Here is a 118872-nt window from a genome sequence, read left to right as displayed (position 1 = left end):
GTGATTGGCTGCCATTTCTTCAACAGCTGAGGTAAAATAAAAGCTGCGCTGTGATTGGTTGCCATTTCTTCCACAGCTGAGGTAAAATAAAAGCTGTGCTGTGATTGGTTGCTATTTCTCTTCACAGCTGAGGTAAAATAAACGTTGCGCTGTGATTGGTTGCTATTTCTTCCACAGCTGAGGTAAAATAAAAGCTGCGCAGTGATTGGTTGCCATTTCTTCCACAGCAGAGGTAAAATTAAACCTGTGCTGTGATTGGTTGCTATTTCTCTTCACAGCTGAGGTATAATAAAAGCTGTGCTGTGATTGGTTGCTATTTCTTCCACAGCTGAGGTAAAAAAAATAAGCTGAGCTGTGATTGGTTGCTATGAACAGCTTAATTTCTATTCTGTCTGTTTTTGCCCACAGCAACCAATCACAGTACAGCTTTCACTTTACCTCAGCAGAACTGTTGCTACTGGCACCAGACAGTTTCCCCCCTTCCACATGCGCAGATATATATGTATCCTATCTGTGTTCATAAGGGTGTAAATAAAGATGTGTGTGGTGATCTGAATCCACAAACTGCCAGAGCCCAGGACAGGAAGTGTTGCCATAGGGATGCAGAACCTGCAGTATGTTGCTGACATTCACCAGCAGGTAACCCGACCTCTGTAGCAAAATTATAGCAGAGAGCAGAACGCAACAAACCCGTATGTGTGAACCTGCCTGCAGGTGAGGCTTGGCTCCGCCCCCTGCGCCACTTCTGATCCTTCACCATCCTTTTCTGTTGCAGTCCCTGGATCAGAAGAATGCGGTGAAGCCTCGACCTCCATGTGTGCCGAGCCAGGACACTGCGGGACTGTAAGTACCAGATGCGGCTGCAACGCCATTACACGTTTTTATCATTGTTTTCCCTATTTTATCATTTATTGTTGTCTCATGACAGACCATTACCCCCGCCTGTCTGCCAGGTAGGGTGGCCACCTTGGTCGTCAGCAAATACCGACCCATGTAAAATGGGGTGCAGCGGCTTATCACGACGTCACATTTTACGTCTCTGTAGCCCCACTAGTAATAGTGCCCCCTCTTAGTGGCCGCAGTGGTCATATGGCGCCCCCACAGTAATAGTGCCCCCCCTTAGTGGCCGCAGTGGTCATATGGCGCCCCCATAGTAATAGTGCCCCCTCTTAGTGGCCGCAGTGGTCATATGGCGCCCCCATAGTAATAGTGCCCCCTCTTAGTGGCCGCAGTGGTCATATGGCGCCCCCATAGTAATAGCGCACCCCTTTAGTGGCCCAAATAGCAATAGTGGCCCAAATAATAATGGTGTGGCCCCAATAGTAATAGTTTCCCCAGTGGTATAAGTGCAGCCCCTTAAATGCCCCCTGTAGTAATAGTATTCCTAGTGGTAATAGTGCGCCCCTTAATGGCCACAATAGTAACAGTTTCCCCTGTGGTAACAGTGTTCCCTCCTAATGGCCCCAATAATACTAGTTCCTCAAGTGGTAATAGTGCACCCCCTTAACGGCCTCAATAGTAATACTTCTGCCAGTGATAATAGTGCAACACCTTTATGGTCCCTAGAGTAATAGTTCCTTCAGTGGTAATAGTGCGCCCCCTTAATTGCCCCAATACTAATAGTTTCCCCAGTGGTAATGGTGCGCCCTGTTAATGGCCCTGATAGTAATAGTTCCGAAGTGGTAATTGTGCGCTCCTTAATGGCCCCAATAGTAATAGTACCCCAGTGGTAATTGTGCGCCCCTTAATGGCCCCAATAGTAATAGTACCCCAGTGGTAATTGTGCGCCCCTTAATGGCCCCAATAGTAATAGTACCCCAGTGGTAATTGTGCGCCCCTTAATGGCCCCAATAGTAATAGTACCCCAGTGGTAATTGTGCGCCCCTTAATGGCCCCAATACTAATAGTTCCCCCAGTGGTAATAGTGCGGCCCCTTGATAGCTCTAATAGTAATAGTTCCCCCAGTGGTAATAGTTCGCCCCCATAATGGCCCCAATAGTAATACTTCCCCCTGTGGTAATAGTGCGCCCTGTTGACGGCCATGATACTAATAGTTCCCAAGTGGTAATAGTGCACCACCTTAATGGCCCCAATAGTAATAGTTCCCCCAAATGGTAATAGTGCGCCCCCATAATGGCCCCAATAGTAATAGTTCCCCCAGTGGTATTAGTGCGCCCTGTTAATGGCCACGATAGTAATAGTTCCCAAGTGGTAATAGTGCATCCCTTTAATAGCCCCAATACTAATAGTTCCTACAGTGGTAACAGTGCACCGCCTTTAATGGCCTCGATAGTAATAGTTCCCCCAGTGGTAATAGTACGCCTTGTTAATGGCCCCAATAGTAATAGTTCCCCTATTGGTAATATTGCACCCTTTTAATAGTCCCAATAGTAATAGTTCCTCCAGTGGTAATAGTGCAGCCCCTTGATGGCCCCAATAGTAATAGTTCCCCCAGTGGTAATAATACATCCTATTAATGGCCGTGATAGTAATAGTTCCCAAGTAATAATAATGCATCCCCTTAACAGCCCCAATAGTAATAGTTCCTCCAGTGGTAATAGTGCACCCTGTTAATGGCCCCAATAGTAACACTTACCCCAGTGGCAATAGTGCACCCCCTTAATAGCCCCAATAGTAATAGTTCCCCCAGTGGTAATAGTGCAGCCCCTTGATGGCCCCAATAGTAATAGTTCCCCCAGTGGTAATAATACATCCTATTAATGGCCGTGATAGTAATAGTTCCCAAGTAATAATAATGCATCCCCTTAACAGCCCCAATAGTAATAGTTCCCCCAGTGGTAATAGTGCAGCCCCTTGATGGCCCCAATAGTAATAGTTCCCCCAGTGGTAATAGTGTGCCCTCTTAATGGCTGCAATCGTAATAGTTCCCAAGTGGTAATAATTGTGCATCCCCTTAATGGCCCCAATAGTAATAGTTCCTCCAGTGGTAATAATGTGCCCTGGTAATGCCCCCAATGGTAATAGCTCCCAAAATTGTCATAGTGCATCCGCTTAATGGCCCAATAGTACTAGTTCCTTCGGTGGTAATAGAGCGCCCCTTAATGACCCCAATAGTAATAGTTCCTCCAGTGGTAATAGTACATCCCCTTTCTGGCCCCAATAGTAATAGTTCCTCTAGTGGTAAAAGTGCGTAACTTCAATGGCCACAATAGTAATAGTTCCTACAGTGGTAATAGTGCGTCCCCTTTCTGGCCCCTATAGTAATAGTTACTGAAGTAGTAATAGTGCGCCCCCTAATGGTCCCAATAGTAATAGTTCTCTCTGTGGTAATAGTGCGCCTCCTTAATTGCCCCAATACTAATAGTTGCCTCAGTGGTAATAGTGCACCCTTTTATTAGCCCCAATAGTAATAGTTCCCCTAGTGGTAATAGTGCACCCCTTAATGGCCCCAATAGTAATATTTCCCTCAGTGGTAATAGTGCACCACCTTAAGGGCCCGTATAGTAATAGTTCCCTAAGTGGTAATAGTGCGCCCCCTTTATTCCACGAATACTAATAGTTCCCCCAGTGGTAATAGTGCACCCTCTTAATGGCCCCAATAGTAATAGTTACCCCAGTGGAATTAGTGCACCCCCTTAATTGCCCCCATACTAATAGTTCCCCCAGTGGTAATAGTGCTCCCCCTTAATGGCCCCGATAGTAATAATTCACCCAATGGTAATATTGCGCTACCTTATTGGCCCTGATAGTAATAGTTCCTCCGGTGGTGATAGTGCAGCCCTTAATGGCCCCGATACTAGTAGTTCTTTTACTGGGAATAATGCGGCCCCTTAATGGCACCAATGGCACCAATAGTTCCCCCAGTGGTAATAGTGCTCCCCCTTAATGGCCCCGATAGTAATAATTCACCCAATGGTAATATTGCGCTACCTTATTGGCCCTGATAGTAATAGTTCCTCCGGTGGTGATAGTGCAGCCCTTAATGGCCCCGATACTAGTAGTTCTTTTACTGGGAATAATGCGGCCCCTTAATGGCACCAATAGTAATAGTTCCCCTAGTGGTAATAGTGTGCCACCTTAATGACCGAGATACTAATAGTTCATCCAGTGGTACTAGTGCGTCCCCTTTCTGGCCTCAATAGTAATAGTTCTCCCAGCAGTAATAGTGCGCCCCCTTAATGGCCCCAATAGTAATATGTTCTCCCAGTGGTAATAGTGCGCCCCCTTAATTGCCCGACTAGTAGTAGTTCCCCCAGTGGTAATAGTGCGCCCCCTTAATTGCCCGAATAGTAGTAGTTCCCCCAGTGGTAATAGTGCGCCCCCCTTACTTACCCCAATAGTAATAGTTCCATCAGCGGTAATACTGCACCCTGTAAATGACCGCGATAATAATAGTTCCCAAGTGGTAGTTGTGCTTACCCTTAATGGCTCTAATAGTAATAGTTCCCCCAGTGGTAATAATGCGGCCCCTTTAATGGCTCTAATAGTAATAGTTCCCCCAGTGGTAATAATGCGGCCCCCTTAATGGCCCCAAAAGTAAAAGTTCCCCCAGTGGTAATAGTGCGCACCCTTAATGGCCCCAATAGTAATAGTACCCAAGTGGTAATAGTGTTCCACCTTAATGGCCCCGATAGTAATAGTACCCCAGTGGTAATAGTGCGCCCCCTTAATGGCCCCAATAGTAATAGTTCTCCTAGTGGTAATAGTGCGCCCCCTTAATGGCCCCAATAGTAATAGTTACCCCCTTAATGGCCCCAATAGTAATTGTTCCCCCTGTGGTAATAGTATGCCCTGTTAATGGCCGCAATACTAAGAGTTCCCAAGTGGTAATAGTGCGCCCCCTTAATGGCCCAAATAGTAATAGTTACCCCCTTAATGGCCCCAATAGTAATTGTTCCCCCTGTGGTAATAGTATGCCCTGTTAATGGCCGCAATACTAAGAGTTCCCAAGTGGTAATAGTGCATCCCCTAATGGCCCCAAGAGTAATAGTTCCTCCAATGGTAATTGTGTGCCCTATTAATGGCGCCAATGGTAATAGTTCCCTCAGTGGTAATAGTGCACCCTGTTAATGGCTGCAATAGTAATAGTAGTAGTGCACCCTCTTAATGGCCCCAATAGCAATAGATCTTCCAAAGGTAATAGTGCAGCCCCTTTATTGCCCCTGATAGAAATAGTTCCCCCAGTGGTAATAGTGCGCGCCCCTAATTGCCCCGATTTTAATAGTTCCCCCTGTGGTAATAGTGCGCCCCCATTAAGACCCCAATAGTATTAGTTACCCCAGTGGTAACAGTACGCCCCCATAATGGCTCCAATAGTAATAGTTCCCCCAGTGGTAATAGTTCCTCCAGTGGTAAGAGTGCGCCCTGTTAATGGTCGCAATAGTAATAGTTCCCAAGTGGTAATAATGCATTCCCTTAATGGCCCCAATAGTGATAGTTCCCCCAGTGGTAACAGTGCGCCCCCTTAATCGCCCCAGTAGCAATAGTTACACCAGTGGTAATAGTTCTTCCAGTGGTAAGAGTGCGCCCTCTTAATGGCCCCAAAAGTAATAGTTCCCCCTGTGGTAATAGTGCGCCCTGTTTATGGCTGCAATCGTAATAGTTCCCAAGTGGTAATACTGCATCCCATTAAAGGCCTCAATAATAATAGTTCCTCCAGTGGTAATAGTGTGCCCTGTTAATGGCTCCAATAGTAATAGTTCCCAAAATAGTAATAGTGCATCCCCTAAATGGCCCAAATAGTAGTAGTTCCTCAGTGGTAATAGTTGACTCGCTTAATGGCCCCAATATCAATAGTTCCCCCAGTGGTAATGGTGCAGCCCCTTAATAGCCCTGATAGTAAAAGTTCCCCCAGTGGTATCAGAGCGCCCTCCTAATGACCCCAATAGTAATAGTTTCCCCAGTGGTAATAGTGCGCCCTGTTAATGGTCCCAATACTAATAGTTCCCAAGTAGTAATAGTGCACCCCCTTAATGGCCCCAATACTAATAGTTCCCAAGTAGTAATAGTGCACCCCCTTAATGGCCCCAATACTAATAGTTCCCAAGTAGTAATAGTGCACCCCCTTAATGGCCCCAATACTAATAGTTCCCAAGTAGTAATAGTGCACCCCCTTAATGGCCCCAATACTAATAGTTCCCAAGTAGTAATAGTGCACCCCCTTAATGGCCCCAATACTAATAGTTCCCAAGTAGTAATAGTGCACCCCCTTAATGGCCCCATTAGTAATAGTTCCTCGAGTGCTAATAATGCGCTACCTTAATGGCCCGATAGTAATAGTTCCCTCAGTAATAATAGTGCGGCCCCTTAATAGCCCCAATAGTAATAGTTCCTTCAGTGGTAACAGTGTGCCCCCTTAATTGCCCCGATCGAAATAGTTCCCCTATTGGTAATAGTGCGGCCCCTGTAATAGCCCCAATAGTAATAGTTCCTCCAGTGGTAATAGTGCAGCCCCTTAATAGCCCCAATAGTAATAGTACCCCAGTGGTAATGGAGCTACTTTGGTGAGTAAACTACTTGTGGCCATGATTGCTGCGAGCCGGACTCACAGGGAACGATTACTTTTTACCAGCCATTAAAATCCCCACCAATCCCATGAACGGGGGTTGGGTGCATCTAGGGATTAATGCAGTGGTGATTGCGCATCAGCTCCACCGCTCCATCCATTCCTATGGAGTCACCAGAGTTCAGGCATTGGGCTATCTCCGGGTGTCTGACCGATATGGATGGAGCAGCAGCATGCATCTGTGACTGCTGCACCGTTCATTCCTGGATGCACTGGACCCCATTGTTGGGATTGGTGGGGTCCCAGTGATCAGACCCCTAAAACTATCCTCTCCTCTGTTCTGTAGACAGGGGACAACTGGATAACTGTAGGATAATATTACCCTTTAAGAGTTGATGAACAATTACTATAGATCATTCCAAGGATACCTTGTTGTCTAAGGATGGGTAGGACAAGGTGATGATGGGCGCTGGATCCCGGGGGACAGTTCAGGGTTGGATGACTACAGTCACATGATATGATGTGTGTCGTCATTGGTCTGTGATATCCTGTGTTTTTCAATGGCTTGATTCTGAGTGACGCTCCGATTGCTTAGTCCTACCTAAGGTGTCGATCACTTCTGACTTTCATCACCGTCTTCAGGCGTGAAAACTTGTACACAATTTACCAAAACTTTGAGAAATTCAGAAAATGTTCAATGTGGCGTCATGACCACCGAAGCGGGATATGTATAAATGGAGGCATCTGAGGTAGGACATGGGAGCATCAAAGGCAGGCAGTTATAGGGGCTTCTAAATCAAGGACTTATGGAGGTATCTGGGGAGGTACATGTAGGGGGGTCAGATGCAGGAACTTGTGGAGACATCCAATGGAGTTACAGGGGTGTGAGCTATAGGGAAATCTGCAGTAGGCACTGATAGAGGCATTAAAGTAGGCATCTGCTTGCATATGGGGCAGTCCCTAATGGCAGAGGGGTCTGTAGAGAAGAACGGAGGGATCTGGAGAGGAACGGAGGGATCTGGAGAGGAACGGAGGGATCTGGAGAGGGACGGAGGGATCTGGAGAGGGACGGAGGGATCTGGAGAGGGACGGAGGGATCTGGAGAGGGACGGAGGGATCTGGAGAGGGACGGAGGGATCAGGAGATGAGCGGGTCTGGAGAAGGATAGAGGGGTTGGTGGAGAATAGATGGGTCTGAAGGGGCACAAAGGGGTTTAGAGAGGAGCACAGGGGTCTGGAGAAGGACAGAGGGGTTGGTGGAGGATAGATGGGTCTGGAGAAGCACAAAAGGGTTTAGAGAGCAACACAGGGGTCTGGGGGGGGGGGGCACAGAGGGGACTGGAGGAGAACACAGGAGTTTTATGGAGGGCAGAGGGGTCTAGTTAGGAACAAAGCGGTCTAGAGAGACAGAGGGGTCAGCAGGATGGGTCATTAATTGTGTAGTCCCATAAAATCCCTTTTAGGATGATCCTACAGATTAGATGTATAGCGGCTAAACCCGCTGATTTCGGAGGACCAGTTGATCATTTAATGTCTATGGAACCCTCCTGAATCCCCCCAGATGTCGGAGGACATAAGGATCGGACAGTTGAATTTCAGCTTTTGTTCTCAGGAGTTAAGCCGCTGCCAGCAGTGCCATGAGGGGGCAGAGATGCCTGGCAGCAGCATCCTACATGTAAGAGACATGTATGACTGCATATAGGAGCCTGGCAGCAGCATCCTACATATAAGACACATGTATGACTATATAGGGACCTGGCAGCGGCATCCTTTTATATAAAGCACGTATTTGACTGTATATAGGGGCCTGGCAGTGGCATTCTACATATACGGCACATGTATTACTGTATATAGGGGCCTGGCAGCGGCATCCTTTATATATGGCACATTCATGACTGTATATAGGGTCCTGGCAGCGGCACTCTAGATATAAAGCACATGTATGACTGTATATAGGGGCCTGGCAGCGGTATCCTTTATATATGGCACATTCATGACTGTATATAGGGTCCTGGCAGCAGCACTCTACATATAAAGCACATGTATGACTGTATATAGGGACCTGGCAGCAGCATCCTACATATAAGTCACATGTATGACTGTATTTAGGGACCTGGCAGCAGCATCCTACATATAAGGCACATGTATGACTGTATTTAGGGACCTGGCAGCAGCATCCTACATATAAGGCACATGTATGACTGTATATAGGGACCTGGCAGCAGCATCCTACATATAAGGCACATGTATGACTGTATATAGGGGCCTGGCAGCGGCATCCTTTATATATGGCACATTCATGACTGTATATAGGGTCCTGGCAGCGGCTCTCTACATATAAAGCACATGTATGACTGTATATAGGGGCCTGGCAGCGGCATCCTTTATATATGTCACATTCATGACTGTATGTGGCAGCAGTCCTGGCAGCGGCACCCTACATATACGGCACATGTATGACTGTATTTAGGGACCTGGCAGCAGCATCCTACATATAAGGCACATGTATGACTGTATATAGGGACCTGGCAGCAGCATCCTACATATAAGGCACATGTATGACTGTATATAGAGGCCTGGCAGCAGCATCCTACATATAAGGCACATGTATGACTGTATATAGGGGCCTGGCAGCAGCACCCTACATATACGGCACATGTATGACTGTATATAGGGGCCTGTCAGCAGCACCCTACATATAAGGCACATGTATGACTGTATATAGGGGCCTGGCAGCAGCATCCTACATATAAGGCACATGTATGACTGTATATAGGGGCCTGGCAGCAGCATCCTACATATAAGGCACATGTATGACTGTATATAGGGGCCTGGCAGCAGCATCCTACATATAAGGCACATGTATGACTGTATATAGGGGCCTGGCAGCAGCATCCTACATATAAGGCACATGTATGACTGTATTTAGGGGCCTGGCAGCAGCATCCTACATATAAGGCACATGTATGACTGTATATAGGGGCCTGGCAGCAGCATCCTACATATAAGGCACATGTATGACTGTATTTAGGGACCTGGCAGCAGCATCCTACATATAAGGCACATGTATGACTGTATATAGGGGCCTGGCAGCAGCATCCTACATATAAGGCACATGTATGACTGTATTTAGGGACCTGGCAGCAGCATCCTACATATAAGGCACATGTATGACTGTATTTAGGGACCTGGCAGCAGCATCCTACATATAAGGCACATGTATGACTGCATATAGGGGCCTGGCAGCAGCATCCTACATATAAGGCACATGTATGACTGTATATAGGGACCTGGCAGCAGCATCCTACATATAAGGCACATGTATGACTGTATATAGGGGCCTGGCAGCGGCATCCTTTATATATGGCACATTCATGACTGTATGTGGCAGCAGTCCTGGCAGCGGCACCCTACATATACGACACATGTATGACTGTATATAGGGGCCTGGCAGCAGCATCCTACATATAAGGCACATGTATGACTGTATATAGGGGCCTGGCAGCAGCATCCTACATATAAGGCACATGTATGACTGTATATAGGGACCTGGCAGCAGCATCCTACATATAAGGCACATGTATGACTGTATATAGGGACCTGGCAGCAGCATCCTATATATAAGGCACATGTATGACTGTATATAGGGGCCTGGCAGCAGCATCCTACATATAAGGCACATGTATGACTGTATATAGGGGCCTGGCAGCAGCATCCTACATATAAGGCACACGTGTGACTGTATATAGGGGCCTGGCAGCGGCATCCTACATATAAGGCACACGTATGACTGTATATAGGGGCCTGGCAGCGGCATCCTACATATAAGGCACACGTATGACTGTATATAGGGACCTGGCAGCAGCATCCTATATATAAGGGCCTGGCAATGGTGTTTCTGCAGACAATCTGTGTGGAGCCTCCTGTATTGCGGCCGCTCCACAGCAGGGTCAGTACATTGGTATGGAGTGCGGCCGCTTGTGGTCACGTGTCTCTATGCTGTCCTGGCTAACCCTATCGTGAGTGCCCTGCAGGACTTGTAATGCTATCCAGCACAGCAGTGGTTAAGCCCTGCACGCTGATTGGCTGTTTGCAATCAGGGCGGATTCCTCCGTAGTCCCGGCAACGCTTCCCCTTGTTACCGTGGCTACTCGGGTTCTGGAATCTGGCCGGATCACCAATCGCCGGCTAGTGACGTCACCCATGGAGCGTCCAATGGCAGGGCAGGCAGCAGGACTGTTGCTAGGAAGGATTGGCTGCCTGACTGGATGTATAGACAGATATATTTATCTGCTGTAAACGGAGCTCAGCCAATGGGCGCGCCCCGTGGAAGCCCCGCCCTGGCATGTCTGCAGACTTCCTGATAGCGCAGGGCGGGGCGCCCGCAGCTCCATGGGGAAGAATGGGGGGAGCGGCTGCCATATGCTGCGCAGAGCCGAGGAATCTTCTGCTCCAGCAGACTGCAAGAGCACCATGTAGAAGCAGAGGGCAGTATCACACATTATAGGATTAGATACACGGCTCAGCCGACAGTATCACACAGGATAGGATTAGATACACGGCTCAGCCGACAGTATCACACAGGATAGGATTAGATACACAGCTCAGCCGACAGTATCACACAGGATAGGATTAGATACACAGCTCAGCAGACAGTATCACACAGGATAGGATTAGATACACGGCTCAGCCGACAGTATCACACAGGATAGGATTAGATACACGGCTCAGCCGACAGTATCACACAGGATAGGATTAGATACACAGCTCAGCCGACAGTATCACACAGGATAGGATTAGATACACAGCTCAGCAGACAGTATCACACAGGATAGGATTAGATACACAGCTCAGCAGACAGTATCACACAGGATAGGATTAGATACACAGCACAGCAGACAGTATCACACAGGATAGGATTAGATACACAGCTCAGCAGACAGTATCACACAGGATAGGATTAGATACACAGCTCAGCCGACAGTATCACACATGATAGTATTAGATACACAGCTAGGCAGACAGTATCACACAGGATAGGATTAGATACACAGCACAGCAGACAGTATCACACAGGATAGGATTAGATACACAGCTCAGCAGACAGTATCACACATGACAAGATTAGATATACGGCTCAGCAGACAGTATCACACAGGATAGGATTAGATACACAGCTCAGCAGACAGTATCACACAGGATAGGATTAGATACACAGCTCAGCAGACAGTATCACACAGGATAGGATTAGATACACAGCTCAGCGGACAGTATCACACAGGATAGGATTAGATACACAGCTCAGCAGACAGTATCACACAGGATAGGATTACATACACGGCTCAGCCGACAGTATCACACAGGATAGGATTAGATACACGGCTCAGCAGACAGTATCACACAGGATAGTATTAGATACACGGCTCAGCAGACAGTATCACACAGCATAGGATTAGATACACAGCTCAGCAGACAGTATCACACAGCATAGGATTAGATACACAGCTCAGCAGACAGTATCACACAGCATAGGATTAGATACACGGCTCAGCAGACAGTATCACACGGGATAGGATTAGATACACAGCTCAGCAGACAGTATCACATGGGATAGGATTAGATACATGGCTCAGCAGACAGTATCACACGGGATAGGATTAGATACACAGCTCAGCAGACAGTATCACATGGGATAGGATTAGATACATGGCTCAGCAGACAGTATCACACAGGATAGGATTAGATACATGGCTCAGCAGACAGTATCACACGGGATAGGATTAGATACACAGCTCAGCAGACAGTATCACATGGGATAGGATTAGATACATGGCTCAGCAGACAGTATCACACGGGATAGGATTAGATACACAGCTCAGCAGACAGTATCACATGGGATAGGATTAGATACACAGCTCAGCAGACAGTATCACATGGAATAGGATTAGATACATGGCTCAGCAGACAGTATCACATGGGATAGGATTAGATGCACAGCTCAGCAGACAGTATCACACAGGATAGGATTAGATACAGCGGCTCAGCAGACAGTATCACACAGGATAGGATTAGATACACAGCTCAGCAGACAGTATCACACAGGATAGGATTAGATACAGCGGCTCAGCAGACAGTATCACACAGGATAGGATTAGATACACAGCTCAGCAGACAGTATCACACAGGATAGGATTAGATACACAGCTCAGCAGACAGTATCACACGGGATAGGATTAGATACACGGCTCAGCAGACAGTATCACACAGGATAGGATTAGATACACGGCTCAGCAGACAGTATCACACAGGATAGGATTAGATACACAGCTCAGCAGACAGTATCACACAGGATAGGATTAGATACACAGCTCAGCAGACAGTATCACACACGATAGGATTAGATACACGGCTCAGCAGACAGTATCACACAGGATAGGATTAGATACACGGCTCAGCAGACAGTATGACAGTTGACAGGATAAGATCCAAAGCCACAGGCTGGATGCCCCCGGACTAGGTCAGTATGACTGGCGGGCACAGAGGGGATGTGCCCCCATAAGAACAGTCCTGATGAACGTCTTTGAGCGCAAGATGGTCAGATTGGTGTTGGGCTGCGTCACACTGGCGGTGTCTTTTCTGTTTGGCGCCTCCATTGGAACAGTCCTCCAGCCCGCAGAGATGTGGGATGGATGACCTTCATTTTCAATCCGTTTCTCAATCTGCCGTTTTCTCTCCGTTTTTTTTAATAGTGGAACGAGATCGCAGACGGCCGCGCTATTGTGTACAGAGCAAAAATACATCTCCGGCGCCACGTACTCCACCAGTACATTCTCCGGCGCCACGTACTCCACCAGTACATTCTCCGGCGCCACGTACTCCACCAGTACATTCTCCGGCGCCACGTACTCCACCAGTACATACTCCGGCGCCACGTACTCCACCAGTACATACTCCGGCGCCACGTACTCCACCAGTACATTCTCCGGCGCCACGTACTCCACCAGTACATTCTCCGGCGCCACGTACTCCACCAGTACATACTCCGGCGCCACGTACTCCACCAGTACATACTCCGGCGCCACGTACTCCACCAGTACATACTCCGGCGCCACGTACTCCACCAGTACATACTCCGGCGCCACGTACTCCACCAGTACATACTCCGGCGCCACGTACTCCACCAGTACATACTCCGGCGCCACGTACTCCACCAGTACATACTCCGGCGCCACGTACTCCACCAGTACATACTCCGGCGCCGCCACGTACTCCACCAGTACATTCTCCGGCGCCACGTACTCCACCAGTACATTCTCCGGCGCCACGTACTCCACCAGTACATACTCCGGCGCCACGTACTCCACCAGTACATACTCCGGCGCCACGTACTCCACCAGTATATACTCCGGCGCCACGTACTCCACCAGTACATACTCCGGCGCCACGTACTCCACCAGTACATACTCCGGCGCCACGTACTCCACCAGTACATTCTCCGGCGCCGCCACGTACTCCACCAGTACATTCTCCGGCGCCGCCACGTACTCCACCAGTACATTCTCCGGCGCCACGTACTCCACCAGTACATACTCCGGCGCCACGTACTCCACCAGTACATACTCCGGCGCCACGTACTCCACCAGTACATACTCCGGCGCCACGTACTCCACCAGTACATACTCTGGCGCCACGTACTCCACCAGTACATTCTCCGGCGCCGCCACGTACTCCACCAGTACATTCTCCGGCGCCGCCACGTACTCCACCAGTACATACTCCGGCGCCACGTACTCCACCAGTACATACTCCGGCGCCACGTACTCCACCAGTACATACTCCGGCGCCACGTACTCCACCAGTACATACTCCGGCGCCACGTACTCCAGCGCAATCTTTTTCAGCGGCTTATACTCCGGCGCTACATACTGTCACGTACTCCGCCAGTACATACTCCTACGCCACGTATTCCAACGCCATGCGATCCGGCACTACATACTCCAGTGCCATGTAATCCCACACCATAGTACCTTTACCAATGTTTGGCGAGGAAAACCTGTAACTAAGAAGGTTTATACCCCCCACAACAACACACTGGCCTTCATTTCCACCTTATATCTCACCCATCCCCCGCCTGCTTACACGTATACGCTTGTGTTGTCTTCCTGCGCCGGGCTCCCACCTGTGCGCCGTTGCCATCTCTCTTGCACGTTGTGGTCGCCCACTTCGAGTAAAAACAAACCACAATGGAGGGGAAGTGCACCACGTCACTATACTGGCGGTCTACTTCTCATCATGTCGGCTGACCGTACTGAGCGCCTCCTGCTTATGCCCCCCTTCCACTAGTGGTGGTCCCGTACCACTGGAGGGCTACTTCTCATCGTGTCGGCTGACCGTACTGAGCGCCTCCTACTTATGCCCCCCTTCCACTGGTGGTGGTCCATACCACTGGAGGGCTACTTCTCATCATGTTAGCTGACCATACTGAGCGCCTCCTGCTTATGCCCCCCTTCCACTAGTGGTGGTCCCGCGCCACTGGAAGGCTACTTCTCATCATGTCAGCTGACCGTACTGAGCGCCTCCTACTTATGCCCCCCTTCCACTGGTGGTGGTCCCGCGCCACTGGAGGGCTACTTCTCATCATGTCGGCTGACCGTACTGAGCGCCTCCTACTTATGCCCCCCTTCCACTAGTGGTGGTCCATACCACTGGAGGGCTACTAGGTGCCTGGAGAAAGAGCACATATTGAACTCATTGGCCATTTCAGTGACTCGGAACATCAGTGCGTGTTTTTTTGCGCAGGCAGAAAGTACAGTAAAAAAAATGCCCTTGCACGCAATTATGCAGCACCCATTCTGCAAAAACGCTGCTCAAATACGTCTACTCTGGTGTGAATCCAGCCGTGGGGCTCGTTCACACGACCGTGTTTTCACCGCCACGTGATGCGCAGTGAATGGAGTCAATGAAAGTACGTGGATTGTCATTGATCCATTCACATTAGCGGGTAAACGCAGTGTGTAGATACGCGCAGGACGCAGATCGCAGCACGCTCTACGTAAGTGTTTTACGCATACGGCCGTGTGAATGCGGCCTTAGGCTACGGCGACAGTGATTGATCATGTGACATCCAGTTTTTAGTTTCACGCATGCAGACATAAGCGATTTGGGTCTGTGAAAAATCCACCATTCTCACTGCCCATGTATGTGTGTTATTGGCGTGTTTTTGGTGTGAATGTCGCACGCATATTTACTGCGTTTTTCATGTGCGCAAAAATAAACCATAGAAGGTAAGGTCGTGTCATAAGGTGTATCTCCCAACTGTCTCCTGGCAACATGCGGTGAATACAGGATCCCATAGACTATAATGGGGGATTTCAGACCAAAATAGGACCCGGTGCGAATACACAACTGTGAACCAGTAGTGCATGGCAACGCAATACGGACATAAAATACGCCCGTGCGCATGAGCCCTTGGAAAAGTCGCGCAACCAAAAAGCTTTGGGCGACTTGCTGCTGCACAAGTGCTTCAGAGCTGCGATTCGGCTCTACAAACCAGCTGCAGTCACGCACAACTAGCATTGAAGTCTACGATGGCAAAGTTACGTGTGACTTGCAACATTTTCAACAGTTTTTGATTTTTTTTTTTGTGATTGCCATGTCACAACAGGACCCCACTGCCAGTCATTAGGGGGGACGTCAGTGTGACATTTTGTGCCAGAGTTACCGTATCGCTCTAACCTACCGCAACTGTGAAACAACAGCTGCAAAACAGCCCAAACTGTTGGATTTTTGGTTGTGACTCTGCCGTCATTGACTATAATGCGACTCGCCTGCGACCTCTCTAGATTTGGCTGTGTGACAACAAGCCACAGACTAGTCGCTCACAGCAGAGGATTTGTCACAATTGTACCCAGCCTAGCCAATCCTCTCTGAGGTAAACACAGGGTGAGGCATAAGTCTGGACACACGTTCAACTGGTGTAATAATGAGCACATTGACTTCTAAAGTGTGCAAGTACTAATCGGGAGGGAGGCTGCAGTTTTGGTGCACATTTTGAGCGCCTCAATATTGAATTCAGCTCAGATTTTTCAAACGGGAAGGGGATCATGTGATATATCAGTCTTGGCTAGAATGGCGAATCCTATAGCGCTGCGAAGAAATCTCACGAAGACTGGATTAAACGTTCATCCGGCACAACGATGGATACATGTAAAACTTTGCCCAAACTTAACTCCTCAACAAGTACCGATGGGGCAAAACGGACACCTCCAGCGTGTTTCTGAGTACATTCTATCCAAGTCTGATAGATCACATGACCACCTTACCATTTGGAAAACCTGAGCTGAATTCAATATGGCCACCAAAAAAGTCTCCCCCACCAAAAAAATGGCGCCTCCCTCCCAATTAATACTTTTGACACATTGGAAATCAATGTTCTCATTATTACTCCAGTTAAGGAGTGTGTCCAGACTTTTGCCTCCCCCTATACGTCAGCAGCACAATTCTCTCTCCTCACAGTTTGTTACAATGTGTCAGCGCAGGTAACATGCATCATGTTGAGTCCAGGTTTAGGCTGCTGAGGATGCAGGTAGATGAGGAATGTGGAGGACGCTGATGATTAATCGCATGCTCTTTTTTTCGGATGCTTCATTGCCCCCCTCATTTGTCACTGAGCATTTCACTGGAGACGACTGGCGACAGCAGACACACGGATACACTATCCCGGTAAGAGAACAATATACTGATCCACTAGTTGGAGGTCGATCCGTTTACAATCCGCTATCTGCTCACTGGACAATTGTAGCAAACTCTCAGCTGAGAGCAGCATGGGTCCGGACCGATAATGGAGCCCACCACTCTGCTACTGCAATAGGGCATAAATACCACGCCTCTGCAGCGCCAAAATCCCCAAACCACCGCCCTGTACACGGGGGTCTCTTCCTTCTGGAGGAGACTCTGGTTTGGCCTGTTTAGAAGGTCGGATATTGACTCATAGGAAGTCACCTTCCAACAGGTGGCGCTGCAGAGGCATTACACCATCTCTCATTTGCATACCAAGCTTACCAGAGGAGCATTGCATGGCCTATAAGTCTCTTCACGCCTCCTTGGTGCTCTCCACAAGGAGAAACTGCAGCCCTCTCGAGTAATACAGAAAATGACACCCTTCCTATGACAGAGCCGACCACAGTGGCCCCATAACAGTGCCAGTCACATTGATCAATTCCCAGTGTATTCATAGAGCCAGCTGCAGTACCCCCATAACATAGTGAGCCATGCTAATCCCATAACAGCACCCATCACGGTGCCTCATAGCAGTGCCAGTCACGCTGACCCCAAAAACAAGCTATCCACAATGCATACATAACAGAATGAGCTGCAGTACCCCCATAACTTAGTGAGCCATGGTGACCTCATAGCAGCGCCCCTAGTGCAGCATATGCTGATCATAGCCGTATACTCTCATTCCCCCGACGAGGGCCAACAAAAATGCCCTTTTGGCTTCACCAGGCTGTTATATGAGGGTATAGAAGAGCGAAGTCAGACACGCCACATGCCACACATATTTACATGGACACCTATGGGTAACCTGCGCAGCGGCATCCATTCTGTCGGAGGCACGCAGTACATTGGGACGTCCGCCAAGCAGAAGGCTCTAACGCAATCTAAACAACCGCAGGGCTCATTCACACATAATACGCAGTGCTGAATCCGCATTGATTTGCTTTGGAGTAGTCGGACGGCGCCCCCTTTTTTGGGGTGTATTATGCACTGACAGTCCATTGAAGTCACTGGGAATACACCATGCATGCAGAGTCACCAGGGATTTGCACTTAAAATCAATGGGCCCTGCTAGCGTTTTTTGTTTTTTTTTAAAAATACACACGCAAAAAAAAAGCAGGGCCAAAATACACAGAATCATCAGAGTTTGCATACACTGCTGCCAGCTGTGCCGCCCTCGGGTACCACTGACCATGCAGATACACAAGGGGACCTGTCAGCTGTCGCTGGCTGCCTGTGAAGCGGAAAGCGTTCATCTCCCCCGTCAGCTCCAGTTACAGGTCCCGGAGGGCACTATGTGGGTTCAGCTGGGTGAGGGTCCCAGAGAGCGGAGGGACTGTCTATGCAGCACTGGCACACGTCTCCAATGTAAGAAGCCTAGCGTGCTGTGCGGCATGCCTCTATATGGAATTGTGTAGCAGACGGTGCTATTGCATGTAGCATGAAAACGGGTATATCTTCCAGTGGAGCTAAAAATCATTCTTTTGACCTGTAGTGGGTGAATGAGGGCTTATGGTTATATTTTGCGGCCCATACGGTAATTGGACCGTGAAAACAAAATGTGAATCTAAGGGCCACTGCAGCAAAAACACATTTTTCTTTCTGTGTCCCCTCACCTGATTGCCTGTCACAGTCTGTGTTTTGCGGCCACTTCCATGCAGCGCAGCCCCCGGTCTAATGCTTATCAGGCACCATTTTTCTGGTAAGATTTTTGGGCAGATTTTTGCTGCGGAATCCACGGCAGGCGTCCGCACCACAGATCCGCAGAAAATACCGTCCATAACGTGCTATGGGACCCACGGCCCATCAACAATTAACATTTGGGGCAGGAAAAATAAACATTTGAAGAAAAAATCTGTACTGCGCATGTGTGATGGCGTTTCGCCGCGACCATCCGCAGTACAGAAAAAGAAGAGAAAATAGAGGTACGCAGGGTCGTTGGTCGCAGTCAAAGCCAGAAACCGCTGCAGAAGCCCACGTGCAGGCCGCCTTACAGTTTCACATCTATCCCATGATGCATCAGCATAACATTGGCCAGGGGGCAATACCATTCTTGTCTGTTGGGGGGACAGTTTAACAGAGCATAAGTACACGGTCAGGAGGATGAGCTGTGATTCCTCTATTATACCTGTGTGAAATCATCAGTAACTGTGATAGGAGAGTCTGTGTCCTTCTTTAGGCAGTTTCTGTGGTAGATCCATGTAACAGCATCACACAGACTGAGAAACTGACTAGTAACTGAACACATCGTAACCCCAAGTAGATCTGAGTCGGTCAGAATTGAGATCACATGATCATCTGAGGGAAATGCGGGCGGCTCGTTGGCGCTCGGGCAGCCTGTTTCATGGATTTCTCATACACTAATCATTCAGTGTTTAAACGGCTCGAGAAAGGAACGAGCCGCCACTGATTGTTATGCCGGCTGAAACTAAGCGAGACACGCACGACTCTTGTACGCCGCTCAGTCGTGGGCTCGCATTAAACTGAACGATTATCGGCGCTCTGCTCATTTGAACGGTTTTCTGTTCCATGTAAACGCTGCATAACCAAGATAACCCTCACTTATATATTCTTGTGGGCAGCTACATAGTGATTGAATAAACCCGGGGGTTAAAGCGCTGGTCAGACAGGGGTTAACGCTGTGCCGAGCTCCCCGTATGTCTTGTTTGTTTCGTTGACGGTTGCGTCGGGACTGCCGGTCTTTTTGGTCAGACTTTGCATATATTCAAATGCGTGTAAGACGGGTTGTGGTTCCTGCTTGTATTACGCTTTGCGACACAGTGATAGAAAGAAGGCAGCCATGTTTTTCTAGCCCTGAACAACCCCTTTAACTGGTTACCACTCCAGGAGCCATTCTTTTGTGTAAGATGCCTGATTGTTGGTTCCTTCCTTCATTAGTTGGGGCAAAATAGGTTTCCAAACCCTACACATTCCCTTAGAGCGACCCACCGGGCCTGAACAATGATGGCGACCCGCTTCTCTGACTAGCTGATGTACACTGTGCACTAGAATGCCTTGGCAGTCTAAGACACTACACGCTGCTTTGATTGGCCAGTGCTGCCCATGTGAGTGGTGCCAACCAGTCAGAGCAACATGTAGTGTCTTATACCACCAATGCATACTATACACAGTGTGCAACAAGTAGTCAGAGAAGCGGGGCCGCCATCTTTGTTTCTGCAGGAGCAGAGCGTCACTTTAAAAGGGTTGTATCAGAAAACACATTTATCACCTATCGGTGGGGTCACTTATCCCAAGAACAGGGGTCCAATTTTCCACCTCCTCCTTACTGCGGGCTTGCTGCACCCGCTGCAGTGAGGAGGAGACTGAATGGAGTGGCGGTCGGGCAGGTGCTGCTCCATGGACTGGTGGAGATGGCTGAGCGCTTGTAGTCGCCTATTTCCATCAGCCCCATTGAAATGAATAGAGTGGTGGCCGTGCATACTTGGCCATCGTCCATTCAATCTGACGTCACTGTGAGTGGTGGCAGCGAGGTCGCAGTGACATGGGATATGGAAGACCCGGTCTCAGATGAGACCCCCACTAATCAGACTCTTATCACCTCTCCTATGGAGAGGTGATAATAATGTTTTCTGCCACAACTTCTTTTATACCAGGGTGCAGTTATAGGTCTGGGTGGATGTTTCTTGTGAAGACCACCGCAAGGGTGTATGAAGTCTCATAGGCCATGCAATGTGAACTAAGGAAAAGGTAGGCAAATGAGAAGATGGAAAAATGCCTCCACAGCACCACCTACTGGAGGGTAGCTACTCTATAAGCCAATGCCCAATTTTCAAACAGGCTTGCAACATGTAAGACACACGAGATTTCACTATAAGACAAAGTGATCCACATGCAGATCTCTGGAGGCTCCTGCCCTCATCAGGGCCGAGTAGGGTGGTGGTTGGGTGTAGCGATGGGTCGTCGTGAATCTGGCCTGTGAGCCGGACACAGCTCTTTTAACCAGGCTACATGGCGGTTGAACATCAAGTTGCTCCGGCTGTTCTGCCCTTGACTCCTCTGTAATCTGACTCTCTAGAGTCTACAGAGAAGGCGGCAGAAGGCAACCCCTTCTCTTCTACTTCATGGTATAGCTCGTCTGATCCGTACCATGAGGCAAGAGAGGAAAAGAAGGGGCTGTCTGTCCGCTATTCTGCCCTCCTCTCCGTAGACTTTAGAGAGTCACAATAGAGCCCAGAGACAACAGCAGAACAGCCGGTAGTGTTAAATAAAGACCCATCTCTTTTTGGTGAGCTGAATCAAACCATCTGGCCCACCAAGATGCCCCAGCATTCCCATCATTAGCGGGTGAGAGGCATTGATCTGGGTTGGGGGAATCACGGTTTTCCTTGTGGAGAGTGCCACAAGGGTGCAGGTTGCCATGCAATGCTTCTTGGTGGGCCACATGCAAATGGTAAGATGGAAAAATGCTTCCACAGTGCCACCTATTGGAAGGTAGCTACCATATAAGTCAAATTATAGGACTTCAAGTTCGCTCCATCTTCTGGTGAGCATATCAGTAACGTTCCTTCAGAATGTCTTTTTTGGGGCTTCAGGATTCTCAACGGCTTGACCACGGTTTTCTTAAAGTTCTCCAACCGTCTTGTTGTTTGTCAGTGAAATCTCCCAAGCAAAATCAGTCTTGTCTAACGGGGTGGATCTTCTCCTGATGTTTCCAGAATAAGGTCTCTTGCAGACGGCTGGGTTGGATCCCGCTGTGGGAATTCTCACAGCGGGATGCGAGCTGTGCCCCTGCAGTGACCTGCGGCTCACCTGCTCCCGGCGTCTCTCCGCTCTGCTATGTGCCAGCTGCCGCCCAGCCGACACATGCGCAGAGCCGAGCCGGCGTGTCACTAGTGACGTTTCCTCGCGGGCCACTGCGAGGCTCGCATAGAAATAGGACATGCCGCGATTCGTTTTCCGCGCATGTTTTCACGCGGTCAAATCGCGGCTGTCTGCATAGGATTGCATTATCTTATGCAAGCCTATGGCAGCGGCACAGGCGGAAATTCTGCAGGAAATCCTGCCGCTGAACGTCCGCCCATGTGCAGGGGGCCCTAAGATAGATCTTCAGCTGCAAGCGTTTGTGACAAAGTTTGATTTGGTCAACCGTCCAGTTGACCAATTTTTACTCCTCAACATTGAGATTGCAGCACCAAGAAGGAAAAGTTGTGGAATTTTGGAAACCGCAGGGTGGATAGATATGTTAATAATATGCAAAATATGAAAAAATAGAAACAAAACATTCAAAACATTTTGATTTCTTTAGCATGGAGTATAAGCGCCAACCGTAGAAATTTCACACACTTATACACCTTGGCACGCTGTAAGTGAGGTTATTAATTGTTATCTGAGGAATGTTCTGCCACACTGAATGCACTTGGGCGCGCAAATCATCAAGATGCGCAATTACTGGCTCCCTTTACAATTGCCAACCAATGGCATCCTAGATGTGCTTGATCAGAGAACAGTCCGGGGGCGCTGCGGGCAGTGGTAGCACATTTAGGCTATGCAGGCTGCTCACAGATCATGAGTGTTGTGTTTAAAAATGGCTCTTGGGACGCTACGAAGAAATGGCGGTAGCGCTGGTTCCACAACCAAATCCACATAACAATGAGTTGTTAGCGTACCTGGAATGAGGACTAGAAGGGTCCGACCACCACACATCATAATCCTGGGAATAGGACCGCTGGGACCTTTCTTTGTGAGGGCTTCTTCATGGCGTTGCCCATGTGGTCTCCAGACCAATCTCCAGCTATCACTGCATCCGAGACAAAAGCAGGATCATCACTGAAGAGGACAGACCTCCATTCCAGCCTTCATTACCATTTTTCTCTTCACCATGATAACCTTTGAGATTGGTGGAGTGAGGCCAATGAAGCACCCGTCGCTGGACGTCCGGCTCGTAGCCCAATGTCATGCAAGCTCCTTCTGTTGGGTGGTGTAGACACTGTTCAATGCCTGAGGCTTGGGGTGTGTCGTCCAATTTCATTCACAGTACAGAATGGATAACTACGTGCCATACTTCCAATCTGACGATCCGTCCGTGCTGGGGTCGCCTCTCTGCACCTCTTGCTGTAATCCCAATTTGTTGTTCTCCCAATTACTGGGATACACAATGTTGAACAGCGCTGACATCTCGGCCTAGGCATGTAGCCATGTGCCGGAGGGATAAACCAAGGTCTCTCAGTCCAAGGATTCTGTCCTCTCTGCTGCAAGTGGCGATAACCGTCACGCTGACGAACAGGAGGCGTCACGAAATCAGACCACAAGACTTTATCCCATTTTTGAGGCTTCATTTGGCTGACAACACTTGCTTCCGATCTGGCTTTTATGCCATTGTAGCTCCTCCCACATGCCAGCTAGGTCTTGAAAATCATCCTTTGCATATCTTAGTGACACCTTCAAGGTCTCCGATTTGCATAACCTTACGGCTTCTCCTTTTTAGTGTTGCAATTTCAACGTTCAGCAGCTTAGTTTCTGTCTGTGGACTTCTTGAGACTCTTCACCTTCATCAAAGTTCAAAGGCGTGAATACTTTTGTTCCTTTCTGCTGGGTGCATTCTGGTCTTTGGATTTATGGACTCCTCATTAAACACGTAGCTCTATTCAAGGCCTTCTTGTTGCACAATGTATGTATTCGAGCCTCCATGTATATGTTGAACAATCATAACTTATTGGCTTTCTAGGTTAAAACTTTTCAATGCTGCCTTTGTCCGTCCCGGCAAACTAAATATGCTAACAAGCCTCTTTTTGCTGATTTGACGTCAATGCAGCTAAGCCTTAGAAATGTAAAATCAAACTATTGTTTGTGGTTGACTGATGTATAGTGAGGGGGCTCGCTGGAGTGATAATTTGGTGTATCCAGCGGTTCAAGAAGCCATTATTTCTGCTCCTGCAGGAAGCCCCCTCGCCAGCCGGGAGGGACGTCGCAATGATCTATGTTCTCAATAAGAGGTAACCGAAGGGCTCTTCTTAATACACACTATCATTGTCTTAATAGGGTTACCAAAGATCTTACGCCGTTGTAATGCAATAGCTTTGAGCTCTCGTTAAATATGTTCTCCTATCTAAATGGGACATCAAGGATTTTGAAGCCTCTACCTGAGGCGTCACCAGTTCGCACCACTTATGTCCAATGTTTTGCTTTTTAAAGGAGTTTCATATTAATATATAAAGCGCTGAACATGTCATATGCTCCAATAAAAAGTAGTGTACTTGGTTCCAAGCCTTAAAGGGGTTCCCACTCCAAAACTTTTTTTTTTCTTTTTAAAGTGGCCCAAATGTACCACGTGAGGTCATTGATCCTTTCAGTTACCTTTGAGCGGTAATTCTTAATTCCTCCCACATCCGTTTAGTTCGTTTTGCCGCACGCTCGGTTTGTTTTGGTCCATTATTTCTAGATGTTTCAGTTTCCGGGTCAATGTAAGTGGTGACATCACTAGTGACAAGCCATATATTATTCTGATTGGAAGAAAGCAAGCAACAGAAACAACGGGATGTGGCAGGAAGTTTCAAAATTATCTGGGGGGTTCACGTGACTGGAATGAAGAAGAACAAAAGGGCATATCCTCAGGTCAGAATGTATATTGCAATGATAGTAAATGAAGAGGAGGGTCTGATTTGGTGGGCAAAAGTTTTTTTGATCTGGCCCAACCCCTTTAAGGTAGCCATACACATTAAATGAAGGTCGGCCAAATTCACTGATTTCGGCAGGATCAGCCAATGATCTAATGTGTTTAGGGGCCTCCTGACTCTATCCCAACAGTAGATGTCGGAGAAGAGAGGAATCGGGCAGTTGGATTTTCACATGCCCCTTCCTTATGTTGAGATGCTGGCACCAGAGGAATCTGGCAACAGCTCCAAAGTAGCCATTCAGGCTCCTAGAGTCACAAAGCCTTGATACGCCAAAGGGCTCCAAATAACCCGCATACCCCAGAACAACCCACCCAAACCAGCAACCAGTATCACCTTGCCAAAGCTGAAATCAAGAAAATGAAACAAGCCAAGAGGATCATATCAGCGACTGGAGGAATTACGAAGGACATCCCAGGAACTGACGATATACCAGGGGCCACAGAGGGACTACTAACTGGTACCATATCTGGAAATACTACCAAACCTCAGAGACAGACAGATCCTGAACCACTACAGACTGAGCGCCCACAGCCTGCCCATCCAATGAGGCTGGCACAGACAGAACCACAAGCCCAGGGAAAGCAGACTGTGCCAACAGCGCCACCAAGAGGCCATGGAGGATGAGCCCCAGATACTCCCTGCAGGAGACTCTCTGATCTCTCCCTGGACTTCAGCTCCACGGAGGAGAAAGACAAACTATTAGATATGAGCGAATATACTCGTTTCGAGTAATTACTCGATCGAGCACCGCGATTTTCGAGTACTTCCGTACTCGGGTGAAAAGATTCGGGGGGCGGGGGGAGGCGTGGCGGAGTGGGGGGTAGCAGCGGGGAACAGGGGGGAGCCCTCTTTCTCCGCCCCCCCCCCCCCTCCCCGCTGCAACCCCCCACTCACCCACGGCGCCCCCCGAATCTTTTCACCCGAAAACGGAAGTACTCAAAAATCGCGGCACTCGGGCGAAAAAGGGGCGTGGCCGAGTAGGTTCGCTCAGCTCTACAAACTATACATCCTGCCAAGTGGAGAGGAAAACACAGCGGCCATAACCACCATATGTCAGTGCTGCCATAGGTAAATGGGGCTGGTAGTGATTGCCAGATTCAGAAGCCCTGGGGATACTAGTGGACTTTAGATTTAACTGGAACAACCAATGCCAGTCAGCTGCTGCAAAAGCAAACAAAGTCTTGGGGTGCATTAAAAGAGGTATAGGGGCGAGAGACGAGAACATTATTCTTAATAATAATAATCTTTATTTATATAGCGTCAACATATTCCGCAGTGCTTACAATATAGGGGAAATAAAACAAGACAACGGATGGATACAATAGGGGTGAGGGTCCTGCTCCAACGAGCTTACATACTACAAGTAATGGGGGGATACAGAAGGTAAAGGGGCTGGAGATGTGCACGGTATGGCGAGGTGGAGAGTGAGGGATTCTATACACATAGACAATGGTCAGGCCGTATAGTGGTGGAATCAGGATGACTGCAGGTGCCGGTTGATCACGGCTAGCAGGGATTACAGTCAGTAGGTCAGGGAGCATGTTATCAGGTGGCGTGCAGAGGGGTTTGGTTTAGGGGATGTGGTATGCCTCCCTGAAGAGGTGCGTTTTTAGAGCACGCCTGAAGTTAGGCGTGTCAGTGATTGCCCGGATAGTTTTGGGTAGCGCGTTCCAGAGGACAGGTGTTGCTCTGGAGAAATCTTGGAGGCGGGCATGAGAGATTCGAGTTAAAGGGGCACTCAGTCTGATTTCATTAGCAGAGCGGAGAGCCCGGGCTGGGTGATGGATTGAGATGAGGGAAGCAATGTAGGGGGGCGCTGCGCTGTGGAGGGCTTTGTGGATGAAGGTAGCGAGTTTAACTTGTATTCTGTATTTGACTGGCAGCCAGTGCAGTGACTGGCACAGGGCAGAGGTGTTCCATTATATAAGGCACTTGTCAGGCCCCACATGGAATACTGTGTAGAGTTCTGGACGCCGCTGATCAGGAAAGATGTTGCAATGCTTCAGGGAGTTCAAAGAAGGGGTACTAAATTAAAACATGGAATGAGAGGACTGGAATACCCAGAGAGGCATCAAAACTGGGATTACTCACCCTGGAAAAAAGAGGGCTAAGGCCTCATGTCCACGGGCATGGATGGTTTCCAAGAGTGGATTAATGCAGCGGTTTCCACCTGTGCCCACAGCCATGAAGCCTAAAATAAAATTTTCTTACCTGTCCAGCTGCCGTGCAGGTCTTCTCCGCCACGGCCGGAAAAAAATCTCCTGCTTTCTCACGGATCAGCAGCATGGACGCAGTGTCGGTTGTGTCTGTGCCGCGGATCAGATGGCTTCCATTGACTTCAATGGAAGCCATCCGTGTAGGAAACCACAGAAAATGGCCTCATGTCCATGGGCAAAATTGAATTGTGGAATCCACACAGATCATCCGCAGTTCAATATGCCCATAGACATTCATTGGGCATCCGCAAGGAATTAAATACATGCAGATGTCATTTTTTCCTGACGTGTGGATCACACACGCGGGCAAAAAACACAGCATACTCCATTTTCTGTGGTTTCCCGCACTGACGGCTTCTATTGAAGTCAATGGAAGCCATCTGATCCGCAGCATAGATGCAGCTGACACTCCATGCTGCGGATCCGCCGGAAAACAGGAGATTTAAAAAAAGAAAGAGAGATCGGCGCATGTGCGTTGCATGCTGGCCGGTGTGCTGAGTACATCCGCCATACAGAAGAAATAAGATCCGTCCGCGACAGAGAAGACCCGCATGGCAGCTGGACAGGTGACTAAATGTCTTTTAAGGCACGGGTGGAAACCGCTGCAGGATTCTGCATTGGGAATCCATGCATACCCGTGGACATGAGGCCTAAGGGGCGACCAAATAACTATGTATAAACGCATGAGGGGGCAATACAAGGAACTCTCCCATGATCTGTTTATACCCAGGACTGCGACGGTAACGAGAAGGCATCCGCTACGTCTAGAAGAAAGCAAGTTTCATCACCAACATAGAAAGGGGTTCTTTACTGTAAGAGCAGTGAGGCTGTGGAACTCTCTGCCTGAGGACGTGGTGATGGTAAAATCCATAGAGGAGTTTATGAGGGGACTAGATGCCTTTCTAGAGCGCTGTGATATTACAGGATATAGACATTAGGTGACCAGCGGGTTGTTGATCCGGGTCTTGGAGTCAGGTAGGAACTATCAAACATTGATCCAGGGATGATTCTGATTGCCATTATGGAGTCGGGAAGGATTTTTCCCCCCCAAAAGGGCTAATTGGCTTCTGCCTCTTTGTTTTTTTGCCTTCCTCTGGATCAACAGGGGGGTGGAAACAGGCTGAACTAGATGGACATTGTCTTCATCCTAACATACTATGTTACTATGTAATATCACCACAATGATGTTGTTGTTGTTGTTAGCCGTTTAGTCATTCACGACCCTCGGCGACCCTAAAGGCTCCCTCCCTCCATGTTTTTCGGTTTTGCACGGCTTCTTTCAGCTGTGTGATATCCGTGCCAGTATCAGCTCTGACAGTATTGGCCATCGTGACCCTTGGCGGCCGGGTCTTCTTTTGCCGCTGATCTCTCCAATAGTATCTCTAAAATCACCACAATATATACGAGTATATATCACTATAACATCTATACATAACAGTTAGAAACAGCACCTATATCACTAAACCATAAAGCTTTACATCACATAAACTGTTAACCCTTCCAAGGCCTCGCTTGACTATAAACTACGGCGCCAGTGTTAAACCTCACATGCTAATAACCTTACAGTCCCGTGAGTCTATTTACCCCATCCCTGGCCAGGGATTTTACCTTCCATGCACCCTTCATCTGCCTCCTCTCCCCAGCTGTGACTGTGGTTGGCGGAGGGAAACTTGTGACACAGCACTGACGGGCGCTGATTTGCCCCTTCACCGCCAAGTCCCAGACCGGAGGGGGTGGCGCCTAACGCTGCAGCTGTATGCCACTGCTACAAGCGGCTGTATGCCACCCCTTTGTAAGGGACAGCACAAATACACCATAGACTAAGAGAATTGTGATATACAATAGACTTTTATGACTCCTACCCCAGATGTGTCCCTATCACCCAAATCCTCAGCCCCAATCCCTCACTCCCATCTCTTAATCCCTGTTCTCCACTTGCTTTGGCAATGCTAATGTTTATGTGGCCCTGCCAATGAAGGTTTGATCTAATACGTATAGGGAGTCCCGATCAGCGCTTGTTTACCTGGCTTCAACAGTTCTATTCAGAATGTATGGGGGCCGAACGTTCATACAGATGAGCGCTTGTCCCCCGTACAGTTTCATGATTGTCAGCAGCACATTCCCCGTTCACATGGGGGGATGTGCTGCCAACAATTATTTTTTAACTGCACAAAAGGTGCAGTCAGCCAATGAGTGAATATTTCTTTGCTCTGAAAAGGGATTGTGCATGAAGGGCATCCCAGAAATATTGGTGAACTAAAAAATATTTTCAGGGAGGAAGGGTTCCTCCTCAACATTGTACAAATCTTATTTGTAGCTATAGAAAACATTTGGTGGAGGGGATTGCTTCTAAAGTGAAATCTACAAGTTGTTAAATTCAAGGGTTCACTTACTTTTACTTTTTCTCCCTGCACTGTGAATGATTCCAGACAAAGACATGAACGGTCCAGCTTTCCGTGTGTTATGAGTTAGATTGTGTTTGTCTACAGTTGTGATCACATTTTATTAGTAATCACTGCAGAAATCTAGGTAACTCCAATGGGTTCACTTACTTTTTCATGGAACTGTATTTATAAAATTATTAACCTTAAGGCCCAATGTCCACTTGCCCACACGGATTCCACTGCTGAATCCTGCAGCGGTACCCAGCCGTGCCCGCAGACATGGACAGCAAAATACATCGTCTTACCTGCTCAGATCCAGCGTGGGTCCGTGCCGGCCAGATCTTCGTTCTTCAGGGCGGCGGATGCGTCCGAACGCGGCAGCGACGTGCTGGAAGCATGCACAGTGCCATTTTAAAAAAAAATCTCCTGCTTTCCCGTGACAGTGCCAGCTGCGGGTGTGCCACGGATCGGACGCCTTCCATTGACTTTAATGGAAGCCGTCCTGCGGGATCTGCAGAACAATGCAGCATGCTTCGATTTCATCCCACACGTGCGATCCGCACGGCGGGAAAAAAAGATCACATCCGCATGCTTAAAATTGTTCTGCGGACGCTAATGCATCCCTTTGGGCAGCTTGATTTGTGGATTTCCGTGCAGAGCCACAAATCAAATCCGCCCGTGGGCATTGGGCCTTAGATGTAAATACATCCATACATAAGCTGCTCTAAAATGAACTATAGGATCCTTCACAAACCATCTGCTCTAAGAGCAACTTGTTCTCATATTTTCACTTTTTGAGAAACTAGAAACAGAGAAACTAGATTAGACTTTGTGGTGGAGATGATGAAATGTGCGTTGTGGTACGGGCAGGCGACACAGGAATCAGGTACAATGCAGACACCAGTGGGGGGAGTGTAGCGGTACGGGCAGGCGACACAGGAATCAGGTACAATGCGGACACCAGTGGGGGGAGTGTAGCGGTACGGGCAGGCGACACAGGAATCAGGTACAATGCAGACACCAGTGGGGGGAGTGTAGCGGTACGGGCAGGCGACACAGGAATCAGGTACAATGCAGACACCAGTGGGGGGAGTGTAGCGGTAGGGGCAGGCGACACAGGAATCAGGTACAATGCAGACACCAGTGGGGGGAGTGTAGCGGTACGGGCAGGCGACACAGGAATCGGGTACAGTGCAGACAGCAGTGGGGGGAGTGTAGCGGTACGGGCAGGCGACACAGGAATCAGGTACAATGCAGACACCAGTGGGGGGAGTGTAGCGGTAGGGGCAGGCGACACAGGAATCAGGTACAATGCAGACACCAGTGGGGGGAGTGTAGCGGTAGGGGCAGGCGACACAGGAATCAGGTACAATGCGGACACCAGTGGGGGGAGTGTAGCGGTACGGGCAGGCGACACAGGAATCAGGTACAATGCGGACACCAGTGGGGGGAGTGTAGCGGTAGGGGCAGGCGACACAGGAATCAGGTACAATGCAGACACCAGTGGGGGGAGTGTAGCGGTACGGGCAGGCGACACAGGAATCAGGTACAATGCAGACACCAGTGGGTGGAGTGTAGCGGTAGGGGCAGACGACACAGGAATCGGGTACAGTGCAGACACCAGTGGGGGGAGTGTAGCGGTACGGGCAGGCGACACAGGAATCAGGTACAATGCAGACACCAGTGGGGGGAGTGTAGCGGTACGGGCAGGCGACACAGGAATCAGGTACAATGCAGACACCAGTAGGGGGAGTGTAGTGGTAGGGGCAGGCGACACAGGAATCGGGTACAATGCGGACACCAGTGGGGGGAGTGTAGCGGTACGGGCAGGCGACACAGGAATCAGGTACAATGCAGACACCAGTGGGGGGAGTGTAGCGGTACGGGCAGGCGACACAGGAATCAGGTACAATGCAGACACCAGTGGGGGGAGTGTAGCGGTAGGGGCAGGCGACACAGGAATCAGGTACAATGCAGACACCAGTGGGGGGAGTGTAGCGGTAGGGGCAGACGACACAGGAATCGGGTACAGTGCAGACACCAGTGGGGGGAGTGTAGCGGTACGGGCAGGCGACACAGGAATCAGGTACAATGCAGACACCAGTGGGGGGAGTGTAGCGGTACGGGCAGGCGACACAGGAATCAGGTACAATGCAGACACCAGTAGGGGGAGTGTAGTGGTAGGGGCAGGCGACACAGGAATCGGGTACAATGCGGACACCAGTGGGGGGAGTGTAGCGGTACGGGCAGGTGACACAGGAATCAGGTACAATGCAGACACCAGTGGGGGAAGTGTAGCGGTACGGGCAGGCGACACAGGAATCAGGTACAATGCGGACACCAGTGGGGGGAGTGTAGTGGTAGGGGCAGGCGACACAGGAATCAGGTACAATGCAGACACCAGTGGGTGGAGTGTAGCGGTATGGGCAGGTGACACAGGAATCAGGTACAATGCAGACACCAGTGGGGGGAGTGTAGCGGTACGGGCAGGCGACACAGGAATCAGGTACAATGCGGACACCAGTGGGGGGAGTGTAGCGGTAGGGGCAGGCGACACAGGAATCAGGTACAATGCAGACACCAGTGGGGGGAGTGTAGCGGTAGGGGCAGGCGACACAGGAATCAGGTACAATGCAGACACCAGTGGGGGGAGTGTAGCGGTAGGGGCAGGCGACACAGGAATCAGGTACAATGCAGACACCAGTGGGGGGAGTGTAGCGGTAGGGGCAGGCGACACAGGAATCAGGTACAATGCAGACACCAGTGGGGGGAGTGTAGCGGTAGGGGCAGGCGACACAGGAATCAGGTACAATGCAGACACCAGTGGGGGGAGTGTAGCGGTACGGGCAGGCGACACAGGAATCAGGTACAATGCAGACACCAATGGGGGAGTGTAGCGGTAGGGGCAGGCGACACAGGAATCAGGTACAATGCAGACACCAGTGGGGGGAGTGTAGCGGTAGGGGCAGGCGACACAGGAATCAGGTACAATGCAGACACCAGTGGGGGGAGTGTAGCGGTAGGGGCAGACGACACAGGAATCGGGTACAGTGCAGACACCAGTGGGGGGAGTGTAGCGGTACGGGCAGGCGACACAGGAATCAGGTACAATGCAGACACCAGTGGGGGGAGTGTAGCGGTACGGGCAGGCGACACAGGAATCAGGTACAATGCAGACACCAGTAGGGGGAGTGTAGTGGTAGGGGCAGGCGACACAGGAATCGGGTACAATGCGGACACCAGTGGGGGGAGTGTAGCGGTACGGGCAGGCGACACAGGAATCAGGTACAATGCAGACACCAGTGGGGGGAGTGTAGCGGTACGGGCAGGTGACACAGGAATCAGGTACAATGCGGACACCAGTGGGGGGGTGGAGTGTAGCGGTAGGGGCAGACGACACAGGAATCAGGTACAATGCAGACACCAGTGGGGGGGAGTGTAGTGGTAGGGGCAGGCGACACAGGAATCAGGTACAATGCAGACACCAGTGGGTGGAGTGTAGCGGTACGGGCAGGTGACACAGGAATCAGGTACAATGCGGACACCAGTGGGGGGAGTGTAGTGGTAGGGGCAGGCGACACAGGAATCAGGTACAATGCAGACACCAGTGGGTGGAGTGTAGCGGTATGGGCAGGTGACACAGGAATCAGGTACAATGCAGACACCAGTGGGGGGAGTGTAGCGGTACGGGCAGGCGACACAGGAATCAGGTACAATGCAGACACCAGTGGGGGGAGTGTAGCGGTAGGGGCAGGCGACACAGGAATCAGGTACAATGCAGACACCAGTGGGGGGAGTGTAGCGGTAGGGGCAGGCGACACAGGAATCAGGTACAATGCAGACACCAGTGGGGGGAGTGTAGCGGTACGGGCAGGCGACACAGGAATCAGGTACAATGCAGACACCAATGGGGGGAGTGTAGCGGTAGGGGCAGGCGACACAGGAATCAGGTACAATGCAGACACCAGTGGGGGGAGTGTAGCGGTAGGGGCAGGCGACACAGGAATCGGGTACAATGCAGACACCAGTGGGGGGAGTGTAGCGGTAGGGGCAGACGACACAGGAATCGGGTACAGTGCAGACACCAGTGGGGGGAGTGTAGCGGTACAGGCAGGCGACACAGGAATCAGGTACAATGCAGACACCAGTAGGGGGAGTGTAGTGGTAGGGGCAGGCGACACAGGAATCGGGTACAATGCGGACACCAGTGGGGGGAGTGTAGCGGTACGGGCAGGCGACACAGGAATCAGGTACAATGCAGACACCAGTGGGGGGAGTGTAGCGGTACGGGCAGGTGACACAGGAATCAGGTACAATGCGGACACCAGTGGGGGGAGTGTAGTGGTAGGGGCAGGCGACACAGGAATCAGGTACAATGCGGACACCAGTGGGTGGAGTGTAGCGGTATGGGCAGGTGACACAGGAATCAGGTACAATGCGGACACCAGTGGGGGGAGTGTAGTGGTAGGGGCAGGCGACACAGGAATCAGGTACAATGCAGACACCAGTGGGGGGAGTGTAGTGGTAGGGGCAGGCGACACAGGAATCAGGTACAATGCAGACACCAGTGGGGGGGAGTGTAGCGGTAGGAGCAGGCGACACAGGAATCGGGTACAATGTAGACACCAGTGGGGGGAGTGTAGCGGTACGGGCAGGCGACACAGGAATCAGGTACAATGCAGACACCAGTGGGGGGAGTGTAGCGGTACGGGCAGGCGACACAGGAATCAGGTACAATGCAGACACCAGTGGGGGGAGTGTAGCGGTACGGGCAGGTGACACAGGAATCAGGTACAATGCGGACACCAGTGGGGGGAGTGTAGTGGTAGGGGCAGGCGACACAGGAATCAGGTACAATGCAGACACCAGTGGGGGGAGTGTAGCGGTAGGGGCAGGCGACACAGGAATCAGGTACAATGCAGACACCAGTGGGGGGGAGTGTAGCGGTAGGGGCAGGCGACACAGGAATCGGGTACAATGTAGACACCAGTGGGGGGAGTGTAGTGGTAGGGGCAGGCGACACAGGAATCAGGTACAATGCAGACACCAGTGGGGGGAGTGTAGCGGTAGGGGCAGGCGACACAGGAATCAGCTACAATGCAGACACCAGTGGGGGGAGTGTAGCGGTAGGGGCAGACGACACAGGAATCGGGTACAGTGCAGACACCAGTGGGGGGAGTGTAGCGGTAGGGGCAGGCGACACAGGAATCAGGTACAATGCAGACACCAGTGGGGGGAGTGTAGCGGTAGGGGCAGGCGACACAGGAATCAGGTACAATGCAGACACCAGTGGGGGGAGTGTAGCGGTACGGGCAGGTGACACAGGAATCAGGTACAATGCAGACACCAGTGGGGGGAGTGTAGCGGTACGGGCAGGCGACACAGGAATCAGGTACAATGCAGACACCAGTGGGGGGAGTGTAGCGGTAGGGGCAGGCGACACAGGAATCAGGTACAATGCAGACACCAGTGGGGGGAGTGTAGCGGTAGGGGCAGGCGACACAGGAATCAGGTACAATGCAGACACCAGTGGGGGGAGTGTAGCGGTACGGGCAGGCGACACAGGAATCAGGTACAATGCAGACACCAGTGGGGGGGTGGAGTGTATCGGTACGGGCAGGTGACACAGGAATCAGGTACAATGCAGACACCAGTGGGGGGGGTGGAGTGTAGCGGTACGGGCAGGTGACACAGGAATCAGGTACAATGCAGACACCAGTGGGGGGGTGGAGTGTAGCGGTACGGGCAGGTGACACAGGAATCAGGTACAATGCAGACACCAGTGGGGGGGGTGGAGTGTAGCGGTACGGGCAGGTGACACAGGAATCAGGTACAATGCAGACACCAGTGGGGGGGAGTGTAGCGGTATGGGCAGGCGACACAGGAATCAGGTACAATGCGGACACCAGTGGGGGGAGTGTAGCGGTAGGGGCAGGCGACACAGGAATCGGGTACAATGCAGACACCAGTGGGGGGAGTGTAGCGGTAGGGGCAGGCGACACAGGAATCAGGTACAATGCAGACACCAGTGGGGGGAGTGTAGCGGTAGGGGCAGGCGACAAAGGAATCAGGTGCAATGCAGACACCAGTGGGGGGGAGTGTAGCGGTAGGGGCAGGCGACACAGGAATCAGGTACAATGCAGACACCAGTGGGGGGAGTGTAGCGGTAGGGGCAGGCGACACAGGAATCAGGTACAATGCAGACACCAATGGGGGAGTGTAGCGGTAGGCGCAGGCGACACAGGAATCAGGTACAATGCAGACACCAGTGGGGGGGAGTGTAGCGGTAGGGGCAGGCGACACAGGAATCAGGTTCGATGCAGACACCAGTGGGGGGGAGTGTAGCGGTAGGGGCAGGCGACACAGGAATCAGGTTCGATGCAGACACCAGGCTTTCAAAAAATATATTTTTTTTTTATTTTAACCAATGACCTTGGTGATGAAGTTGCCTAGAAGCTTCTGTTAACAGATAAGTAATATGTGGTTATTCAGAAACTTTAGACAACCTAACTGACCGTAAGAGTCTGCTGAGCTCTAAGGTGAGTGGGGGATGGTAACAGTCTATTATAAATCACTGTAGAACAGGTGGTAGTATCATCCAATGTCTCACCCCAACAGTGGTGGTCACTCACACACATTCCGAAAGTAATGCACGTGTTCAATAACTTGTCCACGACTGGCGGATAATTATGTGTTCCTCTGGTTTCGGCTCAAGCGCACATATTTTAACTGGCAGTCCTGCTTTTAAGTCACTACCTGTGTGTATACGTCAGGTCTTCTCCTGAGGGCCTACCTCACTTACGTATTTCCAGCATGTTCGGTACCGTAATATAGGTGATACATCTTTGGACGTCCGTTGGGGGGAACCACATTCGCAGAGCTGCAGGATGAATCCTTTGTAGCAGTCTCTCTAGCCGTAGTCCCTGCAGCTTTGTTCTCTCAGTGACGTCGGTTCTGGCGTGTTATGGAGCTGCACTTCTCAGAAACCACCTGCCTCCTTTTTTGTGCCACTGACCCCCTCTAACGTCCCTAGCCGACTCCTAACTCCTTTGCCAGCTCTCTCTCTCCCAGCAATGTAGTCTCTCTTAAGGCCGCCTGCAGACGAGCGGGTCGGATCCGGCAGCGAGAATTCTCGCTGCGCGATCCGACCCGAGCGCCTGCAGTGACGAGCGCGTACTCACCCGCGCCTGGCGGCCCCGGCTCTTTCATGTGCCGGCTGCCGCGCAGCCGGCGCATGCGCAGACCGGAGCCGGCGGCCGGGTGAGTGCGTGCCCCGCAGAAAATTAGGACATGCCGCGGTTTGTTTGCCACGCGAGATTTCGCGCGGCCAAACCGCGGCCGTCTGCATAGGAGTGCGTATTTTAATGCACTCCTATGCAAACTTTCAACGGCGGAAATCCCGCGGAAAATCCCGCGGCGGGATTTCCGCTCGTGTGCAGGCGGCCTAAGGCTCCGTATCACTAGAATTACTCTACAGCTTGCAGCTCTCTATGATCTCAAGTCCTCCAGATCAACACTCCATAAAGAAATACACAAACTGCAGTAATGTATGACAGCCATCAGAGGTCACCTTTTAAACAATCAAGATTGTATAACTATAGGAACCATAACAGAGCTCATTACAGTATAAACTCGAACCTGAGCTCCCTTCTTACATGCACATAGTAAGAAACAAAGAGCGAGCATGAATCAGACAAAGACATCATGACTTAGGGGTGAGATTCATGTATGATCTTTGGCTGAGCTGTAAATCTACGCCTCAAAGGAAAGCTGTCATGTATAAATATTCAAAACCTGTTGGGTCTCATAGGCTAGCCTCAAGTGCCAGTGATAAATATTATTTGTGACTACTAGTAGACTTTCTAAATATAATTCCTGCCTAGAACTACACTATTCTACCAAAAGTAATTTGTCACCTAAACTAGAATCAAAAGTAGTATTTATTTCCATATGTTTATACTTAGTGGGGTCTGATACACTTCAGCTGGTATTTCCCTCCATTCGTCCTGCAAATGTCTGGCAAATTCACTCAAAAACAGATGGATGCTGTAATATGCCATGGGTGTAGTAGCCGTGCGGGCCCGGAGAGTAGTCAGGAGGAAGCTGGAGGTCATCAGCAGGTAGTCACAGTTGTAGTACAATGGATGAGGCAGAAGCGTGGTCAAATTAAAGCAAGGAGTCATTATCGGGTAGTCACAGTTACAGTACAATGGGTGGTGAGACGGAAAGCGTAGTGAGATGGAAGCCAGGAGTCATTATCAGGTAGTCTTGCAGAAATAGTGGAGCAGCAGGTACCGTGGAACAGTACTAGTGCAGTATGTCTCCACCGGAAGTATGGGTGGAGACGGGTTGGCCAGGCGAAGTTACTGGGAATGCCCCGGTCATGCCCACAGCTGCGAACTGGCTGCTGCACACACATCTCCCCAGACACACATGTACCAGCCATCCCCCTGACAGCTGACACATCTCCCCACTAGCCTCTCATCTCCGCTCCCGTCCCCCCACCGCCGCAGCCGGCCCCACTGTCACTCTCCCTGCGGGCCTCCCTATCACTAAGCCGCACTCGCATCTCTGCTCCACGACGACAACCCCGCTCTCACCGTCCATGCCGCCCCTCCGAGCCGCACTCTCATCTCCACTTCTGTCCCGTCCCCCTGCGGGGTCATAGAGAATCGGGGCGCCACCGCTAGAGCAGAGAGGAGTAGGATGGAGTCTGTTCACCGCCGGGTCAGAGACAGCCAGGGCTCACCCGCTGCCGCCTTCAGATTTGGCCGCTTGAGCAGGGAGATGTGGAGGATGCAGGTTGTTCACTGCCAGGTCACTGCTGCCTCAATTTAGATTTTGACGCTCGACCTGGGAGGAGAAGGCCGCTGCCACTATTGTTATTCAGATTTGGCCGCCTGACCAGGGAGGAGAAGGAGGAGGCTGAAGGCTGTACACCGCCGGCAAGGTAGCCAATCGGCAGCTGTAACTCAGCCCGGCCAGCCTATGTCTCCAACCATACTTCCGGTGGAGACATACTGCACTAGCACCCCTTGACCAAACAGTGCTGTGAAGCAGAATAAGCTTGCAAGGAGGGAATGGCAGGGTCAGGTTTATATAGAGGAACAAGACACAAGGGTGGACTAGACAAGGAAGACACAGAACCAGGAACAGGAGACTAAGAATCAGAGAGAGCTATCCAGCATGCTGACTATCTCAGTATGAAGGGCTGCCACTCAAGTTGCAGGTTTGAATCCTGACACATGGCGTGAGAGCAGCTTCACTTCATTCAAGGGGATAAGACTGAGCTTCTATACCAGGCACCGCCGCTAAACAATGTGCGGTGCCGTACTCAATATGGACTGCACTCATCTGGGCTCTGCGCATCACTTCTCTTAGCTGATCGCTATGGACCCCTGCAGACCAACTACTGTTAATTCTGAGGATAGATCATCAATAGTCGAGTCTCAGAAATCCCTTTTAAATCCTACCAACATGTTATAAGCATCCATCCTACGGCTTCATGCGCACAGCAGTATTATGACTCCTCTGCTATATCTGTGTGTCTCCGATTCCATGCAGAGGTTTTTGCTGCTGCTGGCATGCTCCATTGGAGGTATTATCATGTACAGCGGCACACCGCACTAGGGAGCCGCCCGGCCTCCATGCCTTACTGTACAGGCTCCAGGCACATGGCTCTGCAGTATTGATGAGTCCTAAATTATGTATTCCCATGTCACACACCAGTAGATGTTATCGGGCCCTCATCAGTCCTCACTGAGTCTGTAACCATATGTCTACGGATGTGTTGAACGTAGAGTAGTGGACGCATGAGACGCCCAACTGTGGATCTCTAAGGTGGATTCTGCTGCTGCCGATTCCACATCAAAACGTGGCAAACCTTCCTCAAAGAAGTCTGTAACGTTTACAATTACGTATTGTAATGGCAATTTGCGCTGTTCAGTTTATACGGCTCAGATTCTTCTAGTAGATGAATTTGTAATCCACATGCAGAAAAAAAAGTGACAAATCACTTCATCATGTTCCACACAAAATCCACACAGGGTTTTCAGCACCTGGATTACTTTAAAGGTGTCATATCAAGATTACAAGTTACCCCCCCACTAACTTACTTATTGGTGAGGGTCTGACTGTTGGGACCCCTACCGATCCTGAGAACGGGGGTCCTGCGGCCCGCTCTGCCTGTCACTGCGGGGCTGGCTTCTATCCCCCACAGTGATGTCAGCATGAAGGGAGAGCTGGCCGAGCATGCGCAGTCAGCGCTCCATTCATGTCAATGGGGTTGATGGAAACACCCAAGTGGGCGCTCAGGTGTCTCCGCAGTCCCATTGAGAGTGAATGGAGCATTAGTGCACTTGCGCAACCAGCTCTCCATTAAAGTCCACACAGGACCCCCGTTGTTGAGATCAGCTGGGCCCCAGCAGCGAGACCCTCACCAATAAGTAAGTTATCCCCTATCCTTTGGAAAATCTTGATCTGACAAGTTGGTTTTCGTTGGTTGTTGTCAGCTTCAGCCTTTAGCCAGGATTGCTCCCAAAAATTAAACTTGAGGGGAATGCCCGTGCGCCCGTGATACCAGGGCTTGGCACCTACTCCAGTAGCCAAGGTCCATTCTACTCCCCTTCTTATCTTATTAAATGTGCAGGCAGAAAAGGCGAGATGCGGGTGATTTTCTTCATGGCTCCTTGTACCACAATGTAGGTGCCCATCCAATGACTTCGGTCAGCCACTTCGCCTGGCGCCACCACTTTCTCATCTACATGGGCAGAAAAATTTGCATTCAGCTTATTAATTACCATCCGTACCAAAAATCGGATACACTCAAGACGGGCGTCCTAGAGAATTGTCCACTACAAAAAGAACATTGACTATTTTGTCCTAGCCGAATTCATCCTTGTCATCTCCACCACCCTCGGAGAACATAAAACGTTTTCTGACTGCAAGCTGCAGACAAGCTGAGAGCAAGCAAGGTGGAAAAACATCTGCCTCGCACATGAGGAATGAAAACCCCATTACTGCCCAACCTGAGACTCCTGGGGGTGAGGCCTGAGGTGCAGCAAAGGTTCAAGTGTCAGCAATAGACTTCTAGATTCCCCTCGCTGAATGCCTTGTGTCCGAAAGACCGCAACGGCCCGGAGATAGTCCTCCGACCGTCCGCAGAGGTGGGACGTGCCGACAACAACCTCATGGCTGCACAGTTGTTCAGGTTTGGTGACTACTTTTTGAAAATATCCTTTCAGACACGTTTGCGAACTCGAAGAGGAGGGGGTGATCTACCGGAGTCCCGAGAGTGAAGCTGAATCTCCCAAGCGTTGCTTCTTTTTAGAATTATAATCACCTCTTAAAGCCCCACACATCAGTCTTGTTGCCCGATCACAGTGGTTGTTGTGGAGTCGGACGACTCACTGAAGCCGGGGTCAGACGAACGATCCGGACTCCACATGTGGATTCCCACAGCGGAATATGTCCGTGACCCCTGCTGTTTCTGTACTGCAGATGACCGAGGACGCTGGCTTTTTTTTTCTAAATATTTCTAGTATTTCCCGCGCCGTCGCTAAGGGATGACACCGGTACCCGCGACCTATCCGCAATATCAATTGTGGATGGGCTGCGGGTCGGACGACCTCCTTTGACTTTAATAGAAGCCATCCGTGTAGAGTCCGCAGCAAAATAGAGCATGCTGCTTGCAGAATACGCAATTCGTTTCTGCGAGTGTGACGGAAAAGCAATTTTTACATACCTTCTAATGCGTGCCATATGCTCGGACCTTCCGTGCGGAAGCCGATCGCGGATTCCGCAATAGAAATCCGTTCGCGTGAGACCGGCCTAAGGCCGCATTTACAGAGGAGAGCACGATATTGGTCTGATTGGACCAATATTTCGCTTGCAAGCGTGATTTTTCTGCAAGCGCAATGCATTTTGCGAGAAAACACGTGGCATGTTGCTCCAGTACTTGTAATAGTAAAATTGTATAGCACTCGCGTTCACATGTGATGGGATTTTTTTGGCCTCCCATAGAAAATACTTGGTGATATCGTCCAAAAATAGGAGACGGTGCGGCTATTCCATCACCCATGCAAATAAGGAGCTTCTCGAAAAGGCACACAAGAATAAAGTCACCGTTGTGAATACCGCCTGAGGCTGCACCTACACAGCCAATAACAGCGTGTGAGTTCTATTAACCCATTGTTTTCAGTGGGTTAATTTATGTGTGCCTTTTTCCTGTCGCACCGATACTGTGAGTGGGAAAAACTGCAGCGTGTTCCTTTTTTAGGTGATATCGCCAATTATTTTTTATGGGAAGCAAAAAAGTATCAAAACTACTGGAGCAACAAGCAATTTTTTTTTCATGCACATGAAACTCATATGTACAGTGATGTGGGGCATTTTTCTGGCAAAACGCATCACACTTGCAGAAGAATCGCTTGTTTGCAAGTGTGATATCGGATCACTTTCCCATGACTGATGATATGGAGGGAAATAAAGACCAGGGACAATGCATTTCAATGCCTGACCTTTTTTACCCCCGGGAGTTAAGCCAACTCCCAAAACACATGAACCTTCGGCCAAAACAGACATTCATGTGTATGGGGGAGTCGGTGGGAACAAGTTGGACACCTTGACTGTTCATGCTCTCCTCCTCACAGACCACATTGTGACGCTGGTGTCATAACGCTGTCTGCTCTGGAGATCGGTGCAAATAAATAAGGAGAGGTACCTGTATGTCTGGTCTCTGTAGAAATGAGGGGATCTGGGCTGGGGTCTGTACAAATAGGGGGATCTGGTCCGGGGTCTGTACAAATAGGGGGATATGGCCTTGGGTCGGTACAAAAAGGGGAATCTGGTCTGGGGTCTGTACAAATAGGGGAATCCCCGGTCTGGGGTCTATACAAATTGGGGGATATGGCCTGGGGTCTATACAAATTGGGGGATATGGCCTGGGGTCTGTACAAATAGGGGGATCTGGCCTGGGGTCTGTACAAATAGGGGGATCTGGCCTGGGGTCTGTACAAATAGGGGGATCTGGCCTGGGGTCTGTACAAATAGGGGGATCTGTACAAATAGGGGGATCTGGCCTGGGGTCTATACAAATAGGGGGATCTGGCCTGGGGTCTGTACAAATAGGGGGATCTGGCCTGGGGTCTGTACAAATAGGGGGATCTGGCCTGGGGTCTATAGAATTAGGGGGATCCGGCCTGGGGTCTATACAAATAGGGGGATCCGGCCTGGGGTCTATACAAATAGGGGGATCCGGCCTGGGGTCTATACAAATAGGGGGATCCGGCCTGGGGTCTATACAAATAGGAGGATCTGGCCTGGGGTCTATACAAATAGGGGGATGTGGCCTGGAGTCTATACAAATAGGGGGATCTGGCCTGGGGTCTATACAAATAGGGGGATGTGGCCTGGGGTCTATACAAATAGGGGAATCTGGTCTGGGGTCTATACAAATAGGGGGATCCGGCCTGGGGTCTATACAAATAGGGGGATGTGGCCTGGGGTCTGTACAAATAGGGGGTTGGATTTGTTTAGAGTAGCTAGTATCTATTTATTTTGAGCATCTGATCTGGGGGTCTATATTTATGTGGTCTGATCTGTATTTAAGGAGTCTGTATGGGGATGATGATGGGAGGTCACAGGTACCATTAGTGATGGGCGTGTCCTATATAAATGGGCGAGGAGGCCTGTGTTCAGCCACTTGGGGGGTTTTCTTGCTATGACTGAGAACTTCAGCCCACACTTGACAACATAGTCATCCATAATAGAGGAAGTAGACTGATTACTGGTCATCGGAGCAAAACCTCTCACCAGTTTTCCGGGAGGGGGACCTGACAAATAAGATGGGTTTGTCCAACCTTTTATGGGTCTCCTATAGCTCCTCGTTGCTTTGATCTCCACAGTTGGCCTTCTATATTCTTTTCATCTCACAGCTAGATGTACAGATGTTTCCACCCTTAGCCTTCCGCGGATTCCTTTAAGGGCTGCATTTTCTTACAATCCAAATTCAGTACGTTCTCATGCAAACACATGTAGCACAACCAATTCCCGGTAGAGGGAAATAGGCAATTTTTTACCCCCAAAGCCGGTTGTCTGTCGCCTCTAGACTCAGGATATCTTGAGCTTGTCTTCTCAATGAGTACAGAAAAAATCGTGTACTACCATATTAGCCAGAAGAATCTGTGATGTTCTCAATGGGAAGAGAGAAGTAAAGGCGCCCATACACCCCGACGGCGCCCATACACCCCGACAGCCGTCGATTGAACGTTCAGCTGACGGGTGTTTCCATACATATGATCGTTCGTTGGGATGTTATAGCGGTGTAGCTGACAGCCAGGCGGCTCTGGCAGCGGCTTGTCTTACAGGGAAGATTGGACAATAAAATTTAACACCCCTGATCCTTCTTTTTTCCCCCCCGACATCATCTTTTGGGGGAAGGTTGAGCAGCCCCAGTATACTTTAGAGTCGTCCAACCTTGCCAAAATCAGCAGGTTCGGATGACTAAACACTAATTTGTATGGGGCCTTAGGCCCCCTGCACAAGGGCGGAAATTCTGCGGTAGGATTTCCCACAAAATTTCCGCCCGTGCCCGCCTGAATAGGATTGCATTGCAAAACGCAGTCCTAGGCAGACCGCCGTGATTTGTCCACGTGAAAACACGCGCGTAAAACAAATCGCGGCATGTCACTCCCGACACGCCGGCTGGGAGGCAGCTGGCACATCACAGAGAGGAGAAGACGCGGAAGAAATTGAGCCGCACTGCTCACTGCACGGGCGTTGTCGGATCTGACCCGGCCGCCTGCAGGCGGCCTTAAAGGGATTTTCCTACTAATAAAATGTTTTGAACAGCTGGGCATGGCATAAAATAATAAAAGGGGTAATACTCACCCCTCTTCAGTGCTGAGCGGCTACAGCGACGATCCTCATATGTATGTTCAATGGAAGTCAGGTGACAGCTACAGCCAATCAAAAGACACAGCATCACCATCCTGAACTCCTGGCATCATGGTGCCCAGGATGTGAGCGCTGATGCCAGGAGAATGGCCGGTGACGGTGTAGTCTCTGATTGGCAAATAAAAATTCTCAAATCTCCAACCTTCAGGAAGAGGATTTTCTTTTAACTTTAACATCACATTTTGTAGAGATCCATAAAAAGAGAAAAATTAAACATTTATATCTGCTCAGTTATACAAATTAAAGTGACCCTCCGGCCTGGAGAAACAAAGCTGACCAACCCGCTTCTCTGACTACTTGCTGCACACCGTGCATGGCTTGCATCGGCAGTCTAAGACACTGCATGCTGCTCTGACTAGTCAGCACGGCCAATCAAGGTGTAGTGTCTTAGACTACCAACGCATGCTGTGCACAGTGTTCAGCAGGTAGTCAGAGAAGCTGGGGTCGCCATCTTTGTTTCTTCAAGCCTGGATAGTTGCTTTAAGTTCTTAAAGCAAACGGGTGCTTGTTCTCCTCAGCCACCGCGATCCAGCGCTGCAGCCACGCTATTCTTCCAGACTGTGTTGACAGCTGAAATCAGGTGAACGCTGCCGGCCAATCAGAGGCCTCAAAGTTACTTTCTTTGAACTCATGGCATCATGGCACCAAGCATGTGAGCATTGATGGCAGGAGAACGGTTGGTGATGCTGTGGCCTGTGATTGGCTGCAGCTGTCACCTCACTTCTGTTAGACGTACACAGCGAGTTCATCGCCAGAGCCACTCACCTTTTTCCCAAGGGGGTGTAGAGAGGTGAGTATTACCTCTCTTGCTATTTTAGGCCACGCCCAGCTTTTTAGAATATTTTTTTTAAGTGGGGAAAACTCCTTTAATGGAGCACCCACCACACGGGATCTACGGCGATCACCCGATCACCCAGGCCCGCTGTCGGCTCAGAAGAAAAGGGAGGAAATGGTCTATCTGACTTCATCCCAATTGAAATCAATGGCAGCTAAAGTGGCTTTTACACTTCAGCATCTGTCACTGCAGTGTAGCGGGCCGATCAGGTGATCACCGCAGATCCCGTGCGGCGGGTCCATGGCGATTAACTATTGATGATCGATCCTGAGGATAGGTCATAAATGGTTTTTGCCCAAAAAATCGCTTCCGGTTGGCGATACAAATGAGATCAGCCGCAGCAGCCGATTATTTTATGTGTATGGCAGCCTCCTGACTCTCCCCTGATGGTGATTGGTTTGTTCTTGGTAGATAAGCCGCTGCCAGAAGGAAACGAGTGTCCAGCAGCGGCTTTTCCTCCTTGCTACATTCAGAACATATGTATGCTCAGCAGAGTCCGCTGTCAGAGACCTCTGGCAACAGGCTTATCTCTGATGAGAACATAAGAATCAAGCCCAGCCCAACACTTCTTTCTCCCAGCTTCTGCTTTCGGGGAGAGCCTGGACGTCCCCTAAAACAGAAGATCAGCCAGTCCTGCTGACATCCTTCTAGTGCTTACAGCCAGCCTAACGGTCCCCATACACACTGGGGAACAATCAGCCGAACCCGCCAGCTTCACAGGACTGGATGACTCCTGCTTTCATGTGGAGGCTTCTCAAATTTCCCCCGACAGATGATGTTGAGGGAAAGAAGGATCGAGCGTGTTGAATTTCAATGTCTGATCCTCTTGATCCCCCCTGAGATAAGCTGTCGCCAGGGGTGTCTTACTGCGGCTTACCCCTCCAAACATTAGAACGTTGGGCCAAATCAGTATTCATGTGTTTAGGGGATTCGGAAGGGATAGCTGTTGACTCGACCGAGAGTTGATGCATTCGGGGGAGTCGGGAGAAACTCGTTCAGCCAACGAATATCAGAGGTGTTCGGCCACGTTCTGGACTGCACATGTGCCAATATGCAGATATGGCAGTATCTTCAGTACATCCCTGCATTACTACAACATGTGCACCTCTGGAGTATTTTGATCCTTGTGCGTGTAGACAAGTTCTCTGCGGAGGTTGTGGGATTCTGCGTATCATTCTGGTCTACGGACCGCTAAACCGGAGGAAAGACTGCAGCATGAAGCAAGAGTGAGAGTGGATGGCGAGGGGCATCTGTATGGCCCCCCGTGTGCCGGGTGTATCTGCGGGCTGCATACACTGGAGTGTGTGTAAGAGAGCGCCAGCTGTCCCAGTAATTCCAGCAAATCTCCGCTTATTCCTTGTAGAAAAACATTTACTATAAGCAGAGAGCGGTATCACCCCCAGCCTCACATCTGCACGGCCCCCTCCCCGCACACCTCCGACTCCCCCTTCCCTCACACCTCTGGCAGCTCAGGAGGGAGGTCAGTGTGAGGGGTGAGGCGAGGACACATTCCAGATGTTATGTAATAAGCGGGAGAGAGGGGATCGGGCTGCCTGCCAGGACCTGTATACAGTATACGTCTGCATGTACACCGAGCGTATACAGCCGGCCATGTGTACACCCCGTACCTGCCACCCCATTGTCAATGTCAACTCTGTAATCAAATCTGAAGGCGTCACCTCCCACCCTGAGCGGGTCACACCCTCCAAACACAGGCGTGTTGCACATCAGACAAGTCATGTATGCCACATGGAGCAAACTACTGGGTCACTATGTCACCCTGCTGGGGGAGGAGCAGACTCATAGCTCCCTGCTGTATATATCACCCTGCAGGGGGGAGGGGCAGACTCATAGCTCCCTTCTGTATATATTACCGTGCAGGGGGAGGGGCAGACTCATAGCCCCCTTCTGTATATATCACCCTGCAGGAGGAGGAGCAGACTCATAGCCCCCTTCTGTATGTATCACCCCGCAGGAGGAGGAGCAGACTCATAGCCCCCTTCTGTATGTATCACCCTGCAGGAGGAGGAGCAGACTCATAGCTCCCTTCTGTATACATCACCCTGCAGGGGGAGGAGCAGACTCATAGCTCTCTTCTGTATACATCACCCTGCAGGAGAAGGAGCAGACTCATAGCCCCCTTCTGTATATATCACCCTGCAGGGGGAGGGGCAGACTCATAGCCCCCTTCTGTATATATCACCCTGCAGGGGGAGGTGCAGACTCATAGCCCCCTTCTGTATATATCACCCTGCAGGAGGAGGAGCAGACTCATAGCCCCCTGCTGTATATATCACCCTACAGGAGGAGCAGACTCATAGCTCCCTTCTGTATATATCACCCTGCAGGAGGAGGAGCAGACTCATAGCCCCCTTCTGTATACATCACCCTGCAGGGGAAGGAGCAGACTTATAGCTCCCTTCTGTATATATCACCCTACAGGAGGAGGAGCAGACTCATAGCCCCCTTTTGTATATATCACCCGCAGGAGGAGGAGCAGACTCATAGCTCCCTTCTGTATATATCACCCTGCAGGAGGAGGAGCAGACTCATAGCTCCCTTCTGCATAGATCACCCTACAGGAGGAGGAGCAGACTCATAGCCCCCTTTTGTATATATCATCCGGCAGGAGGGGCAGATTCATAGCCCCCTTCTCCATATATCACCCTGCAGGAGGAGGAGCAGACTCATAGCCCCCTTCTGTATACATCACCCTGCAGGGGGAGGAGCAGACTCATAGCCCCCTTCTGTATACATCACCCTGCAGGAGAAGGAGCAGACTCATAGCTCCCTTCTGTATATATCACCCGCAGAAGGAGGAGCAGACTCATAACCCCCTTCTGTATATATCACCCTGCAGGAGGAGGAGCAGACTAATAGCCCCATTCTGTATATATCACCCTGCAGGAGGAGGAGCAGACTCATAGCTCCCTTCTGTATACATCACCCTGCAGGGGGAGGAGCAGACTCATAGCCCCCTTCTGTATACATCACCCTGCAGGAGAAGGAGCAGACTCATAGCTCCCTTCTGTATATATCACCCTGCAGGAGGAGGAGCAGACTCATAGCTCCCTTCTGTATATATCACCCTGCAGAAGGAGCAGACTCATAGCCCCCTTCTGTATCTATCACCCTGCAGGAGGAGGAGCAGACTCATAGCCCCCTTCTGTATATATCACCCGCAGAAGGAGGAGCAGACTCATAGCTCCCTTCTGTATATATCACCCTGCAGGAGGAGGAGCAGACTCATAGCTCCCTTCTGTATATATCACCCTGCAGGAGGAGGAGCAGACTCATAGCCCCCTTCTGTATATATCACCCGCAGAAGGAGGAGCAGACTCATAGCCCCCTTCTGTATATATCACCCTGCAGGAGGAGGAGCAGACTCATAGCTCCCTTCTGTATATATCACCCTGTAGGAGGAGGAGCAGACTCATAGCTACCTTCTGTATATATCACCCTGCAGGAGGAGGGGCAGACTCATAGCCCCCTTCTGTATATATCACCATGCAGGAGGAGGAGCAGACTCATAGTCCCCTTTTGTATATATCATCCGGCAGGAGGGGCAGATTCATAGCCCCCCTCTCCATATATCACCCTGCAGGAGGAGGATCAGACTCATAGCCCCCTTCTGTATATATCACCCTGCAGTGGACGGAGCAGACTCATAGCTCCCTTCTGTATATATCGCCCTGCAGGAGGAGGATCAGTCTCATAGCCCCCTTCTGTATATATCACCCTGCAGTGGGAGGAGCAGACTCATAGCTCCCTTCTCTATATATCACCCTGCAGGAGGAGGAGCAGACTCATAGCTCCCTTCTGAATATATCACCCTGCCGGGGGAGGAGCAGACTCATTACTCCCTTCTGTATATTTCATCGTGCAGGAGGAGGAGTAGACTTATAGCTCTCTTCTGTATATATCACCCCGCAGGGGGAGGAGTACACTCATAGCTCCCTTCTGTATATATCACCCTGCAGGAGGAGGGGCAGACTCATAGCTCCCTTCTGTATATATCACCCTGCAGGACGAGAAGCAGACTCATAGCTCCCTTCTGTATATATCACCCTGCAGGACGAGAAGCAGACTCATAGCCCCCTTCTGTATATATCACCCTGCAGGGGAAGGAGCAGACTCATAGCCCCCTTCTGTATATATCACCCTGCAGGAGGAGGAGAAGTATCATAGCCCCCTTCTGTATATGAAACCCTGCAGGAGGAGGAGCAGACTCATAGCTCCCTTCTGTATATATCACCCTGCAGGGGGAGGAGCAGACTCATAGCTCCCTTCTGTATATATCACCCTGCAGGGGGAGGAGCAGACTCATAGCCCCCTTCTGTAGATATCACCCTGCAGGGGGAGGAGCAGACTCATAGCTCTCTTCTGTATATATCACCCTGCAGGAGGAGAAGCAGACTCACAGCTCCCTACTGTATATATCAGCCTGCAGGGGAGGAGCAGACTCATAGCCCCCCTGTATATATCACCCTGCAGGAGGAGGAGCAGACTCATAGCCCCCTTCTGTATATATCACCCTGCAGGGGGAGCAGAATCAGAGCCCCGTTCTGTATATATCACCCTGCAGGAGGAGGGGCAGACTCGTAGCTCCCTTCTGTATATATCACCCTGCAGGAGGAGGAGCAGACTTATAGCTCCCTTCTGTATATATCACTCCGCAGGAGGAGGAGCAGACTTATAGCTCCCTTCTGTATATATCACCCTGCAGGAGGAGGAGCAGACTCATAGCTCCCTTCTGTATATATCACCCTGCAGGGGGAGGAGCAGACTCACAGCTCCCTTCTGTATATATCACCCTGCAGGAGGAGGAGCAGACTCATAGCTCCCTTCTGTATATATTACCCTGCAGGGGGAGGAGCAGACTCATAGCCCCTTATGTATATATCACCCTGCAGGAGGAGGAGCAGACTCATAGCCCCTTATGTATATATCACCCTGCAGGAGGAGGAGCAGACTCATAGCTCCCTTCTGTATATATCACCCTGCAGGGGGAGGAGCAGACTCATAGCTCCCTTCTGTATATATCACCCTGCAGGGGGAGGAGCAGACTCATAGCTCCCTTCTGTATATATCACCCTGCAGGAGGAGGGGCAGACTCATAGCTCCCTCTGTATCACCCTGCAGGAGGAGTGGAAGTCTCAAAGCTCTCTTTTGTATATATCACCCTGCAGGGGGAGGGGCTGATAAATTCAGGTGTTACCCTTGGAAGGGAAGGTCTAGAACTGAATCCCTGGAGCTGGGCAGGAAGTGCGGGCATAGGATATCGGGAGGACAGCCTGGAGGGAGGGGGCTGGGATGGAGAGGAGGAGGATGGGGCGGTGAGAGCGAGGCTGGTGTTCCGGAGGGGGGGAGGAGGAGGAGGGGAGATACAGGCTGGGGGGAGGGGAGCTTTCTTTGTTTGAATACAGACTGGAAAAAAGAGAGAGAGAGAAAGAGACAGAGAGTGTAAGAGAGGAGAGAGGACGAGACAGCCGGCAGGTCATTGCACGGGAGTGCTGGCAGTATATGGTGGGCACCAGCTGGCACCGCTCCGGTAGGGCTCGGCTGTCTCCGCCGGAGTTTGCGGATACCTGTGCTCCGGTTGGATGGAAGGAGAAATGAGGGGTCATCTGTAGAAGAGAACACATGCAGGTACGGGGGGCAGGGGTGTGGGGGCCGCCGGGATCAGACAGCAGCGCCGGCTGCAACTTTAAATGGACTGATGGGATTTAAATGCCGGGGTTTAAAGGGACCGGGAGCGCCGCCGCCGCTGATCATGCATGGTGATTGCTCTGCGCTCCCCCCCCCCCCCCTCTTGCGTTAATGGGATGGTTGTTGGGGGAGGGGAGACTTGCATTCCGGCGTGCAGGGGGTTAAGCTATATGTCTTGCTGCGATTGTAATGACTGGGGAGGATGGAAGGGGTTAATGCCTTGTACTCCTGATTTACACAGAGCCCGGCGTGCCGTGTAAATAACTGCAAATAGGTGTACTACATGCATGTGTACTGTACACGGGGGCAGGGGTGCAATCCCGGGGGCATGCAGTGATCGTGTGCACGGCTGTATATATTGACCAGTTGAAGGGTCAGGGTGATGTGCAGTGTGACCTACAATGATCGGGTGCAATGTCCGGGAACAGGAATGGTTTGCAGTGACCCGGTGCAGTGCACAAAGCGCTAAGGGCTTCGTACATTTTCCTGTTGCAGCATGCAGTGTCAGGGAAAGTGCAGTGGAGGTAGACGGTGACCCGGGGCAGGGTGATATGTATCTGCAGAGACAGGGTGACATGCATGTCGGGGAGCTGCAGGGTACATGATCGGGGGCATGTAGTGACTGGCTGCAGGCAAAGGGGCTTTTATTGACCTGGTGCAGTGTCCGAGGTAAGGCGTATTCATGGTGAGCCCTGTGCAGGGATAGCGTATAGGGGTCATGTAGGGAAAGGGTGCAATTTCCAGGGGTGACCTGGATGCAGTGTCTCTGACCGGGTGACATGCATAGACTATGAGCAGAGTGCAGTGGCTGGGTGCAATGTACAAGGGCAGTGCAGGGACTGAAGGGATGACTGGGTGCAGTGATGTGGACCTGCAGTTTCTGGGGATTTGGAGGTGTGCAGTGACATGCTACTTTGGGGTGCAGTGAGTAGAAGATGAGGTGCAGTAGGGTTTATTATACAGTGATTGCAGTGCAGAGGCCCATGGGAGAAGCTGTGCAGTGAGCAGGGCACACAAGGGCACGGCCAGGAATTACGTGCAGACACACAGTGGGATGTGCAGCGATTGCCATCTGGGGCCCCTGGGTGTTTTCTCAATAGAGGGACACGGGCAGCTGATATAGTATGGGGGGCTCAGGTGCTGCTCAGGGTCACTGGCCTACAGGTCGTTCACCTGTAATGTGAGGACTGTTGGTCTCCTGTGCTATAAAGGGTTAATATGCTGTATGACAGGTCCACTGACTTTTGTACTTTGGTGTCACTTCTGATGTCTGTTAAAGAGCCGGGTGCCAGCTGTTATCTATCTGGTTCCTGATCCTGCCAATTCCCTGAGTGTGTGCTAGGATTGTAAGTGTGCCGTGTGAGCATATACTCTGTGTGTGCCGTGTGAGCATATACTCTGTATGTGCCGTGCATATAACCAGGCAGATGAGAATTTAGAAGAGTGTGTATTATTCTGGTATTGTGATGGGATCTGAGCTCGGACTGTAGAGGGTTATTGGGACTTGGCACAGGACTAATATTTAGTGTGACAGGTGCAGTGGGCATTGTATAAACGGATAATTCTTAGTGTCAGGTGTAGTGGACATTGTGCTGCTTTAAAGGGTTAATAGGAGTGTGACAGGCATAGTGGACATTGCATTGCTATGAAGGGTTAATGCATTGTGCAGTGTGTGAGGGGTGTAATGGAAAGTGCGTGCTACTATGAAGGGTTAATCCAGACCTGGCTGTGACGGGTTAATATGCAGTGTGACCAGTATAGTGAGTCTAGCGTGTTACTATAAAAGTGTAATATGCAGTGTTACCTGTTAGACAGTTTATCCCGGCGCTTGCTGTTGGCGTACGTGATGCGACAAAGTATTACCTTTGTTTTATGAAGGGTTAATGAACAGGTTGACGGCTACAGTATCGGGTGGTGGCATGAAGGGGTTAATATTCAGGGGGACAGGCAGCTTGACTAATGTGATAAATGGTTAACCTGTGGCTAGTATTGGGTGATACTAAAGTGTTTATTAGCAGTCCGTGTGCGGTATGAAGGGTTAATATGCAATGCAACAGGTCACATGGGCACTATGAAGAGCTGGTAGACGAGGTGCCGGACCTGCTGAACAGTCCTGTGGGTTATGAAGGGTTAATGTGCGGTCCTCAGGTTATTTTTAGGGATAGGTTGTAAGTTTGTATTTAAAGTAGAAGGAGCGCGCCGGCATTAAGGGATTAAAGTGTTAATCAGATTTAGGTATTTTTCACGCTAATGTCCTTTTGAAGCTGTTAGTCCTCCTATCTGAAGGTGTGGGACTCTCCTGTCTGTAACTTGGATGTCTTTGGGGTTTAAGTAGGAACATCCCTCAAAGTGCAGCTGTGCAATTATAGGGTTAATACGCAGCATGGAATATATATAATTATACACTGAAGTGTAAAGCTGTCGTGATGGACAAGTGGCTGCTTGTCTCCAATTTACAAGGTTGATATTTGTAGTTAAGCACAGAAAGGGTTAAGATGTAGTAGTATCTTCCCTGCTGTATACTGCCTATGTGATAATTAATATAACTCCAGCAGCCATTGGTGGACCTGTAGTTTGGGATGATTGTTTCCGGCTCATGGGTTGATATCGGCATGTGTTATTACTGGTCTGCCCTCCAAATAAAATGTGTAGAGCGATTAGGTCTTGAATGGGTTAAGACAAAACCTGGGCACCCTCTGCCAGGCCCATGACAAAGGCTGAGAACTGTGCCAACCATCCTCTGTGCTGTGATCTCAGTGGACATTGGGCTCGCCACAGTTGTGGAGTCCAAGCCTTTCCTTCATTGGCTGGTAAGAGGACAAGCTTCTGCCTTCACCCCCTTACAGATATGACTCTGCCCCCTTTCCTTCTGGCCTTCACCCCCTTACAGATATGACTCTACCCCCTTTCCTTCTGCCTTCACCCCCTTACAGATATGACTCTGCCCCCTTTCCTTCTGGCCTTCACCCCCTTACAGATATGACTCTGCCCCCTTTCCTTCTGGCCTTCACCTTCCTCTTATGTTGGCCAGGTTTTCAGGTTCACACCTATCCAGTGACCTTGTAGATTCCCCGGGAATATATTGCTTTTGGAGATGCCACCTAAAAAGTTGCAGTCTTGTGGTCCTCCTGCTGTCTTCAGGCTCCATGAACTCTTCATTAGGTTTCCCATGATGCACGCTCCTCGTTCTCTGCTCTCTTGTGTGTTCAGTTCTCCTGCTCTTTTGGCCTCTTGTGTGCTTCAGTCTAACACGGGTTTATTCTCTTCAGCTGCATTCTGGTGGTTTCCTTTTGGCTACTGGTTCTGGTGCTCTTGGGTCCAGCGCCTTCTGCTCCATTCAGGGCCTCTTCTGTGCCCTTGGGATCAGCGCCTTTGGGGGCTTCCTCTGTCCTGGCGCCCTCATGGGCCTCTCTTGCACTCTTGGGGCCACCTTTTTCTCTCTTCTGGTTGTTTCTTGTAGTTCTTTCATCTTTTCATTCTCTGGCTTTGCATTTTCTTCCTGTTTTTATATCCTTTGGTTTTTGCCTCCTCTGCTCTGTCCCTTCCCTGTACTTCTCCACTTCCCACACTCTTCCTCTCTGGGCTTCCTTTGGCCTTTCTTCCTGTCAGGCTTCACACGCGGTTCTTCTTTTCCTGTCTGGTTTCCTGCTCCTCTCTTCTTATCCCGTCTTCTCAGGTTCCTGGTGTATTTACCCCAACTTCTCATACAAAGTGTAGAGGAATAAGAGTCTGTTATAATGGCCGTACATTCGGTTGTATCTGTCAGGTGGTGATTGCTCAATGAGTATATAGGGTAATAGACTGTATCTGGAGCCCGGCGCCTGCATATGGATGGTAGGCTCCTATAGCAGGCGCCTGCATATGGATGGTAGGCTCCTATAGCAGGCGCCTGCATATGGATGGTAGGCTCCTATAGCCGGCGCCTGCATGCGGATGGTAGGCTCCTATAGCCGGCGCCTGCATGCGGATGGTAGGCTCCTATAGCCGGCGCCTGCATGCGGATGGTAGGCTCCTATAGCCGGCGCCTGCATGCGGATGGTAGGCTCCTATAGCCGGCGCCTGCATGCGGATGGTAGGCTCCTATAGCCGGCGCCTGCATGCGGATGGTAGGCTCCTATAGCCGGCGCCTGCATGCGGATGGTAGGCTCCTATAGCCGGCGCCTGCATGCGGATGGTAGGCTCCTATAGCCGGCGCCTGCATGCGGATGGTAGGCTCCTATAGCCGGCGCCTGCATGCGGATGGTAGGCTCCTATAGCCGGCGCCTGCATGCGGATGGTAGGCTCCTATAGCCGGCGCCTGCATGCGGATGGTAGGCTCCTATAGCCGGCGCCTGCATGCGGATGGTAGGCTCCTATAGCCGGCGCCTGCATGCGGGGGGTAGGCTCCTATAGCCGGCGCCTGCATGCGGGGGGTAATTTATCGTATGTGATGGCGGTTTCCACACCGCTCTTCACACTGTGCATGGCATTGTACTCCGCTGACCTGCAGCCTTCCGAATACATTATACACTAGTGGTGATGTCACCATTCATTAGTTATATCCTTGTGAATGGGGTTGCACAGACAAATTTAAAGAGACGGATTCTTCGGTAATTGCAGACGCCAGGTTTTGGGGTTGGTGTATGGATGAGGATATTAGAGGTGCTAGGACTGGATTTGTAGCTAATAATAAACCATGGTAGGGCGAGTCGCCAGCAAATGGGGGATTGTCGGCGTGGTGCGCGGTAAGTGAGCCTGCGGGTAATAATGAACATCTGCATCTTCTGTATGAGAGACCGGAGCTACTCTTTCTCAACACTCCCTAAGTGGTTTTCTTTGTCTCCTTGCCCTTACCCCAGCTGACACAGAGTCCTCGCCTCCCCCCATGCTCCGCCCCTCAGGCCTGATTCCCAGCCTCCCCCTTCTATCAGCTGTTCATAAATCATTCATACATGCTGGATACCATCCAGGCTTACTGGCCCTTTAAACGGCACGCGGCTGTCACTATATTGTATCTCCTGAATATTTAACGTGCTGGATCACATCGGGCACAAAAAACGGAAGCGCTTTATTCCCGAGCAGATGATGCGAGCTATGAGCCTCCTCCTCCCCCTGCAGGGTGATATATACAGAAGGAGGCTATGAGTCTGCCCCTCCCCCTGCTGAGTGATATATACAGAAGGAGGCTATAAGTCTGCTCATCCCCCTGCAGGGTGATATATACAGAAGGGGGCTATGGGTCTGCCCCTCCTCCTGCAGGGTGATATGTACAGAAGGGGGATATGGGTCTGCCCCTCCTCCTGCAGGGTGATATGTACAGAAGGGGGCTATGGGTCTGCTCCTCCTCCTGCAGGGTGATATATACAGAAGGGAGCTATGAGTCTGCCCTTCCTACTACAGGGTCATGTATACAGAAGGGGGCTATGAGGCTGCCCTTCCTACTACAGGGTGATGTATACAGAAGGGGGCTATGAGGCTGCTCCTCCTGCAGGGTGGTGTATACAGAAGGGGGGCTATGAGGCTGCTCCTCCTGCAGGGTGGTGTATACAGAAGGGGGGCTATGAGGCTGCTCCTCCTGCAGGGTGATATATGAAGTATACATAGTTTTCCCTTCAGCAGGTTGTCACAAGTACTGGATACTGTTGTATGGTCTGGTACCGTCTAGTACTTTACATTATACTGTTTTGGGGGGTCTGCGGCGCACGCAGTCGGGGGAGGGGGGGTCTGCGGCGCACGCTGTCATGGGCAGTCTGGCTTGTTTGTTTTTCTGTTTAAACTTCCCACTCTGTTGTTTTGCAGCGGCGCGTATAAATGTAACTGCGTACGGACAGCGGTAACTGCGCGCCTGTAGAGAACAATGGGTTCTCTCGCATGTAATATGCGGCAAACTAGAATATGCGGCGTTCTTCCTTGTGCACGTATGGCACTCCATGTACTTTCATTGACTCCCTTCACCACGTATCACGCGGTAAACTTACTCTTGTGTGCCCTAAACGTGCATCACAAACATGCTGTGAACCCGCCGCTGTTCCCCCCGGGGACCCACTAATGATAAACATCCCCTCACACCTGTCTTGTGCCCGCTGGGATACGGTTACATCATGGCGGAGGGCAGGTTGCAGGGTGTTGCATCACGAGCGCTATGTGTGTGTGTATTGTGTAGCGGCAGGGTTAGGCGGTGTTGAGTCATGTGTATGTTACAGGCGTGTCTCCCTCACCGGTAATTGTAGTAAATGTTGTTACAGGAGACTCTCTTGGGCACACATCACTATTGATGTCGGCCAATGCCCTGGGGTGTTGGGTTGTCTGGATATGTGGCTGCACCGTGCCCAGCGCCCGTGTGGCAGTTCTGTGGGTGATGGACCAAGATGGTTTTGTTTGGGTCTCTCAGAGCATCCGGTGTACGCTACTATAGGTCACAGCCCAGTACACTGACAGGGGCTCAGATCCAGCGGCTGGCGAGTGCCCTACAAAAGGGAGAAGCCATCTGTAGAATAGAACGGCTTCCCTTCCCAGCGCCCGGGGACGGCAGCGACATGAGCAGGGAGGACAGTAAAGCACACAAGGGGTGGTGGGAGAGTGGGAGCACAATATAGTATATCTACTAGTCTCCTTCATACACTTATACACAACAGACACATCTGGATGGAGCGCCCCCTACTGTTATACAGCAAATGATGACTGATTGCTTAGCCTCACCTTCACTAGCTGCATAGCAGAAGAGAGGGCTTTTTTTTTTTTTTCTTTCTTCAAGTGCTGTGCCCCTGTTAAACTGCCCCCTGCTGCAGTAAATCTGCCCTTTTCCACGGCTTTGGACCTAGAAGGTATAGTACCATTCATTGTCCGCATGATCACTACAGCCAATCACAGGCCTCAGTGGTCATGTTCTGTTTATGGCAGTATCACAGCTGAAGCCCCTGATTGGCTGTAGCAGTCATGTGAACTATGAACGATGCGTGACTACTGGGAGCGGGGTGGTGTAATGGGTGGAGAGTGCATCAATGGGTCATTTTAGCCCTTTCTCTGCCCATTGAAGGTGGCTGTGCCATGTCTGAAATGTATCCACTAGCCACAGAATGGCAGAGAAACTTCAGTGGGGGTATTGGTGGGCACACATACATACTGCCTCTTCATTCATTTGAATAGGACTCCTGGCGTCGGCCAAGTGCCAGCTGCTATTCATATGCCATAGCAGGACTCCTTTAAAAAAAAACCCTAGAACTATATTTTTGTGGAAAAGAGCATATTCACTCTGAGTTATGGGGTGATACTAGCCGTTACTGATCACCTTGTAGTGTCCAGCATGCCGCGAATGCAGGAACTAAGATCCGTAGGGCAATATAATAGATGTGCCGTCTCGCCCGGTACGGCTTCTATACGTCACCCGCAGTCCAGTATGGCAGATGGTGGGGAGCAGGAAGGCCCGTCTGCCACCCGATTGACCAGATATACAGAAAAGATAAATGGTGGGAAGATGAGATCCGACGAGGACAATGGTGACATGCGCCGTATACGCCAGGAGTGCTCCAAGGGCCGGTCTCACTACCGGTTTGTACCGCGTGTTTTGCACTTGTAATACGGCGTAACTAACTTTATATTACCAGCAATGGTGCCTCCCAAACAACGATGCTTGTAGTGTGTGCGCTTGTCGGCACGCAGGGTTCCACCCACTTCTGAGCGCGCCCCGCGCGGTAGATATGTGAGAGCGGCCTGGAACAAGAGGGGCGCTGCTGTTGTCCTTCTTCATGGGGGTCTGTACCGAGTTACTGTGCGGTTGGCGGCCATCTTGGGCTGTGATCCGGCGCGATCATCTGTATTATTTGTGATTCACGTGTCGTGTGAACTAATTACAATATTTCTTCAGCGCTGAGTACGAGGGGAACGGAACCAGTACAATCTACTATTGGAGATGCTGTTTCTGCACACCTACGGCGACTTACCTCACCGCACATTACACAGAACGGTTGGTCCTCATGAAAAATCTCATTATTTACAGTCCTTAAATACTTATCCATTTAGTAAGCCCATGATTAACGTATAACTGGGATCCTCCAACATGGCGCATGGGGGGGTACATAACGGCTGTTCAACATTCCACCCATATCAACCAATCATATTGCAGCTCTACCGTTTAGGCGGACTTGAAGATGAAAGCTACAATCTGATTGGTTTGTACAGGCAACGCCTCCTACTCCTGAGGGTGGTATGACATCTGCGCCGGGTGGACCCCACTGACTATAATGGGGTCCGCCTACTCTCTGCTCAGCTGCCCGCGTTTGGACCACAGATGAAGCGTTGCATGCTCTCATTCATCCGCAGAAATCTACAGTCTCTGCACGTCGGACAGGTGGGTTTTGGTGCAGCGTCTTCATGTAAAACCGTATTCACATCTGTGATGGCAGCTCAGAACACCACCCATTGTCGTGTGTAACAAGCGAGGCGGTGAACCGTATTCATACAAGTCCTCGCTGGCACCATTGCTGCCTGAGGTGAATGCGCCCCCTACAGACTGATCTCTGCTACTGCACTGCATTGTTTTTTAAACTGATCCTAACCATTGGCAAAGTCCCCCTAGAACCACTTTTATGTTAGACTGCAACAGTTTCAAGATCTCTTGCTGTCAGTGAATGAAAGGATTCACTGACAGGGAGCAGAGGAAGGTGATAAACGTTGTATTGTAGGATGAGTAAAGTGGTTGCTCCACCAAATAAACTATGACTGGCTGACTGATGGGACCCCACGGATCCAGAGAACGGGGGTCCGGTGCATCGAGGAACAAGCGGAGCAGCAGTTGTACACGAGGACCGCCGCTCTTTCAATGGGGCTGCAGTAGTCGGTGCTTCAGCTCGGCCATCTTTGGCGGTCCGATTCTAATGAATTAACAAACACAATTTGCATGTCTGAGGGCTCCTTCACACTGGCGATCTCCAGATCCTTTGCCGAAAACATCGCTGCCGCTTTCATTTTCTTTTTTTTTAAATTTTTTGCTGCGATTTTTCACGCAAGAAAGCCGGTGGACGTTCTAACGTTACAATCGCACGAAAATCACAAGTTTGTGCGTTGTGATAAAAAGGAGGCTCCATAGGGAAATATGGGGGATAACCGCAAAACGCAAAAACATGGGGCGTGCCACGATTCGTACGCAACATCGCACTTTTGTGTCAAAAGCTACATATAGACTTGAGGTTTTTGGCGCAAATTTTGATGGTTGAATACTTTGCCCTGTGTGAGACCTCATGTCCACGGCATGCCCGGATTCCGCATGTGGATTTCCGCATTGGAAGACCTGCAAATTGGTGCAAAAATGACTTTTAAATGCTTTCCGGCGATTGTGTCTATATGTAGCTTTTGACACAAAAGTGCGGTGTGTCTGTGTGTCTGTGTGTGTGTATGTGTAATATATATATATATTTTTTTTTTTTTATTTTCTCACACGGATGTGCTTGGATGCGCCGTGGATTTACGTGGGGGCAAAAAAAAAAAATCGTAAGACCAAAAAACCTTGCCTCCCCCCTGCCTGGTCTCCAAGCAACCAGAGTTGTATCTGCCTACAAATCCACAATTGAATTACGGATCGCTGGCTTCCATAGAGATTGTCGGCCATCCACACAGAATCTGCAGTAAAATGGCGCATGCTGTGACTTCCTTTTCGCATGTGCCCACTGAGGTGCGGGCGCCACAGGCTTCCCCGTGGGCACTGGGCCTGCATGTTGTGAAGTCTTTCCATACATGTAAATGGGGTTGTTGGTGCGAGGTGATTGTGACCCACCGGGATGTAGGTGCCATGTTGTAGTCATCCTCAACCCGACGAGCTGGAATATGATTGGTGATCTGGGTAAAACCACCGTCTTTATGTGAACCGCCATTATTGTCATGTCTCCCCCACATACACACACGAACCATGCGCCAATGTTGGAGCGTCGCAGTCATCGGCTTACAAAGTAGACAATAACCCGGTATTTAGTGACTGTAAATAATGATATCCCTTATGGGGGGCTGATAATAGGCTTGTGTAATATGGGGGGAGGTAAACCTCACATAGGTGTGCAGAGACTGGCATTCACATCCGTCAAGGCGCATTTGTAACAGTAACGTGTGTTTTCTGGGGTAATACTTGTTCCTTTCGCATCCGGCACCAATGAAATGTTTGAATTTTGGAAAATTTTGTTAAGTCCTTTTTAAATAAATGAATTGCCGCGAGGGATTGGATCTGGGCTATATGCGGTGGGTGTCCTCAGCCAACCTGTCACATGTAAGCGCTGGGCCCGCTTCCCATGGTAGACAGATGACCCCACAGGTGTCTTATAGTTGGAATCGGCCACGTTGCCCTCGCCGCCCCCTGCAGTTTACCAGCTGCCTCTATTTTGGCCGGCTAACAAGAAGAAGAAACCTTGCAGTACTGCAGGCGCGGGTCTGAGAGTGGCTCTTGGAGGTAGGAGGATGCTGCGGGGGGCTGGGAGCGGCTCTTGGAGGTAGGAGGATGCTGCGGGGGGCTGGGAGCGGCTCTTGGAGGTAGGAGGATGCTGCGGGGGGCTGGGAGCGGCTCTTGGAGGTAGGAGGATGCTGCGGGGGGCTGGGAGCGGCTCTTGGAGGTAGGAGGATGCTGCGGGGGGCTGGGAGCGGCTCTTGGAGGTAGGAGGATGCTGCGGGGGGCTGGGAGCGGCTCTTGGAGGTAGGAGGATGCTGCGGGGGGCTGGGAGCGGCTCTTGGAGGTAGGAGGATGCTGCGGGGGGCTGGGAGCGGCTCTTGGAGGTAGGAGGATGCTGCGGGGGGCTGGGAGCGGCTCTTGGAGGTAGGAGGATGCTGCGGGGGGCTGGGAGCGGCTCTTGGAGGTAGCAGGATGCTGCGGGGGGCTGGGAGCGGCTCTTGGAGGTAGCAGGATGCTGCGGGGGGCTGGGAGCGGCTCGCGCGGGTAGGATGGATGCTGCGCGGGTAGGATGGATGCTGCGCGGGTCTGGGAGCGGCTCGCGCGGGTAGGGTGGATGCTGCGCGGGTCTGGGAGCGGCTCGCGCGGGTAGGGTGGATGCTGCGCGGGTAGGGTGGATGCTGCGCGGGTAGGGTGGATGCTGCGCGGGTAGGGTGGATGCTGCGCGGGTAGGATGGATGCTGCGCGGGTCTGGGAGCGGCTCGTGCGGGTAGGATGGACGTCTTCCTCCAGGAGGGTCTTGATAAATGCTGGTAACATGGCGGCCCGCATTGGGGACTGTTGTATATCTTGCTGTAACTTATGTTTCCCTCATTCTGTATTGTCACTAATGGTTTTCTAATAATGAGTGATTTCTGGATGGGCGCTCCACTAATCTGCATCGTTACGTACGCCTTTAATTTTAAAACTGTCCGGCGTGACAATCTGATTTCTTCCCATGAGTTCCTTCACGACCTCCGGCTGCTGGAAGGTGAAATGTAAAGATCTTGGGCAAATTTCACATTGCTTTTTATATAATACCAGAAAACAGGAAATCTGTGTGCCCGCCACCATAATACGGCGCGAGTGCCAGCCCGCTGGACGTCTAAGGACCCGGGCGAACAACGGCCTCCATTCCGAGACTTGCTGTTTTCTGTAATTAGGGGGGCGGTCGGGCTCCTGCAATAGGGGCGAAAAAAATATACTTGTGTGAAACTGGCCTGAAGCATTTGGGGCGCTCGGTCCGCCGTATTCAAATGAACCGCCCTGGTCACCGCATACAGCAGGGGGCAGTAGGGGCCACATACTGCCATGGGGTTTCTGAGTCTTATGGCACAATCTGTGGAGACGCCATAAAAGTCTAAATGAGAATAACGCTTTGAGTCTTTCTTCCCACGAGTGAGAATCCCGTGCGAGTTTTGTGCGCCGTCCTTTTGAATGGACTTATTCACATGAGCGCGGTTTTTCCCCCTCTTCGCAGCCTGTTCGATCGCTTTGGCGTTCCTTTGGGACGCCTCACTCATTGTTTTCAACGGGACCGTAAAAGCGATTGCATGGCACTCGCATTCCATGCGACGTTTCCTCTTCAAGCGGATAAGAAACAAGTGCCTGAGAATCGCAATTTCACAGAAGGAATCCATTTTTGTGTGAGGAACTCCTTGCATTGGCGTGATAAGTGCCCCTTGGCAAGCACCATATGAGGCTGAGTTTCTCACCCCAATATCGCGCTCACCCTGAGGCTACATTCGCACTGGGGAGTGCGATATCAGGCGAGGAACCCATCCCGATATCGCACATTTCACCCACGGATGCCAGCGGCTGTTCATACAAAACCGCCCCTCTGACATGGCGATCCTCCGGCCCTGGTTCACGCGCGGCAGATGATCGCAAGCGTTTCCCATTGGGATTAATAGGAAACCTGGCATCACACTTGTGCCCACATGGCAGGCCTGTGACCGCCCTATTGAAAACAATGGCTGAGATCTTCTGAGGGATGTGAAAAAATAGGACTTGCTGCGATTTTTTTTTTTTTTTTTTTTTTTTACCTTGCAGCATCGCTCCTGTGCAGGACTCCATTCAAAAGAATGGCGCTCACGGTCCTGCGTCTCGCAACCCACAACTCGCGCGAGGTTCCCGCTTGTGCGCATGGAGCCCAACGAAGCAGATGATATTTCCCCCTTCTACTTGTTGGCGACGGTCACTCTCTAGCCTATCTTACCAACCGGAGGGGGGTCGGTCGGCCGGCAGCTGCGATAAATGACGTTACTTTAACCCTTTTGTTCCGCATGGCGCTAACATGAAGTGCTGTTCTGCCGCCGGAGGTTTGTGGTCGGTGTCGCCTTTAATGTGGTATCGCTCAACAGGTTCCTTTTGTGGAAAAGGGGCAAAGAGTGCCATGTCCAACATCTCAACCCAGCCCTGAGGAAAAGAGCCGATCGCCTGCAGGTCTCTCCTGGGGACTTGGCACTACCCACCCTCCTCGACTGAGATGAGAACCCGTATTACTGCAGTCAACGGGCTAAAGTAGCACTATTTTGGTTTCTAATCTAATTATTCCCCTGAAGGACGCAATAGGTAATGTCTGCAGAACTCATAAAGGTCCAGTGTTTTAGGGGTGTAGAGGCTGGGGGGGCGGCTCTACTGGGGGTTAGATATAGAAGTTACGGGGGCTGGCGCCAAACCTGCATTAAGCTGCTCATGGACAATGCACAATCTGCTGGTCTGCAGGCAACTTCTTGTTCAGCCAAAGCCCCCAAGTACGGTCAGTCTGTTTGAGTTTGCCGCTTGTTTAAAGTATGGTTGTTAGTCCACGGGAAAGAAGGGCGAATCGACAACCAAAGACGCCCAAGCTGGCGGAGCCTGGAGTGGTAAGGATCACAGGCTTGGATGGATGGCGGTGGGCGGCTTTATAAACTGCCTCCTCAAACTGTAGATAAAGTTGATGAAAAAGAACTGAGTGGGCTTCACGTCTCCAAGACGTCTTGGTGGGAGGGGAGTGACCTTGTCTCCTATCACAACCAACTGGAGTCCGATTGAGTCCTGGTTGCTATGGGCAACAAGGCCTATTTTCCTGATGGCCACTGGTTTGTTCAACAAACTTTATGTAAACCGTACAATTTAACAAAATTATTGCTTTTTCCAGGAATTGATAATTTTGTTTCCTTTCAGGAGAGAGTAGCCATTGTGTGTTTTTTTTTATTTTATTTTATTTTATTTTATTTTTTTAACGTTTCCTTCAACAAAGTGGACAAATTCAGTGTTTGTCTTTTCCAAAAATGATCTTTAGCCCTAGATTTGAGAATAGCCTTTATTTTTTTCTGAAGCTTCGGTGACCGAATTTGTCCACCTTGTTGAACCTATCTTAAAGTGTTCTGCTTTTGTCTCATTTTCTTATCAGGATAAAGAAGCTATGACTTGGTATCTTATTGACACTACTAGCCCTTGTGGCTTTCCGTTGTGTCTAGTAGTTCTACAACAACATTTACTGACAGCTGGATGCCGCAAGATAACTGCTCCTGTCGTACTATATATTTACTTACTCTTCGTGCTGTTTTGCTTACCCTCACGCACATTGACTATCACTTGCTATTTTGGTTCTCACGTACACTCACTGCACTGATGTCCTCTCCTCCGCTAATCCTGTTTGTATTGTTTTTAGGGTCCGTCGTGCGCTCTGCTTTGACATCGGAACTGGTCCTTCGCCATCGATGACCGGGTGAGTTTGCTGCATTCGTGTTGGATCTTGTTTTATGTCAGAAATGCATTACAAAAAGGTATCTTGGTGGTTAAAAATGTTGTACCAGATTTATATTTTATCACCCATCTCTAGCGTAGGTGATAAAAGTCTGATCAGTGGGGGATTCGCCACGGCGAAAACGGGGGATTTGGGTGTCCCATTCTTGTGAGCAGTCAGGGTCTCGGCAGTGAGACCCCCACTGATCAGAGTTTTAGCACCACTTGTCCATCCTTCCGTGTGAGTTAAATGCAGAGCCTGACAGCACCTGTGAATGTCAGTTACCGGCTCTTAGCTCCGCCTCCGGATCACATGACAGTGACGTCATCACAGGTCCTTTTATCCTTGTGCACTGAATGCACCCCCTTCCCCAAGCCCCGTGGTCTCAGTTGTTATGGATACAGCAGTACTCAGTCTGGCAGTTTGCAGCTGCACACCTGTGTGGAGACTCCAATAAAGTACACCTTACAAATGTCTACATACATAGCTGGCGGTGCATACCGACCAACAACATTGAAGCGTAGTCCTTCACCACTAGCTTCACATGCCGCCGTCACCAGTCCAGCCTACATCTAATCGTCAACCTTGTCCAGTGTTGAAACAAACCGTCGCTGTTGTGCAAACATGTCACCACAGAGGGTTCAACACCGCCATGAAGCTCATGCAGCTTACATGACACAGCGACAACTTACGATGTCACCGTTGCCACCAGCTGAAATGTGTAAATGTCGGCAGAGCGAACATGTCTCCTCAGCGAGCAGCTGAAGTTCGTAAATCACGTGCAGCTCATATGCGAAAGCAGTGTAGCAGAGCTGTGTGTGTGACGTGCATGCAGCAGAGCTGTGTGGCGCATTGCGCCACCAGAAACACTGGTACTATAATTTCCTAATGATTACTAGTCCTTTGGATAAAGGTTAATTCTGGTACAACCCCTTTAAGCACTTATTACCCAATAACCCGCCTCCCTTTCCCACCAATTCTGGCTACCATCTTAAAGGGGTTTTACCACCGAAGACATTTATCTTCCATCCGCAGGATAGAGGATAGATGTCTAATCACTGGCCGTCTGACTGTTGGGACTTTCAGTGATCCTTAACATGTAAATGGAGTCTATGGGACAAAAGGAGATTGTCAAGTATTTTGATATCCACCAGTGCCCTAGAAGTGAGCGAGTATATTGGATGTACAGAATATTTGCCGAATCCACCTGATTTAGTGTTAAATTTTTTTTTTCCTTTTTTTTTTTTTTTTTTTTTTTTTAGCAGGATCGGGCAACCATCTAATGTTTGGTGGCCTCCCGATTTCTACCACAATAGCAGATGTTGGGGGAGATGAGGGTCGGCCAGATCCTTTTGTACTTGTGGAAATAAGCCCGTTTATAGCTTTCTGGCAGCGGCATTTCCCCTTTTCCCATTGAGAACACATTCAGCTGAGTACATACGTATCGGTGGATCTGGAGAGATGGCTGTTGGCCGAATGAGCCTGAACCTCAGTTAAAGTTGTACATTGTTAAAAATGTTGACCTTTTCTGTAAATGCAAACTCTGGTAAGACTCCTTTTACTGATGCCGGCCGTGTAACAAGTGTTAAACAAGATCGGCGCTCCTCTGCCAGCCAAGTCACACTCTGTGGTGGATGCATGATCATTCGTCTCCCATAGACTTTCATCCTTGTCGGCAGCCCCTCCCCGCCAACATTGATAGATTTTGGTGCCATGTAAACACCTAACGGGTGATCGGTGGCACCTTCACATGGTTCGATGACTGGACAGATGACCGGTTTCCAGGATTGTTCTTGCTCAATCATCGAGGAAGTGTGAAAAGCCCCCATCAGGGTTTTACCGTAGGATAGGAAAAAACTTGCTGATGGGTGTAAGTTGGAACGGTGCTCCGCAGTGTTGCCACATGAATAGCGTGGTGGTCGCACATGCGCGCCGCTGCTCCATTCATTTCAGTGAGACCACCGGCGGTAGCTGGGCGCTTGTACTCTGCTGCCTCCAGCAGCCCCATTGAAATGAATGGAACATTAGTGCTCACGCGTGACTGCTGCTCCATTTATTTATGTGGGGCTCTTTGGGGACACCTGTTCTCAGAATCGGTAGGGTCCTAGCAGTCAGGACCCCCCCAATCAGCAAGTGTCTTTTTGTTGTGTTTTTTTTTTTGTATTAGAATAAATAGTTGACATACTGGAATTACCATGGATCGAAATGGTTAAATTGCTTGGATATGTGGCAAAGAAGTCTCCGATCCTCCACAGGATGGACCCCAACTACACTAATATGGGACATATCTAAAGAGAAATCCTTGATCTCAGGCTCTTGGTTACTTCGCGTGATCTCTTCTTCGCCACTGGACCTGTTTGTTGATCACGTCTGTAGTAGATTTCCACTCTCTAAGCGCTTACGTAATGAAAGCATTGCTTCAGTGCCCTGGCCCTTTCCCATTTACCTGTGTGATGCCAGGCTCGCTTCCAGCAGGCTGGTAATTTTCTTCTCAGGGCATCTGCCAAATACAGAGGTCAGAGCCGAAGGTCAGAGGTCAGAGCAGAAGCCCCCACGCCAACCTCCTATGTAGTGGCGACACTTGTAACTGCAGGCATGGCTCCCATTGATTTCCATGAGATGTGCCTGCAGTTACCAGCGGCGACGACTACATGGGAGGTCAGCACGGAGGCTTCCACTCCGGCCTCTGTTGTTGCGGCATTGGCAGCTTGCGGGCGCAGAGCTGATTGGTCGGGGTCCCGTGCGATGGACCCCAGCCGATCAACTATCCTGATGATAGGTCATCAATATTATTTTTGACCCGAAAACCCCTTTAAAATATCGCAGATTCATCACAGCGACTCGTGCTGGATGGTAAATCGGTCAGATGTTAAGGCTGTTATGGTCTGTTTATACCACCTGTTAGCTGGCTTAATTTATGCTAAAATAGTGCCAAAACTTGGGCACTGTTTGATGCAACTTGGTGCGGTTTAGGTCACACCCCCCTCTTCTATTAAGGACCTACCGATGTCAGACACAGCAAAAAAAAAAAGTTTGAAAGTGTCTAAAACTTATAGTAAATGTGACGCAAAGCGTGTTTGACATTTTTTGGGGTGCAATTTTCGATAGTAAATAAGCCCTATTGTGGGCGAGGCTGCTGGTCGCTGTGCGCAGTATCGGCACCATTGTAATCTGCAAGAAGAGGGTAAGGAAGGACTCCTCTGTATCGTGACGTGAGCCCAGTGGTCATCGGTAACATGAGCCGAGGCTACAAGTACCCTTGGGTTTGCTTGGCTCAGCAAGGAGAGTTCTTCCTAACCTTTGGGGTTCCTACCCACAATAAAGCTGACAAGCCCAATAAATAATGTCGCCATATTGTTGGGAGTTGACTAGAAAGTTTTTAGTTTTGCCACAAAACTAGGTTGATGCATTTAGGCTTTGGAGTGAGGGGTTATAATTAGAGATGAGCGAGTATACTCGCTAAGGCACATTACTCGAGCGAGTAGTGCCTTAGCCAAGTATCTCTCCGCTCGTCTCTAAAGATTCGGCTGCCAGCGCGGGTGACAAGTGAGTTGTGGCGGGGAGCGGAGAGGGAGAGAGAGATCTCCCCTCCGTTCTTCCCCGCTCTCTCCCCGCCGGCCCCCGAATCTTTAGAGACGAGCGGGGAGATACTCGGCTAAGGCACTACTCACTTGAGTAATGTGCCTTAGCGAGTATACTCGCTCATCTCTAGCTATAATGTCAAGCGAGTCCGTACCATAGAGGCAGACCATGCGACTGCTATGGGGATCTTGGTGAGCGGGGCGCCGATTTCTGATTGCACAGTCCTTCTGCTACTGGATAGTGAGAGCATGACCTTCCTTCTAAGAGCATTGTTGGCAAACAAGGAGGTGGGGAATTGGCCCAAGGGTCATTTTAAAGGTCATGGAATGGGAAACAAATGGCAGCATAATGGAGGGTCCATTTACGGGGCTCCTCTGTTCTCTGTCGCCACTGCCGAATGTAACACCACCTACAGTAAAATACTTAATCTGGTCTTCAGTGCGAACTTCTTGATGATGAACCACAGGTAACGATACTATACAATGCGCACTGGTATGTGGAATCCACAGATACCTTTATTTCTCCAGCGTGGCTCCACTGTCCAGATATCAGTGTTTAGCTTTATCCCGCGCCATATGCAAATTAGCGGTGGGCCGTCGGATGGGCGGTCTTTGTTGGCTGCGGTCTGGGCCCTCTCCTTCCCCATTGTTTGAAAAACCACTCCATTCAATGCTTGGTGATGTCTCCAGCTCCACCTGCTGGAGGCATCATGCAACCTATCGTTCCTGCACTTGTGCCACACTGAGCAAACGGGCACATGCGGTGACGTCGGTCTGATCTGAGAACGACCCGCCGCGCATGTGCCTGCTCGCTCACTGCTGCGAAGCCTGACGCTGGTCTGTTTAAGGCCGAAAAATAGGTGCCAGACTTCCTTTTACATCTCCCTACTGTCTGTAGTATGTCCTTCTCTTGGTCTCCTGCCCCATTGGCACCTTGGCATACTTAGAGTCTAGGTGGTAGATTGTCTCCAAGATAAGCTACAAGATTAGGCCACCCATGTGATACTGTATCTCAGCGGGTACAGTTGCATCTTTCATATGGTTCCCTGAAGCGCAGATCATTGGACTCCGTGTTGTTTGGGCATCTGGAAATACAAAGATCAGTCCTGGACTTTGGTCACTTAATGTGATCCTGGAAATCGTACTTTTATGTCACCGTCTGTATATGACTGCTCTCGATCCTGTATATGACTGCTTGCTTCATTGATTTGCCTTCTAAGTGGCTGTTTTCTATCACATTTTTATTGTAAATTTAACATATACATTAAACATACATGAAGGAAAAACCCCACAGAAATAACTGTATGCAGCTTTAAGCGTACAGCGCTTTTTTTTTTTTTTTTTTAAGCGTTTACTTTTCCATATGTTTGTGCTTATTTTTATAAGTGTGTTTTTTTTTTTTTTGGTTTTTTTTTCACTGCAAAGTTTTTCTTTTCAGTATTGTAGTTCAACACTTATATATTATTATTTTTTTGTTGAGGGGGGGGTCACTTGAGAATAAAAACATATACACTCGTTGTGAAACCAATCCCTCTCCTAGAAGTTGTCGAAATGGAATGAAGGAGAGCTTTAAACTAGAAAAATATGGGAAGGGAAGTGAGAGGCCGGGTACAAATATACAGCTAATGAATACATTTGAGAACCTCACTATTAGAAGTGGAAAGAAAGAACAAAGACAAAGTTCAGAAGGAACTAGAGGAACAAGAGACCCCGATCACAAACTAACATGTTTCTACACAAATGCCCAGAGCTCCTAACACAGGAAGAGGAATATGATGTCATAGGCATCTCGGAAACTTGGTGGGATGATACACATGATGGGAATACAAGGCTTGAAGGATATAACTTATTTATAAGAAACAGACCAAAAAGAAGGGGAGGAGGTATTGCATTCTATGTTAGGAAAACATTCATCTCCGCAGAGATTCAAGCTTCAGAGCTGGGAGTTCTATAGAAACTGTTTGAGTAAGAATACAAGGAGAGAACAACAGAAAGGACACCATTGTAGGCATTTACTATAGGACACCTGGACAAGCAGAAGGTTATGGAGGAACTCATTCTACATCAGATGGCCAACCTCTCAAAAAACCACAACACAGTGATCATGGGAGATTTTACCTATCCAGACATTTGTTGGGAATCTCTCAGGTAAAAGTAATGGATCCAACAGAATCTTATCCGCTCTTGTAGACCACTTTATCTTCCAAAAGTTAGAAGAGAAAACAAGGGGATTCGCTACTATGGACCTACCGTGTATACTCGAGTATAAGCCAAAGGCACCTAATTTTACTACAAAAAACTGGGAAAACGTATTAACTCGAGTATAAGCCTAGGGTGGAAAATGCAGTAGCTACTGGAACTGTATACGCAGCGTTACCGCATATGTATGGGAAGTGCTAACGCAACACATACAGTAACGCAGTGCAATGGGCTGCCGGGACCCGCCTGCCCCACAGTGATTTTTCAGAGAAGGGCTTTAAATATAAGCCCTTCCCTGAAAATCATCCCTAGTTGTAGTAAAAAAAAATTATAATATACACACATACACATACCCCTACTTCGCCGCCGCTGCCAGGGCTCAGGCCGAGCACTGTCTGTCCGGTCAGACGCAGCCCTTTCAGCAGCTGGAGATTTGTAATCCCTGCCTGCTGAAAGAACTTCATTACAGTGACTGGACCCAAGTGGCTACATGCGCCTGAGCCCCAGCAGCGGCGTAGAGGTAAGTATGGATTTTTTATTTTTTTTTTGTAAATTTTCACTCGCATATAAGCCGTGGGGGGCTTTTTAAGCAGAAAAAATGTGCTGAAAAAGTTGGCTTATACACGAGTATATACGGTTATTCTTACCAACAGGGAGGGATGGTTGAGGAAGTAAGGGTGGCTAGGACCTTAGGAGGCAGTGATCATGATATTCTTGAATTTTGAATAAACATAGGAGGAAGACCTGAAAAAACTCAGACCTCAAGGTTGGATTTCAGAAAGGCAGATTTTAATGAACTCAGAAAAAGGAGAGAAAGAATCCAATGGCTGGATGTTCTTAAGGACAGAAATGTCCAAGAAGGTTGGGAAATATTGTGAAATGAGATTCCCAAAGCACAATCGTTAACAATCCCTAAAAGAAGGAAGAATGGGAAGAATTTAAAGAAACCAGGATGGATGAACACAGAACTTGTACAAAATGAAGAAAAATATGTTTATCAAATGGAAAGAGGGGGGAATATCTAAAGAAGAAAATAATGCGGTCTGCAGAAACTGTAGGGCAAGTGTCAGAAAAGCTAATAACGAATTGCAAGCGCAACAGAGGCCAAAAGCAATTTATAAAAAAAAAATTAAAAAAAAGAGATTTTGGGGGCATGTCAAAAGAAAAGTCAAAGATGCTATTGGATGCATACAAGATGAAAATGGCGAATTGGTTAAGAATTATGTTGAGAAGGCCGAAATACAAAATTCCTATTTTGTATCTGTTTTCTCTCAGAAAGTAGATGGAACATCAGCTGATCGTTCCTGTGCTACTGGGGGAATAAAATAATGCAGGCTATCTATAAGCAGAGAGATGGTGAGGGAACACTTAGCTAGCTTACATAAATTCAAGTCTCAAGGTCCAGATGAATTACATCCTAGGATACTGAAGGAAACAGCGGAAGTAATGCCTGAACCACTCACCATAATCTCTGAAAATTCCTGGAGAACAGGAGAAGTCCCAGAAGATTGGAAAAGGGCAAATGTTGTCCCTATCTTCATAAAAGGAAAGAAGGTGGATCCAGGAAACTATAGGCCTGTGAGCCTGACTTCTATACCGGGAAAGATCTTTGAACAAGTTATTAAGCAGCATAGCATGTATGCAAGTACTTGGATGAGAATGGAGTAATTAACCAGAGCCAGCATGGGTTTGTAACAAACAAGTCATGCCAGACTAATCTAATTTCCTTCTATGACAGAATCACCGACTTGTTTGATCAGGAAAATGCGGTGGATATAGTATATCTTGACTTTTTTTTAGTAAAGCATTTGACAAAGTATCTCATACCATACTTATTGACCAAATATGGGATTGACAAGGCAACTGTTAGGTGGATTCACAACTGGCTGAGTGATCGTACTCAAAGACTGGTCATAAATGGCTGTACATCCAATTGGAAGAATGACTCAAGTGGGGTACCACAAGGCTCTGTCCTAGGCCCAGTGGTGTTCAATATTTTTTATAAATTATCTAGAGGAGCAAATTGAGGGAGAACCAATCAAGTTTGCTGACAACACAAAGCTAGGAGGGATATCTAACACTAGAGAAGAGAGAGGATTCAAAAGAGCTGCACGCAGTTGAACCGTGGGCGGTGACTAACAGAATGGTATTTAACAATGAGAAATGCAAAGTCCTACATCTGGGCTAGAAAAATGAAAAAAGCGCATACAGAATGGGAGGAATTGGGCTAAGCACAGGAGGTGGTGAGTTCTCCTTCAATGGAAGTCTTCAGAGGCTGGACAAATATCTGTATGGGATGATTTAGTACATCCTGCATTGAGCAGGGGGTTGGACCTGATGACCCTGGAGGTCCCTTCCTATCATTCTATGAAACTGTGTCTGTGTGATTGTAACACTGATATAAGTAAGTGATTTCAATATCTGAGGAAAAGTATTATTTACTGTGGAAAACTGACCCATTGAAGGGAGGCTCTAGTACCCTGTTGTACCACCTCTAGCTTGGATACAAGATGTGATACGGGCAGGCGTGGAGGCTCTAGTACCCTGTTGTAGCACCTCTAGCTTGGATACAAGATGTGATACGGGCAGGCGTGGAGGCTCTAGTACCCTGTTGTAGCACCTCTAGCTTGGATACAAGATGTGATACGGGCAGGCATGGAGGCTCTAGTACCCTGTTTTAGCACCTCTAGCTTGGATACAAGATGTGATAGAGGTGGGCTGTAAATGAACCTCTAGATAGTACAAACTTGTAGACAGTTGAAGTTGGCGTCCCAGATGGTCCCATACATGTTCTATTGGTGATAAATTTGGTGACGGGCAGCCATAGAAGTGTGACCATGTTTTAGGGGCTTCCTGTGACCCCCTTGTGTGTGCGGCCGAGCATTATTCTGCTGGAAAATGGTTCTTGGAAGCAGCCATGAGAGGAACGCATGTGGCTGCAGGATGTCCTGAACATATCGCTGAGCTGTCATCATCCCTCGTACCACTACAAACGGAGGCGATGGTGGGTGTCACAGGCTGTACATGTAATGGGCACCAAGAGGCAATGTCCTTCAGCCAAGTACCTGGCAACAATTCCGACAAACCTAAGGGTGTAACTATGGTGCCACCTGGCTCTGGATGGTGGACTATGAAACAGTTGGAGCTGCTGGTGGTTGTCGGATGATCACACGCTCCTCTCTTCCAATTGGTCTGTCGGGGGCCCTGAGCCTGGTCACCTTGTGTGCCTTCACACATCCACTGGTACCAACACCTCCTAACAGTCTGGTCAGATGCTTCTCTCTACTGGTGGTCTGTAGGGCGTGTCATGAGCCTGGTTGCCTTGTGTGCCCTCATCCACTGGTACCAACACCTCCTAACAGTCTGGTCAGATGCTTCTCTCTACTGGTGGTCTGTAGGGGGCGTCCTGAGCCTGGTCACACTGTGTATCCCCATCCACTGGTCCCAACACCCCCTAACAGTCTGGTCAGACGCTCCTCTCTACTGGTGGTCTGTAGGGAGCGGCCTGAGCCTGGTCACCTTGTGTGCCCTCACACATCCACTGGTCTCAACACCTCCTAACAGTCTTGTCAGAACGGCCGGTGGGGGACAATTCATCAATATGACCATCCAGTTTCTCACATCCCAATAATGCGCCCCTCTCAGACTCTGGTAACGGGGTGAAATCTTTTCTCTGCGTCGTAGAGGCGTCTAGTGGTCAACAAGCTCTACACAAGCGGAAGAAGAGGTCACTACACACAAGGGGCCTCCGAGAGCCTCTTATAAAATGTCGTTTCCTCATTGACTAAATAGATATAAACAATGTATACATTAAACATACTTTTCCTTGTGGGACAAGATGCTGCACTCTATCCCACAAAAAATACACACAGTATTTTTTATAAAACCTTGTAGTTTTGGGATGCGCTTCACCAGAATAGCCTATGGGTACGTTACACAATACATTTCATAGTTTTTCTGTATTAATGGGCTTACCAAGATTGCAAGTTGTTCCCTATCCGCAGGGTAGGGGGTAGCTTGCTGGTCGGCATGGGTTTTTCTGTGAAACCCCCGTCCTTACTGCAGGTTTACCTCACCCCTGCAGGGAGCAACTGAGTGGAGCACTAACTGTGCAAATGCACTCATGTGCCCTTCACATTCAATGGGACCGCCGAGTGCCCTGGTGGCACCCGCTCGGCTATCCCGTCAGCTTCGTTGAAGTGAATGGAGCGCTGACAGCACATGCTCGGCCGATGCTCCCTCCACAGTGACGTCACCGTGGGGGAAGAAGCGCCTATTCTCCATTTTGGTGGACGGTAGGGGTCTCGACAGTGAGACCCCCACCCATAAGCAAGTTATTCCCTATCCTGTGGTAAGGCGACAACTTGCAATCTTGGTACAGACCCTTTAAAACTTAAAGCGTGTTGTCGTCAGCCCCTGAGGCTCGCGCTCGCCACACGCGTGTTCTATCACATGCATGCGCCACAGTTCCCGGACACTTGTGAAAGTTTTAGTGTAAAGGAGAAGTGTTTCGTCACGCCGGTTTCTGAGAAAGTAGAAGCGCACCGCTGTTATGGGAAGAGGGGTTGATGCTCTGCGACAGGCTGTGACGCTCTGCAGGTTTCTTGGAAAAAAAAAAAAAGTAGTTCTGCGACTTGTTTGTCCCCTTTTTAATAACCTATCAATGACTCTTTAGATTCTGGGCACACGGGGGCACCAAATCTCCCCGCAGTCACCGCATTCCCTCCGCTATTTATAAGTGCGACGAGGTTCTGGACTATTTTTAGTCTCGGCTTTTCCTATCGGAGCCAAGTTTTTATTTTGGAACTAGTTATCCGCTTGGGTCGGCGACAATGGGTTAAAGTCGTGACGACGTGTAATGACTGGATGACTGTGTCGCTCTCGAACGCCCCCTCCGAGGGGGGAACAGAACGTCTCGCCCATTACAGTGACCTCATCCGTCTCCCTCTTTACGCTCTAACCGCATGTCCTAAACGGATATGTCCATCCTAGAGTTATCTCCATTACATGCGTGTAAACCGCGCCCAGAGCGCCCCACTTCTTGCCTGTCTCTGTTATTTACCCCACAACTTCTCTCTCTCTCTCATCCGTCAAATTGCTGCCTGTCTCGCCTCTAACCCGTCCCTCTCTTCTCCATACTCTCTCCCGTCTCTCTGCTTCTCCCCTTCACACCCCGCTCCCTATCTCTCGTTGAAACTTCTTTCTCCCACATCTGTCTCTCCCCCTCCATTCTTCTGCTCGTCCTCCTTTGTGTCTCTCTCTCCCTCCTCCTCCCTTCCTCGGTCTCTCTGATGTCACTTCCTTCCCCCTCTCCCAACTCCCGAGTCTTCTGTTGTCACACTGTATTTATGGAGGCGACATCCTTCCCGTGTCACGAGCCCCCCAACGCTGTCATCGTTGGCTCAGACACCTGCCCACACTGGTGCCAGGCTTGCTGTATGCCCCCAGTGTCTTAGTAGATTGTGAACCTCCTCACACAGTCGTGTACATGTAAGCCACAATCCAACATTGGCGCTCAGTCCCCTCTATGGTGTGACCTCAGGTGACTGATGACCACAGGCGGCCGAACACCTAAAGACGTGTTGACCTAAACTCGTAGATGGTAGTCAAATAGACTCCAGATCTGTAAGACTCCTTAGTAATTGGTAATCGACATCAATCATTTCCCCGCCCGGCCCTCAGTTATACGTAAGAACCAGACAGTCGAGCCATAGAAGGAAAACATTGAATTCCAGAAAAAACAGTTTGTGCACATAGTAAGTAGAGGGGCTGATGGTGTGCGAACTTACCGTACAATTACCGTGTATTAGAGCGATCCGAGTGCTCCGGTCCTGAAGTGACAGATCATCTTCTATGGAGAAGCGTCTGCTCGCTCGTTAGCACTCTCTTGTACCGTCCGTTTAAAGTCTGCTCTTCTATGTAAGACATTGACTCAGTCTACCTTAAAGCACAGTCCATTCCACCTTAAACAAGCAGTGGGCTGGGTGTGGGAGTGGTGTGTGGTCAGGGAATCCCGTGGTGGGTGTGTTTTTGGGGTTGCAGTGACATCATCAGTGTCCCTTTAAACTCGGCTCCAGGAGAGATGGCGGAGGTGCGGGAGGGCGGAGCTTGGTGGGGGAAGAAGAGAAGCGTGAGAGAACATCCGATAAACTCATAGAAGAGCGAGCTCACAGTCAGGAACGGACGGGACGGAGCTGGAACACGGCCATGCTGCTCTGAAGTTGCTAGTCCGGTCTTTCTGGAAGCTGTCGGTCACATAGGACTTCTCTGGGTGGAGGGTGGGGAGGGTGTACTAGAGTGCTGAGGCGAAGACCCTCCCATGGCAGCTGTCTCTTTGTCCCGGAGGTGAGTGACAGTTGGGATCTTGACTCTGTTCACATGGCCCTCGGTCATGGTTGTCGCTGTTCCTCTCGGTCTTACATCTATGACCTGTCCAGCTCCGTCTTGTCTGACGCTTCACGGCTGTCTCTCTCGTCCTGTTGTCTCGCACTTGCCCAATGTCTTGTGTTTCCCTTTCTTTACAGTCGCTGCGGTTGTACCCGTTTGTTTTAGACTGACTCACATTGTCCGTCTCATTCTTTTTTTCTTGCGTTTTCTGATCCCTGTCTCTTTTGTCTCTCACCTTACTTCTCTGTCTCATACGCTTAACCAGCTCATTCTCTGTACTCCGCTTGTTGCTGGCTGTCTGTTTGTCTCTGTCTCTTCCATGCGTCTCGCTTTCTGTCTCATAGCAGCATTTCCCCCCCCTGCTGTTGTATCAAGCACGCTCTCTCGCACACACAATGTCGCTCTTCTGTGTCGTTGTACGGTCATGTGATCTCCCACTTTTCCCTAACCCCTTACCCGCCAGGTCCCATTCATTGCATTGTCTGTCCCTCCGGCTTAGTTCAACCATTTCCCCTTCAGACGTAGAGAGGCAAACACACGGCGGTGACGCACGGGGGAAGCCCCAGGCGAGCGTTATATGTGGGTGGAGGGAATAGTACGGGGAAATTAAGGGGAATGGAGATATATATTTTTTTCTATTACTAACTTTTTAGAGACTGATGCTCTGTGTGTATATACTGGACACGGTGTAGTAGTATATAGACTGGAGCTGGGCTGTGTGTATATATACTGGACACGGTGTAGTGGTGTATAGACTGGAGCTGGGCTGTGTGTATATATACAGGACACGGTGTAGTAGTGTATAGACTGGAGCCGGGCTGTGTGTATATACAGGACACGGTGTAGTAGTGTATAGACTGGAGCTGGGCTGTGTGTGTATATACAGGACACGGTGTAGTAGTGTATAGACTGGAGCTGGGCTGTGTGTATATACAGGACACGGTGTAGTAGTGTATAGACTGGAGCCGGGCTGTGTGTGTGTATATACAGGACACGGTGTAGTAGTGTATAGACTGGAGCTGGGCTGTGTGTATATATACAGGACACGGTGTAGTAGTGTATAGACTGGAGCTGGGCTGTGTGTGTATATACAGGACACGGTGTAGTAGTGTATAGACTGGAGCTGGGCTGTGTGTATATAGAGGACACGGTGTAGTAGTGTATAGACTGGAGCTGGGCTGTGTGTGTATATACAGGACACGGTGTAGTAGTGTATAGACTGGAGCTGGGCTGTGTGTGTATATACAGGACACGGTGTAGTAGTGTATAGACTAGAGCTGGGCTGTGTGTATATATACTGGACACGGTGTAGTAGTGTATAGACTGGAGCTGGGCTGTGTGTGTATATACAGGACACGGTGTAGTAGTGTATAGACTGGAGCTGGGCTGTGTGTGTATATACAGGACACGGTGTAGTAGTGTATAGACTGGAGCTGGGCTGTGTGTGTATATACAGGACACGGTGTAGTAGTGTATAGACTGGAGCTGGGCTGTGTGTGTATATACAGGACACGGTGTAGTAGTGTATAGACTGGAGCTGGGCTGTGTGTGTATATAGAGGTCATGGTGTAGTAGTGTATAGACTGGAGCTGGGCTGTGTGTGTATATACAGGACACGATGTAGTAGTGTATAGACTGGAGCTGGGCTGTGTGTGTATATACAGGACACGGTGTAGTAGTGTATAGACTGGAGCTGGGCTGTGTGTGTATATACAGGACACGGTGTAGTAGTGTATAGACTGGAGCTGGGCTGTGTGTGTATATAGAGGACACGGTGTAGTAGTGTATAGACTGGAGCTGGGCTGTGTGTATATATACTGGACACGGTGTAGTAGTGTATAGACTGGAGCTGGGCTGTGTGTATATAGAGGACACGGTGTAGTAGTGTATAGACTGGAGCTGGGCTGTGTGTATATAGAGGACACGGTGTAGTAGTGTATAGACTGGAGCTGGGCTGTGTGTATATACAGGACACGGTGTAGTAGTGTATAGACTGGAGCTGGGCTGTGTGTGTATATACAGGACACAGTGTAGTAGTGTATAGACTGGAGCTGGGCTGTGTGTGTATATACAGGACACGGTGTAGTAGTGTATAGACTGGGCTGTGTGTGTATATACAGGACACGGTGTAGTAGTGTATAGACTGGGCTGTGTGTGTATATACAGGACACGGTGTAGTAGTGTATAGACTGGGCTGTGTGTGTATATACAGGACACGGTGTAGTAGTGTATAGACTGGAGCTGGGCTGTGTGTGTATATATAGGACACGGTGTAGTAGTGTATAGACTGGGCTGTGTGTGTATATACAGGACACGGTGTAGTAGTGTATAGACTGGAGCTGGGCTGTGTGTGTATATAGAGGACACGGTGTAGTAGTGTATAGACTGGGCTGTGTGTGTATATACAGGACACGGTGTAGTAGTGTATAGACTGGAGCTGGGCTGTGTGTGTATATACAGGACACGGTGTAGTAGTGTATAGACTGGAGCTGGGCTGTGTGTGTATATACAGGACACGGTGTAGTAGTGTATAGACTGGAGCTGGGCTGTGTGTGTATATACAGGACACGGTGTAGTAGTGTACAGACTGGAGCTGGGCTGTGTGTGTATATACAGGACACGGTGTAGTAGTGTATAGACTGGAGCTGGGCTGTGTATATATACTGGACATGGTGTAATAGTGTATAGACTGGAGCTGGACTGTGTATATACTGGACACGGTGTAGTAGTGTATAGACTGGAGCTGGGCTGTGTGTATATACAGGACACGGTGTAGTAGTGTATAGACTGGAGCTGGGCTGTGTGTGTATATACAGGACACGGTGTAGTAGTGTATAGACTGGAGCTAGGCTGTGTGTGTATATACAGGACACGGTGTAGTAGTGTATAGACTGGAGCTGGGCTGTGTGTGTATATACAGGACACGGTGTAGTAGTGTATAGACTGGAGCTGGGCTGTGTGTGTATATACAGGACACGGTGTAGTAGTGTATAGACTGGAGCTAGGCTGTGTGTGTATATACAGGACACGGTGTAGTAGTGTATAGACTGGAGCTGGGCTGTGTGTATATATACAGGACACGGTGTAGTAGTGTATAGACTGAAGCTGGGCTGTGTGTGTATATACAGGACACGGTGTAGTAGTGTATAGACTGGAGCTGGGCTGTGTGTATATACAGGACACGGTGTAGTAGTGTATAGATTGGAGCTGGGCTGTGTGTGTATACAGGACACGGTGTAGTAGTGTATAGACTGGAGCTGGGCTGTGTATATATACTGGACACGGTGTAGTAGTGTATAGACTGGAGCTGGGCTGTGTGTGTATTCAGAGGACACGGTGTAGTAGTGTATAGACTGGAGCTGGGCTGTGTGTGTATATACAGGACACGGTGTAGTAGTGTATAGACTGGAGCTGGGCTGTGTGTGTATATACTGGACACGGTGTAGTAGTGTATAGACTGGAGCTGGGCTGTGTGTATATACAGGACACGGTGTAGTAGTGTATAGACTGGAGCTGGGCTGTGTGTATATACTGGACACGGTGTAGTAGTGTATAGACTGGAGCTGGGCTGTGTGTGTATATACAGGACACGGTGTAGTAGTGTATAGACTGGGCTGTGTATACACAGCCCCCCCCTTCCTGTTGATCAACTACTGGTGGTCTAGGAATGTTCAGTGTGTAATGCTTCATTTTCCCTGAGGGGGGTGCTGCAGAGACATTGCACACTTACTGTCTGATTCACCTGCAGATCACTGGGGGTCCCGGGGGGACGACACTTTGTGTTCGGCTTGTTCCATAGGCATTGTCCAAAGAAATGAACTTCTTTAAAGCTAGCGGGCCGGGGTGACTAGTTCTTGTGACTCCCCAGTCTACATCTTGCTCTGTGATGCCCTGCCTAGAATAATGCGTACACCCTCAAGGTTTCTGGCTTGTGTACCTGTCTGAGGCTACTCATGGTCTCCCATCGCTTGAGACATTTGGGGTGGGAGTGCGGGGATGATGTCCAGTCATTGAAACCGAGACGCTCCATTGATAAATAACAAGTCTCCTTTCCTGTTTTGTTCTTCCTTCAGCTCAGACTCACACGTGTCTGTAGTACATGAGTGGTGGGTGACACATCGGGGGTGTGAGCGTGTCTGCTGAGCAACCTCTGTGATGGGGGAGAGCTGAGTCAGCCGTGTGTAGGCCGACAAATGTCATCATCTTCATCACACACCCCGTACATCCCCCAGCTGCAAGCTGTGTCACCATACAGGGGCAGTCATCACCCCCGTCTGTATATATCACCCTCAGGGGGAGGAGCAGACTCATAGCTCCCCTCTGTATATATCACCCTGCAGGGGGAGGGGCAGACTCATAGCACCCTTCTGTATATATCACCCTCAGGGGGAGGAGTAGACTCATAGCCCCCTTCTGTATATATCACCCTGCAGGGGAAGGGGCAGACTCATAGCACCCTTCTGTATATATCACCCTGCAGGGGGAGGGGCAGACTCATAGCTCCCTTCTGTATATATCACCCTGCAGGAGGAGGAGCAGACTCATAGCTCACTTCTGTATATATCACCCTGCAGGAGGAGGAGCTGACTCATAGCTCCTTTCTGTATATATCACCCTGCAGGAGGAGGAGCTGACTCATAGCTCCTTTCTGTATATATCACCCTGCAGGGGGAGGAGCAGACTCATAGCCCCCTTCTGTATATATCACCCTGCTGGGGGAGGAGCAGACTCATAGCTCCCTTCTGTATATATCAGCCTGCAGGAGGAGGAGCAGACTCATAGCCCCCTTGTGTATATATCACCCTGCAGGAGGAGGAGCAGACTCATAGCCCCCTTCTGTATATATCACCCTGCAGGAGGAGGAGCATACTCATAGCCCCCTTCTGTATATATCACCCTGCAGGGGGAGGAGGAGCAGACTCATAGCTCCCTTCTGTATATATGACCCTGCAGGAGGAGGAGCATACTCATAGCCCCCTTCTGTATATATCACCCTGCAGGGGGAGGAGCAGACTCATAGCTCCCTTCTGTATATATCACCCTGCAGGGGGAGGAGCAGACTCATAGCTCCCTTCTGTATATATCACCCTGCAGGGGGAGGAGCACACAAATGGCTCCCTTCTGTATATATCACCCTACAGGAGGAGGAGCAGACTCATAGCTCCCTGCTATATATATATCACCCGGCAAGAGGAGGGGCAGACTCATAGCTCCCTCCTCTATATATCACCCTGCAAGGGGAGGGGCCTGGTCTAATTGATCTGATAGTGCATGCTTCTTCTCCACACATTGAGGCCTGGGACTTGATGGAGGGATGTTAGATTATGTGGACAGTAACACAATCAGATAGCGCTGTGTTTTTCTTCCTCCCTCTGTTTGGACATACAATGGGCCTTTCTTTGGGTGTGACGCCTACTCGCTACAGTTATATCATCTAATAAATGTCACCAGATCTCTCTGAATTACCACATTGTCTTTCCAGTTTACATGGAATAATGTACATAAAGCAGCTCACATAGGAAACCAATGTATTGGGTGCCCCCTAGTGTCTGCGTTGGGAAGCTAACCAAAGTATTTACACTTCACACTGCCACCCAGTGGTGATTGGAAGAAGAATTGTCGCTCACCTTTAATATTTTCTTTTCTCTCCATAGACTTTCTTGGTGATCGAGTAAATCATGCTCCCCCTGCTGCCCCTGCACCTCAGCCTGTGAAACCCCAAAGATTGAAACGGTACGGCTTTCCTTTCATTTCTGTCTGGTTAGTTGTGTGATTTGTGCCCTCATGTAATCCGGTTTTGTTCTTCCCATAGTCTGGATGTATCGCTCACAGGACCAGTTTGGATCCCGCTTTCCCCGTGACCCCTTCATTAGTGGAATAAACTCATCATGGAGCCCCGCTCATCCCCGAGCATGGCTTCCATCAGGCAGGTAAGGCGAGAGCGCTTGTGTGCCATTCGTGGGAACCAAGCATTGCCACGTGTGTGATGCCAGCCGCAGTGGGTGTGCTTACATCGCTGCTCATTCATTCCAATACACCACCCAAATTGTCAGTCTCTGAAGTCTAGAAGCTCCTGTGATTTGTGCTGAAGCGTAAAATGAGCCTTGATTTGGTGCAAGGGGTATTCTGGTGGTAAAAGGTCAGGCCCTATGTGGCATAACTAGCTGGTTGGCCCCCAAATGAACGGACCAGAGATCCCGCAGGCGCACTGCGGCTCCATTTGCTGCGGCGAGAACGCTGGAGACCGTCTGAACTCTTCAATCTCCGGCACGCTCATTGAAATGAATGGAGCGTCAGTGCGATTACTCGACCTCCATGCGTTTAGGGATCGACCGGACCCCTGTTGGGATCAGTGGGGTTCCTGGCGGTCAGACCTCCACCGAGCAGCTAGTTATCCCCTCTGTGGCGGATGGGGGATGACGTCTTACCACCAGAACATCTTTGGTCACTGCTGAGGGAAATGCTTTGAGAGTAACACTTACGGTAGGTCAGATGCCGTGCCTTCTGCTGGTCAACTAGTCTAACGCTTCATCTCAGATGGCAGCAACTCCTCTTGCCCATCTTAGACGCACCAGATGGGCCCAAAGGAGTCTCATTGGATGGCAGTTGGGACTGAGGGGGCCACTTCCTTCAGCACCCCTTGTTGACTGACCATGTGTCTACAGACAGGAGTTTGTTTTTTTTTTCAGATGTTTTAGGTCGTTCTTGTGCTGCAGTGTGAAACCGCCACCAATAAGGCGGGCGGTGGAGTGGATGGCACACCAGGATGTTGTGGTAGGACATGGAGGCCATGATTCCTTCAGTTATTACTCGGGCACCAACTGCACCACCTCCAAACATCCCTGGGCCATAATAGAAGCCCATTCGTGCCTGACTGTGGGCTGAATGTGTGCGGCCATTGGTTGCTATGGGCAACAGACCACTTCTCTTACAGTTCACACTATATAAAGATCCCTGAAAACTATAAAGTGCTGAAAGTGTTTATTAGAGCAGGAGGGCTCATTTTTGTGGAATCCGCACGGACCGCATTGGTTCTTTACAGAGAAGGTGGGGTGTATTGGAAGTACTGAGCAGTGGTGTCCATGCTAAGTGCCTTACGCTCTGTCATTGCTTCCCTCTCTGTCTCGCTCTCAGATGCTCTACCAACCTTAACCAACCTTCGCTGCCCCCACACTTATCGTCCAGTCATGTGACAAACATTGGCCACCCCAACAAACCCTATTACCCTCTCGGGTAAGTGTCTCGGTGTGGGATTGTACTTGGGTGGTGGGCTGTCATGCTTTACTATGAACCATGCCTTATTTCTGACACAAATCTCTGACCTTTCAACTGGTAAATGGTTTCCTCCTCTCTTCGTTAAAGAGGTCATCCGGGTCTGAACTATTAAAGGGGTTTTACACACACCTACTATTGAAGGCTTATCCTCAGCATAGGTCATCGCTAGTTGATTGACTGGGGTCCACCGCTCGAGACTCCGGCCAATCAGCTGATCAGGGCGCCTGCTGTCAGCACTGCAATACACAGGTCAGAGTGGCTGCAGTTGGCTCCCACCCCTTTTGTAGTGGCCGGCACTTGTAATTGCATTAAAAATCAATGAGAGCTGCACCTGCAATTACAAGCGCTGGCCACTACAAAAGGGGCAGAGCAGCAGCTTCCGCTCCAACCCCTGTATATTGTGGCGCTGACAGAGGAAGCCTGATCAGCTGATTGACTGGGGTCCACTGCTCGGGACACTGGCCGATCAACTATTGATGACCTATGCTGAGAATAGGTCCTCAGTAGTTAATCGGCAGCAGTCTGTCACTTGGGACCCTTGGTAATCAGCTGTTATCCAGCCCACTATTGCTGGGTACGGAGCCGGAAGTTGACAGCCCTGTTCATTGAGGTGGCCTGGATTGGTATTGAATTGAATGGGAGCTGTACCTGCATTAGGAATCCGGGCCACCTCAATGTGAACAGGGCTGTCCTCTTCCAGCTCCATCCACCCTGATGGTGGGCTGGATAACAGCTGTTCACTGGGGTCCCGAGCAGCAGCCCCATGCCAATCCACTAATGATGGTCTATCTTAAAGGCGGGTCATCAATAATTCAGTCCTGGACGACCCCTTTAAAGCATTGGGGGTCTTACTGCTGGGGACTGCCCTCCCCCACAATCTAACCACACGGCTGGTATTCATGCACGGACAGCGTGGAGGCCCCAAGCATGTGTTTATATCCTCTTATGCTCCTGTCCTTCAGCTCTCCTCCTGGCCATCGCTTCGGAAAGTTAGAACGGGTACACTCTTGCGTCCAGCTCCTCCTGCGCGATGAGCAGCAGCCACAGATCTGGGAGCAGCTTGGTCAGATCTATGAGTCGGAGCAGGAATTAGAGGATGCCATGCGCTGCTACCAGGCTGCCACCCGCTACCATGGAAGCTACGAGCTGAACGCTCGCATCTCCCGACTGCAGCAGGTATGGGACTAGATCAATTAGTCCGGGGAACATTTCGGATCGTTAGCGCTCTTTGTCTTACTGCCTTCTCTTTTATATTTATATCCATAACTTTTTTTTAATCCCACTTGTCAGACTCACTTATGGAACCTCCACTCCTCGGCCCCGCACCATCGCCCCAAATCCCTGCCCCGCTTACAGCAAGTGTGGGATCTGATGCAACATGAGGTGAGCAGGCCTGAATCAGACAGGCTGTTAAGCACAATTTGGGGATTGTATTTAATTGGTTCTTAGTAACATTTCTCACGTTTCTCCTTCTCAGCAAAAGAGGCATTTTGGAGGCAAAAGAGGACCCCCACCATTGAAGCGTCCTGTTCCCAGTGCAGATTCACCATCGCTGCAGTCGCCCAATCACAATCAGCTGGGAGGAGATGAGCAGCCCCTGAAACGGCGAAGGAGTGGAAGCCCCGAACAGGTAAGAGCTGGTTACAGGACTGCTCACGGATCTTTAACCCCTTCACTCCCCAGGACATAAATTTACATCATGAAGGGGTGGGTTTATATAGAGCGAAATCGGGGGCGTGAATGCTGATCGCAGCTGTTACCTCCCTAAATGCACAATTGGCATTTGGGGGTTCTAAAAGGTCCCACCACAATGAGAATTGCGAGGTACCATTCAGTTGCCATTTTGAAGGCCCCCCAGGGCTGCCATGGCTGATTGCCTATCAAGCCGTGCCTGTAAAGTGGCTTAAAAGACTGCCTGGCACACAGCTGTATAATGCAATACTATGGTATTTTATTATACTCCCGAGTGATCATATGATGGCAAGGTCAAGTCCTCCTCCAAAACCCCTATAAGTTTGGTGTGAACGTGCTGACCCACAGAACAAACTTTTTATCATGTTGTTTTTGCAGCTGCCCCCTGCAAAGACTGCGGAATCACATTTTTTATTTATTTTTTTTTTAAGCATTTCACTCCATTGAGAAATGTTTAAGTTATTTTTTCAGTACATTTAATATATGGTACCGCCTAAAAATACAACTCGTCCAACAAACAACAAGCCCTCCGACACCTGCACCAATGGATAAAGTGTAATGATTTTTGGAAAATAGGGAGGAAAAAAAAAGGACTGCGTCATTAAGGCTGGCGTCATGTCTGCCAGCAGCCCCATGTTACAGGGAGTCTATAGGTGGGGTTCCGTACACGCGGGCTGCAGCGTTCTGGGGCCACACTGTTGCTGGCACTGTTAGTGGGGAGACTTTGCCATTATTCTGGCACCGATACTTTGTGGAGGTCTTCAGCTTTTATAAAGGTACTGGGCTTACCGGTATATAGTGTTCTTAAGGTATATACTTCGGGCAGACATTCTCTTACGTATTTTGGGGTATTGGGGCGCATCTTGATGCAAATCATCTGCATCGATTCTGCTTTTCGTATTGTGGCTTCGACCGTATGCATTGCATTTCACCGTAGCAGCTGCTGTCGTGTACTGTAGGGGATGTAGTACCCCCTATATTTATTTATTAACATTACATATCCCACAATGCACCATAGCAGGGTGTGCTTGGTTCAGACTAGAAGTCCAGCGCCAGGCAATAAGATCTAAGAGCATACCCTGATGATGGCGTATGATACGTTGGTCTGATCTAAATTACATTGTCTCCAATTCAATACAGCAAAGGACAATGTAATATGGGAGCTCAACTAAGCCGTTAGGTCCTTGCAGTAGAATTGTGACTGCAGCTCTGGTAGTGAACGGAGGAGAGCACATGATGAAAATGCTCTCTTCAAGGTTGACCTTTTTTTTTTCTTCTCTTGCGTTGCAGCAAAGAAGGGGTAACCCCGGTCTGCATTCTCCTCCAGTCCTAGTGGGTCCTGGGAATGTTTACCATCAAACGCCCTCTAAACCGAATGTCTGGAACCCACTTAACCACGAGTCCTGGGGGGAACGACGGGAGAGGCAGGTAAGTTGATCACCATTAGTCTGCATATGTCCTGTCCTACTGAAAGAAGGATGAAAGTGTTTACTTTTTTTTTTTCTTTTTGACTGCAGGATCCCCGCATCCCACCCCATGTCCCTTCTTATTCTTCATACTGTCCCCAACGTCCACCACCACCACTACACCAGCAGCCCCGCCCTCCAAGTGACCTTAGTGAGGCTCGGTGTCAGAGGTCATCAGCGGAGGTCATTCCAGCACCACCTCCTCTCCACGTGCCTTACGACCAGAGAAGACCCCGCATCCCAACACAAAAGACCTCCAAGACTGATGTGTCCCCTGTAAGTCTTCAACACTACATCTTGCGCAATTTGTCTTCTCAAGTGAAAAATATTTATTTTTAATTTAATCTTTTTTTCTGCATCTTTTTACAGCCCTCTGATCGCTACCCGACCCCAGTGAACACCACGGTCAGTATCTGCCCACCACCAGAAGAGCCAGACCCACCGAAAACTATATGCCCACCACTTCAACCCCAGCCATCTCCCACCCCTTCGCTGCAGCAGAGCTGGGTGCCAGCCCCAGTCAAGGAGGAGGCGAAGAGTGAAGATGAACTGGAGGAAATTCTGTATGGGGAGGGTCATGGCACCGTCAAACAAGAGGGTTATTATTCACCTTGCGATACCCCGGTGGGGGGCAGAGTCTTTGATCATCAAACTCAGGGCATCACCACCAGCAAAGTCAGGCCAAGGTCTGAGGCCTTTCAGGATGCCAACCTGGATCATGTACTCAAGAGCCTGCAAAAAATTGATGAATCTGGGTTATTTGCCCCAAAGAAAGAGGAGGTAATGGAACAAGAGATTAAGAAAAGCCCTCCGACTCCAGAGCTGGACATCAAAGGCAAACATTTAAGCCATGGACTTTCTATGTCCGAGGGCAGCTATTCAGGAGGAAAGAGGTCACCAGCTCAAGAGGACAGTGTCTCGTTCTGTTCCTCTTCTACAACCTACCACAAAGATACCTCAGGAAACCTTAAGGTGCTGGGATTAGCTGCTTCACCCACCACACCCGCTCCAGTCTTGACCCCCAAGTCTTTAAGTCCGACTCCAGCCTCGCCAGAGAGCAAAGATCATGAGCAAGTGAAAGAACAGCCCTCTAGATGCAGTAGACTCTTTGACTTCCCTCCGGGACAACTGGCTGAACCCTTTGAGGAAGCCACAGAGTTCGCAAAAATTTTACCTGATGGGCTGGATGACATTATGAAGATGCTGGACGAGTCTATAGAAAAGGAGGAAAGGAGCAGCAGCTCTAGGGATGAGGACTTTAATTCCCCTACCACTCCCACCTGTCCACCAGCAGAGACCAGAGCAACGCCCCACCTCAAAGGTCCAGCTCACCCCGTTTCTGGCACTAAAGCGCCGGAACCCAAATCTGGGGAGACTTATACATACTACGGACCTAAAAAAGCAATATTGGGGCAAGAAGCTGTTAGTGAAGCTAAGCCTGCTCAACACGGGGTCAATAGCGTGCTCAAATCCCTGGCAAGTGTTCTGGAGGGGCAGAAGTATTCTTACCGTGGTGGGCACAGCCTCAAAACTGGAGGGGGTTCGTCCTATTTTACTGGTGCTACTATGGTGAGCAAGCGTAATGTTGACCCATACACTGCGCAATCTACCTCACATCGGGCCTGGGACTCTAAGATGGGAGCCGTGTCTACCTCAGATGTGACAGGACGTGAAGGGGTGATGCCTACAAGGCAAGCAATCCGCACTGAGAGGGACATTTTGGAGGATATAACACGTGCTTGTGAAACATTGGTGGAAGGCACAAAGGGGTCTGGGAGCAGTCGCTTCAAGGAGGAGGAGGAAGAGAAAGGAGCACAAAGATCCGATATTGCAGTTGAAATAAAGCTTGACCATATTTGGGGTGCTGAGAAACAAGACTCTGCTACCAAGGCTAAGCCTGAGATAGTCTGGGGAGCCGAGAAAGCAGATTCTGCGACTGGGAGAAAACTTGAAACCTCCAACGTAGTGGAGGAATCTGAGAGGGTGGCTGAGAAGAGTCCAGCACCACAATGGGACGTGGAGAAGACGGAAGTAAAAGAGGAACGTAAGCCGGAAACGGAACCAGCGCCAAGGCATAGCAAGACACTTGATGGAGAATTAAAGAAGATATTCAAGGTAAAGTCTCCTGCCGGGAAGACTGAGGTGACTCTGGCTACATTAGTTGGAGAGTGTATCTTAAAGGTGCAGACACCATCCATCAAAGAGTTTGCAAAGACTGATGTGACTCTCGAGAAACCCCATAGAGGTGCAGAACGGGAATCGCCCAAAAAATGTACAGAGGCCCAGAAAACGTATGGAAGTACCTCTTCTGAAATGCCAAGAGTGGAACGTGACAGACTTTTGCCATCTGATTCACCAATGGCTGCAGCAGAACCGCAAGGAGAGAGTGTGAAGGTTGCAGAACCCGAGAGACCTCCGGAGAGGATAATGCTCTCTCTTCCTGCCCCAACACGAAGCAAAGACGAGAGTAGAAAAAGAGACAGAAGGCATCGAAAGACTAAGAGGGACAGAAACAGGCGGTCGAAAGAAAGGCGCTCACAAAAGGACAAGGAAAGACAAATCTTGGGCAACTTGGACCTTCAGAGCCAGTCTAGAGATGCTCCTAAATCTTCAAAACAAGGATCTGGAGCAGACCGTAGAAAGACAGAAGGTGGGAGAAGATGTGCGGAGGACGGTCACCACAACCAGTCTTCCTCACCTGCTACCCCTGTCTCTGCTTCCACTCCTGCTTCCCATGGCACGCCAAATTCTGATCTGCTGAAGATGAGACCTTTCACTGAAGGACCACCTAAAGAACTGAAGATAAGATTGATCAAGGTGGAGAGTGGAGACCGCGAGACCTTCATTGCATCGGAGGTGGAGGAGAAGAGGTTACAGGCCAGCGAACTGACTGTTAACCACACGGCAGCTGAAATAATCAAGGCCACCAAGTGAGTGCTTTGTAAGGAGGGTGGGATTCTCAAAAGGTGGACTGGTGGAATCCCCACTAATCCGCATAACTAAGGGGCATCATTCAATATCTACAGTACCTGACATGATTCTATCCATGCATGATGCAAATGTGGCCGCTACTGCAGTGAAGGGGCTGCAGGTCTCAGCCCGGGGTTATAGGGTCTCAGCAAGCACTTAGGGGGGTCTAAATGCACAGTGCTGAAGGATTCCAAATGGCAATCCTCTAATCGCAGCTTTGGATTTCCCTGGAGTAGAAGACGTTCATAAGAAAGGAAAGCTGGTGTCTATAAGTGGAGCTGCACTTGAAGTGTTTATCAGACTCCTCGTTGGTCCTTGAGGCATGAAAACATCCACAATGGTTGCCAGGCAGACAGATATGATCTGCTTTGACGAATTCAGAAAGCCCTTTCCCCATGAATCTGGGGCGGGGAGAGCTTGATGACCCTGAATTTGCTGTTAAGAGACGAACATTGTGTTCTCTGCATTTAGAGGGTTCGGGGTCCGTCAGAGCGGCAGGTACCGAGCGCAGAAAGGGAGATCCGAGGCGGAAGATGTTCTGTAGTTGTCGTGGGTTTAGCTGCAGGGTTTGAATCCATGTTGATGAAATAAGTAACTGGATTTAAAGGGATTATGAAGCCTTTGAAGACTGCCGGCTTACTCACAGCCGATATATATAGCAGCCATTTTGAGTACTAGAGTCTTGTCCCATTGAAGTAAATGGATCAAACCTGTAGTACTCCAAACAACCACTATAAATAAGATGGCGTTGTGGGCGCTCACAGAATCGGCTCCAATGTAACTATCAAAGATGCAGCACTTGCACAAGCAATGCTTGGTTAATCGGTGGGAGTTTGGAGTGGTGGACCAACCCACTGACCAGATATTGATGGCCTAGCTTGAGGAAAGCAGACTTTTTGATATTTTGCCCTCTGTCATCTACTTCCTTTCTCCTTCTCAATCTCCTCTTCTATTTTTGTTCAGGAATATGGTGCTGAAGGGAAAATATAAAGAGTCTTACGTCCTTCCTTCCATGTCTGTGAAGCCCCCCATAGGAACAGAGAGGAACCTTCCACGAGAGAAGCTGAACCCTCCAACACCAAGCATTTATGTAAGTTTTCTATAGGGTGATATATACAGAAGGGAGCTATGAGTCTGCCCCTCCTCCTGCAGGGTGATATATACAGAAGGGGGCTATGAGTCTGCTCCTCCTCCTGCAGGGTGATATATACAGAAGGGAGCTATGAGTCTGCTCCTCCTCCTGCAGGGTGATATATACAGAAGGGAGCTATGAGTCTGCTCCTCCCCCTGCAGGGTGATATATACAGAAGGGAGCTATGAGTCTGCCCCTCCTCCTGCAGGGTGATATATACAGAAGGGAGCTATGAGTCTGCTCCTCCTCCTGCAGGGTGATATATACAGAAGAGAGCTATGAGTCTGCTCCTCCTCCTGCAGGGTGATATATACAGAAGGGGGCTATGAGTCTGTTCCTCCTCCTGCAGGGTGATATATACAGAAAGGGACTATGAGTCTGCCCCTCCTGCAGGGTTATATATATACAGAAGGGAGCTATGAGTTTGCTCCTCCTCCTGCAGGGTGATATATACAGAAGGGGGCTATGCGTCTGCTCCTCCCCCTGCAGGGTGATATATACAGAAGGGAGCTATGAGTCTGCCACTCCTCCTGTAGGGGGATATATACAGAAGGGAGCTATGAGTCTGTTCCTCCTCCTGCAGGGTGATATATACAGAAGGGAGCTATGAGTCTGCTCCTCCTCCTGCAGGTTGATATATACAGAAGGGGGCTATGCGTCTGCTCCTCCCCCTGCAGGGTGATATATATATAGAAGGAGCTATGAGTCTGCTCCTCCCCCTACAGGGTGATATATACAGGAGGAGGCTATGCGTCTGCTCCTCCCCCTGCAGGGTGATATATATACAGAAGGGCGCTATGAGTCTGCTCCTCCCCCTACAGGGTGATGTATACAGAAGGAGGCTATGAGTCTGCTCCTCCCCCTGCAGGGTGATATATATATATATATATATATATATACACACACACACAGAAGGGGGCTATGAGTGTGCCCCTTCCCCAGCAGGGTTTTATATACACAAGGGGGCAATGATTTTCGATGGTAATGGCCCTCTTCTACCCTTTACAGCTGGAGAGTAAACGAGACGCCTTTTCTCCGGTTCTGCTCCAGTTCTGCACTGACCCCAAGAACCCAATCACGGTGATTCGTGGACTGGCGGGATCCCTGAGACTGAGTGAGTTTTCCGGTGACACTGTATATACTTTTGGTATATGTGAATTGTCATTGTTCCAGCATTGCTGTAGAATATTACTCCCATCATCTTTCACTGTCTCCTCCTCCCCAGATCTCGGCCTCTTTTCCACGAAGACGCTGGTGGAGGCTAACGGGGAGCACACAGTGGAGGTCCGTACTCAGGTCCAGCAGCCGTCCGATGAAAACTGGGACCCTTCTGGGACTCGCCAAGTCTGGCACTGTGAGAGCAGCCGTTCCCATACAACCATCGCCAAATATGCTCAGTATCAGGCCTCCTCCTTTCAGGAGTCTCTGCAGGTAAGTGGTTGGCATGCAGCGGAGGCGGGTGTCACTGCAGTGGCAGAAAAACGTGACCTTGAAATATATGAAATGATGCCTTACAGGAAGACAAAGACAGCGACGATGAGAGCAATGAACCTGATAGTACCACGGAAAGCCCACCACCACCACCACCACCACCTCCTCCTCCTCCTTCTCCTCCTCCTCCTTCTCCTCCCCCCAGGTAAGTAGCCACAAGATAAGGAAATATATTTACAGCTCTGAGAGCTCCGCACCCATGAATGTCCATTGGGGAGGAGCCTGAGAGCTCCGCACCCATGAATGTCCATTGGGGAGGAGCCTGAGAGCTCCGCACCTATGAATGTCCATTGGGGAGGAGCCTGAGAGCTCCGCACCCATGAATGTCCATTGGGGAGGAGCCTGATGAATCCTGAATATGTAAGTGGATGTACAGCTTCCGGGCTGTACCTCTCCTGCCACATGCTGGTTTGTCATCTGGGTGGCACAATATCTACTTGGGCACTTTGTGAAAGATGTAGTTTTTATAACTAGTCTATTCATTGGGAATAAACGGTCTTCTGCCCACCGCCTAAGCTTCCTGCAGACAGGGTTTTTAACCCCTTTCCACATTATCATGTGGACGTATGTGCTGGCGAGTGATTCTATGAGTGCACCACGCACTCGCCATCACGTACGTCCACATGATAATCTGCCATATTATCAGTTTTTTTCTGTGCACATTTAGAGTGGATTTCACCCTTTTATGATGCTAGGAGCGAAATTAATCCACAAGCGTGTGTTGTCTGTGTTTGTTTTTCTTTCTGTTCCCTATGTATGTACCAGTATAAGCTCATGTTTTGTCAGGTTTGCCCTAATGGATGCCTGTACATGTTACACACTGACATATGACATTAGTTTAAAGAGAAGCTGCACTTTTTAATTTTTTTTTTTTAATATGCACAGAATAGGCAATTCTAAGAATTTTTGCAATAGGGTTTATCAGCCGCTTCTGTACTTTTTTTTTTTTTTTCTTGTAGAAAACCCCTCTTCAGCTATGCAGCTAGGTGAAGACTGTGCTGAGAGATCGGTCATCAGCCAGCTAACTGCATAGCTAAATGGATCGCTCTGCTGCAGGCACAAAAGCTTCCATATAACAGTTGATAAATTCTACTTTATATTTTAGTGATTTTTAAACAGATTTGCTCCTGTGCCCCGTCATATGTCCAAAATTAATTTTTTTAAACGCAGTAAATTACCATAAAAAGTATAAATTATACTAATATTTTATCTACCACGAAATAATAGTTTGTCCGAAGAATATTTCCCTAAGAACAGCTATTCGGATGTAAAATTAGGAAAAGATGTGACTGACAGAATGAGGCGAGAACATTCTGTGGTCCTTAAAGGGAATGTGTCCTCCTAAAATGACCTCTTGTATAAATCAGGTTTTTATGTTGAGCGCAGCGGAATATGTTGGGGCTATATAAATAAAGAATATTATTAATAATATTAAAATGTCAGGATTTATATTTGAAAAAATCCTAAAACCTGCAATTCTCCCACTGACCACTAAGCTAATAAGTCTGACACTTGCTGTTCTGTAAAGAAAGCCTCTCAGCCATCCTCACAGGCAGGATTACAATGGAAGGTGAGACCTAAATGTAGATCACACAGAATTCACTATTCACAATAGGTGTTGGTCAGAGCTCACCTCTTCCCCCTCCCTGCAAGATAACAAAGTATGCTTACAACACACTGGTGCGAAAAGTTAGGGAAAAAATACTTTGTGCTTGGTCCATCGGAATAAAGTGTTGCTATAGTCATATTATTTGACAATTTATTCGCTATAGACCAAGTCTGCAACGTGTTTCTGCGCACTATAGTGCTTTTTTGAAGGTGTGTGTGTGTGTGATATATTTACTCACTAGTTATTAAGAATGCCGGATTGGTTCCCCTGCCGTCGTCTTGGGATGCATGAAGAGTAAAGTTTGACATTTAACACATGTCATTCAGGTTGAAACACACGTTGCTGGACTTTGCTGTATTATCTTCACACTGGCTGTCAGCTGAATACAATGTAATCGGCTGCTCCCATGCAGAACACAGCGTGTGGTCCATGCTATCTCTCTCCGGCTGAACGATGGATTTTATGCTCAGCTAAAAACCATCATTCAGCCGAAAACTGAAAGATGGGAGCGTTTACACCCAACTATTATTGCTGAAAAGCCATAGTTTGAACGAATTTTGAGCGATAATCTTTGCGTGTAAATGGGGCCTGAGACACTACACCTGCTTAGATTGGCCAGTGCAGCACGTATGATCAGTGCTGGCCAGTCAGAGCAGCATGTAGGGTGTTGCACAATGTGCGCAGCTTTCATTGGTCGTCTACCAGGCAGTCAGAGAAGCTGTGTGGCCATCTTTCAGAACAAGAGGGTCACTTTAAGGGGTTTTCCTACAACTTTCCCAAGCTGTAGAAGTATGATCAATGGAGCTCCAACTGCTCGGACCCCCACTGATCCTGAAAACAAGGAGGCCCCTATTCTCACTGGAGAGCCAGCAACAAATGCAGCATCGCCCTCCATTGAAATAAATGGGAAGCCTAGAAGAAGGTCATTGTGAGAAATCATATGAACAAAAATCATTCCAATTTCAGTCCTTGATAATGATTATCTATTTCTTTCAGCACAAACCAGGAGCACAAGACCCCTCATATTATTAAATTTGGAACCAACATTGACCTCTCTGATCCTAAAAGGTGAGATGGGAAGGTGGTAACATCACCTTCTACCCCAGCTGGTCTGTATAGGCACTGTCCTCCACCCCTGACCATACCTCTGTATCATACAGGTGGAAGCCTCAGTTGCAGGAGCTGCTAAAGTTACCTTCCTTCATGCGTGTTACATCTAATTCTAACATGTTAAGCCACGTTGGTCATACAATCCTTGGGATGAACACTGTGCAGCTCTACATGAAGGTCCCAGGAAGTCGGACTCCAGGTACTAGTGCTATACCGGTCACATGTCTTGCTTTTTTGCCCATATTTTCTCACTCGATCGACACCTTTTTTTTGTTGTTTTTTTCGCTCTTACTCTTTTGATCACTTTTTTCCCCCTCCCTCTCGCTCTTGTCTTGCACAGTGCTGCAGAATATGTTGGCTCTCTATCTTATTTTGTGCCCCCTTCTGCTTGCTATAGTGACCCCTTAGTGACCGCCCATATGTGTTTTTACGTCCTGGGTTTCTGGGTTTTAATCCCCAGGGCCTTAAGCACGCCGTCCCTACAGACTAAAGCCTGAGGCTCTGTGTACATGACAGCTCCCTGCTATCAGCTCCCGGAGGTAGCCGACGGCCTGGAGCTCTCATGAGGGGCCGTGATATGCGACCCCCAGTCACATGATCACAGTTAACCATTGGATGAAACTACTCACCTCCATGCTCCGCGATATCCCGTGGCATTTTTGGCCCTGGGAGGAGCTGATGCCGCCTTCTGCGCATGTGTGCCAGATGTAAAAATGTCGGGCGCAGAAAGCCGGAAGGCCCATGAAATTTAAACGCTCCTGGCTGTCACACATGTCCGAGACCAGGAGGATGTCAATAGATAACGGCGATCCCATAATAGTAAAAAAAAAAAAACTAAATAAAGTTAAAGTTTCATCTTCCCTCACGGATCAGTGATCTGGTTCTGCAAGGACCTGCAGCGGGCATCTACGCATGTGGCGCGCATGCACAGAAGGCCGGAGAGCCTGGCAAATTTAAAATCTATCTGCTGCGGCTGTCAAAGATAGCTGATTGCAGAGGGAGGTCACTGCTTACAGTCCCCGGTCATGTGATCGCTGTTATCCATTGGATAATGGCGATCATGTAAAGTTAGAAAAAGAAAAAAATAAGTTTCAATTTTAAAAAAATAAAAAGTTAGTTTCATCTGCCCTTACAGATCGTATTCGTGAGGGGAGATGAAATTGTATAACTAAGGTCCCCAGATTTGTCCCCCCATGGATTTTTATCCGCGGATCTTTCCCAGCTTCTGCGCCTGTCAGCAAAATTTCGGACGCTTGTATAAAAGTTGAAAATTGCCCGGGAAACTTAAAAAAGGTAGCTGAGAGCCTGGAGATGTCACGGGGTAGCAGTGAGCGGTTCCTGGTCATGTGATCACTGTTATCCAATGGATAATGGCAATTGCGTAAACGTTTTTTTTTTTTTTTAAAGTTGAAGTTTCATCTTTCTTCACTAATGCAATCTGTGAGGGGAGATGAGATGAAACTTTTTTTTTACCAGAGGTCTCCGCATTTGAACCCCAACGTGATCATCCTCCACAGACCTTTCCCACTGGCAAAATGATGGACATCTTCGCAGGAGCTGGGGAAGGCCAGGGAAATTGAAAGTCTCCTTGCTCTTGGTTACCAAAGGCAGCCCAGGGCCTGGAGCAGTGACTGGTGGCCTCGTTGAGCAGCCCCCCCGTGTCGCATGATAAAAAGCTAGCGATCTACCATTAGGCCGGTCTCGCACGACCGGATAGGAATCGCACATTTCGCGAGTGTTACATCCGCGGTAAAATGCAAATCAATCAAATGCATTGAATTACACAATTCTGCTCACATTAGCGGGTCGGAATTAGGTAATCCATTTGCAGAAAACAGAATGCAGCAGCTTCTGTATTTGAATATCCGCGACATACAGCCCATTGTGTTCTATGGTCGTGGATATACCTGCAGCCCATACGCAATTACATTGTATACAGGCTGTGGGTACTCGCATAATCGCTAAGTCATGGCGCGGGAAAAGCAAATCCCCATTCATATGTGAGCTGTACAGAAAAGCCTGTTTTTAAAATGACACAATTACTAAAACATGAAACTCATAATTTTTCCTTCTGCTTTGCTTAAATTTATAAAAAAAACCTCTGGGGTCAAAATATTCAGTACACCCCTAGATGAATTTGTTAAGGGGTCTTGTTTTCAAAATGGGGTCATTTGTGGGGGTTCTCCATTGTTTTGGCCGCTCAAGGGTTCTACAAGTGGGTAATGGGGCATAAAACACCTTCAAGCAAAATGTCTGTTCTGAAAACCACCGGTTGCTCCTTTCGGTTAGGGCCCCGTTGTGCATACAGACATAAGATTAGGGCCACAACGGGGTGCAAATCCTCATTTTCATGTGCACTATAGGAAAAAAAAAAACTCTATAAAATGACATATATTTGCAAAAATATGAAATTTTAGTTTTTTTCTCCTCTAAATTGCATTAACTCCTGAAAAAAAAGCTGGGACCAAAATACTCCTGACCCCCTCAGTGAACACATTAAGGGGTGTAGTTTTTAAAGTCATTTGTGGGGGTATCTATCAATCTGACACATATGAGCCTTTGTAATCTTGGCTTGGTGTAGGAAAACAGAATGTTCCTCAAGATGTTAAATTTGAACGTCTCCTAAATGGTTTTAAAAAAAACAAAAAAACCCTAAAGTTTCTCAAATGTGCATCCAGAATAAAGTAAATGGATGGAAATATGTAGCTTATCCAAATGTGTGCAGTATGTTTTTTTGCACATATTTGACATATTGCAGTCGAAAATGTGAAAATTAAATTTTCCCAATTTTGGCACTTTTAATAAATACGCACATTCTATCTGTCTATTTTTACCACCTAAATGAAGTACGATGTGCGGCGAAAGAACAATGTCAGAATCACTGCGATATGCAAAACCTTTACGGAGTTATTCTATGTTAAAATTGACACAAGTTGGCCAAGTCATTAGGGTGAAAACAGGCTTGGTCACTAAGGGGTTAATCCCTTTAGGGCTGCTTCATGCAGGCCATTTTAAAGGGGTAAATCTGTCCGTTTCAAACTGAGCTGCGTCTGCATTTCCGAGCGCCGACTACTATACAGAGGCTTGTGCTCTGACCCAGTGCATCCTGACACTGATAGTGGGTTCTGCCTGGAAAACCCCTTTTAATGTCCGAGTTTGAAACTGACTGAACTCAGACCCATCAAAGTCAATAAGGGGCACTTTTTTTAATTTTTAAAGTCACCAATTTTTTCTAAGCAGACCCTGAAACTTTTTTGAAAAGTAAGCAGGGCTTGGGAAGGGGCGAGGCCGCCCTGGACCACCAGATTTATATATAGTTTATGCCAGAAATGTACGCCAGCTCGGACTTGTTGTACATAAACCATGCACTTGCCCTGGCATGCATGTTAGTTCGATTTTATTCATGCACCTCATTGACTTCAATGGGAGATTTTAAATGATTTGTCCTTGTGAATAAGACCTTAAAGGGGTTCTACAACACGCACAGTGATTCCCCGCAGTATACTTAATAGGATGTGACCATCAAAATTCAGTTCCTCCCTCCTGTCACACTTTTGTAAGTGTATTACGGATTTGCTTCTGCTTACTGATCGTCCCATTGTCTCCCTTCTCCAGGACATCAGGAGAATAACAACTTCTGCTCAGTGAATATTAACATTGGGCCCGGAGACTGCGAGTGGTTCGCTGTACATGAAAATTACTGGGAGAAGATCAGTGCCTTCTGTGACAAGTGAGACTTCACATCCTTCCACTAGTGGGCGATTTCATAAGGACATTTGTTTTATTGCTTTTAACTGTGGCCTCCTTTCCCAGGCATAACCTGGATTACCTGACGGGCTCCTGGTGGCCGGTCCTCGAGGACCTTTACCGAGCTGATATCCCCGTGTATCGGTTTGTGCAGCGGCCTGGAGATCTGGTCTGGATAAATGCAGGGACTGTTCACTGGGTGCAGGCCACAGGATGGTGCAACAACATTGCTTGGAACGTTGGGCCTCTGACACGTAGGTCATGCTGATATGAATGGTTGGGGTTTATGAGGGGGATGTGTTTTTAAGAAGGCCGCCTCACATGACGTCTCCTGTACGTTGCAGCTTACCAGTACCAGCTGGCTCTGGAACGTTTTGAGTGGAATGAGGTCAAGAACGTGAAATCCATAGTGCCCATGATCCACGTGTCATGGAATGTGTCCAGAACGGTGAAAATCACAGACCCGGACCTGTACCGCATGATAAAGTGAGCGCCTGATTCCACATCGATGACTTCCGTCACCTCCTGTTCTCTCATGCCTCCTTCTCTAATCTCTATTACTGATGTCTCTTCTATAGGATATTTTTCTCGCTCTGGTCTTCATCTCCTCAACTGATTTCCTATGTTCCTCTTCAATTTTACCCTCTTTGTATCCGATTTCCTCCTTGTCTCTATGGTTTCCTATCTGTTTTTTTTTCTCTTTCAGTCCCTCTTCCGTTCTATGTTTTCATAATTTCTGCTCTCTTCTATCCGCTCCTCTTCTCTCCTACTTACTCCACCTATCACATTTCTCTTTTCTCCTTTTCTTAGTTTACCCATTGCTCTGCCGTCTGCCTCCTCCCTTCTCTCGCCAGCGCTCTGCCATCTGCCTCCTCCCTTCTCTCGCCAGCGCTCTGCCGTCTGCCTCCTCCCTTCTCTCGCCAGCGCTCTGCCGTCTGCCTCCTCCCTTCTCTCGCCAGCGCTCTGCCGTCTGCCTCCTCCCTTCTCTCGCCAGCGCTCTGCCGTCTGCCTCCTCCCTTCTCTCGCCAGCGCTCTGCCATCTGCCTCCTTCCTTCTCTCGCCAGCGCTCTGCCGCCTGCCTCCTTCCTTCTCTCGCCAGCGCTCTGCCGCCTGCCTCCTCCCCCTCTCGCCAGCGCTCTGCCGCCTGCCTCCTCCCCCCTCTCGCCAGCGCTCTGCCGCCTGCCTCCTCCCCCCTCTCGCCAGCGCTCTGCCGCCTGCCTCCTCCCCCCTCTCGCCAGCGCTCTGCCGCCTGCCTCCTCCCCCCTCTCGCCAGCGCTCTGCCGCCTGCCTCCTCCCCCCTCTCGCCAGCGCTCTGCCGCCTGCCTCCTCCCCCCTCTCGCCAGCGCTCTGCCGCCTGCCTCCTCCCCCTCTCGCCAGCGCTCTGCCGCCTGCCTCCTCCCCCCTCTCGCCAGCGCTCTGCCGCCTGCCTCCTCCCCCCTCTCGCCAGCGCTCTGCCGCCTGCCTCCTCCCCCCTCTCGCCAGCGCTCTGCCGCCTGCCTCCTCCCCCTCTCGCCAGCGCTCTGCCGCCTGCCTCCTCCCCCCTCTCCCCAGCGCTCTGCCGCCTGCCTCCTCCCCCCTCTCGCCAGCGCTCTGCCGCCTGCCTCCTCCCCCCTCGCCAGCGCTCTGCCGCCTGCCTCCTCCCCCCTCTCGCCAGCGCTCTGCCGCCTGCCTCCTCCCCCCTCTCGCCAGCGCTCTGCCGCCTGCCTCCTCCCCCCTCTCGCCAGCGCTCTGCCGCCTGCCTCCTCCTCCCCCCTCTCGCCAGCGCTCTGCCGCCTGCCTCCTCCTCCCCCCTCTCGCCAGCGCTCTGCCGCCTGCCTCCTCCTCCCCCCTCTCGCCAGCGCTCTGCCGCCTGCCTCCTCCCCCCCCTCTCGCCAGCGCTCTGCCGCCTGCCTCCTCCCCCCTCTCGCCAGCGCTCTGCCGCCTGCCTCCTCCCCCCTGTCCGTTATGTATTCTATGGTCCAGTTATTGTTGTTACCCAGTTATTTACTGACGTTGTCTTCTGTCGCAGGTATTGTCTATTACAGTCCATTAAGCGGTGTCAGATCCAGCGAGACAGCCTTATCCGCAGCGGGAAAAAGATTGCTTATCAAGCTAGAGTCAAAGATGAACCAGCCTACTACTGCAATGAGTGTGACGTAAGCGCCGGTTCATGGGGTCCGGGAGATGCAGCGCTGACCTCCAGGTTCTTACTGTTATATTTCTCTTTCCATTAGGTGGAAGTTTTTAACATCCTCTTTGTCACCAGCGAGAGCGGGGGTAAGAACACTTACCTGGTGCACTGTGAGTCGTGTGCCCGGACCACCAGCATCTCCACAAGCAGCGTGGTCATTCTGGAGCAGTACAGAATGGAGGAACTTATGCAGATCTACGACAGCTTTCACCTGGTGAGGAGCCAACGGTGTGCCCATCTGTGTGGAGATCAACAGTTCCCACTATATACTGGCAACCTGGGACCCTAACAAAGGCCCCCAACAAAGGCCCCCAGGACTGTCCAGTAAACATGCCTGTTAGGCCGACTGCATATTGCTTTGCATTGGTAAAATTTATAGAAACCCGCATGGGAAAAAAACCCTCTACAGCCCGAACATAAGACCTCATGCAGCGAGTTATGGCTGACTGAGTGCAGGAAGGCAAAAAAAAAAAAATATATATATATATATATATATATATATATATATATATATATTATATATATATATATATATAGTTTTACTTATCTGTCCGCAGCCCCCGTGCTGCAGCCCCGCCGTCCTCCCAGCGTTTGTTGTGAAGGATGATGTCACCGGATGGCACCTGACCACTGATGCCAGCAGGTCAGAATGATGACACGGCAGCGGTCAGGTGACAGCAAGTGACGTCATACTCTACAAGAAACGCCGGGACCACTATGGAGCTCCAGCGCTGCATTGTGGGGGCTGTTGACAAGCAAGAACAGCTAGTTTGGGTGTTCTAGCACAGTGGACCTAGAGAAAATGTTGTCTGGTAAATGGACGACCACTTTTGGAGATGTTTTCTCTGCGATCGGCTGTTTCTGGAGGTCACAGCTGGAGGTCCTCATTGCACTGCATACGGCAGCTGCTTATGAGTTTATTACAAGGACGGCACATTTACTGGTTTAGTGAAAACTATGCAGTACTTCATTTTACCTGTGGGAGCACTGCAGTGTAATTAAACATTTCTTGCCAGAGTCTCCCATAGATTACAAGTAATTTTGGGGGGTCCCAGCAATGGCACACTTTGTGATCAGCCCATTATCAGGGAAATCTTGACTTTATTAACTCCCTAAAGGAATTATTTAAAGTTTTTGGATTATTTTATAGGTTTTTTTTTTTTTCTTCTTTTGTTTGTTCTCTTTTAGACCCCACCTCCAAGCACACGGTGAGCCTCTTCTCCTTCTGCTCCTGCAACAGTCTCCTCCTCCTCCTCCTCTGCTGAGCCAGCCAATCAAAACTCTCCCCTCTTCCCAAGACCAGGGACAAGAGGGGGCGGTGCTACTTAACCAGCCAATTGCAACTGAGAGTGAGAGAGAGCCATGAAACGAGAGAGGGGAGGGTCGGAGGGAGACGAGCCAGTTATGGATCGGCAGCTCATATTTCACTCTCTCCAGCCAATCACAGGCCTTGTTTACACAGATCCCGTTCTCCTTTCGTGGGGAACAGCCAATCAGGATGCAGGATTCTACATGTCTTTGTTGATTTTATTTCCTTTTTATCTCGTTTTTTGTTTGTTTTTTGTAATTTTATCAGGAATATTTATTCTGAAATCTTGAATTTGTGACTCTGAGGGAGGGTGGGGGTTGGTATTCATTTGAGGGTGGGTCTTTTACTTTGCAGGTGGGGCACTGAGTGCATTTTATTATATTTTTTTCTTAAATTAAGTTCAGAGTGGTTCTCTGCTATTGAAAATAGTGTGTGTAGGTGCCCTCTGTGTGACAGAGGGGCGCTGACCAGGCTAATGCTGTATTATTGAATGGGTATGTCGGAAAGTATCTTTGGGGGGGAATGGGGTGCGGGAGGGAGGGCGAACCTCACGCAAGTGATTGTGATTCATGAACGTATAGTCTTCATTAAAAGCTGTGGTAAATGCTCGGACGGGTGCCCATAGGTGCACCCTGTGTAAGGACGAGGACATCACTTAAGAAGTCGACGGGGGGAATGTTTGAGGGTAACAAGACATAACACTGTTGGGTGAAGACATGGCGCAGTTCACATATTAAAGCCCCACTGCGATGGGTGGAGGAACAGACTGCGAAGCCCTCCTTTCAATGGATTAAAAAAAAAATGATGGCACCCTTACCACTGCGAACGAATTAACCTCTCTCCGGGTTGTGTTTGACGAGAGAGAGATACGGGTTTTTATATATATATAGAGAGAGATAAATATCTATTCAGTGCGGACTCCTCCCCTTTTAACCATTTCCTTTGGATTTTTCACCCGTTTCCTGTTCTCTGTAATATAGAAATTTATAAATAAATATATATATATAGAGAGATTTGGTTTAACTTACCTATGGAACGTTTCCCATCTGCTGGTTACTTCCCTTATTTTGCTTGTAGCATTTGTTTTTTTGTTTTTAATTCCTGTTTTTCTTGAATATTTTATTATATTTTTTGTTGTTGAATGCTTTGGTTGTCTTTTTTATTTTCTTTCCATGTACATTTTTTACACCTCTTGCTTCACAAAATCACAGGCCAGTCTCTTTCAGATTTCAAGGTCCCTCCCTCCACATTAGGCCCTGCCTAGCCACAGGCTCTGCCCCTTTATCAAGCCCCACCCTGATGGCACACCTTCTGCCTCAGATGTTGGCCCGAATGTTCCTTCTTGTGCACTTACAAGCTAAAATCACTGTCTCTGCAGTCAGATGCTACTTGTCAATAAAGGACAGACATTTTGAACGGGATACTGTGTAAGGCTTATATACTGTACCCCTCGAAAAAAATGAAGTTGAGGACAATTTAGATCACCCCCTGTGTGGTATAAGGACCGAGGCTTCTGTGGATATTGAGGCACTGGTGTCTGGTTGATCTTTGGTGCTAACAGATGCACTGACTAAAGTACCTGCTGTCGCCAGGGTACGCTGTAGGGGGCAGTTTTGTGGGTCAGGTTCCTGTTGCTCCTGGTAGTTGCTTAGGAACCTCACAAATTTCTGCTTAAAGAGATACATTAAAGGAAATGCATCGACGAGTCCAGTGTTTTATCTGTAGCATTAAACGAAAAAAAGTATTTGTAGGTTTAAAAATATCCCCTACGAATGGCAGTATAACCAAAAAGTATGATGGCGTCAGGTTCTCTTAAATCTTTTTTTTTTTATTTTTTTTTATATGCCTTGATTCGTAAAATGGGTTCACTGGTTAGAATAGGAGGAATAGGAAAAAATTATGTAAAACTTACATTTTTCACATTTTTTTTAAAAGGTAAAACTAATTTTGGTAAGAATTTCGTTTTCTAGGGAGTCGGAATATTTGCTGCTAATTTGGAAAGCAATTCCACAAATAACGAGGACCCTTTCAGATGTCCATAATTGTGGTCTAGGCCGTCTTACATGATGGATAGCACTGATGCTCAAAGGTGTGGTTATCCCAACAGAGGGATCGCCTACATGGTGGTCAGCTCTTGCTTTTGGTCAAAAAATATGCACAGGGAACAAATCCCACCAATGTGGTCCTTTCAGTGCAGAGAAGGATCTTCATTGGCCATTTCGTGACCAATCGTACGTATTCGTTTAAGCCAAGTAGGACTAATACACAGTTTGGCCTGCCATTGGGGGACCATACTTGGACAGTTGTCTTCTGAATTAGTGAGTGTCTATTGTCTAATTTTCACCCAATGAGGGGAAAAAAAATTGAATTGTTGCGTACTGTACAAGTTCATCTTTGACCAGACTTGGCTTGAGTCATTACAATTTAATTAGTGCAGTCATGAATGATAACGCTATTTTTCTCTAATCACAGATTATATTGGGTCAAATCTAACCTTTACACTGAAGTATCACAAATGTAAATATTTAGGGAGTCTCAGAAGGCTTCTTGTGTCATATTTCGGATCCAACTATATAGTCAAAGATTTAGATAAGACCAAAGATTCCGGTTACTTACCCGAACTAGAAGTATAGACCATCAAGTTGACTATTGGTCATATGGGATATTGTATAACGTTACGCTGACATGGAGAGGGTCTTCCCATGGAAGATTGTCACTTCTGTTAACATTGAGGGTAAATCTGCCGAGGACAGTTGGTTAACACCCCAGTAGTTGTCCGGGACTAATCTTAGAGTATGTCTCATGTCCAACCTTCTGGTATCGAGGACAATTTCCATTCCGTTACTAAGAAATGAACACTGGATGCTTCTTTGACTTACCTTCTAGCTGTGCCTCGATTGCCCAAAGTGACTCTTCAGACATCAGTCTCTCTCTGATCACAGTTGCGTAACATGACATGATGTTGCCTTCATGGTATGGCCACCATGGGTGAGATTTGAGTGTGGAAAACCCACTATGTTCACCACCACATCTCATGTTCGGTCACTAAAAAGTGAGAATCTAATATGAGGAACCCATAAGTGCGCCTTTACACTTCATTATACTGTTACTGACCTTGCAACGTGGACACCCTTGAGGGTGTGAATGTCGAATATGACAAACAAGCCAGTGTACCAACAACATATAAGACCACCGCTTGTCCTACCCTCACCTTTCAGTAGACTTTTGGGGACACCCTCGATGGGTAGGTCATGTATCCACCATTACACCTTACCATAAAGGGTAGATCACAAGAATGGAACCTACGACTGCATCACTACACGTGACCCTTCAAAGGAGCGATGCCTAAGGAGGGGGCGCAGCCAGTGGCTTTTTGTTGTTTTTTCCTCCTGCTTTATTTATTAACCCTTGCAGCTTTTTCTGTACCTCCATTATGTTGGATAAGCATTTGCTGATTTTCTTGGTGCTTCTTTTTGTGTCTGTTTTAAATACCTTCAACAAATGGTGCTATGGGATTATTGTACATTTTATTTTACTCGGTGGTGGGGTAACTCGGTTGGCTCTGGATTTGCTTTCATATTTGAAGACACCCCCCCTCCTTTGATGGAAGTGGGGGTTGCTGGCGGGAGAGGGTCTAAAACAGTGAGGTTCTGCTTTTTTAGTGGTGGGATTTGGGGCTTTACGGCCACAGAGGGTGCATCGGGTAAAATGTTTAATAGATTCGGAGAGGGGTTAAACTATAAAATCACAGCACTGTGGCAATGGAAGGGGGTCAGTGAATTAATTGCAGCTGTCTGGCAGGAGGAGGGTTAATGCATCAGTGCTTTGCAGATCTTTGGTGCTAATGAAACAAGCCTCCCCCCCCTGTTTTACCCCAAATCTGTAGAGCATTGCAGCCCTCTCTCCTTCGTGGTTCACCTGGTGCTAAATACTTATCCTGTGTGTTTTTGTTTCCATAGAGTTGATTTCCTATTTGTGTGTAATTGAGGGGAGGGGGCCTTGAGGTTTGGCTGCCCGGTGGGGCTGTTGGTGCATTGTGCCACCGCCCCCTTCCCTTATTATGTGACACATCCATGATTGCGTGACGCCACTTTTCTAAAGCACAGCATCCCTAGATGGGGGTCCAGTCCACCATTAGACTGATCGGACACACCGTTAATCACCTCTTCACAACGCTACAATGTCCGTTCCACAGGCAATGCACTCGCATCCCACCAGAGAGCAGCACAAAGCTTGAGAGCCCCTTCCCCTATAAACTCTAGGGTTGTCCCTTCCTGTTTGTAACCCCTTTCCCCCTACTCAAGAACATCACTCAAACTCAAGACTTATTATTTTTAACTGAGCCAGCGACTTTTTTTTTTTTGTGAATTTGTGATATTAATAAATCTGAAAAAAATAAAGATTTTGATAAAAAAAAACAACTAAAACTCTGCTCGTTCATTGAAGTCACATCAGAGCAATGGTTGGCCTTGGTTATGACACATCGCAGGAGCCAGAAGAGGTCCGTGTCGTATCCAAGGGCAATGGAAATAAGAGTAAGGGAAACTGTTAGAGAATTGTGAGTGAAAGGAAAGCGTGTATGTAATGTTGTATGTGGCATTAACTAGTCAAAAGAAACTGACATGTATACAATAGTGCTGCCCCCCTGTGTACAAGAATGGAGGCTCCAGGACCCTGTTGTACCACCTCTAGCCTGGATGTAAGATGTGATACGAGGCAGGCATAGAGGCTCTAGTACCTTGATGTACCACCTCTAGCTTGGATACAAGATGTGATATGGGCAGGCATGGAGGCTCTAGTACCCTGTTGTACCACCTCTAGCTTGGATACAAGATGTGATACGAGGCAGGCATAGAGGCTCTAGTACCTTGATGTACCACTTCTAGCTTGGATACAAGATATGATACGTGGGGCATGGAGGCTCTAGGACCCTGTTGTACCACCTCTAGCTTGGATACAAGATGTGATACGGGCAGGCATGGAGGCTCTAGGACCCTGTTGTACCACATCTAGCTTGGAAACAAGATGTGATATGGGTGGGCATGGAGGCTCTAGTACCCTGTTGTACCGCCTCTAGCTTGGATACAAGATGTGATGCATGGGGCATGGAGGCATACAGGTTCTGTATGGTATCCTGTGGCATATCGCATATTTGCTGTAAAGGAGCCTCTAGATTATACAAACTTGTAGACTGTCGAAGTTGGCGTCCCCGATGGTCCAATACATGTTCTATTGGTGAGAAGTCTGGTGACCGGGCAGCCATAGAAGTGTGACCATGTGGGGGCTTCCTGTGCGGCCGAGCATTATCCTACTGCCTCTTGGAAACCGCCATGAGAGGAACCCCATGTGGCTGCAGGATGTATTGAACATATCGCTGAACTGTCATTGACCCTCGTGCCACTAATAGGGGGGGACCCACTGTCGTATGCGATGCCCCCTCAGACCATCATACAAGCAGGGGGCAGCGTGCCGCTCCACAGCAAGGGTAGGATTGATGTGCGCACGCCTAGGTTTACACGAACACGGCCATCATCAGCGCCCAAACTAAACCTGGATTGATTACTGAAGGCAACCCAGTTCTACACTGCAGCAGTCCAATTTAGTCATACACAACACTGCAAGTGATGGATGTGACTGGGTGAAAAAGGCCGCACATGTAATGGGTGCTGAGAGACCAAATGTCCTTCAATCAAGCACCTGGAAATGGTTCCAACAGACACAGGGGTGCAACGATGGCGCCACCTGTCTGGATGGTGGACAATGAAACAGTTGAAACTGCTGGTGCTTGGGGGAAGATCAGATGCTCCTCTCTATTGGTGGTCTGTCGGGGGGTCCTGAGCCCGATCAACTTGTGTGCCCTCATACATCCACTGGTCTCAACACCCCCTAACAGTCTGGACAGAACGGTTGGTGGGGGACAATTCACCGATACGACCATGCAGCTTCTCACATCCCAATAATGCGCCCCCTCTGGTAACGGGGTGAAATCTCTTCTCTGCGTCGTAGAGGCGTCTAGTGGTCAACAAGCGGAATAAGAGGTCACTATACAGATAGGGCCTCCGAGAGCCTTTTATAGACCAAGGCGGGAACCACTTTTTAGGATCTCAGGTGGCAAGACCGTTCATCTAATCACATGACAGATGTAACTGCAAGTGGCGTTTTGCTGCAAAATGACAATTTCTGTGGGTGCATTTTTTCCGCTAAAGACTGTATAACATGAAAGTTCTACATAGAAGGTCAATATTGTAGTTTTGCTCAGAGGCATAACTTAAAGGGGTTGTCTCGTGAAATCAAGTGGGGTTCAGCACTTCTGTATGGCCATATTAATGCACTTTGTAATATACATCGTGTATTAATTATGAGCCATACAGAAGTTATTCACAAACCTGCTCCGTTGCTAGCGTCCCCGTCTCCATGGATCCGTCTAAATTCGCTGTCTTCTGGCGTTTTTAGACGCGCTTGCGCAGTCCGGTCTTCTGCCTTGTGAATGGGGCTGCTCGTGCCGGAGAGCTGGTCCTCGTAGCTCCGCCCCGTCACGTGTGCCGATTCCAGCCAATCAGGAGGCTGGAATCGGCAATGGACCGCACAGAGCCCGCGGTGCATCGTGGGTGAAGATCCCGGCGGCCATCTTGGTAAAGGAAGAAAGAAGTCGCCGCAGCGCGGGGATTTGGGTAAGTAATAGACTTTTTTTTTTTTTTTTTTTTTTTTTTTAACCCATCCCTTGAATAAAAAAAAAACCTGTTTCGGCGTGAGACAACCCCTTTAAAGCTTCTGGGCCCCAATGCAAAATCGGTAACAAGGCCCCCAACTCTAATGCTTTATTCATAGTACTGGGTTTCCCTATATGGAGAGAGGAAAGGCCTTATTGGCTTCTGGGCCCGCATGCAACCGCTTCCCCTATAGTTACGCTAGTGCTTGTACTCTTGTTCATAGGGGGCAGTATTCTTGTCCCCCTATGTACAAGAATATAACTACTATAATACTGCCCCCTATGTACAAGAAAATAACTACTAGAATACTGCCCCCTATGCACAAGAATACAACTAGTATAAAACTGCTCCCTATGTATAAGAATATAACTACTATAATACTGCCCCCTATGTACAAGAATATAACTACTATAATACTGCTCCCTATGTACAAGAATATAACTACTCTAATACTGCTCCCATGTAAAGAATATAAGTTCTATAATACTGTCCCTACGTACAAGAATATAACGACTATAATACTGCCTCCTATATTCAAGAATAGAACTATTATAATACTGCCCTCTATTTACAAGACTATATCTACTATAATACTGTCCCCTATGAACAAGAATATAACTACTATAATACTGCTGCTATGTACAAGAATATAACTACTATAATACTGCTCCTATGTATAAGAATATAACTACTATAATACTGCTCCCTATGTACAAGAATATAACTACTATAATACTGCCCCCTATATACAAGAATATAACTACTATATTACTGCCCCCTATGTACAAGAATATAACTACTAGAATACTGCCCCCTATGTACAAGAATATAACTACTAGAATACTGCCTCCTATGTATAAGAATATAACTACTATAATACTGCTCCTATGTACAAGAATATAACTACTAGAATACTGCCTCCTATGTATAAGAATATAACTACTATAATACTGCCCCCTATGTACAAGAATATAACTACTATAATACTGCCCCCTATGTACAAGAATATAACTACTATAATACTGCCCCCTATGTACAAGAATATAACTACTATAATACTGCCCCCTATGTACAAGAATATAACTACTATAATACTGCCTCTATGTACAAGAATATAACTACTATAATACTGCCTCTATGTACAAGAATATAACTACTATAATACTGCCCCCTATATACGAGAATATAACTATTCTAATACCGCCTCCTATGTACAAGAATATAACTACTATAATACTGCCTCCTATATACAAGAATATAACTACTATTATACTGCTCCTGTGTACAAGAATATAACTACTATAATACTGCTCCTATGTACAAGAATATAACTACTATAATACTACTCCTATGTACAAGAATATAACTACTATAATACTGCCCCCTATGTACAAGAATATAACTACTATAATACTGCCCCCTATGTAGAAGAATATAACTACTATAATACTGCCCCCTATGTACAAGAATATAACTACTATAATACTGCCCCCTATGTACAAGAATATAACTACTATAATACTGCCTCCTATGTACAAGAATATAACTACTAGAATACTGCCCCCTATGTACAAGAATATAACTACTAGAATACTGCCCCTATGTACAAGAATATAACTACTAGAATACTGCCCCCTATGTACAAGAATATAACTACTATAATACTGCCTCCTATGTACTAGAATATAACTACTATAATACTGCCTCCTATGTACAAGAATATAACTACTATAATACTGCTCCTATGTACAAGAATATAACTACTATAAACCTGCCCCCTATGTACAAGAATATAACTACTATAATACTGCCTCCTATGTACAAGAATATAACTACTATAATACTGCCCCCTATGTACAAGAATATAACTACTATAAACCTGCCCCCTATGTACAAGAATATAACTACTATAATACTGCCTCCTATGTACAAGTATATAACTACTATAATACTGCTACTATGTACAAGTATATAACTACTATAAAACTGCTCCCCTATGTAGAAGAATATAACTACTATAATACTGTCCTCTATGTACAAGAATATAACCACTATAAGGCCTTAGTCAGACGGGCGTTTTTAGCCGCGATTTGCGCATGCGTCCGGCGATTTTATAAAACCATTGCTTTGCAATGGTATCGGACACATGAGCGCTTTTTATGCGCTCGTCCGATAAATTATAGAACAAAAAATCGCAGATCGCACCTATCTGCGATTCCTGTTCTCTTCTGTATATGCGCTCAATGGGGCCGGCGGCAGCAGCGCCGACCCCATTGAGAACATATAGAAGACAAATCATTCTTCTCTGCCACAGCTATAACAGCTGTGACAGAGAAGAACGATGTTTGCCCATTGAATTCAATGGAGCAGCAATACAGCCGCTCCATTTAAAGCAATGGGCTGCCGGCGTGCGCGGGGTGAATTGTCGGGAAGGGGTTAAATATATAAGCCCTTCCCTGCAATTCATCCAGAAATGTGTTAAAATTAAAAAAAATTGTATAGTCACCTTTCCGCTGCAGCCGGAGTCCAGCCGCGGCCGCTGTCAGTTCTGCTGAACTGCTTCTCGGCACTATTCAGCCGGCGGGGCTTTAAAATCCCCGCCTGCTGAATGATCTGCCTCTGATTGGTCACAGCCCTGACCAATCAGAGGCCGGTTTCACTCACACACCCATTTATGAATTCATGAATGGATGAGTGACTGCTGCCTCTCAGCGCTGAGCCAATCAGGGGCAGGTCTGACTCACATCCATTCATGAATTCATGAATGGGTGTGAGTGAGGCATGCCTCTGATTGGCTCAGCGCTGAGCCAATCAGGGGGCAGGTCTGACTCACACCCCCTTCACACCCACTGCAGGACCGCCGCGCGGAGCTCCGGCTGCCGGGAGAAGGTGAGTATACAATTTTTTTTTATTTTAACACATTTTAGGATGAATTGCAGGGAAGGGCTTATATATTTAAGCCCTTACCGACAATTCATCCCGGGCTCGCCCGCAGCGCATTGCTTTAAATGGAGGCGACTCTATTGCCGTCTCCATTGAATGCAATGCGCTGGACAGCTCCGGCCCGTTTCTAATGAAACGCGGCTAGGAGCAGATTTTCGGGCGATTTGCGGATGCGCATCCGTCATGCGATCCGCAAATCGCGCGAAAAAACGCCCGTCTGACTAAGGCCTCATACTGCCTCCTATGTACAAGAATATAACTACTATAATACTGCCCCCTATGTACAAGAATATAACTACTGTAATAGTGCTCCCTATGTACAAGAATATAACTACTATAATAGTGCTCCCTATGTACAAGAATATAACTACTATAATACTGCCCCCTATGTACAAGAAAATAACTACTATAATACTGCCCCCTATGTACAAGAATATAACCACTATAATACTGCCTCCTATGTACAAGAATATAACGATTATAATACTACCTCCTATGTACAAGAATATAACTACTTTAATACTGCCCCCTATGTACAAGAATATAACTACTATAATACTGCCCCCTATGTACAAGAATATAACTACTATAATACTGCCCCCTATGTACAAGAATATAACTACTATAATACTGCCCCCTATGTACAAGAATATAACTACTATAATACTGCCCCTATATGTACAAGAATATAACTACTATAATACTGCCCCTATATGTACAAGAATATAACTACTATAATACTGCCCCCTATGTACAATAATATAACTACTATAATACTGCCCCCTATGTACAAGAATATAACTACTATAATACTGCTCCCTATGTACAAGAATATAACTACTATAATACTGCCCCCTATGTACAAGAATATAACTACTATAATACTGCCCCCCTATGTACAAGAATATAACTACTATAATACTGCCCCCTATGTACAAGAATATAACTACTATAATACTGCTCCCTATGTAGAAGAATATAACTACTATAATACTATCTCCTATGTACAAGAATATAACTACTATAATACTTCCCCATATGTACAAGAATATACTATAATACTGCCCCCTATGTACAAGAATATATCTATTATAATACTGCTCCCTATGTACAAGAATATAACTACTATAATACTACTCCTATGTACAAGAATATAACTACTATAATACTGCCCCCCATGTACAAGAATATAACTACTATAATACTGCCCCCTATGTACAAGAATATAACCACTATAATACTGCCCCCCATGTACAAGAATATAACTACTATAATACGGCCCCCTATGTACAAGAATATGACTACTATAATACTGCCTCCTATATACAAAAATATAACTACTATAATACTGCTTCCTATGTACAAGAATATAACTACCATAATACTGCCCCCTATGTACAAGAATATAACTACTATAATATTGCCCATATCTACAATAATATAACTACTATAATGCTGCTCCTATGTACAAGAATATAACTACTAGAATACTGCTCCTATGTACAAGAATATAACTACCATAATACTGCCCTCTATGTACAAGAATATAACTACTATAATACTGTCCCCTATGTACAAGAATATAACTACTATAATACTGCCCCCTATGTACAAGAATATAACTACTATAATACTGCCCCAATGTACAAGAATATAACTACTATAATACTGCCCCAATGTACAAGAATATAACTACTATAATACTGCCTCCTATGTACAAGAATATAACTACTATAATACTGCCTCCTATATAAAAGTATATAACTACTATAATACTGCTCATATGTACAAGAATATAACTACTATAATACTGCCCCCTATGTACAAGAATAGAACTACTATAATACTGCCCCCTATGTACAAGAATAGAACTACTATAATACTGCCTCCTATGTACAAGAATATAACTACTATAATACTGCCCCCTATATACAAGAATATAACTACTATAATACTGCCCCCTATATACAAGAATATAACTACTATAATACTGCCCCCTATGTACAAGAATATAACTACTATAATACTGCCTCCTATGTACAAGAATATAACTACTATAATACTGCCTCCTATATACAAGAATATAACTACTATAATACTGCTCATATGTACAAGAATATAACTACTATAATACTGCCCCCTATGTACAAGAATATAACTACTATAATACTGCCCCCTATATACAAGAATATAACTACTATAATACTGCTCCCTATGTACAAGAATATAACTACTATAATACTGCCCCCTATATACAAGAATATAACTACTATAATACTGCCCCCTATGTACAAGAATATAACTACTATAATACTGCCTCCTATGAACAAGAATATAACTACTATAATACTGCCCCCTATGTACAAGAATATAACTACTATTATACTGCTCCTATGGACAAGAATATAACTACTATAATACTACCTCCTATGTACAAGAATATAACTACTATAATACTGCCTCTCTATGTACAAGAATATAACTACTATAATACTGCCCCCTATGTACAAGAATATAACTACTATAATACTGCCCCCTATGTACAAGAATATAACTACTATAATACTGCCCCCTATGTACAAGAATATAACTACTATAATACTGCCCCCTATGTACAAGAATATAACTACTATAATACTGCCCCCTATATACAAGAATATAACTACTATAATACTGCCTCCATGTACAAGAATATAACTACTATAATACCGCCCCCTATGTACAAGAATATAACTACTATAATACTGCTCATATGTACAAGAATATAACTACTATAATACTGCCCCCTATGTACAAGAATATAACTACTATAATACTGCCCCCTATGTACAAGAATATAACTACTATAATACTGCCTCCTATGTACAAGAATATAACTACTATAATACTGCCCCCTATATACAAGAATATAACTACTATAATACTACCTCCTATGTACAAGAATATAACTACTATAATACTGCCCCCTATGTACAAGAATATAACTACTATAATACTGCCCCCTATGTACAAGAATATAACTACTATAATACTGCCCCCTAAGTGCAGGAATATAACTACTATAATACTGCCCCCTATATACAAGAATATAACTACCATAATACTGCCCCTATGTATAATAATATAACTACTATAATACTGCCCCTATGTATAATAATATAACTACTATAATACTGCCCCTATGTACAAGAATATAACTACTATAATACTGCTCCTATGTACAAGAATATAACTACTATAATACTGCCCCCTATGTACAAGAATATAACTACTATAATACTGCCTCCTATGAACAAGAATATAACTACTATAATACTGCCCCCTATGTACAAGAATATAACTACTATTATACTGCTCCTATGGACAAGAATATAACTACTATAATACTGCTCCTATGTACAAGAATATAACTACTATAATACTGCCTCCTATATACAAGAATATAACTACTATAATACTGCTTCTATGTACAAGAATATAACTACTATAATACTGCCCCCTATGTACAAGAATATAACTACTATAATACTGCCCCCTATGTACAAGAATATAACCACTATAATACTGCCTCCTATGTACAAGAATATAACTACTGTAATACTGCTTCTATGTACAAGAATATAACTACTATAATACTGCCTCCTATATACAAGAATATAACTACTATTATACTGCTCCTATGTACAAGAATATAACTACTATAATACTGCCCCCTATGTACAAGAATATAACTACTATAATACTGCCCCCTATGTACAAGAATATAACTACTATTATACTGCTCCTATGGACAAGAATATAACTACTATAATACTGCTCCTATGTACAAGAATATAACTACTATAATACTGCCTCCTATATACAAGAATATAACTACTATAATACTGCCCCCTATGTACAAGAATATAACTACTATAATACTGCCCCCTATGTACAAGAATATAACTACTATAATACTGCCCCTATGTACAAGAATATAACTACTATAATACTACCTCCTATGTACAAGAATATAACTACTATAATACTGCCCCTATGTACAAGAATATAACTACTATAATACTGCTTCTATGTACAAGAATATAACTACTATAATACTGCCCCTATGTACAAGAATATAACTACTATAATACTGCTCCCTATGTACAAGAATATAACTACTATAATACTGCCCTCTATGTACCAGAATATAACTACTATAATACTGCTCCCTATGTACAAGAATATAACTACTATAATACTGCCCCCTATGTACAAGAATATAACTACTATAATACTGCCCCCTATGTACAAGAATATAACTACTATAATACGGCTTCCTATGTACAAGAATATAACTACTATAATACTGCCCCCTATGTACAAGAATATAACTACTATAATACTGCCCCCTATGTACAAGAATATAACTATAATACTGCTCCCTATGTACAAGAATATAACTACTATAATACTGCCCCCTATGTACAAGAATATAACTACTATAATACTGCCCCCTATGTACAAGAATATAACTACTATAATACTGCCCCTATGTACAAGAATATAACTACTATAATACTACCTCCTATGTACAAGAATATAACTACTATAATACTGCCCCCTATGTACAAGAATATAACTACTATAATACTGCCCCCCATGTACAAGAATATAACTACTATAATACTGCCCCCCATGTACAAGAATATAACTACTATAATACTGCCTCCTATGTACAAGAATATAACTACTATAATACTGCCCCCTATGTACAAGAATATAACTACTATAATACTGCCCTCTATGTACCAGAATATAACTACTATAATACTGCTCCCTATGTACAAGAATATAACTACTATAATACTGCCCCCTATGTACAAGAATATAACTACTATAATACTGCCCCCTATGTACAAGAATATAACTACTATAATACTGCCCCCTATGTACAAGAATATAACTACTATAATACGGCTTCCTATGTACAAGAATATAACTACTATAATACTGCTCCTATGTACAAGAATATAACTACTATAATACTGCCCCCTATGTACAAGAATATAACTACTATAATACTGCCCCTATGTACAAGAATATAACTACTATAATACTGCCCCCTATGAACAAGAATATAACTACTATAATACTGCCTCTATGTACAAGAATATAACTACTATAATACTGCCCCCTATGTACAAGAATATAACTACTATAATACTGCCCCCTATGTACAAGAATATAACTACTATAATACTGCCCCCTATGTACAAGAATATAACTACTATAATACTGCCCCCTATGTACAAGAATATAACTATAATACTGCTCCCTATGTACAAGAATATAACTACTATAATACTGCCCCCTATGTACAAGAATATAACTACTATAATACTGCCCCCTATGTACAAGAATATAACTACTATAATACTGCCACCTATGTACAAGAATATAACTACTATAATACTGCCTCCTATGTACAAGAATATAGCTACTATACTACTGCCCCCTATGTACAAGAATATAACTACTATAATACTGCCCCCTATGTACAAGAATATAACTATAATACTGCTCCCTATGTACAAGAATATAACTACTATAATACTGCCCCCTGTGTACAAGAATATAACTACTATAATACTGCCACCTATGTACAAGAATATAACTACTATAATACTGCCCCCTATGTACAAGAATATAACTACTATAATACTGCCACCTATGATCTTCACTTTTCCCAGATGCCCAACATCATTCTGCTTCATGGACAGCAGTGTTATCTCCCTGCTCCTCTAGAGGTCTGTTCTCAATCATCTTCAGAGGTCTCTCCTCCCATATCTGTCAGCTCATCCCTTCTGAGGGTCACCTTATGGTCCTGACTCCCAGCATTCCTTGTGATCCTCATCTATCAACTACGGTACTTAAATGGATATTTAATGGGAAAGTGAATGAATAAATCCACATGATTATTGTTCTGTATACGGTTATTGAATACCGTT

General features: G+C 48.2%; 1 protein-coding gene across 5 annotated transcripts; it reads left to right on the top strand.

Moving 5' to 3' along the window:
* The first annotated feature begins 775 nt into the window (after positions 1–775).
* Positions 776–104375, top strand: KDM6B (lysine demethylase 6B). 5 transcript variants are annotated; one of them, XM_066593822.1, is made up of 24 exons: positions 50695–50914; positions 63722–63932; positions 65017–65073; positions 82913–82991; positions 83071–83188; positions 84393–84491; positions 85496–85709; positions 85824–85916; positions 86011–86163; positions 87516–87653; positions 87743–87967; positions 88061–90621; positions 91625–91751; positions 92802–92907; positions 93019–93224; positions 93311–93429; positions 95890–95961; positions 96054–96202; positions 99619–99733; positions 99817–100004; positions 100095–100236; positions 101759–101885; positions 101964–102134; positions 103109–104375. In XM_066593822.1, exons 5-24 carry the CDS (start codon positions 83076–83078, stop codon positions 103130–103132), a joined length of 5142 nt encoding a protein of 1713 aa, XP_066449919.1. In that variant the 5' UTR covers positions 50695–50914; positions 63722–63932; positions 65017–65073; positions 82913–82991; positions 83071–83075; the 3' UTR covers positions 103133–104375. The 5 variants fall into 5 exon arrangements, with proteins under 5 accessions (XP_066449921.1, XP_066449919.1, XP_066449920.1 ...); XM_066593824.1 differs by lacking the exons at positions 50695–50914; positions 63722–63932 and adding an exon at positions 776–843; XM_066593823.1 differs by lacking the exon at positions 63722–63932.
* The last annotated feature ends 14497 nt before the right edge of the window (positions 104376–118872 follow it).

The sequence above is a fragment of the Eleutherodactylus coqui genome, chromosome 2, assembly GCF_035609145.1.
Source record: "Eleutherodactylus coqui strain aEleCoq1 chromosome 2, aEleCoq1.hap1, whole genome shotgun sequence".
NCBI classification, from domain to species: Eukaryota; Metazoa; Chordata; class Amphibia; order Anura; family Eleutherodactylidae; genus Eleutherodactylus; species Eleutherodactylus coqui.
This window is presented reverse-complemented; position numbering and strand designations above follow the sequence as displayed.

Coding starts and splice junctions, on each gene's coding strand:
- KDM6B (XM_066593824.1), top strand. CDS start 83,076: ATGTATCGCTCACAGGACCAGTTTGGATCCCGCTTTCCCCGTGACCCC. Junction 85,710..85,823: donor GCATCTCCCGACTGCAGCAG/GTATGGGACTAG, acceptor CCCACTTGTCAG/ACTCACTTATGGAACCTCCA. Junction 100,005..100,094: donor GAACGTTGGGCCTCTGACAC/GTAGGTCATGCT, acceptor TGTACGTTGCAG/CTTACCAGTACCAGCTGGCT.